Source organism: Haliotis rubra, unplaced genomic scaffold (assembly GCF_003918875.1).
Source record: "Haliotis rubra isolate DU_JTF1 unplaced genomic scaffold, ASM391887v1 Scf137, whole genome shotgun sequence".
In the NCBI taxonomy this organism is placed as follows: Eukaryota; Metazoa; Mollusca; class Gastropoda; order Lepetellida; family Haliotidae; genus Haliotis; species Haliotis rubra.
In genome coordinates, this window is record NW_025765303.1 from 1,798,009 (window position 1) to 1,904,319 (window position 106,311).

General features: G+C 40.5%; 6 protein-coding genes and 3 long non-coding RNA genes across 15 annotated transcripts; 3 read left to right on the forward strand and 6 right to left on the reverse strand.

Annotated features, from left to right (window-relative positions):
• Nucleotides 1-6,209: 6,209 nt before the first annotated feature.
• On the reverse strand, nucleotides 6,210-23,238 carry LOC124268226 (integrin-linked kinase-associated serine/threonine phosphatase 2C-like). Of its 2 annotated transcripts, none has more exons than XM_046703259.1 (10): nucleotides 22,931-23,238; nucleotides 21,879-22,055; nucleotides 21,119-21,236; nucleotides 16,856-16,962; nucleotides 16,076-16,169; nucleotides 13,262-13,349; nucleotides 12,256-12,356; nucleotides 10,120-10,239; nucleotides 9,017-9,104; nucleotides 6,210-7,301 (listed from the first exon to the last, which is right to left on the reverse strand). In XM_046703259.1, exons 1-10 carry the CDS (start codon nucleotides 22,977-22,979, stop codon nucleotides 7,152-7,154), a joined length of 1,092 nt encoding a protein of 363 aa, XP_046559215.1. In that variant the 5' UTR covers nucleotides 22,980-23,238; the 3' UTR covers nucleotides 6,210-7,151. The 2 variants fall into 2 exon arrangements, with proteins under 2 accessions (XP_046559215.1, XP_046559214.1); XM_046703258.1 differs by having other exon boundaries at nucleotides 12,256-12,377; nucleotides 22,931-23,237.
• LOC124268228 lies at nucleotides 14,707-15,288 on the forward strand. The gene is made up of 2 exons (XR_006896244.1): nucleotides 14,707-14,802; nucleotides 14,967-15,288. It is a non-coding gene; the product is annotated as an uncharacterized LOC124268228 (long non-coding RNA).
• A 7,232-nt stretch (nucleotides 23,239-30,470) lies between the features above and the next one.
• LOC124268229 lies at nucleotides 30,471-50,650 on the reverse strand. Of its 2 annotated transcripts, none has more exons than XM_046703263.1 (10): nucleotides 50,072-50,650; nucleotides 48,002-48,137; nucleotides 46,368-47,024; nucleotides 39,541-39,709; nucleotides 38,944-39,123; nucleotides 37,749-37,918; nucleotides 36,580-36,698; nucleotides 34,895-35,075; nucleotides 33,119-33,180; nucleotides 30,471-31,031 (listed from the first exon to the last, which is right to left on the reverse strand). In XM_046703263.1, the coding sequence occupies exons 1-10, from the start codon at nucleotides 50,243-50,245 to the stop codon at nucleotides 30,858-30,860; spliced, it is 2,022 nt and encodes a 673-aa protein (XP_046559219.1). In that variant the 5' UTR covers nucleotides 50,246-50,650; the 3' UTR covers nucleotides 30,471-30,857. The 2 variants fall into 2 exon arrangements, with proteins under 2 accessions (XP_046559219.1, XP_046559218.1); XM_046703262.1 differs by having other exon boundaries at nucleotides 39,541-39,712.
• A 982-nt stretch (nucleotides 50,651-51,632) lies between these two features.
• On the reverse strand, nucleotides 51,633-53,555 carry LOC124268268. Its single transcript, XR_006896253.1, has 3 exons — nucleotides 53,519-53,555; nucleotides 53,072-53,102; nucleotides 51,633-52,121 (listed from the first exon to the last, which is right to left on the reverse strand). It is a non-coding gene; the product is annotated as an uncharacterized LOC124268268 (long non-coding RNA).
• Nucleotides 53,556-54,164: 609 nt separating this feature from the next.
• On the reverse strand, nucleotides 54,165-56,352 carry LOC124268248. The gene is made up of 6 exons (XM_046703289.1): nucleotides 56,187-56,352; nucleotides 55,817-55,847; nucleotides 55,638-55,664; nucleotides 55,273-55,371; nucleotides 54,860-54,935; nucleotides 54,165-54,224 (listed from the first exon to the last, which is right to left on the reverse strand). Exons 1-6 carry the CDS (start codon nucleotides 56,350-56,352, stop codon nucleotides 54,165-54,167), a joined length of 459 nt encoding a protein of 152 aa, XP_046559245.1.
• Nucleotides 56,353-60,052: 3,700 nt separating this feature from the next.
• Nucleotides 60,053-61,306, reverse strand: LOC124268269. Of its 2 annotated transcripts, none has more exons than XR_006896254.1 (3): nucleotides 61,264-61,306; nucleotides 60,863-60,963; nucleotides 60,053-60,079 (listed from the first exon to the last, which is right to left on the reverse strand). It is a non-coding gene; the product is annotated as an uncharacterized LOC124268269 (long non-coding RNA). The 2 variants fall into 2 exon arrangements; XR_006896255.1 differs by having other exon boundaries at nucleotides 60,859-60,963.
• Nucleotides 61,307-61,697: 391 nt separating this feature from the next.
• Nucleotides 61,698-62,546, reverse strand: LOC124268249. The gene is made up of 3 exons (XM_046703290.1): nucleotides 62,468-62,546; nucleotides 62,271-62,375; nucleotides 61,698-62,126 (listed from the first exon to the last, which is right to left on the reverse strand). The coding sequence occupies exons 1-3, from the start codon at nucleotides 62,544-62,546 to the stop codon at nucleotides 61,921-61,923; spliced, it is 390 nt and encodes a 129-aa protein (XP_046559246.1). The 3' UTR covers nucleotides 61,698-61,920.
• Nucleotides 62,547-70,058: 7,512 nt separating this feature from the next.
• Nucleotides 70,059-76,953, forward strand: LOC124268230 (basic salivary proline-rich protein 2-like). 4 transcript variants are annotated; one of them, XM_046703267.1, is made up of 3 exons: nucleotides 70,295-70,457; nucleotides 74,710-74,987; nucleotides 75,111-76,953. In XM_046703267.1, exons 2-3 carry the CDS (start codon nucleotides 74,720-74,722, stop codon nucleotides 76,118-76,120), a joined length of 1,278 nt encoding a protein of 425 aa, XP_046559223.1. In that variant the 5' UTR covers nucleotides 70,295-70,457; nucleotides 74,710-74,719; the 3' UTR covers nucleotides 76,121-76,953. The 4 variants fall into 4 exon arrangements, with proteins under 4 accessions (XP_046559220.1, XP_046559222.1, XP_046559223.1 ...); XM_046703264.1 differs by lacking the exon at nucleotides 70,295-70,457 and adding an exon at nucleotides 70,059-70,155 and having other exon boundaries at nucleotides 74,710-76,953; XM_046703266.1 differs by lacking the exon at nucleotides 70,295-70,457 and adding an exon at nucleotides 70,071-70,151 and having other exon boundaries at nucleotides 74,707-76,953.
• On the forward strand, nucleotides 76,002-92,220 carry LOC124268250. The gene is made up of 6 exons (XM_046703291.1): nucleotides 76,002-79,059; nucleotides 80,886-81,095; nucleotides 82,275-82,486; nucleotides 82,963-82,967; nucleotides 83,503-83,731; nucleotides 85,369-92,220. The coding sequence occupies exons 1-6, from the start codon at nucleotides 76,852-76,854 to the stop codon at nucleotides 86,045-86,047; spliced, it is 3,543 nt and encodes a 1,180-aa protein (XP_046559247.1). The 5' UTR covers nucleotides 76,002-76,851; the 3' UTR covers nucleotides 86,048-92,220.
• Nucleotides 92,221-106,311: the final 14,091 nt, after the last annotated feature.

The window sequence follows — 106,311 nt, forward strand, 5'->3', positions numbered from 1 at the left end:
ATTTTTTAATTATGATTCTTTTTAAAAAAACATACAATTGGAACTTCAGTATAAACAAGGATTATTGGAATCAATAATATATAGAATTTAATATTTAGCTTCAAGGTTGGATAGTCAATGATCAATATTGCACCTTTTATGTTAAGGAGTAAATTGATAGCCATTCAGCCTGCACATCAGAACCACTGATCCAGAGGCAGGTAATTGCATAAACCCTAGCAGAAGATGAGTTGCTGTTTTACTAGTTGTCTCTCTTTAAAACCAGACAAGATGTCACAGGTTCAGTGACTGGGTTGACACATGTCATTGTATCTCAGTTGTGTAGAACAATGCTCATGTTATTTATCACTAGATTGTCTGGTCCAGACTCGATTGTTTAGAGGCCGCTGCCATATAGCTGGAATATTGCTGAGTGCGGCATTAAACAACAAACCAAACAACCAACAAGATGACACCTTGGGGATAATAATGTTTATTCAGTTATTTAAATGTTCTCATCCTTAGAATATATAGTTTACAAGTTTTTATTGTGTCCCACCTTTGAAAAACTCAATTCCACAAGGTTAACATGAAATATGTAAAACAGGTGTCAACATAAATATTCGACCAAGATAGCTTTCACCAACAGTATTTCTTCTTGTGGTAGACACAGAATATATTTTAGGGTACATTTGTGTTATGTTTGTGTTTCATGCTTTATGCATATCCTATGCAAAACTAAAGGAACATAAGGACTATACATAATAATACTCAATGCTTGCTAGGGATGTTGACAGTTAAGTCGGAGAATAAATGTGTCCAGTTGAGTGTTTACTTGTACACATTCATAAAGGTTCTTGTCCTGAGATTTGTATAACTTTCTCACAATCCCTGTCAACATTGAGTTGTATATTTCCAACCAGAGAATGTTTTGGTTTTCATTTCAAGTAAAATCCCTGTATAAAGATAATTATTAGACACGATAATGACAAGTTGTAATGTGTATTTGAGTTTGAAGGGAAGTCTGATTTGCGAGTATTAAATTAAAACCATATTCATTTGTTCAAAGTAGGCTAAGGAAAGGATATTTCATACTGACTGAAAACATTTACACAGTTGGTTGCCTGTTGACATCGTGAAGCAGCTCTATTCAGGCCTAAATATTTCTTAACTTTTGAAACAGTTCAGACATAGTTTTTGGTTCATGAAATCAGAATAGTATAATAAAACATTCTATTGAAAGTGATTTCTGAAAAGAATGTTAAGGTAGGAAACATGCATACAAAAAGTAAAGGAAAGGCTAAGAACCAGGGTCCCGATCCACAAAGTGTTCGTAACGTTACATGTCATAATTTTAAAGTTGACCATAGGCTTACGAAGGTCGTAGCGCTACGAACGTTTTGTGGATCGGGACCCAGATATCTTTATTTTTTCAGTCATAAACTGCATTATATAATATATAGTGATTGTGAGTGTGGTACAAGTATATATGCATGAATTGTATTACTGGTAATGTTGGTTGATACAATGCATGCTCTCAGAGTGATGTACATGTATATATGTTATGATGTGTTGAAGCGACAACAGACCAATTTTCCATCTTCTGTTGGTTGTTGACCATAAGCATGAAATGTACGTGTGGCCATCTTGTGATAAATCCTCCCACCAGAGGGCAGTTATCAAATGATTACAACGAGGAGCACATCATAAGCGACATTTAATATAGAAATGTCACATATGCCAGACAATATTTCAGATATATTTCAGGTTAATATGTATTTATCATTAAAAAATGGCTATTGCTGGAACATTTCGCAGTCATTTTAACCAATGACATCACAATCAAATGACATCACAAATCTTTCTGCCTCTGAACCTAGTCAGCTGTATTTTTGACACAGAAGACAATAGTTAATATTGTTCGCAAACTGAAAACAGTGGAAGAGTGATTCTGGATAATAAATGTCCGAAGTGAAATATATAAGCTGGACATAAACTGACACTGTGGTGATCCTATATGAATAATCTTTTGGGTTCAAATGGGAAATACATTTACTTCACTGCATGTTGCAAACCAACCAAGACTTATGGATGCCTGATGCTTATTTTCAAAGCCATTTACATTTCTGAGATATAGTTTTTAGCCCAAGTCGTGCTGTAGCAAACAAATGATTAACCCTAAGGTGGACATTAACTCATTTTTTCAAATAATAAATATGCAGTTTTGTTTCTTAAAATATCCTTGTCAAAGATAGTTAAAAATCACCTAATTCTTTCATATTACTTTAGTATTACCAGCAGACATCCCGCAATGGAAATCTTGTGGTAGGTGAATAACAATTTCAAGAATAGTAATAGTTCACACATTGCCTGCTCATGGCGCTACGTACATTGTTATCCCTGGTCATAGGACACTATCGTACTTTCGGATACTTTTTCAACTCCCTTTTCCAACTCCATGCTGCCTGTTAGGCACAATGAACTTAACACTCACATTGCCAGTAATGCCTATTTCAATTTTGGTGTCAAGATGTGTTTGTCAAAGTCTCTAAATACTTGTTTTAGCAAGACTAGGTGTCCTGCTCCTATTTGTACCTAATCTTTAATGAGATAGATTAGATACTGACTTTTTAACTAAAACATCAGTGTTCTTTTTGTATTTCCAGTTTTTATAATCTTTTTCAATATATACTTGTGAGGTTAACTTGGTGTCAGTGATGTTATAGTCTTCCACCCCTTCACTCATAATGGACTCTCCCAATTGAGCATTGTGGAGTTGACCAATGAATTGTTTATACATACAGAAGTCCATGTACAGTGTACTACCAAGTAACAAACACCGTCAACAATAAGTTCTTGATTACAGATTCATAGGTTCGACCAATTTGTGAAATATTGAAAAAAAATCATTCTCTTATTTGTTTGTTCAAGATTTTCAGATTTTGAATTAAATATTGAATGTTTTCTGCAGTCATTTCTGGAATAATAGTTAATCTCAGTGCGTCTCTTGAACTTCACTTGGTGTTTGCTCAAAACCAGCATATATTTACATCAGTCTGTATATTGTATATTGTGTTGTTGACTTTTGCATATTTCAGTGTTTGTATGCATAAACTACATTTTCTAGTAATGAGAATTTGTGTTGGTTTTCTTTGGAGCAAAAAAAAGTGACAAGACCATGGCCAGCTGGATTGGCGATTTCAACACATCCTACCCAGTCCATTTACTACATTACATGTCCTTTCATATTCGCTTTTTTCAGTCTATACATTTGCATTTCAGTTATTTATGAACTTTCATTTACAAATTAATATGAAACTTGACCTGAAGTCAATGAAGGCGCAAGCTCCAGGCTTGCCCAGAGTTAGTGAGGGAATGTGCTTGTACCACCTTAGCCCGTCCTATCATGGAGTATGCTTCAACAGTTTGGGACCCTCACCAACAGAACTATATCAATATCATGGAAAGTGACTATGGTATTACGCCGATTTTTAGCAATATTCCAGCAATATCACGGCAGGGTACACCAGAAATGGGCTTCACACATTGTTCCCATGTGGGGATACGAACCCGGGTCTTCGGCATAACGAGCTGACGCTTTAACCACTAGGCTTCCCCACCGCCCCCAACACCATGGAGAGATTACAGAAACAGGCAGCCAGATTTGTGTGTAATAACTACAGTGACCGTGACCAAGGATGTGTCACTGCCATGCTACACCATCTTGGATGGGAAACACAACAAACCAGGACAGCCAGGGCCAGAGCTGCTTTCTTCTATAAGATTATCAACATCATTGATGGGGATTACTCAAGGAGTATTCAATCATATTCAAGGAGTTAACATGCACACAAGAGGATCACCCAATAACAACATAGCACAATTAAGAGGAAAATCATAACTGTTCCTACAAAGCTTCCTTCCCACCATCCTCTATATATGTGTTTCAGGCGTCCCTCATGGCTGAACACATCTTTACCATGTGATTGCATAAACTATTTTATATATATGGAAAAGCTCTAAAATATGTTGCGAGCGTACTTGTTTTATGAAAACATAAAACCACAAAAAGACCCTGGACAAGCTAACCCTCACAAGGTTTGTCCCTTCAAGGGAAGAGAGAGACAGTGAAATGTCACATATATAATTATATTACCGTAGAGTAGCCGAAGTTTGAAGACCAAAAAAAGCAGCCTGTAGAAGGGGGTCGGCTTATCTACAGGTAACATTTTCGTCAAACTTCGGACTGAAGTTATAATTATCGGTAACTGCCAGTTGTGTTGTGGTCAGAGTTGGCTGTGATTAGGACCCCATCACAGGGGGTCAGCTTATGGACGAAACATACCATTTTGATACCGATTTCAAATGTCAACTTGGGGGGTCAGCTTATCTATGAGATCGACTTATCTACGGTAATATGCGGTAGGCTTAGTTTTCGTGTCATTGGGTCAAGAGTGTCATTTCCACAGGAATGGCGTGAGAAGTTTCATAAACACTTGGATAGCTAAGGCCACTGTCAATATAAGGGTCTGTGGTGAAGTTTATGAGGTTGCCAGAGGAATTGATCTTTGGATTGTATCATATAGCTCACATGACGATTTGGAGAAGAACTGATCTTCAGTAACCCATGGCTGCTTGCTTATTTTGTGGGCATTTGTCATTGTATCCCAATTGCTTATGATAATGTCTGGACCTGACTCATTTATTGACAAACCACTGCCATACAGCTGTAATGTTGCCATATATTACCCATACAGGCAAGGATACGCAGGTGATTATTTTTGTGATAATCGCACATGTGCTTTTCAGTGATTCTCAACGTTGATTGGTCAGCTAAGCAGAGAAGAAATATGACTGGTTGACGGAACTACTTTTCATGATAATTAGAACGTGCTGTACTCACACATTCCGAGATTTGAAAAAGAAAACAAAGGTTAAAGAATATGAATACTCTTTTTATTAGACAATATTATTTTGCAATATATAACCTTTAAAAAAACCAAAACAATCGTTTGCATTTTTTGTAAACAAACATGCCTGCCATTAGGCTAACCCCCGATAAAGATCAATGACCTAGTTAAAGTTGACGGTGACCTAAAAGGAAGAGAAATAAGAATTTTACAGCCCTTGAATTCCTATAACCTGTTTGTTGTTAAAACTGAATTTGGGGAAATAGATGCAGAAAGATACTGACTAAAGGTGTTACCTGAGAGTGTTACCTGAGAGTGAGTCTGCCACAGTGTCCATGCCATAGAACCACATCCACCATGCACAATATTCCGGGCACAAAAATGTTCAATCAATAAACAGTTATGTCAGTCCATCAATAAATTGTTGTCAAACCCTTGTAACTCCACCACTCTGCCCACTCATCCTCATGCAGCCTCCGACTGCCACCATGACGTCACAGTCTTTATCGCATGCCGTAAATCTTCACTAAATACATACACTGTTCTCAGGTCCAATTTATGGTGGTGTATTCCACTTCAACATCTCGAATGACTCCACTGTCAGTCGACCATCTGCTCCATAGAGGCGTATTCTTCCCATTGACTCGGATTCCAACTAGAGTTATCCTTCTTGGAACTGCTGTACTCTACTGGGAAAAAATATGTGACTGTAACACGCCTTTGACAGAACAAAATGTTGTTAAATCTTTTTCTAGATGTATTCGTGGGATGATTGTCTTTTAGATTTACCAAGTTTTAACAGTTGACTTTCCCAAAAATTTACAGGTTTTCGCCAAAGTGTGTTTCAACACTGCCCCCGTCACTAGACATGAGTCAGTCGAGAATGGACGATGTTCCGGTGCACTGACTTGATCAAATAACGTTTTAGCTGTTAAGGTCTATGATATTGCATTGAAAATTGAAAATTTTATAATAAATTGTATATTAATATACTTATCCTATCTCACGGTATGCACCATCTCTCTCTTCTACGACCATGTGTGGAAACGTGCTGTCAGCTAAGTTGAGTCAAATCTAACTGGCCTCTGACCCGCCCTGACCTCTGCCCTCACCCTGACATCAACGCCTGTCAATCATCCACCAAAGCGTGCAGCTCGCCCAAATGATCACATGACCACTTCTACCTGTCATTCTCGTCTTGGAGCTTCTAGTATTCGGCACTGTGAACATTATTTCAACTCGGGCATATTTCCCGTAATCACTCGTACCTCGTTGGTTATTCTCTAAATGTGGCTGAAAACAACAACAAAAAAGCACACACCATTTGATGAAACTTTTTTAATGACACTCCAAACATGTGTAACATTATTTTTCACAGAGTTCCCCAATAAATATCCAGCCCCTAAATAATGTTTAGATTTTATTTTACAAAACACATTTTCATGAATTTTCAACCAAAATAATATTTACAGTACAAAATATTAATTTGCTTCCGCCGATAAGTTTTGTTTTTTTTTAAATATAGATGTGTCATTTTTGTGACTTCTGCTATCACTGCCATTTTTTCGTCACTAATCCCAATCCGTCTTGTAAATTATCAGTTCCTTTTGAACAAAGCTGTTATTTTGATACATCTTACCAATCCAAAATTCAATTTATTTGTTTCAAACAATGCTGTAAGTCACTCTTGATGCTGAATAAACAAATTCTTTCAGTGATCACCTGGCTAAATATATAACTACATTCAGAGTTAACACATGGTTCATACAACATGTCACTCACATGTTATGTTGCAATATCATTTTATAATTAACAACATCCATTTCCGCTTCATTTTGATTTCACCTAAACTCCACTTTTGTAATTGCTCAGTTCCTAATTTTGGTATCAATCCTACATGGCACAGAAAGTAAACTGTAGATGAAACACAGCTAACTTGTCTGTCAGTTATTGACCATTGTATGGTGTAACCGACATCATAACATGATGCAACATGGCATGTCTTTTCATTGACAAAGCATGATAAACGTCATCCACAAGCATGAGGAGGCAATGCTGTTGTATTCTCTTCTTAAACTTTTGTTATTGTCCGACTGGTGCAGCCTGGCAGATACGACAACGTAGCACCTTTACAGTAACAGGAAAGATATGGTTAGTTACCATGGTAACATACATGTATGGCCGAGCTTGACATGCAAGGTTAGCAGATTCACTTTGCCATATATTAGTCAATAACTGTTTTTATGCTTTTTTTGAAAGACATCACGAACCAGCAGGTTGTGATCTTGTGATGGTAACTATGGCAACTGTGACATTGTCACCACTGAATCTTAGAACAGCATCATTGGCGAGCTTGTTACATGCTGCTTCATACATGGTGTCTGCCGAGGCCTTCTTGTCTTCTCCTCTCGGCTGGAAAATGAGACAATATTATGACATGATGACTGGTGACAGAGATATCAAGGAGAGTCCTAGATCTAATTGGTGATGGTGATCACCAGATTGTTTTCTTATCAGTGCAACCGTGAAGATCCAGGAAAGAATTGATCTTCAGCAACCCATGCTTGTCATAAGAGGCGACTAACGGGATTCGGTGGTTAGCCTCGATGACTTGGTTAACATGTCATTTAGTCCCAATTGCATAGATCAATGATTATGCTGTTGATCACTGGATTATCTGGTCCAGACTCGATTATTTACAGACCGCCGCCATATAGCTGGAATATTGCTGAGTGTGGCGTTAAACAACAAACCAAGTAAGCTCAGCTAATGTATATCCGTATGACAACACTGAAATCAGGGCAAATGGACTGAAAAGATGCAGGCACATACTGTGGTGGCCATGTGGATAGAGCACCTGTTCATCTGGTCCAGACTCAATTAGTTACAGATAGCCATCATACAGCTGGAATATTGCTGAGTGCAGTGTTAAACAGACAGGTGAAGATCAATTAAACACGGATCTTCACGGGTACATGCAACCAATCAGTCAGACAAGAATTATTCTAACCTAGTACCAACAGCTTACTCTGTCTCTGTAGAATGTACTACCCTCAAAACACATGCGGAGTTTATCATAAAGTATCTATAAGAGTGAAACATTATGTGATACCCTCACCTGTGAGTTCACAATGTCGTTGACCAGGCCCCGATTTCTCGAAACAAACTTTAAGAGTTTTTGCTCAGCAATTGAGAAAATGCAGAAAAATGCATTTCCCAAAATGAACTTAAATTGATATTAAACTCAAACAGAGTTGACAATTTGAGTTTGGTGGATAGATTACTTAAGTTGTTTGGGCTTTTTTATTTTTTATTTTAAAAATGCAGTTGAGTTAATAATTTAGTGTTTGAACTTTGAGTTTGTTTCAAGAAATCAGGGTCAGGTTGACACGGTCATACACTAACCTGTGAGTTGAATGCTGTTGATAAGGTCTACAATGTCATACACTCACCTGTTACTTGACAAGATCTACAATCACCTATCAGATGAGAATGCTGTTCACCTGTGAGTTGACGATGCTGTTGACGAGGTCTACACTCACCTGTGAGTTGACAATGCTGTTGACGAGGTCTACACTCATCTGTGAGTTGACGATGATGTTGACGAGGTCTACACTCACCTGTGAGTTGACGATGCTGTTGACGAGGTCTACACTCACCTGTGAGTTGACAATGCTGTTGACGAGGTCTACACTCACCTGTGAGTTGACAATGCTGTTGACCAGGTCTACGCTCACCTGTGAGTTGACGATGCTGTTGACGAGGTCTACACTCACTTGTGAGTTGACGATGCTGTTGACGAGGTCTACACTCACCTGTGAGTTGACAATGCTGTTGACAAAGTCTACACTCATCTGTTAGTTGACAATGCTGTTGACGAGGTATTCGCTCACCTGTGAGTTGACAATGCTGTTGATGAGGTCTACACTCACCTGTGAGTTGACGATGCTGTTGACGAGGTCTACACTCACTTGTGAGTTGACGATGCTGTTGACGAGGTCTACACTCACCTGTGAGTTGACAATGCTGTTGACAAAGTCTACACTCATCTGTTAGTTGACAATGCTGTTGACGAGGTATTCGCTCACCTGTGAGTTGACAATGCTGTCGATGAGGTCTACACTCACCTGTGAGTTGACAATGCTGTTGACGAGGTCTACACTCTCCTGTAAACTGAAGCTCTTCCACAGACCATCACAGGCTAGAAGCAGGAACCTGGAATCATGCAAGTCACTTCAGATCCACACCCACCAGGCCACAACAAATTAACAACTGCATTTATAAATTTCTTTTAGCATTGTGGGAATATCATCGCATTTGGAGTCAGTACTAGGTAACTTTAGCTACTGGTCCCAAGCCCAAGAATAGTAAACTCGTGTTTGATCTAGCAAGTTCAGCCACCATGAAGATCCGGGTTAGAATTGGTCTTTAGCAACCCATGCTTGTCGTAAGAGGCGACTAACAGGATCAGGTTGACACATGTCATCATATCCCAAAAGCGTAGATTGATGCTAATGCTGTTGATCACTGGATTGTCTGGTGCAGACTCAATTATTTACAGACCGCTGCGACATAGATGTAATACTGCTGAGTGCGGCGTTAAACTACAACAAACCAAGTAAGTGTAGCTAATAATATCCGTATGACAACACTGAAATGATGCCAAGAGCCAAGTCAGGGCAACTGGACTGAAAAGATGCAGGCACAGACTGTGGTGGCCAAGTGGATAGAGCACCTGCTCATCATGAGTCTAAAACAGAGGCTGTAGTTTGTTTGTTCTGTGTTCATCATATATCTACAATATCTATCTCTATGACAGCAGCCTGTAAATAATCATGTCTGTACCTCCAAGTTCAGAGATTAAACTGCATTGATAGTTTCAGCAACAACTCGTGCCATTGGTCAAGACCTATCTTGACCAGCCAATCAGTGGAGTTGCCCAACTCTAGCCTGGAGTGAGTGAGCGGGGTAAACCAGAAATGGGCTTCACACATTGTACCCATATCGGGAATGGAACCCAGGTCTTTGGTGTGATGTGCGAACGCTCTAACCTATAGACTACCCCACCGCCCCTCTTGCCGGGAATACACACAGGGTGAAACTCCAGTTTGGTTACCCCAATAGAACACATCCATTTCAAAATATCATTTGCATTCTTTGATTCTTCCTCGAGATATTTCATTCTACAGAAATTCCTTGGAATCATGCACTGAAATACGACAAAACTAACCGATCTTGATCGGTAAGTTGGCAGCGCTTGACATCAGGAAGACAGATGACGCCATGATTCTTGTAAGGCCCGTCCCCGATAGACCGGGATACCTCCAGCTGCCCCATCACTCGACCCTCTCTGAAACAACAGTTGCATGTACTGGTTAACTTATTTTGTTTATTATTAAACAACCCGAGTGGAAAAAACCCAGCTTTGTAAACTATATGAGAGGGTGTGTGTGTCTTGTTTGCAAGTGTGTGCCTGGCTTGCGTGCATGAGTGTGTGTATGTCTGAGTGTGTGTCTGTGTGTGCATTTATGTCTGTGCATGCATGCATGTTTCTTTTCTCTGAATGCGTGTGTATGTGCAGTGTGTGTCAGCATGTGTGAACTGTTATAACCCAAGGCTAGCAACATTTCAGTTGGGCTCCAGGATATTTTTATGCACACCTCTAAACAGATCAAAATGATAAACGAGTGTTTTCTTCTGATCTGTTCATCAAAATCAGAAAATATTAAATTTTATCATATATATCACAGTTGCAGGATCAAGGTTACCCCACCTCCCAAATTCATAGATTGATGCTCACTGTGTTAATAATCACTGGATTGTCTGGTCCTAACTAAATTTTACAGACTTTCATCATTTAACTGGAATACTGCAGAGTGCAGCTTCAAACAAACAACAAACAAACCACCTTCAGAATATCAGAAATATAATTGCCATTTGGGTTCACATTATTGATGCCTTCGCAAAATCAAATTTCTGGAAACATAAGTATCCCAGGTTGTTTAAGAGGGGATAACTGTGTCTTCAAATACAGAAGTCCATCAGTGGGTCCACAACACTTTTATTCGTGATTCAATATGTATACATACATAATGTTACAACAATGACTAGGCGGCATGTCGGAGGCGATGATCAGCCAACCTGCCTAGTCGCTGTCTCCGGGTCAAGTCTCGACTAACACAAAGCATTCTCAATTTATCCCTAAGGGTCTGATCAGACTGTCACCTGTCGCATTTACGACAGATGTGTGGTCAGCCTGCAGTATCCCGCACATCATCCACAATGTCATGCTTCAGTGGCCAACCGGCCTTTGTCTAACTTTGATTATAGGCAGCTAATGACTCTATGGTGGTGGCCATGATGACAATGATCAAGTTGTGTTGATTTCATTTCCATTGACAGCATGGTCATTACTTAGAGAGATATTCAATTTGCATAACTCAAGGAATATCATAAATATCCCTGATAAATACTGTTTAAATGTGCCTACGATATAAGTTTATTATCCCCCGTAACAACGAAGCTGATGGGGATATAGAAAGGAGTTCCGTCTGTCCGTGCATCCGTCCGTCACACTTTGTCCGAAGCATATCTCCTAAACTATTGGTGATAGCTTAACCAAACTTGGTAAACATGTCAATCATGATCCCTAGATGTGCCTTTTGGGGTTTAGACCCACATATGAAGTTTATTTTTTGCTGTTTCCATGGAAACATGACTTATGCTGTGACTATGAGGATGTCATCTTGTCCGGAGCAGATCACCCAAACTATACATGCTAGCTTCATCAAACTTGGTACATATGTCAAGCATGATCCCTAGATGTGCCTTTTGGGGGTTAGACCCAGATATGAATTATATTTTTTGTGGTTTCCATGGAAACGTGACTAAGGCTGTGACTATGAGGATGTCATCTTGTTGCATTTCCATGGCAACAAGTTAGGCTTCAATTGAATTTGATAGTAGTGCTCCTCTCTGGAGCAGATCTTAAAAACCTTTCAATACTCTCCTTCCACTTTGCTGTATACACTCCAAAACATTTGACATTATCATAACTAGTAGACATATTCATAAAGAGTATTTTGCCGTTGAGGGTGATATTGATGACTTTGTCTTCTTGTTAAATTCGAAACTTTCAAGACAAACTAGTCCACCTCCTGGAGAGAGATATTCTGCTTCACACACTTACCTGGGTGCTGTTGTACAAAACAACCTTAGCGCTAAGACTACCTTAAGCTTATGTTAAGGAATGGCAGTTTCAGTCACCTTAGCACCAAGATCGTTTTGTACAACGGTACACATATATATACAGCTGACAATGGGGAATGTGGGGACCTATTCTACCCAACAGGAATCCTCAGCTCACCTGACATGTCCGCCAGATTTCTGTATTCTCATCCTCTCCTCGTACACACCGGGACTATGATCTGTCGACAAGGGCACGGCAACACACTTTCCTTGGTCTTCCTTGTAGCGACACAAGATGGACTGAAGGAATAGATTAGCTAACAACAAATCATCGTCATGGCTGTTTAGATTATCCCTTATTGTTTGATCGGCATTTTAGAAGTTGGTGAGTCAATAAATTAAGCATACAACTTAAAAGATGACAGCTTCTTGTTAATTGTATAGAGCAACGTTTCCGATGTAGATTCTTATACCATTATCAAGCTAAAAGTTTCGATGTTGATTCTTACACCGTTATCAAGCTAAAAGTTTTAGAAACTCTCATGAGTCAAGCTGCCAAACATGGTCAACCATCCAAGGACTCTCTGTGACCAACTGATTTGTGACCTAGGCTCTATGTACAAGACCTGTGAAGGTCCGGGTTAGAATGAACCTTCAGTAACCCATGCTTGTCATATGAGGCGACTAACGGCATCGGATGGTCAGGCTCGCTGGCTTGGTTGACACATGTCATCAGTTCCCAATTGAGCAGATCGATGCTCATGCTGTTGATCACTGGATTGTCTGGGCGAGACTCAATTATTTACAGACCGCCGCCATATAGCTGGAATATTGCTGAGTGCAGCGTAAAACTAAACTCACTCACTCTATGCACAAGACCACACAACACCACGGCTTAACACCACTACTTAGCAACCCACGTATATCGCCAACTGTCAACATGTGGGCGGGCTGCCCAAAAGGATGCAGGTGACAGATATGTACCACTTTGGTGAAACATACAAGCACAGGTACAGTGCTGACAAACCTGGAAACACAACTGTCTCAAACCAACTATTGTAAGTTTCAGGCATTCCCAAGGGAAGCAACTCTGCATATATTTATATCAACCTAACCAAACTAATCATGCTAACAACAGCGAACAAAAGCCATAAGATGACAGTGGCCTTAAAATATATTCCTACCTTGCTATCTCCAAGGTTTGCAATAAACAGTGTTTCATTGATGACAAGCACAAGAATAGCTGTGGTGCCATCCTTCCAAGTGGGTTTACTGAAATACAAGTTCAAAACATTAACTCATACATTTCGTCATTCATGCAAAACATGACACCACTTCCTGAACTTCAATATGCTCTTGCTGAGCAGACCAGTGTAATTATTTTACTTTGAGTGAGTTTACTTTTACGCCGCTTTTTATTTTACTTTGAAACCATTGATTTCACATACTGCCAGAGAATCAAAACATTAACAGGCCTATTTGTTTGGCATCAAATTTCATTAGGTGAAGAGGAAGAGTTGATTTTTCTGCACTGATTTCAGAAGATTTTGTTCAGGTGTGTAGCCATAAAATTGAATCAATCAACATTGGCAGCATATTTCCTATTTGGGATCACACTCTCTCAGTAAAGTTCAGATTCTTGTAGTTGTTTTGCACACAAAGTCAGACAGCCATCTAACCCACTCATCCAGCCATCTAACCCACTCATCCAGCCATCTAACCCACTCAGCCATTGCAGTGGCTGTGCCGATTACACTTGTCATAGGGGAAAACAAAGCATGTGATCTAGACTATCAGTTGTTTGTGGAAGCTGCATGGGTGAGATAGTTGACTTTGTAGGTTGGCTATTATGTGTCTTACTCTAGGGAGTGGGTTCAAATCCCGGATAGGACTCAACCTAACACAAGTACTAGAATCTATACTTCACCAAGAAAGTGTACTCCAAAATATAACATGTGTTGTATTCGACCACTTTCTAAAAGGCACTGTGTATTCAAACAACATCAGGTTTCATAAATGAATAAGTAATAGTTATTTCCATACTTTCCTACATCTAGTTGTTCGGCTGTGGGGCCCTCCTACAGTTTTGCTCAGAGGGCCTCACGAGCAAAACTGTAGGTGTATGGGCCGACACACCAAGGAAAGTATGGAAACAAACTATTTACACCTCACTTGTAGGCGAGTACTACAAGTAGTGTAATTTATGTCCAATATAATATATTTTCACAAAACATTTCCTTTTTGGAGCCCCTATCTAAACAATGCGGCTGTTGTCGATATCAACAGCGTGGGCGTTGCCATGACATTGCACGTGAATCTCGCTAAGTAGTCATGCCATGGCTCTGCTCCCATGCATTTCACACGTTGTATTTGGGTAAACCATTTCAGAGAATGATTTTTAGTTTTGTGCTTTGGATGGAATCTAAACTTTGCAATATAACTTGTAGTCTTAACTTTAAGATGCGCATTTCCATAAAAAAAATTCTTATCTTTAACTAGCTAAAATTAAGGTTCGAAAAGTTTTCAACTGTAGTTTAATTGACAGTGGTTTAGTGGTAGTGTTTTCGGATACACTTCGTGGAGTCGTGCAAACAAACGCAACAATGCACCTGACTTGGCCACTTGATAACACGTGATCATGAGCGTGCACTGTGTGCTTTCACGATGGAGATGAGCGACAGTGAAGACGCCATTTTGTCAGAACTTCACAGGACATTCAGGAAAGGTATGTGAATATGAATTTGTAATATTGTTCATATCGTTCGACATTATAGCATCTGAATATAAAATGTTTTTGATGCTGGTAAAATGGCTCGCAAATATTGCAAGTATCGTTACAATAGTTCAGCTGCGTATGCATTCTTTGAATCGTTTTTTATTTGGTTTCAGGTTACCACAGTTACACGTCTTTGTGGGAATAAGGTCGATGAACAATTGGTCATGGAACGAACAGGCCACAGAAGCTCGGCAGTAAGGCTGTACAAGAGAACTTCTGACGGTCTTCAGAAGGAGATATCGGACATGCTGCAACCACCAGCACCAGACACGAAGGCCACAGGTACATCTTCCCCACCATCAAAGAAGATTGCAATCGAGACAGCAGATAATCAAGATGCCGCTAATGAACAGCGAATCAAATTTACATGTACTAACTCCGTGGGAAACATCATTAATATCAGTTTGTAACAGGTCCAGAATAAATGACTAAAATCATTCTTGTTGTTATTTTTAGAAGTATAACAAAACTGTAGGTGTATGAAAAACGGTAGGTGTATCGGCTCATACACCTACAGTTAGAACAAAGGTATCCCATGACAATGAGCCACAAGTGAGGTGTAAACAAACTTGACACAAACCCAAGAACCAAGAGCAATGGATTTTCTAACAGATCTACATAGTAACTACGTAGCCATTAAATATAATTAACACAGCTATTCCAACTATATGGTGGCAGTCTGTAAACAATCAGTCTGGACAATCCATTGATCCAGTGTAGAGCACTGATCTACGCAGTTGGGATACCATGACTTGTGTCAATCTGGTAAGCCTAAGGGGCCACAACTCCATACAGTGAACTGGTGCCTTAGTTGCCACGGCCACCATGTCCCTTTATATGAGAGACAGTAAACAAATATGTACATGTATGGGCGAAAAATGCAGAGAGTGATGAGTCATCATCTTGGTCAGAAGGGTTCCATTGGGTGTGATGTCTTCTTCTGTTCTTGGGGAGTGAGTGAGTGAGTGAGTATGGTTTTACGTCACTTTTAGCAATATTCCAGCAATATCACGGCAGGGGACACCAGAAATGGACTTCACACATTGTACCCATGTAGGGAATCGAACCCGTGCCTTCAGCGTGACGAGCGAACGCTTTAACCACTAGGCTACCCCACCGTCCCCTGTTCTTGGGAAACATAACACAGAAAGTTTAAACTTTATCTCCGGAGAAAGGAGAAAGAAGCAGTTAGAATGAGTCAGGATAAGGTAAAATATATTACTTTTTTGTAGCTTGTTTGAGGAAATCTTCATCAGTTTTCTTAAATGCCTCGATAAAACATTTCTTTATGTCTCTCTCCACCTGGGACACGTCTCCTGAAAGTAAATGCAGTTCAGCAATTAATATTTGACAAAGACTTAAACTGAGACAAGATGTGATATTCCCTACAAATTGTCATCTTGAAGCATCTACATGATCTAAATTATGGCGACTGAATTATCTTTGACAGGGCTCGACTTAGCTGAATAAAACAAGCACCAGGACGTCATATTATTGAAAAGCGAAACCTAGAAATTACGTCTACATATGCACCAAATTATCCTTACACTGATCTTTGAACACGATCAGCACCTCTTAGTGTTAGCTTTTAGTACCATAGCAATCAATCTCTTGTTATGTGTAATTTGTGATGCTTCCTTGGATGGGTGCCTCAAAACGATGTGCACATACCTATTGGTTCACAATCAAATGTGATAAATTCATATGAAATATGACATTTATCACACATTTGAGATTCCAGTCATTTAGACTATTTCATGCAAAAATGTGTCACCTTTACAGGACCACAACCCACCTGGTTTCGTCTTGTGCCAGTAAGTTTTCATGTCAAAATGTGCATGGTGCTAATAAGATAAAGTTCTGTAAATTGAGCCCTGCTGACACTTCAATATACTTTGAATTCAGAAATGTATTGAACAATGTCTATCATGAAAGATACACATAATAGCTAATCAGTTGATGTTAGGCATCTCATATTTGCAGGTTTAGTTTTGGGGATTACCCTTCGGAAACCTATCCCGCAGATTTCGTGGGAAAACCTGGCATGCCAACCTGGAAGCTCTGCTGCCCCCGTGTCCATCGAAGACCCCAAAGAGAGACAAGCGATAGCTGAAACAATAAAATGGATCTAGAACGTCGCCAAATACTACACATCCTTCACACAAAGCTAACTTACAAACCATGTCAGGACAGGGATCTGCTCACATGGAAGGGTGGAAGTCAAGGATCTACTCACATGGAAGAGTGGAGGTCAGATCTACTCACATAAAAGGGTGGAGGTCAGATCTACTCACATGGATGGGTGGAGGTCAGATCTACTCACATGGAAGAGTGGAGGTCAGATGTACTCACATGGATGGGTGGAGGTCAGATCTATTCACATGGAAGGGTGGAGGTCAGATCTATTCACATGGATGGGTGGAGGTCAGGACTGCTCGTATGGATGGGTGGAGGTCAGATCTACTCACATGGATGGGTGGAGGTCAGATCTACTCACATGGAAGGGTGGAGGTCAGGATCTACTCACATGAAAGGGTGGAGGTCAGATCTACTCACATGGAAGGGTGGAGGTCAGGATCTACTCACATGGAAGGGTGGAGGTCAGGATCTACTCACATAAAAGGGTGGAGGTCAGGATCTACTCACATGGAAGGGTGGAGGTCAAGATCTACTCACATGAAAGGGTGGAGGTCAGATCTACTCACATGGAAGGGTGGAGGTCAGGATCTACTCACATGGAAGGGTGGAGGTCAGGATCTACTCACATGAAAGGGTGGAGGTCAGGATCTACTCACATTGATGGGTGGAGGTCAGATCTATTCATGTGGAAGGGTGGAGGTCGGGATCTACTGACATGGAAGGGTGGAGATCAGGATCTACTCACATGGAAGGGTGGAGGTCAGGATCTACTGACATGGAAGGGTGGAGGTCAGGATCTACTCACATGGAAGAGTGGAGGTCAGGATCTACTCACATGGATGGGTGGAGGTCAGATCTATTCACATGGAAGGGTGGAGGTCAGATCTACTCACATGGAAGGGTGGAGATCAGGATCTACTCACATGGAAGGGTGGAGGTCAGATCTATTCACATGGAAGGGTGGAGGTCAGGATCTACTCACATGGAAGGGTGGAGGTCGGGATCTACTCACATGGAAGGGTGGAGGTCAGGATCTACTCACATTGATGGGTGGAGGGGTCGAGATCTAGTCATGGAAGGGTGGAGGTCAGGATCTACTCACATGGAAGGGTGGAGGTCAGATCTACTTACATGGAAGGGTGGAGGTCAGAATCTACTCACATGGAAGGGTGGAGGTCAGGATCTACTCACATGAAAGGGTGGAGGTCAGGATCTACTCACATCGATGGGTGGAGGTCAGGATCTACTCACATGGAAGGGTGGAGGTCAGGATCTACTCACATGAAAGGGTGGAGGTCAGGATCTACTCACATGGAAGGGTGGAGGTCAAGATCTACTCACATGAAAGGGTGGAGGTCAGATCTACTCACATGGAAGGGTGGAGGTCAGGATCTACTCACATGGAAGGGTGGAGGTCAGGATCTACTCACATTGATGGGTGGAGGTCAGATCTATTCACGTGGAAGGGTGGAGGTCGGGATCTACTGACATGGAAGGGTGGAGATCAGGATCTACTCACATGGAAGGGTGGAGGTCAGAATCTACTCACATGGAAGGGTGGAGGTCAGGATCTATTCACATGGAAGGGTGGAGGTCAGGATCTACTCACATGAAAGGGTGGAGGTCAGGATCTACTCACATTGATGGGTGGAGGTCAGATCTATTCACGTGGAAGGGTGGAGGTCAGGATCTACTCACATGAAAGGGTGGAGGTCAGATCTACTCACATTGATGGGTGGAGGTCAGATCTATTCACGTGGAAGGGTGGAGGTCAGGATCTACTCACATGAAAGGGTGGAGGTCAGATCTACTCACATTGATGGGTGGAGGTCAGATCTACTCACATGAAAGGTTGGAGGTCAGGATCTACTCACATGGAAGGGGGGGGTGTCTCATCTACTCACATGGAAGGGTGGAGGTCAGGATCTACTCACATGGAAGGGTGGAGGTCAGATCTATTCACATGGAAGGGTGGAGGTCAGGATCTACTCACATGGAAGGGTGGAGGTCAGGATCTACTCACATGAAAGGGTGGAGGTCAGGATCTACTCACATTGATGGGTGGAGGTCAGATCTATTCACGTGGAAGGGTGGAGGTCAGGATCTACTCACTTGAAAGGGTGGAGGTCAGATCTACTCACATTGATGGGTGGAGGTCAGATCTATTCACGTGGAAGGGTGGAGGTCAGGATCTACTCACATGAAAGGGTGGAGGTCAGATCTACTCACATTGATGGGTGGAGGTCAGATCTACTCACATGAAAGGTTGGAGGTCAGGATCTATTCACATGGAAGGGTGGAGGTCAGATCTACTCACATGGAAGGGTGGAGATCAGGATCTACTCACATGGAAGGGTGGAGGTCAGATCTATTCACATGGAAGGGTGGAGGTCAGGATCTACTCACATGGAAGGGTGGAGGTCGGGATCTACTCACATGGAAGGGTGGAGGTAGGATCTACTCACATTGATGGGTGGAGGTCAGATCTAGTCACGTGGAAGGGTGGAGGTCAGGATCTACTCACATGGAAGGGTGGAGGTCAGATCTACTTACATGGAAGGGTGGAGGTCAGGATCTACTCACATGGAAGGGTGGAGGTCAGGATCTACTCACATGAAAGGGTGGAGGTCAGGATCTACTCACATGGATGGGTGGAGGTCAGGATCTACTCACATGGAAGGGTGGAGGTCAGGATCTACTCACATGGAAGGGTGGAGGTCAGGATCTACTCACATGGAAGGGTGGAGGTCAAGATCTACTCACATGAAAGGGTGGAGGTCAGGATCTACTCACATGGAAGGGTGGAGGTCAGGATCTACTCACATGAAAGGGTGGAGGTCAGATCTACTCACATTGATGGGTGGAGGTCAGATCTATTCACGTGGAAGGGTGGAGGTCGGGATCTACTGACATGGAAGGGTGGAGATCAGGATCTACTCACATGGAAGGGTGGAGGTCAGAATCTACTCACATGGAAGGGTGGAGGTCAGGATCTATTCACATGGAAGGGTGGAGGTCAGGATCTACTCACATGAAAGGGTGGAGGTCAGGATCTACTCACATTGATGGGTGGAGGTCAGATCTATTCACGTGGAAGGGTGGAGGTCAGGATCTACTCACATGAAAGGGTGGAGGTCAGATCTACTCACATTGATGGGTGGAGGTCAGATCTATTCACGTGGAAGGGTGGAGGTCAGGATCTACTCACATGAAAGGGTGGAGGTCAGATCTACTCACATTGATGGGTGGAGGTCAGATCTACTCACATGAAAGGTTGGAGGTCAGGATCTACTCACATGGAAGGGTGGAGGTCAGATCTATTCACATGGAAGTGTGGAGGTCAGATCTACTCACATGGAAGGGTGGAGGTCAGGATCTACTCACATGGAAGGGTGGAGGTCAGATCTACTGACATGAAAGGGTGGAGGTCAGATCTATTCACATGGATGGGTTGAGGTCAGGATCTACTCACATGGAAGGGTGGAGGTCAGATCTACTCACATGAAAGGTTGGAGGTCAGGATCTACTCACATGGAAGGGGGGGTGTCTCATCTACTCACATGGAAGGGTGGAGGTCAGGATCTACTCACATGGAAGGGTGGAGGTCAGATCTATTCACATGGAAGTGTGGAGGTCAGATCTACTCACATGGAAGGGTGGAGGTCAGGATCTACTCACATGGAAGGGTGGAGGTCAGATCTACTGACATGAAAGGGTGGAGGTCAGATCTATTCACATGGATGGGTTGAGGTCAGGATCTACTCACATGGATGGGTGGAGGTCAGGATCTACTCACATGGAAGGGTGGAGGTCAAATCTACTCACATGGGTCAGCATCTACTCACATGGAAGGGTGAAGGTCAGGATCCACTCACATCAAAATCACTCACATGGAAGGGTGGAGGTGGATCTACTCACATAGGTCAGCTACTCACATGGAAGGGTGGAGGTCAGGATCCACTCATAATGGAAGGGTGGAGATCACATCTATTCACATGGAAAGGTGGAGGTCAGGATCTACTCACATGGAAGGGGGGTGGGGGTGGGGGGTGTCACATCTACTCACATTAAAGGGTGGAGGTCAGGATCTACTCATAATGGAAGGGTGGAGGTCAGATCTACTCACATGGAAGGGTGGAGGTCAGGGATCTCCTGGTGATAGTTGTGCAGCATGAAGTGAGCATCCTGCATCTCTTCCCTCTCCCCTTTCCTGTCGGCCACAAAACTCTTCAGGCTGTACTTGGCTGTGAGTGTGAACAGGTAACATGTCATATCATGGAGAAAAAAAGGTCTTGTGCCTCTTTTGTAAACATTACTAATTTACTAGCCTTGAGACAAGTCTACGTAATCAGGTTAATAATCCAAAGAGATGTTTTTATCACAAAATTGATATTTGAATGCACATGATTTTCGTTTTATTTAGAAATCAGGTTTTTCCTACTCAAGGTTCTTCAGGAGAGACATGATGAAATTAGTGCTCATTGCGTGACCATTATGGAACAAACACTTTATGCTTTGAACAGCCAGTGCTGCCTGCAATGATTACTTGCAATATGTTGCACAACAGGCTACACTATACCCTGATTAACGAATCAGACAGAATTTCCAAGAAGGGTAATCGTAATCATTTGAATAACAGTAATGTTTGACTGTCTGGTCAACCACACTATGTTTTCACTGTCTCAAAGGTATACTTAGAACCTTTTAGGGATAATTTATAAACACTGGCAAATAGTCTGCAAAAAATTGTAAGGCTGTCCGTGGAAAATTTGTTTGTCCAGTGATATCATGTAACATATCAGACATCCACATCCTTGACCAGTTTTAAGGAGCATATAATATCATCTTAAGGTCATGATAAACAACAACACATATAAAAATCATACCACATGATTTTAAGCGCACATTCTTCTGATGACTGTCCTCCTCTGTGCTCTTCCGTTTCTCGCCCTTCTTCCTTTCTTCGCCTGGAATATTTGACGATGGCAAATCATCAAATAATCCAACCCCAGCATGGCTTGTGTTATTGAAGAAAGCAACTTCACTGGGCTCCACATTTACATCTACAAATGGACAGAAACACTGAATAATATTTTATGAATATAAAATAATACTTAACAAATATATAACAGTCCTACTATTACAGTAACAGAACAAAAGTGGGCCCTGGGACCATAGCTATTCTCTTAAAAAATCATTTCTATCTTGGAGCCCATGTACAAAATGTACATCATAAATGTTTAGTATTGTTTTATTATAAACATAAAAGTCTGGTCCAGACTCGATTATTTACAGACCACCATCATATAGCTGGAATATTGCCTGGTGGGGCGTAAATCTAAACTCACTCACTCACTCACTTTAGACATTAATGCTTTTACCAACTTCCCACATTTGTAAAATATTCAGTCACACACATTGCTGTTCCTTCACAGTGTCACACACACTCACATGTGTCAGTTTCAAATTATTTGTAATTTACAACATGTTGGTGAGTAGAAGTAAAGTTTTACATACCACTGCCATATCCTAATTAGCCAATTTGAATTAATAATAATCGGGCCACTGAAGTAAATCTGTTTCCGTTTCCATAACACTTCGTAATCCAACATTTTGATCAAATCTGTAGGTCACGATACTCACCATTATATTACTACTATGAATGTCGCCTAACTGTCATTGAGTACATAATGTTGATACAAAATGAGTTGGCATTGCATCAATAGTTTCCGAGATAGGCTGGCATAGACACGTAACGCGACACTACGTCGGTGCGATGCTTATACAGAAGTACGTAAATTGAGGCGATCAGTTTTGATGTACACACCTGACCAGTACGCTATCTTACGTCAGTGTAATATTTGACATCTGGGCAGCTGGCATCAGGTTATTGTTTGCAATTATCGTTAAAAGACAACCAAATGTATTAAAAACACACCTTGTAAACCTCCGCTTGCAGGTTCAGGCAAATCTTCGAAGAGGTCCATTTCCCTCGCAACATCGGTAAGCTCGCTTCCTCTAAACGGAAGTGCGCACTGTGGTTTTCTTGATTAACCCATTTGCCAAATGTCGACCGGGAGTAAAGCTCAGCTGTCAGAGTTTCGAACGAATTATGCTGCATAAGCAGTTGCTACTTATGTTTCACATAATTCATAATTTACACGCAGAACGATTGCATTTATGCGCCGGTAAAGCTTTGTGGAAATATTTTAATTCTTTTTTCATTTCTGGTACGCCTTTTATCTAGAAAGTAACACTGTGAATCTGGAAACGAAGTTGGATTTCGTAATACGATAAGCGCGTCGTGATTCCAAAATACCTGTCTGCGGGTTCCCTGGACCAAGTGCGTCCAGCATTAAAGAGTGTAAATTTATTGCCATGTTAAGATGAGCATCGATCAGAGTATTAAATATAAGAACTACTATTTATCAAAGCCAAGCTCTCATTAAATTTTCTATCAATCTTTATTTCAGTACTTAATAAGGCCTATAGAACATTACAAAACAAAATTCAATCAGAAAAAATATACAAATATATTAAACAGATCACACAGCTGAATTGCAGGCTCTCATTTTGTATTTATGTTATTTTTGTGCATGGAAGTTGGATGAATTTTCACAGGTCCGTTTCCACGAACAGCAGGACCAGACAATCGAGACCAAATTTGGCTTTTCTTTATTAAACATATAAGGTCCAATTTTATCACTCTGTCATATCGTGCACCTTCTGAAATGTCCATGAATAGTTTATTCTATTACTATCAATAGTGTCAGTATTCATTTACCACCATGTTTGCTATTTATATATTTTATGCCTTTTAGTGTAAGAACGTGAATGTGTGTGTGTTTGTGTGTGTGTGTGTGTTGGTGTGACTTCATTATCAATGTTTTTATATAACTGTGATATTTGTGTCTCATAGGCCAAATGGCCGGATGTACTGTTTTTAAATCCCTGGTACAACGAAATGTCTGTTATTGTAATTCAACATGTGACACAACAATAAACTATATTTCTTCTTATTCTTCATGATTTATTCTTTGACGTCTTCTATGTAGGCTAAATCTAGTAGAGACCACTCTTTACACTTTTTGGTACGATTTATGTAATGAGTGAATGAGTGAGTTTAGTTTTACGCTGCTGAAAGCAATATTCCAGCAATATCACTGCCGGGGGACACCAGAAATGGGCTTCACACATTGTACCCATGTGGACAATCGAGCCCGTGTCATCGACGTGGCGGGCCAACGCTTTAACCACGAGGCTGCACCACCGCCCATAAGCATAAGCTTTGTCTTATGAAATATGGTAGACCCTATATGCCCTTTGTCTTATCAATTGATTTATACACTTTGTGTTAAGGTACATACAATAAAATCGGTATCTTATTAAGTACTCTCCAATACAGTTAAGTTATTGAGTCCAATGGGGATGTTGTGATTATTGGTTTCTGGTGAACCCAAGGGACGGAACTCCACGTGGATCCCACGATCATGAGTTGACAAAAATCCGGGCAAAGGTGGAATTCGAGTCCACGGGGAAGCCTGACGCCTTCGCCTTGTGCCAGACGCCCACGTGACGTCAAAGACCGGAACCACATATGTTTGACGTCATTGCTGCCATGAATATCGTCCACTCTCAGAGGTTGCTCCTGGATGCCGTGAAGGTCCGGGCTAGAATATTAATCTTCAGTAACCTATGCTTGTCGTAACAGGCGACTAACGGGATCGGGTGTTCAGACTCGCTGACTTGGTTGACACTTCATCGGTTCCCAGTTGCGCAGATCGATGCTCATGTTGTTGTCACTGGATTGTCTGGTTCAGACTCGATTATTTACAGACCGCCGCCAGCTGGAATATATGGTGTCCTATAATTGCCATCGCGTGGCGCGTACAAAAAGAACTACGTCGTGGGCGACGTCGCGCATAAAAGACGACGTCGTGCGCGACGTCGCTTTGTAAAATATATTTTGGCTACAAAAATAACGGGCGACGTCGTGAACGACGTCATGGGCGACGTCTGAATATATCGAGTGGTTATCGGCCTCTGAACGTGGCTGACCAAGGTTACGTCTAAAAGAAGAATCGTTAAACAAAACAGGATTTAAAACGCAAAAATGCTTCAGTCACTCCCGATAAACATTTCTGTCGACCCAAAAATGTTTTTACACCTATATCCAATCAAATACCACCCTAGAAGGCCACTGTTCATTGTATGTAAGGCATACCCATCTGCAAATGAAACGATCTCTTCCCCACACTCTAAACATAATCACCGGTACCGCCACTATTGTTCGGTCCGGCATACCTCGGGCCGTCAAAAGCAGCTTAAACCTCACACATGTATCTTGAATTGCGTTTTAATTCACAGATTAAATTACATCTACCTAAATATCACTTTTCCAGCCCCTTTCTCTCTCCATTTTCACCCGTGAAGGTCCGGATTAGAAAGTGCCTTCAGTAACCCATGCTTGTCGTAACGGGAGCGGGTTGTCAGACTCGCTGACTTGGTTGACATATGTCATCGGATCCGAAATGCGCAGATCGATGTTCATGCTGTTGATCACTGGATTGTCTGGTTCATACTCGATTATTTACAGACCGCCGCCATATAGCTGGAATATTGCTGAGTGCGGCGTAAAACTAAACTCACTCACTCACTCTCCATTTTCAACATAGCCTCAATCAAAAGTGTTAAGTCTCTGTTGGCCCCACTTGGCCCGAGCTGTCAAAAGCAACTTAAACCTCACACATGTATCTTGAAGTCTCACAGATGAATCCTAGATTCTGTTTACATCCAATGAATATAGTTATATCTATCTAAATACCACTTTATAGACCCAGTTTTCTTTGTAACATCACAATGTGGCATTTAGGTAGATATAATACTGATCTATGGATTTGAACACATTTCAAGATACATGTGTGAGGTTTAAGTTGCTTTTGACAGCCCGGGCCAAGTCGGGCCGAACAGACTGAACACTTTTGATTGAGGCTATTTTGAGGGTGGGCAGACAAGGGCTTCACTTTAACGCAGCAGTTACCTTTACATGTGGCATTTTGTAACATTTCAGTGTGATATGTAGGTGGATATAATACTAATCTATGGATTTAAGCACAATTAAAGATACACCTTTGAGGGGTTCAGGCTCATAACGCCGACCTTTCGACCAAACTTTACGGTTGAGTGAAATATGAAGGTCGACGTCCTGAGACTAGTTTCATTTTGTCAATTAATAATGGATTACGAGGACAATGCAGGATCAAAGAGTTGTTAGAGGAGGATATTCCGGATTATGCGGATGAGAGCGCACCAAATGAGAAGATGACAACAGATGACAGATTTTAGCATTTTTAATAAATACATCGTAAATTCATATAGCATACATTTTTTCACAGATTTTAACCTAAATGCAATAGGTGGGATGCTGAATCAGCAAACTGCTTCACGGACAGTGTTCCTTGTTCAAGCCGGTGACAAATGTCATCCAGTCGTCGCTCCAAATCCCTGTATTTCCCCTTCTTGGACGGACGCTTCTGGCCAGCAGCATACTGGACCAGCTTGTTTTCGGTGTTGGTCTGTTCTCGTGACAGCAACGACACAATCTCGAAAATGTTTGGATGAGCCTTGCTGACGTATTTCTTCAGGCGTGAATGCCACCCTTCTAGGTGGTTGTTTGGCCCATCTGTGTTGTGGTGGTTCCATTGCGTCATGTGCAGATCTCCCTCCATCCAGAAGTCGGTCAAGTAGTCTCCGAGTTGTCGGCAGCGGTCTTCATCAGTCTTTTGCAGTACATATCCAAGATATCCAGTCTCGTTTTCTCTTACTGACTCTGTACATGAACCCGCCAACAACCAAGCAACGACTGTTGCGAGCTGTAGGGGTGAATCTCTGATCTAGCTGTGCATTTGCCATTTCGAAATCGAATGTGAATCCTTTGGCCATTCCATAGATATTTATACCAAAGATATGAACAGTGTTCAATATTGGCACTCTACTAAGTGTTATTGTAAACTTTTCAATCAATTGGAAGTGACATATGCGACGAGTTCACCTTATCAAAACATCTAGAGTAGATTATCCGCAACGCTAATTAAGCCTAATCAGAACCTAACCTTCAAAGGAAACCGTAGGTCGGCGTCCTAGTGGAAAATCGAAAGGTCGGCGTCCTGAGACGACACCCTTTGAGGTGTTAGGTGCTTTTGACGACTCGAGCCAAGCCGGACCGAACGCTTGTGACACAGTGTGTTTGTTGAGAATATATAGAAAAGAAGGCTTCACTTCGAGCAACGTGTTTGCTTAAAATACTACGCTTTGCGACTCTATAAAGAAGTATTTAGGTACTAGTAGATATAATACCATTTTGCCTTTCATGTGTACTAGCAAATTTAAGCATATGCATACGCGCTGGCTATCGGATTTGGGCTGGTGTTGTTTACGGTTTAGAATACAATGAAAGCACATAAGAATGTTTGTGTGTGTAAATGTATACTTTCTTTGATCCTTTATAACATATTACAAAAGGTTGTGATTTAATATATTTCTTTTAACATATATAATCATGTCATAATTTCCAATATAATATGGGGAGCAAATTATTTCGAAGCCATTGAAAATGTCCATGCATCTTATTTTAAAAGATTTCTTACAGAAGGTACATTTGCTTCCAATAAAGCCATACTTGGCGAAACAGGACCCTATAACATGCATGTTGAGAGTCAAATGAGAGTTATTAGATACTGGATTAGACTTATAAGAATGCCTTATTATCGCTACCCCCATCAAAGCTGTCAAATATTGTTATCACTGGATAAATGTGGAAAGTATTCATGGGCTTCAGATGTGAGAAATATGTTATTTTCAAGCGAGTTTTCTTATGTTTGGTTTAAGCAAGATGTTGGTGATATAAAAATGTTTTGTCAACATTTAAACAACGAATAAAAGATATATATTCAGAGTTGGTACGCATCAGTCAATTCATCCAGTTTTCTTAGTCATTATTCACAATGTAAATCGATGTTCGGACCTGCAAAATATGTAAGTGTTCTTAATGATAAGTCCCTTTTAAGAATTGTTTTGTAAATTTAAAATCTCTCTACATGCCTTAAAAATACAACGTTTTAGAAAAGATAATAATACATTGGAAGATTTATCATGTTCTTATTGTTCTTCTGGTAAAACTGAAGACGAACGACACTTATTATTAGTCTGTAAGACTTTCTCTGCCTGCCGAAAGAAGTATTTAAAATGCACTAATGATGCCCCACAAACGATATTCAATGTACTTAAGCCGTCAGTATTTTTGTAAAATCATAATTTAATGTCACGTGACCAATAGTTGTAATTGAGTAACTTCAATTGTACTCTGGGCCACTGGGCCTTAACTACTGAATAAAGCCTGTGTGACTGTCTGTCTGTCATTGTCCAGGTACTCCATCAATGTCGGGTGGTTTTTTGCAAGCCTGAACTTCAAGGTATCTAGTCGTTCCTCCAAATCTCTGTACTTCTATTTGGGGACAGTCTTTGGCCGGCATTGTACTGAAGCATCTTTGCCTCGTTCAGTCCTTGTTCATCTTCCAGGAACTTGGCCATCTCGAATAGGGTGGGATGTTGTTTTACCACAACCTTCATGAGAAGCCAATTCGGAGGTTGTTGTTTGTGCGGGGCCGTCAGTATTTTTGGTACACGAAAAGATTCACTTTGACTTCGCTGTGTACAGGTCCGTGGTTGTGGTCTCCAGGTATTTGGGAAATTATGTCGTTCACTGTTAAGACTGATATGCAGTCGTTCTGAATGCATCTCCACGAGATCCATTTTCCCCTTTTCTTCTTGTTCACAATAAACATATTTATAACCATTTACATATATGTATGTTCCACCACGAGAAGTATAAAGAAACCTATTGTGCATTTTCCATAACTGAATTTGTGGAAATGATGATGAAAGCTGTCAATTCCAACATTCTTATAGCTTGCACGTTTATGTAAGAAATTAAATAATTCACTACTAATGAACTGAGTGAACTAAACTCACTCACTAAACCCGCTGGTTCACATGTCAACCCGCTGGTACAAAAGTCATATTTCGTTTCCTGAGTGGAGACATTTTACATTTTGTAGAAAACCAGTGTATTGATCCCTTAAAACAACACCGTTTTCACAACATCAAACATCAACTAAATTTGACAGATTTTTTACTTAAGGTGTTATGGCGCTAACCCCTCGATTGGTTTACTTAAATAAGTAGTAATGTTGAACATGAAATCAGTGATTAGAGATCAATAGCAGTACAACTGCACCACAAAAAGTTATTCCCCGATTTTCCAATATAACAATTTCTAAACACGACGTCGGCCTCGACGTCGCCTTCGACGTCGGCCTCGACGTCGCCTTCGACGTCGATTTTGTTTTTTTGTCGTAGATCATTCTTGTGTATTTCTGCACGACGTCGTGGTCGACGTAGTCTTTTTTATGCGACGTCGTGGGCGACGTAGTTCTTTTTTTACGCGCCACGCGATGGCAATTATAGGACACCATAGAAATATGCTGAGTGCGGCGTATCACTCACTCACTCACTCCTTGTCAAAAGGCTCCTCATGAATATTGTGACCATGGAAACACCAGGAGTATACGTATTGCGTATGCAAAACCCATGGATGTTGTACATGTATGAAATTAGGAAGAAACACGTGTCACGACACGACTCTACAGACGCCTGGCATAATCAATTATGAGGAGACGCCTTCAGCCCACAGAAATGTCAGCAGAGTGTCAATCAGGTGAAGTACCGCCAACATGTTTGGTGTTCAGAACATTGTGATCAGTAAACCTGAGCAGTGACCAGTGCTATATATTGAGTTCGGGAAGGTAATACAATGCGAGTGAGAGAATATGCCGGTGTCTTTTTCTCATGTATGTAAGGGGAGCTAACTGTTGCCTCTCTCCTCACAACACATATCTAAATACGAAACCATTCTTTGGTCACAGCAGTAAATGCATAAAAAAGGGAGGGTGATCTTCTGTGTAATATACTGGACATTATAAGTTAGTGATATTGGTATTTTTATGATTGATATTTTATCGGTGTGTCAATGAGTCAATAGATCATTATTCATAATTTCAAAATGTACATATATCCCTAAGTATTTTTGTCCTGTATATGTTCTAAGCAAGCCCCTAACCTAAAACATGACCAGTCTGTCAAAACTATTCTCTAAATGAATATTGGAAATTTTAACTATAAATTGTATATTTATATACTTATCCTATCCAATTATTTAAAGTCAAGCCATCAAAGCAATTTTGAGCACATCCATGGTCTTGTGAAATGAGCATCTGCCTGGAGGGTGGTGTGTTGGTGGTTTGATGTCTACAATTTTCAACATGTAATCAACAAACACTATATCAGAAGAATTCTGGACATACTTCTAAATCATCAAGTTAAGTCAGAATCTTGAATCAAAATGAAAACACAACAAGCAATCTATTGAAACACATTTTACTAACAGTTCATCATAAACGTATCACAGGCTTTGCCAAAATTACATTTGTATCGCAACTCCAGAGAAATTACTCGAAAATAACCAAAATGGAAATATCTAATCACATAAAACTGTCAAAAGTTTTGCAACAACCTTTAATATTTAGGAATTTGAAGTATTTTTGTAATGGTTACAAAATAAAACCCCACAAACCAAACTACTTGTATTTATCTGGTTTAGTTAATACCACTGTACCATGTGCATACATATTCTGGAATAAACAATGGATTCTACAGTACACCTTCACTGCAAAATTTCTGAAATAAACAAAACAGAGCTCTTCAAGTCCTTGTACGAAATTCGAGAAAGAAAAGTCTTCTTCAGAGCATCACAAGCAGAGGTGTGTATATGGCTGACAGAGGTGAGGGTCTGTTGTGCTGCCAGTAGTACCACCCATTCTTGGACGTCCTGCATGTGGATTGATCCCCCCAACTTGTGTACAATGCTGTGGCATGAACAGACACAACTGCATCACTGTGGCAGCTACTTCCGCAGTTAGTCTCTGTAATGACAAGTAGTGAAATATGAACATTTGACAATCAATGATTGATTGGTTAGTCAGAAGTTTATGTGTTCAAAACATCCTGAAGCGACATAATTCAATGGATTTGAAAAAGCTATTTTGTTATCAGATTCAAATCACAATTTTCTCAGTCTGTTATTATCATAGATATGATATATTCACATGAACAAAATTAAGATTCATCATCATTCATCTCATAATTAGCAGGCTAACAATCAAGTACTTTCATGGACGTCATGGATTAATATTCTGATAATGAACAAAATTCTAAATAACAATCAGAAAGAACAGTCAGCTGACCTATATATGTCGATTTGTAGAATGATAAAATCATGCACAAATCCAATGTCTCTGCTAATCTACCGAAGAGAAAATTGGTTGACAATGGCAGCATTGTTCACAGACAATAACTGTTTCTACCATAGTCCCAATAATGGTTCAAACAAAGTTATTGTACCAAGCCACGAAGTGGGAGGGGGGATATAGGTTCGAGCTCCGTCCATCCAAGACGATTGGGCAGAAACTGTTATAGATAGGGAAACCAAATTTTGTATGTATTTTCAGGACATGGATGCCTTGATGCAGTTTAAAAAGGCAAACGTTTTACAATTCTTTACAGAGTTAACGCCCTTGTCATGCGTTTCTAGACTTAGTGCACAGTATCCCCAATGGGAACAGATTTTTTCATTCAACAACTTATGTATCGCAATTTGCAGGAAGAATGAATAGTTGTCAAAATAGGAACCGAACACTGGTGGGGGATATATAGTATGACCAGAAATTATTGAGAATTTTAGGAATATGTTTAATTGGATTTCTAGTATAAACAACCTTGACAAGCTATTAAGTGTTTGGTTTCATTCAAGAGAGACAACTCTGTTTATCCTTTTTCATTAGGTTTGTGAAGAGTTATCCCCCCTTTGTTTACTTATCCTCTGACAAATATTGCTGAAATGAAAGAAGAGGTGGTCCGATATTGGGACAGCATGGACCAAGACTTTCTAACTTCTTTGATCAGTTGTATGCCCCGCCGCATTGAAGCCTGCATTGCTGCCCATGGTGACTTGACAAAATACTAACTGTTCACCTGTCTTTGAATCTGGAGTTATGTTCTGCTAATATTCACATTAATACGTGAGTAATGTGTGAATTTATTTTTAAATTACAATCTTTAAATTCTCAATAATTTCTGGTTGTACTGTAGATGACCATGTCTTATTGTTTCATTTACTTCAATATCTCAATACAAATTGACTATGGTTTCATACTGCTGTGTGCAATAATTCAGCACCTTCAAGATTGGCGAGTAAGTGAGTTTAGTTTTACGCCGCACTCAGCAATATTCCAGTTATATGGCAGCGGTATGTAAATAATCGAGTCTGGACCAGACAATCCAGTGATCAACAGTATGAGCATCGATCTACACAATTGGGATACGATGACATGTGTCAACCAAGTCAGTGAGTCTGACCACCCCATCCTGTTAGTCGCCTCTTAGGACAAGCATGGGTTACTGAAGATCAATTCTAACCCAGATCTTTACAGGTGCCTTTAAGACGGAAGACACCAGAAACCAAACAGAAGTAATTTTTATCACATCAACCATAAGGTCCTACTTTGGCTGTCCACAGTTTATCATAAATCTTTGTTGAGATAACAGGCGAAACAGGAAAAAAGAGTAATGTTGCAACAGAATCAGTTTATTCAGAATTCAAAGGAATTGTTGGCTTTATGCTCATTTCAGCCATGAGGGGAAATTATCCACGGCATCCAACATCAGCAAGTGCGACCAATTGGACCAAAGGGATAGGGCAGTCAGACTCACTGTCTTGGTTGACGCATGTTATTGTATCCCAATTGAGAAGATCAGTGCTCATGATGTCAATCACTTACTCAATTATTAACTGGCCACCATCAGCAGAAACATTGCTGCCTTTAACAACTGACAGACCGATATTCCAACTTTTTCAATGAAAATGCTTACACAACTGTTCTATACTGCTGAATGCTCTGAAAATAATACTGGGGAATGCATATTAAACCATGTATCAAGACATCGTTCTTACCCTTGTAGGATCTCGACCAAGAAGGTTCCTGATCAGGTATTTAATAGCAGCAGGAACGTCATCTGTGTAACAAAGTAACATTATATGATAAACAAGAAGACAAAGTCATCAATATCCCCCGCAATGGCAAAATACTCTTCATGATTATGTCTACGAGTTATGATTATGTCAAATATTAAGGTGTGTATATAGAAAAGTGGAAGGAGAGTATTGAAAGGTTTTCAAAGTTCTGCTCCAGATAGGAGCACTATCACCAATTTCAGTCTATGTCAAACTTGTTGCCATGGAAATGCCAAAAATATTTTATTCAGAAATCCAAAACTACCAAAAGGCACCAGTACACCACCAGATCTATGTATGTGCCAAGTTTGGTGAGGAAACATTGAACGGTTTTAGAGTTCTGCTCCGGAAAAGTGCACTACCACTAAGTTCTGTTTTAGTCAAACTTGTTGCCATGGAAACGCCAAAAATATTTTATTCAGAATTCCAAAACTACCAAAAAGGAACCAGTACACCACCAGACCAATCTATGTGCCAAGTTTGGTGAAGAAATAGTGAACGGTTTTAGAGTTCAGCTCCGAAAAAGAGCACTACCACCAATTTCATGCTAAGTCGAACTTGTTGCCATGGAAATGCCAAAAATATTTTATTCAGAATTCCAAAACTACCAAAAGGCACCAGTACACCAGCAGATCTATGTATGTGCCAAGTTTGGTGAAGAAATAGTGAACGGTTTTAGAGTTCTGCTCCAGAAAAGAGCCCTACCACCAATTTCAGGCTAAGTCAAACTTGTTGCCATGGAAACGCCAAAAATATTTTATTCAGAATTCCAAAACTACCAAAAGGCACCAGTACACCACCAGACCAATCTATGTGCCAAGTTTGGTAAAGAAATGTTGAACGGTTTTAGAGTTCAGCTCCGGAAAAGAGCACAACCACCAATTTCATGCTAAGTCGAACTTGTTGCCATGGAGATGCCAAAAATATTTTATTGAAAATTCCAAAACTACCAAAAGGCACCATTTCACCACCAGACCAATCTATGTGCCAAGTTTGGTAAAGAAATAGTGAATGGTTTTAGAGTTCAGCTCCGGAAAAGTGTACTACAACCAATTTCAGGCTAAGTCAAAACTTGTTGCCATGGAAACGCCAAAAATATTTTATTCAGAATTCCAAAACTACCAAAAGGCACTAGGAGACCATCAGATCTATGCATGTGCCAAGTTTGGTGAAGAAATATTGAACGGTTTTAGAGTTCTCCCCCGGAAAAGACAAATGTGCACGGACGGACGGATGGACGGACGGACGCACGCACGCACGGACGGAGTCCATTTTAATACCCCCCGAAAAACGCGTTGCGGGGGATAATTATGGACAAAAGATGATACTGTAAGTATAATTATCATAATCACACAAAAAACAAATTAAACTGTGTAATTTTTCAGATTAGCTGTTGACCATAAATGGGGAAATTAGCAAATTACTATTTCTTATGAACATCTTTCTATATTAACAGGTTTATCAGGTTCAAGTCTCAGAATAATAAATGATCATTTTAAGACAATAGAAGATGTTTTCGTAAGCATGAATAAGGGAAACATGTGAGGGGAGCTAAACACTGATAAAGAAGCCAGAAAATTACATGTAATTATATTACTATGAAATAAATTAACAATACTGAACACCAACGTTCCTCTGTACCAATGTAGCGAATGAAGTCCATGTATAAAAAATCTCTCAGCAGTCTGAAGATCTGACATAAAATGACCAGCATACCTGGGAGGGGTGGAAGTTCATCTTCCCTGAATGTTTTGCTGTCCAGCCGATGTGGGTTGGTCTTGCTGCGGTAGAATGGGTTGTCCTTACCAAATATCTCATATGCTAAGGCCCCAACAGCCCACAGGTCAGCCTTGCTGTAGTCCAGGATAGAGGACTTGCCTACTCGAGCACATGCAATCTGGAAATAAGGTTTTGTTTATGTATGAACAGAACATGTTGAACAGTATGTGTTCAAACCTACAGTGATAATGTACGAGAAAAGCTTTAACTGATAAGGTCAGAAACCAAGGTCGATTCATGGATGATTATCAGATAAACAATTCCACAACCAGTTGACCCAATTCAATGAAGGGACACAACTCTGTACCCTCTGACTGAACCCAAATACCCCTTCCCCCTCAAGGTATCCTCCAGGTGATTTGAAATAATGCCAATTTGTCCGCTCAATTAGTCCGAGTTAAGCCTAGGTGCTAGTGTTGAACATGTTCTCCATGATGAGTTGAATAAAGCTGATGAAAATTTCAGTGTCTGAATCCATATAAAACAAGCATTGTCACTAAGGTGACATAATCCCCCGCCGCAAATTATCAAATCAAACTTAAAAAGTAATGAAAGTTTAAGATGAAGTTAAATGTCAACAAAAACATGACCAGTCAACCTCTCTTGATATCTTCTCTTTAGTTGTTCAAACACACAAATATTTTCAAGACTGACTCTGACCTTGACATGAATGTCATAGTGTATGAAATATGCAAAAATGGTACTAAAGAAATTGCTTATTGACAAACATTCAAGAGAAGTCTTGAAAGTCTATGAAGAAAATCCAGTGAATTCAGGTTAACATGCTGAAATCTTGACAGTGTCGCAGTGACCTTGAAAGTTATGTGAAGGTCACCAAAATTGACTGGGCCCTGCGCCTTCATTAGATGAAGCTTGGTGTCAAATATGAAAAAAATCCAGTGAATGTTTTTTGCGATATCTTGCTGACTATCTTAACATGCAATTTAACATGCTGAAATCTTTAAAGTGTCTTTTGTGACCTTGAAAATAAAGTGAAGGTCACCAAAAATCGACTGGGTCATGTGCCTTCCCTAGATAAAGTTTGGTGTTGAATATGAAGAAAATCCATTTAACTGTTCTTAAGATAGCTTAACTGTCGCTATGACCTTGAAAATAACTTGAAGGTCACATAAATCAACTGGGCCCTGCGCCTTCCCTAGATAAATATGAAGCGAGCGGTTCAAGAGTAAAACATTAAAATCCCCTTGTGACCTTGAAATGAAGGTCAAGGTCACCAAACCTGACTGGGACCTTTCTTAGACTGTGATGAACCTAGGTACGAAATATGAAAAGAATCTAGTCAATGGTTCTTAAGATATTCTAATTCGCATGTACAGACGGAGCCTAATACTATATTCCCTGCTTCGCGCTAAATGTGCGGCGGGGAATAAAATACACATGAGTGAGTGAGTATGGTTTTAGGCTGCTTTGAGCAATAATCCAGCAATATCAAGGCAAGGGGCCACCAGAAATGGGCTTCACACACTGTACCCATGTGGGGAATCGAACAACCAGACGCTTTAACCATTAGGCTACTCCACAGCCCCCTAAAACAAGCACATAAAAGTGCAACACAAAACCTAAATGACTTACTGGTGAAATATTGTATGATATTACCCTACCTCAGGAGCCATGAGTGCAGCATTGCCTCCCTTGTTTATTTCACTGGTGTTGTATGGAATTTGCAGACTGTCTTCACATAAACAGCAGCCAAAATCACTAATCACCAAAGTGGGATGATCTGCAAAGACAGTTACATTAATATCACACCGTGGGCGCTACCATGAAACTTCTGGAACCAAAACATGTCACACTTTGACGAAAGTTGGATGCCAAGAAAAGTTAGTAATATGCCAGATTGCCCAGAGGCAAATAGCTGTGTATGTACTATTTTAACAGTATATAGTCAAAGCTAGGAAAAATTATTAATGATTATTTAGGACTTTATTCATGGTCTGATCCTAAATTATGTTCAGGACACTGTTTTGTTATTAATCCGTGCAAATACATGTCACCATGCACCAGTCATGCAAAATATATTCATTTCTTTCAGAAATCTTTGGCATTTTTGCTGAAAGCTCCGTCTCCGATATTTATCGATAACCCATCAATATTACCATAACGATTACTGATCTCTACCATCTATAAATAACATGAGTGATGAGTCCTCATATCCCCAGCAAAGGAAAGTATTTGTTATGAGTATATTTCTGAAACTCATAACTGAAATAATTGTTTAAAAATTCCAAAATGCACCATTTCACAACCAGACCTATATATTTTGACAAAGACCTATTGAATGGAATTCTATATATAATCATTGTGAAAGATTTGATCGTTTAACTTCTTTTGAACAGTATATATTGGTGTCCATCAACGTTTTCTTTTACAGTAAAATTAAGTTGCATGCTTTGTAGAATGGAGCCCTGGATCTTAGTCTATGAAATGTGCTGATACTAGCATTGCAACCTTGGGTTTGAAATCATTTTGTATTTTCACTTGTCTTGTCTAATGCTGAAAAGTGTACTTGAATTGCAATTGCAGACTTGTGTTAATCTTGAACACTTCATTTCAACATTTTGAAATAATGGAAAGGGGAGTAACTGTGCATATAAATATTGTTATGCATTCCCCACCATGATTGGTTAAAAATTCAGACCCTATGGCATTCCCCACCATGATTGGTTAAAAAGTGACAATATGACATTCTCTTATCAACAAATCCACTCATTGTATGCAACATGTTATTTTCACAGTAAAAGCATGTTGTTTTCCTTAAGCAAACAAGCACCTTTCCCATTAGACACATCAAGCAAGAGATTGTCACTCTTCAGATCACGGTGAGCGATTCCATTCTGCTGAAGGCAGACTACACCCTCCAGGAGCTGGGCCAGCAGGAGACATCTGGTAGCCATGCTTGGCGACTCCTTGTTCAGAAATTCTCTCAATGTACAGGTGTACCTGGGGACACACAAAGAAAAACAACAACGATCAATGCCCCAAAATTCTAATTACACCATACACCAATCCTTGGCATTAACCGTTAAACTATGGTGTCAGTGGGGTAGCCTAGTGGATAAAGCATTTGCTTGTTATGCCAAAGACCCGGGTTCGACTCCTCACATGGGTTCAATGTGTGAAGCCCATTTCTGTGTCCCCAGCCATGACATTGATGCAATATTACTAAAAGCAGGGTAAAAATCAACTCACTCATTCATCCCAAACTTGAAGCTAACTCAATTTTAGGTGAATCAGAAACCTGAATCATTTGCTTCAAATTTCAGATATCAAAGATGGAATATGGAATGAACAGAAAGATACTGACTGACTGAGTTTAGTTTTACGCCGCTTTTAGCAATATTCCAGCAATATCACGGCGGGGGACACCAGAAATGGGCTTAACACATTGTGCCCATGTGGGGAATCGAACCCGGGTCTTCGGCGTGACGAGCCAACGCTTTAACCACTAGGCTACCCCACCGCCCCAACAGAAAGATAGGATTCAGAGTATGGGAAATACTATAGAACATGCATAAGCTGGTTGTTGAATGGTTTCATTTAGCATTTTCATGAAAATATAACTGTTATTGTTATAATGATAATTCACATGTGTTTTACACCAATATAACTTGCAATATAATTTATCCCATGTATCATGAGTGAGTGAGCAATATTCCAGCTATATGGCAGCGGTCTGTAAATAATCGAGTCTGAACAGACAATCCAGTGATCAACAGCATGAGCATTGATCTGCGCAATTGGGAACCGATGACATGTGACAACAAAGTCAGCAAGCCTGACTACCCGATCCCGTTAGTCGCCTCTTACGACAAGCATAGTCGCCTTCTGTGGCAAGCATGGGTTGCTGAAGACCTATTCTACCCTGGATCTTCACGGGTCCCATGTATCATAACATACAGTATTAAACAGTATCATAGTGTTGTACCATTATACAACTAGTCTTCACATATCTTTGTGACACTCACCTTTTCATTAGGAGGAACATGGTCATGTTTCTTCCGAAGCCATTGGGGTCAATTCTTGATGGGAGGGCAGCTGGGTAGTGTTGTCTGTTGTCTGGTAGATCGGGCACGCTGTCTACGAACACTCCATGCATACACACAATGTTCGGGTGCGGAGCGACAGTTTTCTTCCTCACACGGTTCCTGACATGCAACCAAAACAGTTGTACTCTCAGTATGAAAGTTTGAGACAGTCATTTGAGATTGTGAATTACAGTTTTGATTTATTTTGGAGACATTAGATTGATTTACTGTTGTGACAGTCGGACAGCCCAGTAGTCACAGTGTTTGCTTGTCACTCAAAAGCCCAAGGTTTGATTCTCATATGTGAAACCCATACTTTTGTCAATCAATATCTGCTGGAATACTGCTAACATTGAACACAGGGGACACACTTTTTCCCTTTAAAGGCACCAGTGGGGTAGCCAAATGGTTAAAGCATCTGCTCGTAATATTGGAGACCCAGGTTCGATTCCCTTCATCATGCTCATGGGTACAAAGTGTGAATGCTGTCCCCTGCTGTAACATTGCTAAAAGTGGTGTAATAACGTCCATTGTTACCCATTATGCCAGGAATCCCGCTGCATGTGAGAATCCATCATCCTCATGGGCAAAGCTTCCTTCTCCATGGCCTTCAACACAGCCTCTGCATTCGACTCCACATCGTAATTGAACATCATCTTCAAGGCCAGGTCATAATCACAGGAAGGAGTAGCGTCCAGCTGGGGGTCTACTGCAAAATATTTATTACGTCAATCACGAATTTTCTTAAATGTGTTGAGCATTCAGCAATATTTAAGCCATATCATAATTGAACATCACATTCAAGGCCAGATGAAGGAGTAGCTTCCACCTAGGGTTCTACTTCAAAAATATTCAGAACATCAATCTCCCTTTTTGCTTCTTGTTTTATTGAGCATTCAGCAATATTCGAATTAACCTGTAGAGGTTTCAGATTCTTTGAATATATTCCTCCTTGGGGTACTTATAAGCATTTAAATGTCCATTTAAAATCCCTACGACAGTTGTAACGATATTTGAATAAAAAATATTTACAAAACAAAAACTTCTTGTGAGACCACCCTTACAGGGCCCTCCGGCCCCCTACAGCCAAGAGCAGGTAACTCTAGACAATAACCTCGTACCTCACTTTCCATGCTGAACGAAGTCAGACAGAATGTGGGGAGGTGGGCGGGCGTACCCCAAGGAGGAATATATTCAAAGAATCTGAAACCTCTACAGGTTAGTTCGATTCTTTTTTATATATTACTCCTTGGGGTACTTATAAGTATAAGACAGACTCCTAAAGACGGAGCTAAGGAGTGGCATTTTGTTCGCATAAAACACCCCCGACAAGAAGTGGAATTTCCCAAGCTAAAAATAGCAGAAAAAAGCTCACTTACCCGGTCACGTGTCCACCATAGCCAATCAGGCGGGGGCATGAGCCAGGGTCAGGGTCGAACATAGTATAATTACAATGCGAAACCTCGCTAATGTAAACAGTCGAGATAAACCCTCCCTCCCTCCTGTAATCAATCGGAAGTGAAGATAAGGGGGTCCCGCAATAAGCCGCAAGAAACAAAATGCCGTAATACATCTATTAAGCAAAGGTTTCCAAGGCAAATAAGTCTAGAGCAGAACGGAGTAATGCAAAAGACATGAGAATAAAAACCATCACCACATAAAACCCGTCACCAAGGGGATATGGAAAAAAGCTTTTTAAAACCCAACACCAGTGAAAAATCGGCAGAGAATGGTCCATGTCATAAAATCCTCGAAAGCTCTATCGGCTAGAGAGGTGGAACCATGCCCGCTGGAGAGAACTGACTGACCGAACCGAGCACGCTCACTGGAGAGTCTGTCAAGTTGGTACGATTGGCAAGTCCCACGGGGGACTAATCCGCCAGACAACCGGACGGATTCTGTCCACGCCTGCTAAAAAACGCTGCACAAGAGGGTGCTGCCCCAAGAGAGCACCGTCAACAGGAATATGAAACACAGAAATTGCCGTAGAATATCCTCGAACAGTTGAAGCCGCTAGACCAGCATCCAACCGAGACTGGAGGAATTCTAAGACAGAGACTAAATCTGCAGAAAAGGGATCAAGAATCCCCCTGTTGTTGACACACCAGCGCGAATAACAGGCCCATCTATCCTCATATTGAACGTTTGTCGAATCCCACCGCGAAGCCAGAATTGTGTCAGCAACTGGTGCAGGAATTCCGCTCGCTCGGAGAAGGATATGCCAGGGCAGAAGGATATGCGGCAGTAAGAGGGGAAGGCCGTTGGCTCCGACCAGAGGCCTGAGACTGAGTGTTCGCCCAGGACCCCCCCCAATCCTGTGAGGGGGGCGTCCGTCTGAACTGAGAGGGAAGGTGTCGGGGTGTCTAGGGGGATCCCCCTGGACAAATTCCCGACGTCCGTCCACCACCGCAAGTGAGGAATTAACCACTCGGGCGTTGTGAGAATAATCTCGTAGCTCTGCGAGTGGGACCACAGCTGCGCTAACGCTTGCTGAACGGGTCTCATCCTCAGACGCGCACGCCAAACCACATCCACTGTCGCCGCCATGTTGCCTAGCAACCGAAGCCATGTTCGGGCCGACGCATAGGGCGACTGGAGAAACTGTAACACAGTCCTCTGGACTTTGACGATACGGTCCGGAGCGAGGGAAACAATGCCCAGCTCCGTGTTGAATCTTGCCCCCAAGATACCAGATCCTGCGTCGGAACGAAGTCTGATTTTTTGAGGTTGATAATCCAGCCCAGTGACACCAGAGTATCCATCACACACAGTTAGGAAGCTCTGCTTCACTGAGGACCTAACGCCTAACTGAGCTGGGATTAGCATAAGTTTGGTGAACACCCTTGGCGCCGTAGAGATGCCGAAGGGGAGCACACAAAACTGGTAGCACGTCCAACCGAAGGAGAACCGGAGGTACTTCTTGAACTCGGGGTGCATTGGAACATGGAGGTACGCGTCGATTGATGTAAGTCTCGACGGAGGAGATCACTGACCTGAGTGTCTCCATCCTGAAAGACGGCACCTCTAGTAACTTGTTCAGCCCTCTGAGATTCAGAATGGGTCTGAACCCTCCGTCCTTCTTGGTCACTAGGAAGTAAGTGGAATAAAAAACCCCTCTCCTTGCTGACCCACAGGAACCACCTCGATGGCTGCCTTGTCCAGTAAGGACTGAACTCCGGCACGGAGTACTTCCGCCTTCACCCGGGAAGTCGGCACGGGAGTGTGCCGAACCCCGGAGAAGGACGGTGGATCTCGCCTCCACTGTGGCAAATGCCCATCCCTGAGCGTGGACAGGACCCAGGGATTTGTGGTGGCTGCCTCCCACTCCCGAAGGAATAGTGACAACCGGCCGCCGACAGGGACGTTTGGTATGAGGCAATGCACCCCCACAGTCGGCAAGTCTCCGCTTGCGTGTGTGGGTGGCAATAAGGGCTCTGGGGGAAGAATCAGCGGGAAGCTGGGGCTGGTTTCCCCCTGCCCCGAAAAGGCTGCTGCGACTGAGCAGGCCTGCCCTTGCCTCTAGCTCTCTTACTCCGCTTGGCCTGCAAAGGGGCAGTCCAGGGCACAAGGATATGCGGCAGTAAGAGGGGAAGGCCGTTGGCGAGGAATGGAGGGCTTTTCCAACAAAGGCTTAGAGTCTTTGAAGGTAGACATGGCCTCCGCGGCCTCCCGTACAACCTGCAATGCCCCAGGGAACAGGGAGGACCCCATTGTGTAAGGCAGAGACAGGAGCGCCTGTTGCGTGGCTGGCGAATAGCGCGCCACGGATAACCATAGCCGACGCAAGCCCATAACGGCACCCATCATCTGGCTGGCGCAGCACCGAATACTGTCCTGAGCCAGATGAGAATGAACACCCGTTAGCTGATGCGCGAGCACCGGCGCCGACAAGTCGGCACCACAAGCGCTCTGATCCACCAGCTGACCCTGTTACGCCGACAGGTAAGCTGAGTGGACGGCCACTTTAACTGCTGGGCTGCGCACCGGTAATACTCCTCATAGGACCGGTACGCAGACCTCAGCGTAGGCACATTGTTAGGAAAAGGGGGGAGCCGCCTGCCCTGCCTGGCCGAGGCCAGGGAAGACGTGGACGACCCCCCTAGAGTAACGGAAGCGAAAACACATTCGTCCACCACTGGCGGCTCGAATAGCGCATCCTCTCCCAACTGGTACCTTTTGCCGACGTCGGGTAAATCAAACCGCGTACGGGCACCAGTAAGGAGAGGATTAACCACCTCACTCACCAGTGATGGCAAAATGCGGAGACGAACCTCGGCAACCCGGCTGGACGCGAGAGCCTCCCCCGGGAGCCGAAACTCAGCGGGATTGGCCGCCTGCACGGGGACAGCCACCTGGGGCAGGACTCCGGCGATCTTATCGCGAACCTGCCGCAGGGACGACCCAAAGGAGTACGGGACTCCAACCTCCGACTCCTCCCTCCCTTCATCCTCCTCCATATCAACCTCGGTACAATCCTCGGCTGCCGTACTCTCATACTCAAGAGAGATCGCCGAGGGTACCTAAGAGGCTGAACATGAAGGGCTCAAAAGGTCGAGAGGAGCCAGAAGGGACGAGTCGCCCTGCCGGGTGAAACCCAGACCGGGGCACCGAGGTGTCCGAGAGGAACCTGCCGCGACAGGTTTCCGGGCAGCCCAGACATGAAACTAAGGGAGAGTGCCACAAGGCTGGTCGGCGGAGGCACACTATCACCAGGCGGCCGAAGCCAGGATCAAGCTGCCGGCGGGAGGCGTTCTCTGAGCCGAGCTAGGAGCCTCGGGCGCGAAGCCTAACCCCCCAGAGGATCGTGCCCGATCGGTGCCCCGAGCGATCGGGCGTGCCCAGAGCTCCTCCCACGGAACCCAGACAGCGCGCCCTGTCAATCAGGGATTTCACAGACGACATCTGTTCCTGAAAGAGAGTAGTTAATGAGTAAAACGAGACAACGGGTGCCGATGCAACAGGGGGTGCGTTGGAGATAGGTACAGGGGCAGGTGTAGATACAGAAGGAGAATTTACAGACTTAGCAGATGAAGCCTCCTTGGTAACTTTCGCCCGTTTGGGAGCCGATTCCGTAGAGGAGGCGGCTCCCGAAGACCCCTTTTTTTTACTGTGAGAACGTTTGGACGGGGGATCCTGAGCCCAGATATCACCCCCCGCCCGAAGCAAGTTGCTGTAGAACAGCTTATCCACCCGCCTGGACTTAACAGTCTTAGGTGTGAAAATAGCACACGCAGGACAACCTGTTTCGTCGTGATCAGTCTCCATCAAACATCGCAAACACACCTCGTGAGTATCCCTCACGGGTATAGCAGCGAGGCACGAAGTACAGGATTTAAACTGCAACAAGTAAAAAACCTGTGCAGTAACCTACCCCATACATACATAAATATATGAAAAAACACGCATGGGCGACCACAACTAATGCGATAATGTAAGCATGAAGTTGACAATAACAAGTAAGACACACTGCAACAAAACTAACAATTACGACTGTAGCGGGAAATATAGAAAATGCTAGCAGCGGAAATAACGCCCTACATGTAATAACATACAAATAAAAAATACTATAACCACACGAAACATTGAAAACCACATGGGAAGCCAATGAACAGTGAGGCTAGCGAAGGGACCTGTCCGCCATCTTGACACGCACCCGGCGAGCCGACAGCGACAGGGACCAAGTTACAACCAAAAAAGATGAATGAAAATGTTCAGAACAAGTCTCCAAATCGCCCATGCAGGGAAAAAAGAGAACCATACATACAGTAGCTGTTTCTGAGACACTCATAGTCGCTTAGGAAATTAAAATTCTTTGAAGTGGACCCACGTCTTGCCAGTGAAACGACAGCATGGAAAGTGAGGTACGAGGTTATGGTCTAGAGTTACCTGCTCTTGGCTGTAGGGGGACGGAGGGCCCTGTAAGGGTGGTCTCACAAGACGAAACGTAGTTTTTGTTTTGTAACTATTTTTTATTCAAATATTGTTACAACTGTCGTAGGGATTTTAAATGGACATTTAAATGCTCATAAGTACCCCAAGGAGGAATATATAAAAAAAGAATCAAGCTTTATAACAGTGGTCTGAAAATACCAATCTAATGATTGACATGATCATGATGATGAGAACAGATTATTATTTTTGGGCTACACTTACTGAAGCATTATAATTCAGTTATTTATATCTCATTTGGGGAATATTATCACTATCATTATGCTTCATCATTCGTCATAAATCTACTGAAAAAATGGAGAGCTCGACCATTGTCTAGTCTCTCAATATTCAAGCCATATGATAGTGGTCTGTACATAACAGCCCAGATTTGACAATCAAGTGATTGACATCATGAGAACAGATCGAAACCTTGATATGCACTAAGTTGGACCACCAAATCCATTTAGTCTCCTGTCATGACAAGTATATGATCATGGCGACCCATAACCCTGGGTCAACAATCGCCCTTCCACAAGAGACCTGCATATTTGAAATGTTTGATGCAGTTTGCGAAACACATATGCCATTAGCTTACAACAACTCATAACAGCATGTTACAATTCTAGAATTCATATTGGGGTGGTGGGGTAGCCTACTGGTTAAAGTGTATGCTCGTCACGCTGAAGGCCCCAGGTTTGATTCCCCACATGGGTACAATTGGTGAAGCTCATTTCTGGTTTCCCTGGCTGTAATATTGCCTGAACATTGCTAAAAGCGTAAAACCATAATCACTCACTCACTCACTCACGAATCCATACACTGTCTCACTCATATCAAACCCAACCGGAGGTGAGGTGAAATTGGGTGAGAATATTTCGCTCATATGACAACATGCATGCGTGTGTATGTGTATGCACGGCTGCTTGTACTAGCCCAGACTTAAACTGGTTTTATAGTGCTAGCCCACTGAGATACCATGCCGCAGTGAAGCATGAATACCCCACTCAGACACATTATACTGAACAGTCCTTGTTGTACCCATTAATGCCGAGAGCGCCAGGCAGGGACCAACAAGTACCACATTTTAACGTCTTTTGGTATGACACGTTCAGGCATCGAATCCGCAACCTTCCGCTCTCCAGGCGGACGTTCTAACCACACCACGGAGGCGGCAAATGCAACTGGAAACGAAGCATCCACAGAGAACCCAGCATAAGCGAGTGAGAATGGTTTTACGCCGCTCTTAGCAACAGTCCAGCAATATCACGGCAGGGGGGCACAAGAAATAGGCTTCACACATTGTACGCATGTGTGGAATTGAAGCTGGATCTTCAGTGTGACGTGCAGACGCTTTAACAAATAGGCTACCCCACCGCCCCTACCCAGCATAAAACAAATAAATACTTTGATTTTGATCATCATTTGTGACTGACCTTTCTCTTCGTTATCTGACGGCACCTCTTGCATCAGAAGCTTCTGTTGCTCCACCAGTACCCCAGCCGTATGGCTCCCTGGTACACCATCATCCTCGAGGATGCTCATGTCGCTGTCTGACTCTTCTGACATGCCAGATGATACCTCCACACCTGGGTCGTCATCTCCAGTCTTGTACATCTTCATTATCAAAATGCTCTCATCTTCAAGAATGGCGATGTCACTGTCAGAGTCTTCTTCTGCAAGCACGCTTTGATCCATCTTTTCAGTGACAGCTGGACCCATCTCTTCGCACAACTTTGGTGCGATCTTTTCAAAATCATTGCCCATTCCTTCTAGTTCCTGTCCAGTACTGCCCAATGAGTCAAGTATGCTGATATCGCTGTCTGACTCAACCATCATCTCTTGATCTCCTTCTTCATCTGATGGCCAAGCATACCTTTCTGGTTTCAGTTCCTCCTCCTCGGTGTCCAGGATGCTGAAATCACTGTCAGAGTCTTCAAAAACATCTGCTACCACCTCACTCTCTAGGATGGACTCATTTGATATAAACGCAGCCTCAGACTCCAATTTGCTTGCAGTTTCATTCCTGGTTTCATTGGCAGGTGGTTGGACTGTGGTATCATTTGATGTACAAGGAGAATCAGGTTCTTCAACTGTAAACCACAAAAGGTTATTATTTAGCAATATTATTACTTATTATTTTTGGTAGATGTGGCTGCACTTACAAAAACATTACAATTCATTAATTTACTTATTATTTAGGAACTATATTTTAGATCTACATGGTGATTGACAAAAACAAAATTCATTTGTCATAAATCTACTGAAAATATAGAAAACTTGATCTTTGTCTAATGTCTCAGACCTCACAATGAGTCTGAACCAGACAGTCCAGTGATCAGCATCATAAACATTGATCTACACAGTTGGGATATGATCATGATGATGAAATGTGTCAACCCAGTCCCCCCTATCCCACTAGTCTCCTCTTTTGACAGGGCCGGTGGGGTAGCCTAGTGGTTAAAGCGTTGGCACGTCACGCCGAAGACCCAGGTTCGAATCCCCACATGGGCACAATGTGTGAAGCCCATTTCTGGTGTCCCCCACCGTGATATTGCTGGAATATTGCTAAAATTGGCGTAAAACTAAACTCAATCAGTCATTCCTCTTTTGACAAGCATTGGTTGCTGAAGACCAATTCTGACCCAGATCTTCACAGGTAAAATTCTTATTTACAACAAGATATTTTAACATTCCTGTGATCTTTCCATCTTTGATATAGATGTCAGCTCTTTATACCTTGTCACAAATTAAGTTTTAAATTTACTCACTTGTTCCAAAAGCCTGAGACCTGGACCACTTTGAACACCGTCTTTAAAGATGTTAATTTGCGTTTGTGTGCATCATACATAACCATGGAATGTGCTCTTATGGAACCGTATTTATCAAAGCACTTCATATATTTCCAGTTTCAAAGAGTATCTCTCACTAAAAGGTTTTCCATACTCGCACTCAATCATATATACAAAAGGCTGTGAAAACAATGACCAGTTGCAGACTGCTGAGTTAAGGATGTAAAAACATTCACAAACCACTAACAAAATGAGAGATGATCTCTTCTTGTGAATACCTTTTCTTCCTCTTTGACGTACTTCGTATACTGCAGCATTGCATCCTTTGTCTATCAAAGCTCCGATGTCCAAATCCTGAAGTCGAAGAATGGGCACTCCACTTGATTCAGATGCTGATTTAGATTCATGCAACTCCTGGGGAAAAATTTAAAAAAAGACATGGTAAAGAGTAAATAATCCCATTTGTCAGACATCCCAAAGTTAAAACAACAAACCATCTGGTTGAGTGCACAGCTAACACCCAGCCTGTTACCTCTTGATGAAATAGGAATGGCCCATAAAATAAATAACAGAACAGAACTTTATTACAACCCACGAGGACAAAAACCCCAAATGAAGACCTGTGGACAAAACCCCAAAACATGTTTTAACTACTGAGTGATTGGCTTAAGTGACGTGTTTTTATTGAATCAGTAATAGAGATTATCAGGGATAGGGATTAACAGGCACCATTAATTAACTTAGTATTTCGTTTGTAAACATTGAGGATGAAGCTTCATTATTGATTAGGATTAACTGACTTCAAGAGTATTAAAAGCTTAATTAATCAAATTAGTATTTAGATATGTACACATTATTAAGTATTTCAACTCACTGTCAAGATCTCCATTGAAGACTTTCTGATTGGTGTTGGACATGACATCAGGTTGTGTTGAGAGGCAAATTAGTGCTCAGATCGGCTGAATAAATATTTGACTGATAAACAACTTTCATTATTCATTAGGAGCTTTTGGGGTTTTTTTGTCCTACATGGTGGGGGTTTTTGTACCAGGGGGGTTTTGTCCGCACACCGTCAACCGGTGAGGCGTTCGACATTTGAAGACGGAAAACCTTCATTGGCGGTGAATACTCGGTGAAGGCTTTGATGTGAGCTTTTTTTCTAATGTTTTGTTGATATTTCACAGGCGCGAGCTTTTTATATGTTATTCAGGGGTGGAAATAACTTTAAAATTGCTAGTGTACTCCGGTACAGTGGCACATGTAAAATCACTTGCCCTAATAGTTTTTCCACTATACCGGCCGTTTTCTTGTTGATTTTTTAAATAAATAACATTATTAACATTGGAAAGTCAACTGGACACCAGTACAGCGTGATATACAAATTTGCTTGCACCACAGAAAAAAACACTGGACTCGGATGTCCGGCAATTTCCACCCCTGGTTATGACAGTAGATTACCGATTTAACTGTTTATATAAGTGGTGGGAATCGGTTGAAATTTTATAATCGATTATCGGTTGCTATCGGAAATACCCATCCGATCAATGATTGATTGTACAATCGGTTATACTAATTAAGAATTAAATTTTTTTACGTCTTGTGCAATTCCCAGGTAAACATATAAACCCTTTTACAATACTGCAATACTGTATATTTGTCATTTTTTAAATCGTACCTGGGGTACGTATCTGTAGTAGAGCGTTAGCGGCAGTAGCCGGACACATAACAGTGAAAACTGAACAACTCACAGCGGTACCCATCGATTTGGACTAGACTTATAAGATGTGAAGGGAGACAACTGCTATGTATAATGAAATCTACGGAAACTCTGTAAAAGCCTTAGTCTGACTGAGATTCATACTACTTGTTTAACGACTGATTCGGTAGTAACCGGACACTGTCGGCTTAATCCGGACAGTTGTGCGACAGTACCCGGACACTCAACATTTTAAAAAAACAAAACATGCAATTTACACAGAGAAGATCTAGCAATACATTCCAGTCAGTACTAATTAACACCAAACACTGTCCCCATCATTTCCTGCATTCTTTAAACTTTCAATAACATCTTGCAAGATACGCCTTTCCGGCAAAACACGAATTAAATAAAAACAATCAAGCTTTGGGCCTCCACCTCTGATTGGGCCACCGTGTGACATTCTACCCGTATAAAAGGGTGTTATACTTAATATTTTATTGTCCCTAAACAGTGGACCAAATACGGATGTCAACTGCTGTGGTACGCGCCCGACATGGGCTCCAGCGATATCGCGTACAAGCTGTCTATTTGGCCCTGTGCCGACGACCCTTCAGCGATATTGGGGTTTCCGAAAAATAACACTACTCACTCTGATTTTGGAAAATACGTTGTCCCTTTCCTCCTGACTTGACAGGTCGTTTTTGGCTGAAAAGCCCAGCGAGACGAAGGCAAACAGTGGAAGGTTTCTCCCTCCTCTGCCAATTCCGGCAGCAATCAATCGCATAGCAGCATCGCGCCTCAAATTGGCTGCAACTGTTTTCATAGAACTTCGCGGGAAGATACCCGTAAAAACTCTCTGGGAAAGACTTTGCTTTTGCACTGCCAAATGGATCCTTTCTGCAACTGGTGTGGTAAGTTGTGGCAACTTTGGAAATATTGGTCTCTTTGGCACCCTTCCAGCTTTCTCAAGGATAGACTTCCATATCTGTCGGCCATGTTGGATGATTTGCTCGGTCCAAATATTTCCTCCGAATATGTCGGCCCCCCTTGTGGCTTTGGACCACAAGGGGGGCACGAGATTTAACAATTTTACTTTCAGGTTGTCGCGTTACTGTCACTGTCGCTTAAACAAAATGTCAGGCCCAAAGGCCCATGAAAGAAGGTGCAATATCACCACCGATGTGTTGTGATCACGCACCTGCCGCTGTGTGGCGTAATTTGTTTTGATCACGTGGTACTGTTCAGTGACACGTGACTTTTTCCTACAACTACTGATCACAAATACAAGCGTCAGTTTACGATTTTGACCAGATAAATGGTATTTTAACACATTAACTTCTCAACTTGTTTCTCTGTCTTTATTCCACTACTCTTACCTTACAGTCCAATGAGATCAATCAAACAATTCATACATACGAGTATAGAGCACATACATATTTACATGAATTATTACATTTTATTATTTCCATGTCATTATACCACATGATTTCTAAAATTGTTATAATGTACATCATTTATGTGTGAAACGTATCTGTATTTCTTGTACCTGCTGTGTTTATATTTGTAGTTTATAGAATATTGCCACTGTTTCTTCATGGACTGACTGACTGAGTTTGGCTTTACGCCGCTTTTAGCAATATTCCAGCAACATCACGGCGGGGGACACCAGAAATGGGCTTCACACATTGTACCCATGTGGTTCTTCATGGAATGCTATGCAATAAATATCTTATCTTGTCATTAAATCATATTCTGAGTAGTTATTTATTAAATTATTCATTTATCAAATTAATCCTACAAGTGAATGCACAATAAATAAGCATAAATAAATCATTAAATAATTTTACACTTGAATTTATTAACAATAGTGAAAAATTCAGTAGTGTTCGGATAATTGTAATAATATGATGGAATATATTTTTCACGGAGTGATAAGTATAATGGATAAACAAGTAGAAAGTGATATTCATCTTCAATCCATTTTAAGTAACATAGTTTGCTCAGAGACCATATACCGGTATAAATAAGTTTTCTGTATTCTACTCATGTTGACAATTGTTTCAGTTTGCTCATGTTGAATGTATTTTGTCTGTAAAACATTACAGATATAAAAAAACATCAGGTTACCAGGTATAGCAACACCAACACATTTAGGGTTTTAATATTGATTCACTATGAATAGAGATGTTTTACAAAGAAACATAATGTTATATATGTATAAATTGTTTTCCTTTTCTGGCATACTCACGTTTGTATTCAACAGCACCATTTCATTAATGTGTCATGTATGAGCTTTCTCCCCGTGTCTTCTATGTCAGATGACACGAGTGTTGGCCACTGTATTTGGCTCCAATTGCTTTCCTTAAAAGGCACAAAACAGTTTCATTAGTAATTTGTAAATTTGTACAAGAAACTGTTTTGTGTTGGATGAGGGTGTACTCTGCATTTAACATATAAAATTAAACAAAAAAAATCGTAAATGTAAGAATAGTCACATTTTACTCAAATAGATTACCGTAAAATGTCCTTTACTGACTTAAAAAACAACTAAATTATTTTGACTACTGACTCATCTCACTGATTTATTTCAGAGAAATTGCTGTTTAATAATATCAGACATGATGGTGTACCTTCAGTAGACCCACAGCATACATCACTGTGAACACGCCACAGTCTCGGCCATTTGTCTGTTTAGGAACCTAGAAATTATAATTGTTATTGATATGATAATTTACATTTGAACACCAGCATGTTTTTTGAAGACATTTTCGAGAATGAAGTATTAATACATTTCATCAAATATTTTAAATGTGATTGCTTTCTAATTTGTTGTTGAAACTGTTGGATTATTAATGATATACATCCGTGCATAAAGTAAGCACCACCCTGTATTTTTGCCAGTTAATTTTGTATGAAATGAAAATCTACACACTTTCCGAAAAATAATATTTATAATTTGACAGAGCAAGCATATAATATTTTAAAAACGAAAACATGATTGAAATTACGTAGTACTTTAATTAGGATAACTGTCTATATCAGAAACATGTGTTTTCCCGTCCTAAAACAAGTTACCTTATTTTGAAAAGTGAATGTAATAATTGATTGTTATGTCGCCTATAAATTTGTTATTTATTGTCAATGGATAAAAGTTTGTAAACTACGATTTAGGAAAGTTGATTCATTGGGCAGTAATTACAGTCAAACTAAAATAAGGGAAACTTTTATAATGCAGTATAAGTTGCTTTACAAACAAAACAAATTGAATTTTAGCTGTAATTATCAGTATCCAGCAAGAACAAGTGTTTATTCAATACAATAAACTCAAACTCATAAAATATTTATTCCAAAATGTTATTAATGTGGTTTTTTTCAGTTTTTGTCAATTAACAATCTGTATTTTTGGAAAAGGTTTGAATCTTTCACATTCTGGTTCTTCCTGATTATTCATAATTAAGCTTATTTCATGTGTGGTATTTGTAAACCTGTTAATGGATAAAGCTTCTTTAACTGTAGGTTGATCAAATTGATGGCTACACCCTAACTTTTCTGCAGCATCATGTCATATGGTGCTTAATTAATGCACGGGTGTGTATATATATGCTTGTGTAAAATTGATGAATACATTGAATTGAAGCTTCGACTTTACCTTAGGGTAGATACAGGTCTTTCCTAGTAGTCTGTAATGAAATTATAATATCTTCATTCTTTTGATAGGTTCGTAAAGAATATTTTCCTGATATTGTTTATATACTCATGTGTATGAAATGAATGTGGAAATGAGAGCAGTAATGTCTTAACATTTTCTTCCTTTATCTGTTGGTGTAAGAACCCAACCACTGTGGAGAATCGATTGGTCAGGCGCTTGGCCAGTTGCATGTAACCGAAAAGATGACATGGATTATTGCACATGGTGTTAGTGGTTTTGCATGCTGACCAACACTTGATCACAACTGCATAGCTGGAATAGTGCTGACATGCTATAGATATATTATATGTTTAATCCTGGTAATCTTAATAACATCTAAATAAATGTATTGTCACACATTAAGTGAAGCTAAATATTAAACAGAGATTACATGTTGCAGAGTGTTACCGTTTTATGTTCCTCTCTAGCACCCGGTACCGCCCTCCATGGAACAGAGAACCGAGGCATGCTCTGGTCCCACTGCAAGAAGGTATCAGTGAGTCCTAGAAAATAGATACACAGATGGCATTGGTACTACTTGTAGTAACCCATGCATTCTCTGGTGCCACTGCCAGTAAAATATATACACAGATGGCATTGGTACTACTTGTAGTAACCCATGCATTCTCTGGTGCCACTGCAAGTAAAATATATACACACTTGTAGTAACCCATGATGGTGCCACTGCCAGTAAAATAGATACACAGATGGCATTGGTACTACTTGTAGTAACCCATGCATTCTCTGGTGCCACTGCCAGTAAAATATATACACAGATGTCATTGGTACTACTTGTAGTAACCCATGCATTCTCTGGTGCCACTGCCAGTAAAATATATACACAGATGTCATTGGTACTACTTGTAGTAACCCATGCATTCTCTGGTGCCACTGCAAGTAGGTACCAGTGAGTCCTAGAAAAACGATCCACAGTTGCCAATGGTACTAACTGTAGTAATTCCTGCACACATGTAGTGATAATAACATATTATTGTTTAGGTAATTTTCACTCCCAGTAATTGAATATGAAAGACAAATAATACGGTACATATGATTACCCTGTGCATATCGGAACAATCATATTCCCAGGAAGCATGTCATTTTCTTCAATATCCTAAGAAGAGAAGAAAAGAAATTGGTCATGCTCATATGTACAATAGGGAATCTCAGATGTAAATGTTATAGGTAGTAAGAAGATATATCAGATTGGAAAACATAAGTTCTAAGTTAACATAAACCAGTTTTCTATTTTATCATAAATATGAAACATCAAAAGTCATAGAATATCTAGTCTTGATTATGTGAAAATTATGGACATGATTGACTCTATCTAAGGACCTGCCGTTAGCATGTGCCACTCACAATTTGAATATGAAAAACAAATGTTTTTGTATAGGACACACACGTGCTGCCATGTGATGTGACCTGTATCCAATGGAGTGTTGAAAGGATCAGGCAATCCATGTACACAATAGCCCAGTGACACAATGCGTTGTGGTTATTTGCCAACGATGGGGATGGGGGTCTTAATGTCTCGGCCCAAACATTTAGTTTGTAGTTCATGAGTGAACTTTGGGGAACATCGACCTAGTTACGATCATACACGATAGTCAACGCTAAAGAATAATGAGTTTGCTTATCTGCCAAACGTCCTTGGGCGTACTCAAAATAGCAACAAACAATATATACATAGTAAAAGATCACTGTAAATTAGTGATGACACAAGATGTTCGCGAAACAGATACTGACTGTTTTAGCTTGGAGAAGAATCCCCGTGGTTGCCAGCAAGACCACCGTCTCGGTGTCATTTTCGTCTTTGAAGATGCTAAATGTACCATAAAATATTGATAAACTTCTGAAGAGCTTGTAATGTTTTGCTTTTATCAAAGATGAACTATTCAAAGAGTTGGCAAGGTCGAACAATGTTTGTTTTAAATTTTATTTTCATAAATGACAACCTCCAAGACTTTATACACCAGAACGATACCTAAGTGAACTTTGGAATAGAATTGCACAATGATATGCAATGTTTTGGTCGGTTTTGAGTAAAGGGATCTCTTATGTTTTGTAAGTGTTTGCTAACTTGTACTGAAAGTTAATCTTTCCGCTGGTATATTTCCAAAATATGTAATATTTTCTCTTTTAACAAAGCAGATAGTTACCAAAGACAGGTGTCGATGACATGGTCGTCAAGCCATTCATTAGCCATAACAGCTTTCAGTTCTGTTGCTGTTACGAAAAGCCTTTTATAAAGTATGACTCTGAAAAAGATAGTTGCATATATTTATTGTCCCTGAAGCCTTCCTCCTTGGGTCAAGTTTTCTCTTTAACATTTATTTAGAGGATTTTCTTTATGGCCGGAATCGTCTCGACAAAAGCAGGATAAAAAACTTTGGAACAATTATCAAAGACTTTGAGATGTAAGTTCTTACATTCTTGTAAAATGGTATATTTGTCTGTTAAGCATTATATGAATTAGGTCAGGCCGGATGCAGTGGCAGTTTATGTGTTTTCGAAATTTGCCCACCTTCTGTCAGGATCTTCTGTTTCAAATCTGCAGCAGGAATAAAGTACAGGTTATCATGCTGGTTATAAACTGGTCACGGAATAAACTAATCATGAAAATTTCTCTTTACTTTTGTATGTTTAGTTACATCTAGTCATTATGACTCTTGATTGACATGTTAATAACTACCTAGTACATACCTGTTCGCCTCCTTCATGATGTGGGTCTTTTCTGCAACAAGAGACGCCATTGTACAGTGAAGTAAGGTATACAGGTGACTACAGCTGGAATCTCTTGTTTCATATATTGCTGAATATACCTTAACTAAAAGTTACAAAACCCTTTCAATTTCAACAACGTTATCTGCTGAAAGGATCTTCATGAAAAACAATTATGAATACATAATTCTAATAGGCGAGTAGCATAAACAGTGATGATTGTCTGGTCCAGACTCGATTATTTACATACCACCATCTTAAAACTGACATATTGCTCAGTGCGGCATTAAATATCAAGCAAACAAACATTGCAAGTATTTAAATTTCCAAGACTACAGTTTTGTTGCTATACCATCACCAGTTTTTGTCGTCAGATAGTAGGCCCTTCCGCCTCTGTCCACGTACACATGCACCTCCTCGCCTTCAAAGTATTCCAAACATGTGCACGGTGGTGCTGAAATTGTTCTATCCTCCATGTGCACGACCACCTCCCTCTTTAGTGCCCCAGCAATGAGCATAATGGTTCCGATATCTGGATTGCAGACGTTAGTTCAGTGAGTGGTTGTTTAAGCTTTATAACGCCCCGCTTAGAAGTAATCGAACACCAAGACGGGGGAAAGTTCATAAAACGTGGAACGCTTTTAGATAGGTCCATACACTGCAAAGTCACTCTAACCATTGTTCATTACAGATACACAGAAGAAAGGAAACAAAGTTACGAATAGCTCCTAATATTTTATACTAATACGCTTATGAAACTGAGTCAACTTCAGTAAATAATTCATATATAACAACAACATGGGATATTTATTGAAAAGATTAATTGAACATCAATATAAAGTTTAATGTATATGCATTAGTTATCAACATTGGTACTACTTGTAGTAACCCATGCATTCTCTGGTGCCACTGCAAGTAGGTACCAGTGAGTCCTAGAAAATATATACACAGATGGCATTGGTACTACTTGTAGTAACCCATGCATTCTCTGGTGCCACTGCAAGTGGGTACCAGTGAGTCCTAGAACATATATACACAGATGGCATTGGTACTACTTGTAGTAACCCATGCATTCTCTGGTGCCACTGCAAGTAGGTACCTGTGAGTCCCACAAAATATATACACAGATGTCATCAACATAATGGAAAACTAAACATAATTGTTTAAATACTCACTGGGCATGCTGGGACCAGCTAGGATCCTTTCCGTTGCAGCTGCTACCACATCCTTCACTGACTGTTCAGTGGAGGCACGGATGCCGAAACGCTCGCCTAAAGATTCGGCTGTTTCGCCCAACTTGATGAGCTGATAATATATTGGACATGTACGTCAATGTGTGTACAAATATTTCGGCCAAAAACATGTGCTTAGGCAAAATTTACATCTTGTGCTTATTCCTTCGTGAATAAGTCCAACTAACGACATAAAAAGCACGATTTACAGAGCAGCGAATGGTATCAATATTACGCAAAAAGTGAGCTGTTGATATTTAGAATGTCTCATTTACAAAGGACTTTTGGCTTTTGGCAAATACTCACCTGTTGAGCGTAATGCTCCTTGTGCACAAAGCCATGAGCGAAAGTGGCCAGCACAAGGACATCGGGGAATCCTCCGAACACTTCCCAAAGTGAGCTCCCCTCCCCACATGCTACCTTTGAAGAGGGTACCTCGACAAATTGCCTGTAGGAAAATATAGTGACTTGATTCATTTTAGTCCTAATACTAAGAAATGTCTAAACAGTATAGTTATAGTGATAATGTTCGACTTTACGGCGCAACCATGGCCTTAGAGAGTGGATACAGATCAGTTCACACGTGTGACCATGTTGCATGATTGGATGCCATTGTAGGCCGTATGCTGCGCACAGACCTAATTATGTAAAAAATAACCGTTATATTCAGCTGAAACAATGCTAGAGTATATACGAATACCAACTCGCTTTACTATCACCATACCTTCTCGTGTTGGGCACACAGTTTGGCGCAAATCGGAATTTAAAGATGCCTCCCGCTTCGATGTCCTCCAAATGTTTCATACAATAGAGTCCATCCACTATTGCAGAGATGGCACCACTGGGATCATTCTGTAGGCGAATAAACAAATTATTGTTTAAACTCTAGACTATTTCATGTGGCTCTAAGATTTCAAAAATATGACTCTTAAAACGCGTTTACTCGAATTGTGTTCTCTGTTAGAACCACCTCACTTTTGGCAAACAGTGTACCTTTCTGGCGCTTATAAGTCAGAAAACGGGCACTCTACAGTTGTAAGCACCACATGTGATTGATGAAGTGTATTTATCAGAACCATCTCACTTTTGGCAAATAGGGTACCTGTGTGGCGCTTATAAGTCAGAAAACGGGCACTCTACAGTTGTAAGCGCCACATGCCATTTACAAAGTGTATAAACCTTTTGGGATGCATGCCTTCTATGTGAGTAGGTTGGAGGATAATGACGGGGTACGTTTAAGCAAATGTTCCTGTCTAAATCTACTCCAAGCCGCAGCATTTCTCTTGGGATTGCTGGCTTATATTTTCGGCTGAGTGGCTACAAGTGGAAAACAACGGTGTGTCATTGAGAGGATCCTGGTAGCATGTTAGATGGAATTCGTTATGTTTCATATACGACACGAGTGGAAACTAGTTATGATCTTGTGTATTTACTCTGGGCGCCTGTTACCAACTGTATACGTTTATCAGTAAAAAACTTTGGGCAACTCTACACCTCTTATAAGTCAGAAAACGGGCACTCTACAGTTGTAAGCGCCACATGTGATTGATGAAGTGCGTTTTTATCAGAAACATCTCACTTTGGGCAGGGTAAAGTCAGAAAACGGGTGTACCTGTGTGGCGCTTATAAGTCAGAAAACGGGCACTCTACAGCTGTAAGCGCCAAACATGTGATTGATGGAAGTGGTATTTCGAATGGAGACACCAGAACCACTGTGTTGTGTCCCTCTCACATTTTGCTGTTTAACATGAGTACCTGAAACATGTGTACCTGTGTAGGCGCTTATAAGTCAGAAAACGGGCACCTCTCAGAAAACGGGCACCCTACAGCGTGTGAAGTGTAACAGCGCCACTTAAGTGATGATTGATGAAGTGCGTAAGTTTTATTAGAAACATCTCACTTTGGGCAAACAGTGTACCTGTGTGGCGCTTATAAGTCAGAAAACGGGCGCTCTACAGCTGTAAGCGCCACATGTGATTGATGAAGTGTATTTATCAGAACCATCTCACTTTTGGCAAACAGGGTAGTCAGAAAACGGGCACTTAGAAACATCTCACAGCTGTAAGCGCCACATGTGATTGATGAAGTGTATTTATCAGAACCATCTCACTTTTGGCAAACAGTGTACCTGTGTGGCGCTTATAAGTCAGAAAACGGGCACTCTGTAAGCATGTGTAAGCGCCACACAGTGTACCTGTGATTGATGAAGTGTATTTATCAGAACCATCTCACTTTCAGAACCATCTCTACAGTTGTAAGCACCACATGTTTGGCAAACAACGAATTGTACCTGTGTGGCGCTTAAGTCAGAAAAAGTCAGAAAACGGGCACATCTCACTGGGCAAACAGCTTATGTAAGCGCACTACACATGTGATTGATGAAGTGCGAACCATCTCACTTTTTATTAGAAACATCTCACTTTGGGCAAACAGTGTAACAGTGTACCTGTGTGGCGCTTATAAGTCAGAAAACGGGCACTGCTACAGCTGTAAGCGCCACATGTGATTGATGAAGTGCGTATTTATTAGAAATCTCATCTACCAGGCGCTTTTGGCAAACAGTGTACCTGTGATGGTGCTATTAGAAACATCTCACTTTTGGCAAAAGTCAGAAAACGGGCACACTACAGTTGTAAGCGCCACTTTCCATTGGTACTGTGTATTTATCAGAAACATCTCACTGTTTAGGTAAGGAAACGTGCTCACTACACCTGTAAGCGCCAGAAGTTCATCAACAAGCAGTAAACGGGTAAATGAGATTTGTGAAGGCCACATGGCATTGATGCTGTGTGTGTATTAGTTGCATTGTAATTGAAGCAGGCATTTGATACGTGGTACAAATACAAAGAAATCAGCAGAATTCCAGATGCAACATGGATGTATGTGGTGTTTATTACATGGCAGATTGTTTTATTGACCTGTTATCTTTCTGACGCAAAATGGATATATGTTTTAATGCTTTGTTGTTATGAATGATTTTACTTACTAGGTTCTTGTTGATTATCTGTTCAAGCTAAAATATAAATATAGCCATTAGACACAAAGCTATAAGACAAAAAAATATCTAAATGTGAGGATAATTTACTTTGAATATGTGTGCCGAAATGCACTTAGGCGTAAACATAACCCTTCAATTAAATGTTGAACTTATTACAATTAACTTTATATCATTCAAAAGTTATTGATTCATTAGATAACGAAGTTAGTGTATAAACTAAAAAATAACGATAGTTAGAAATTGGTATGATGAGTAGATACCAGCTATTCAATAAATGATAAGAAGTGGGCGGTGGGGTATAGTGGTTAAAGCGAAATTGTCACGCCGAAGACTCGGGTTCGATTCCCCACATGGACACAATGTGTGAAGCCCATTTCTGGTGTTCCCCGCCGTGATATTGCTGGAATATTGCTAAAAGCGGCGTAAAACTAAACTAAACTCAGTCAGTCAGTCAGTCAATCAGTCTATTGAAGTACAGATGCTCTTGTTAGCTGCGCATGGTGAGAACACCAATGAAAGACACGAACTATAACCGTAACATTCCATAATATATTTTAATGTCATTGTTTGCATTGTTTTCTTACGTAACAAAACATACAAAAATGATTATGTACAAGCATAATGTTTGCTGTACATTGTAAGTATATAAACTAAAAAAAACTAATATGTTTTGCCCAATTAAGAACAATTAAGAACTGTAGAAATCTGATCGAGAGTTTGGGGTAAGAACTTTGGAAATTAGCAAAATTGCCAGATCGATATTGGGCGGATTACCGGCAAAATGTAAAAGTTACCTACAGTTAATGGAGTATTGTGTACATTGCACGCTGGAATGATGGTGTAGGTGAGTCATGTCTATATCAAGACAGTGCTCTATATGTTGGTTAGTATTGTGAAAACTGAAAGGAAAAGGAACAATTAAATAGAAACTTCAACAAACAACGCAAATACAGGGATAATACCACTTCATGGCTATCGGCCGAATTGACATAACCGCTAGAATTAGGTTTCTGAAAAAGGAATAAATAGAATCCATTTCCGTTCATAATTTGTCAACAATGAAAGTTACTCAAAACAAGGCCCGTGAGGGAGAACCCTTAAGACAGCCACCTGAACTATAACTCGGCTAGAAAGATAATTTAAAATATTCTTTAATTTATCGTTTTCAGAAAAAGAATATAATATATCATGTATATTACCGATATCACGTGGCGTTTCCAGCTGCACATGATATGTCTCAGGATGTCTGCCGTCTGCATGCGATGTTTAGTGCCAGCTGAGATCGAAGATTATTGTGATTATTAACACCTTATTTGTTTCTATAATTGTAAAGTGTAACCAATATGCGTGAGCATGAATATTATTTACAACTTAATCACTGAAAAAAACTTTTAGAATGACACAATATAATTACAAATACACTTTTATTATTTTTTGAATAAATAATACATATGATACAGGTTGCATTGAACCCCCCTTCTTCAACAATCGTGTTAATGCCCCTTATTGAAGACTTCTACACGAAGCATCCACATGAAAGCAATAACATGTTTCTCAGTAGCACTATATACTGTGTGTGGACTACAGCGAGGACCGTGTTGTGAAGAACATTAACTAAATATATCATTGCTCATTGCTATATTTATTTCCATATGAATTCTTAAGGATACAGTTGGAAAAAAGTACTTATTGATTCTTTGCGAGGCATGTGGTATGCGTTGGAAGGACATGGAGACAACTGTCTATTGCTGGTAAGGACGTACCAGTGCTACTTCTGGGTACGTGATTAGGTGACTGTTATGCAGAAGTTGTTATCCATTAAAAGGTCATGTACTTGAGATTATTAGTACATGACCTTAATTAACATCGATTTTCATTCTGGGAAAGAAGTGGACTTTACATAATTTCCATTCCTGAGTAAAAGTTTGAGATAAGGAGATTTGTGTGATAAGCATACCATCGTCCGTGTGTGTTGCTGAGGGCGCCACAAACGGCACACCCTCAGGCCACCAAAAAGGCCGAAGGCCTTCGTTACCCCAAATACATCTGGATCCCTTGGCACCTGGGAACAACAGGATAGATTATATCATATATGTTACATTGCAGGTAATTCTAATAATATGGTATATATAATATTGAATAATTCTTTCTTGTGTGTGACGATACACAAGCATGCACGCACGCACCCAAAACGCACAGACGTTACCTTTGTCAATTGTGACCTGAGTGACCGCTCGTCTTAATAGGTGGACGTCCCGGACGTCGGCGTAGTCCACCGCCACGGAAATGCGTCGAAGGTCGACTTTTTCCTCTAAAAATATTTCAAATTAAATAAGGTGGTATTTAACATGATATATGTTATGCTCTTACTGTAAGTAAAGTATGAGGAGTGAGAGCACGTACCTTCCTGAGTGGTAGCGGGCGCTACCGGCGCAATATTCAGTATGTTAACCAGGTTGCTGCGGCTGACAACCTCAACCATATCTTGGTGTCATGTTTTAATATAATTAAGTTAAAAGGCATTAAAAAGCTTTAAGTGATTGTATTTTATGGTAAAGCGATGAGACACGAGTTTTTTCAATAGATAGTCCACTTACTTATATATAATATATATTACAATATGGGAATGAAACGTTTTTTATATTAGCACATATACTTTGTTTTTAAATACTATACATGTATCAGTAATTAAGAAGTTCAGCATTGACGAGAGCTCTATTTGTGTACACCCAAGACGGCATGTCAGGCTATTCGACATTAACAATCTGGATATGATTTCAGATGAAATGTAAAAAAAGCAAACCAACAACCTTCAATGTTCCTTCGGTTGTGAGGTGCACTAGGGCCATTTGTGGCATCCCTTGAATTTTACAAATATTCCGCACCTTAATGTAAAGTAAGGCAAGTAAAACAACAATGATAAAGAATTTGAATATATTGTATTTATTTCATATAGAAAAATATGTATTCTCTAGGAAAGAGTTTAAAATGTAAACTTTATAGGGCATGAACGAATACGAACACAAACTTAGTTATTAGCACAACATAAATATACGTAGACAGTGTCTTAAAGTTAAAAAACATACCCTTTGCCTTAATCTCCCCATTCTTTTCCTGGCATTCGCCCGTTTCCTTTTGTATTCAGGGACTGGATTGTTCTATATCAACACATGAAGCGAACTATTATGATACTGGGAAGAGTATTGCAATACTAACTAAATAAAACTAAAATATATACACGAGTTTGACAAGTTTGTATAGCAGTGTGCCCTCCCGCCCAGCCCTTACTGTAATATTACAGTAACGCTACGGTACTTACTGTAATGCTACAGGGCTTACTGTAATGCTACGGTGCGTACTGTACCATCTACGGTGCTTACTGTAATGCTGCGGTATACGTTTATGGCGCTTAAGTTAGAAAACGGGCACTCTACAGCTGTAAGCGCCACGTGTGAAGTGTATTTATCAGAACCATCTCACTTTTGGCAAACAGGGTACCTGTGTGGCGCTTATAATGCTACAGTGCTTACTGTACCGCTACGGTGCTTACTGTAATTCTACGGTGCTTACTGTAATGCTACGGTGCTTACTGTAATGCTACGGTGCGTACTGTACCATCTAGGGTGCTTACTGTAATGCTACGGTGCGTACTGTACCATCTACGGTGCTTACTGTAATGCTACGATGCTTACTGTAATCCTACAGTGCTTACTGTAATGCTACGGTGCGTACTGTAATGCAGCGGTGCTTACTGTAATGCTACGGTGCGTACTGTAATGCTAGCGGTGCTTACTGTAATGGTACGGTGCTTCCTGTACCGCTGCGGTGCTTCTTTACTGTCATGCTATGTGCAGCCCTTAATGTAATGCTACAGTACTTCCTTACTGTAATGCTACAACCCTTAATGTAATGCTACAGTCCTTACTGTAGGTCTACAATCCTTCCTTACTGTAATGCTACAGTACTAACTGTTATGCTACAGTACTTAACTGTTATGCTACAGTACTTATTGTAAGGCTACAATCCTTCCTTACTGTAATGCTACAGTACTAACTGTTATGCTACAGTACTAACGGTTATGCTACAGTACTTATTGTAAGGCTACAATCCTTCCTTACTGTAATGCTACAGTACTAACTGTTATGCTACAATACTAACTGTTATGCTACAGTACTTACTGTAAGGCTACAATGCTTCCTTACTGTAATGCTACAGTACTAACTGTTATGCTACAGTACTGTTATGCTACAGTACTAACTGTTATGCTACAGTACTAACTGTTATGCTACAGTACTTACTGTTATGCTACAGTACTAACTGTTATGCTACAGTACTTATTGTAAGGCTACAATGCTTCCGTACTGTAATGCTACAGTACTAACTGTTATGCTACAGTACTAACTGTTATGCTACAGTACTAACCGTTATGCTACAGTACTAACTGTTATCCTACAGTACTAACTGTTATCCTAGAGTACTTATTGTAAGGCTACAATCCTTCCTTACTGTAATGCTACAGTACTAACTGTTATGCTACAGTACTACCTGTTCTGCTACAGTACTGTTATCCTACAGTACTTATTGTAAGGCTACAATCCTTCCTTACTGTAATGCTACAGTACTAACTGTTATGCTTCAGTACTAACTGTTATGCTACAGTACTAACTGTTATGCTACAGTACTTAGTGTAAGGCTACAATGCTTCCTTTCTGTAATGCTACAATACTAACTGTTATGCTACAGTACTAACTGTTATGCTACAGTACTTACTGTTATGCTACAGTACTTATTGTAAGGCTACAATCCTTCCTTACTGTAATGCTACAGTACTAACTGTTATGCTACAGTACTAACTGTTATGCTACAGTACTAACGGTTATGCTACAGTACTTATTGTAAGGCTACAATCCTTCCTTACTGTAATGCTACAGTAATGTTATGCTACAGTAACTGTAACTGTTATGCTACAGTACTTATTGTAAGGCTACAATGCTTCCTTACTGTAATGCTACAGTACTAACTGTTATGCTACAGTACTAACTGTTATGCTACAGTACTTATTGTAAGGCTACAATGCTTCCTTACTGTAATGCTACAGTACTAACTGTAATGCTACAGTACTAACTGTTATGCTACAGTACTTATTGTAAGGCTACAATGCTTCCTTACTGTAATGCTACACTACTTACTCAGCATCTTCGGTGATTTTAAGTGATAATAGAATTATGTACATAACTGAGTTTTAATATATAATATGTTTGAAAGGAAACGTTCACGCACACTCTTCTTGAAATAGGGAGGTAAAACAAAGAAAGGCAGGACACGACCAGTGGTTTCAAATGCATGCTGATTGGCTAAATGACATCAAAGTAAATACAGGTCACTGTGACGTCGTTGCACTATACCTCTACAATAATCAAGGGTAAACATTGTGTATTTGATATGTTACAATGTTGTAAAAAATAACATTAACAGCTGTTTTGCGCATGTTACACATGTAATTTGGAACTAATTCATTGTTTGTTTAGCTAAGGCTTACTTTTTTATTACATGTACTTCTATTACTGTGTGTATATTTACTGAAGGTGGCTGTGTGGACTAATAAATGAAATGCATGTATGTAGATTTCCTTTACAACGTTATTCACATGGCTACATACGTCTTTCTTCCCTTTTTGGAAAGAAAGGCCGTATCCGTGGTATAGTAGTAGAGGTAGTGGGTTCAGTATGGGGCCGCGTCATACCAAATGACGTTGACATAAGTTACTTGTTGTTACCCTGCCTTGCGCTCGTTTTTAGGGGTTACTGAGTGGGCTTTCACTAAAATAGGCATTAGTATTGACTGGTACAAGAAGCAACACACATACGCATGTTCACGTAGTCATATAAGTGCTATTATATTGGGCGCAGCGTAAACCCCATTGGATGTAACCTCAGCTCCAGTTGTTGCTTTTAAAACATTAGGGGGTAAGTGGGGTGTGTGTGTGTGTGTGTTACATACTTTTCGCTTACACATTAATTTATAAGAGGCTCGGCGTCATTACGCATGGCACTAATTATATCATTTTTTCATTAATGTGACGTGAAATGTAGGTAGATATAATACTAATCTATGGATTTAAACACATTTCTAGATACATGTGTGAGGTTTAAGGTGTTTTTGACAGCACGGGCCAAGTCGGACTGAACAGAGACCAAACACTTTTGATTGAGGCTATGTTGAGAATGGAGAGAGAAAAGGGCTTCACTTTAACGGAGCAGTTTTCTTTACATGTTGCATTTTATAACATTACAAAGCGACATTTAGGTAGATATCATACCAGTCTATGGAATTAAACATATTTCAAGATACGTGTGTTATGTTTAAGCTGCTTTTGACCGCTCGAGCCAAGCCAAGCCGGGCGGAAAATTGTGGCCGAGATAATGTTGAGAGTGTGGGGAAGAGATCGTATCTTTTTAATGTGGGCATGCTTTAAATACGATGAATAGTGAATTTATGGGGTGGTATGTGATTGGATAAAGATGTAAAAACATTTTCGGGCCGACGGAAATGTGTATCGGAATTGGCTGAAGTATTTATACGTTTTATATCCCGTTTCGTTTAACGATTCCACTTTTAGACGTAACCTCGGTTTTAGCCAATTTACTCGTAATAAAGTTATTATGGTACGCGTTTGTGGCTTCAAATTTGATCATTATTATCATGAGTGTATGTTGCATTGGTTAATTGTAGGCATGGTTTTCGTTAATGGGTTTATTAGCCAATAATAGATTTGGCCCGCCTTGGCCCGGCCCGGCCCGACTTTTAGGCCATCCCAGCTTACACTGCATGTAATAATAGACCGATCCAGTCTGTCAATCAAAACTAACGCATGCGTCACTTTTGGCCAATCAGAAGGCCGGGTGCGCTGTGTGGATTTGTCAGACGTATTTCCGGGGTCAAACGATGCCTCCGAAGCAATGTGCTTCGAATTATGCCATTTAAACACGCTATATCTATTACATATTGCTGTGATTTGATGTGTACTTTTAACAAAACCATTACGGTCAAGACAAAACAAATTGAGGCGGATCAAGGAGCGCGATAGGTCTCGCGATCAGATAATCGTCTGCACCATCGTTCACGAAACCTACGTCATGCACGCAGATAAGAATTTGCACGAATTTCCACACTTATGCACATGTTCAAAATCATTACCAATTGATGACAACAAATAGCAGTTTAAGACTTTGCAAGTGTTATAAACACGGACAATTCTTGTAACTACAAAATTGTTTTTACTTAACGTTTTTAGTCACTACTGGGCATTGAGTTGGTACGCCATACAGCTGAAGTGAGACAGGCGAGAAAACGGTGACACAATGTAAACAAATCTGCCAGCGATCTGATTTCGGTTCTAGGGTCGATCGAAATAGCAAAACTTGTTACATTAAATAACAATGTGGCGGATATACATAGATCTTAGATATTCCTAAATTTGTCACACATTTTAGGATGTTTTAAATTTCAAAAGCGCAACCTGAAGGCCTACTGCATAGTACCTTGTTAATAGTGCAAAATATTCGAGGAGTAATACTGTTGCCTATCATGCAATATCCAAATATCAAAATTTATTCGTATGAGTGCCTATGAAACTATGCTTCAAATATTTCAGAATCTGTATAAAGAGATGGATGGGACTTTGAACTGAGTTACGTTCCTCCATGTGGAGCGAATACGAAAACTATGTGAGAAGAATAGTGACTTTCTGGAGTATTGGGCGGAGTGAAATAAAGTGTATATCTTAATTAAGAGGACATTTGAAGTTTTGTTACAACATAAAATTATTCACATATATTGGTACATTTTAGGAGCAATATTGCAATTGTCATTTTGATTAATTCACTGGAAATGATAGCAAGGTATGTTTTAAGAATCTTGGTCTTTTTAGTAAATGTGGAAGGGTAATAAATAAATACTAATCTAATCAATTATAAATAATTATTTAATTGATTGACATATCAGATTCATGTGATTTTAAGGCAGAACTAGGTAAACAAACACTATACAAATCATGACAGGACAATCACTTGGTATTAACTTAGTTTGTTGGCTCCTGCTTTTAGATGTGTTTTTTTTAAATAATATATTTACTAATAAGATAATTCTGAAAGTGATTGCTAGTATCATAACTCATCAAAGTTATTTCAACATCCAGAGAATTTGATAAAGCAACCCTATGTTTTGGTCACATCCTGGTCAGGCATTATCCAGTCCTGGAACTTACAGAAATCTCAGTTGACTTTTCATGTAATGGGATAAATATTGAAACATATATTTAACCCAGATGTGATGTAATGTTTCTTATAAATCATCAGTTTTTTAGGAGGCTACTAATATTTGAAGACTGAGCCAAAGCTAGTGTTTATTAAGATGTTGGTTTTGGACAAATTGTTCAAGGTTTGTTGATGGTTATTTAGAAAATGAGCTTCATTAAATTGCACACTGGTTGTAGGAGGTGTTTTCCTAACCTCTTGCTATGACTTTTACCAAATTTTGAATCAACCTTACTATAATTTGCATGACACTAGTAAGTATCTCAGAAAAGGAAATAGATCAAAATTTAGAAATGTCCTCTAGGGATATAGTCTCAGATCCAATAAAACAGAGATTGTCATTGTTTAGGAAGCAATAATGTCAATATATGTATTTGTATTGACAAAAAGCTTTGAACTTAGGATATATTCTTTGCACCTAATTTGCACTAGTAGTTAGCAGTTAAATATCTCTGAAGGAAAAACAATATTTTTGTATTTTGTGTAACATAGTATTTCAATGCTAGTTAATTGTTCGGATAACAGCTAGTGGATCATCTGTTCAAAGATCTTGCATCACAGGTTTCCTATTTCTGGAAGATGGGTCACTGGACAGGTGCAGACTGTATCTTGGATCTTCTTTGTGTTCTGGTGCTGTGACATACCTGTACATAAACGCTGGCAGTTCATGAAGTCAAGTATTGTGGAAGTTTGTATGTAAGTTAGGATTCCACAACAAACTACATACATTGTATAGAAAAATAAAATGGAAAGGATGGTTTTAAAAAATGGATTTCCTTATATTCAGTGTCATTTTAGGATGGTGTACAGATTTTGAAGAGGGAAACTTTACTGAGAATTGCTGCAGATCAGCTGTTGAATATTTGCTTCTGGGTCGGTCCGGAGAACATCCATGGAAACATACTGTTTACAAGCCTAATCATATTTTCCAGATTTCCAAATAAGATCAATAAGTTATGCGCTGTGACTGATTTGTTTACATTAATTATATACAGACAAATAAGATGCACGAAGTAGTAGACGGGAAATATTTTCTGCTTTTTATTTACCATTCATTTAATTCATTAAAACAAAGAAACCCATGTTTTCAGATTATTTAACTAAGTTTGAACAACACCAACGGATAACTAAGTAAAGGCACCACGCGCAACGTTGACAATCTATTTTATAGATACCGAAACGATCTGCAACATGAACATGTGGATGTTTTCGCGGTTTTTATAAACTATAATGATGGGAATTATTTTGGGGAAAAATCCAAGCAACAAAATTCAGTTACCCTTCCCCTGCTGATATCTTTGACGGAGGTGAATTGCCAGATAGATTAATTGATTCGAAAGAAAATACGCTTCCGTGAGTTGGTCGAGACGATTTTTCATCGGGCATGTAACTCATTTTCACTCGCCAATTGCAATCTGCCAACTAAAATATATTAAAAATCACATACCTATAACTTGCCTCTTTAAATATCATTCACAAAGGACGGATACCAAAGTACCACAAGCATAATTCATCAACAACGTTCACAATCACGTACGTTTCGCCGGCGGTGACGCCATTGTGATTAGTCAGTGGTTGTCCCCCCTAACGTCAAAAACGAAGTGGGCGGGGCTTATCGGCCGGCACTGGATCTGTCTATTTCCTGGTGGGTTGCAATCAGCAGTAACACCGCCTTTCATCCGGGCGACTTTATGGACCGAAAGTACGTTTCTTGGAAATTCGATTAGACAATGGCAGCTGACGAGACGTATCCCAAACGCTGAGACTTTGGAAAAGGTAGATATTGAGATGTAGATATTTGTTCGGAAGGGTTTGGGAATAGTTTTATTGTAGATCTACACAGGCTTAACTCCGTACAACCTTTTTGTTTAGGGGAGGCAACTCTATTCTTGGTTCTGCCTGTAAGCTGTGTCACCTGATTTACAACAGACAAACACGAAAGCTGTTATCATAAGCGGATCCGGAGGGGGAGGTGCAGGGGTGTTCGATAGTCAAGAGATCACGAAAGCCTTTGCAGAATTTGGAGGATACATTACCAGTCCTACCTTCTGTTACTGACAGTATATATAAGGCATAAGGTATATCCCTAATGCTCAACACAATACGAGTATCCCATGTCTCTTTTACTTTCAAACGTGATCTCAGAGTTTCGATTTAGAATCTAATTAATTGTAGGACAACACATACTTTAGTGGATCATGTGTACCTAGCTGTGATATGGTACTGGGTACCAGAATTACTAGACTTTATATGTAGCATACTGGGTACTAGAATTGATATAGCGTACTGGGGTACTAGAATTGATATAGCATACTGGGTACTAGAATTGATATAGCATACTGGGGTACTAGAAATGATATAGCATACTGGGTACTGGAATTTATATAGCTTACTGGAATTGATATAGCATACTGGGGTACTGGAATTGATATAGCATACTGGGATTGATTCAGCATACTGGGGTTCTGAGACTGATGTAGCATACTGGGGTACTAGAATTGATACAGCATACTGGGATTGATTCAGCATACTGGGGTTCTGAGACTGATGTAGCATACTGGGGTACTAGAATTGATACAGCATACTGGAGTACTAGAATTGATACAGCATACTGGGGTACTAGAATTGATACAGCATACTGGAGTACTAGAATTGATACAGCATACTGGGGTACTAGAATTGATACAGCATACTGGGGTACTAGAATTGATACAGCATACTGGGGTACTAGAATTGATACAGCATACTGGGGTACTAGAATTGATATAGCATTCTGGAATTGACATACATACTGAGTACCAGAATTGATATAGCATACTGGGTACTAGAATTGATACAGCATACTGGGGGTGTACTAAAATTGATACAGCATACTTGATACAGCATACTGGGGTACTAGAATTGATATAGCATACTGGAATGTACTAGAATTGATACAGCATACTGGGTACCAGAATTGATACAGCATACTGGGTACTAGAATTGATACAGCATACTGGGTACTAGGAATTGATATAGCATACTGGGTACTAGAATTGATACAGCATACTGGGTACTAGACTTGATACAGCATGGGGTACTAGAATTGATACAGCATACTGGAGTACCAGAATTGATATAGCATACTGGGTACTTGATACAGCATACTGGGTACTAGAATTGATACAGCATACTGGGGTGCTAGAATTGATACAGCATACTGGGTACTAGAATTGATACAGCATACTGGGTACTAGAATTGATACAGCATACTGGGTACTAGAACTTGATACAGCATACTGGGTACTAGAATTGATACAGCATACTGGGTACTAGAATTGATACAGCATACTGGGTACTAGAATTGATACAGCATACTGGGTACTAGAATTGATACAGCATACTGGGTACTAGACTTGATACAGCATTAGAGGATATGAATTGGGAAAACCTTCAAAATCTATTTCACAGACCCATTGCTTACATGCTGTAATTCTACAATAATACTGTTCAAAGTGATAATATCCCCAATTCACTCACTCACACATGGAAATAAGATTAACTGAGAGTTAATTTCATGTGATTTGAACATAGAGATCATTTCAGGTATATAAAAAGAAAGGCCCACATATACTTTTCATTCCATCAGTAATCATTAGTGATACGAGATAAATTGTACCTGAAAAGTCAGCTTGACAGGGTTAGAACATAACTCTTTAAAGGTGAAGCCAAAAAACTGCTTGTGAATTTTAAGCTACAAGCTAAATGAAATTTAAAGAAGCAGAAACTTAAAAATAATTCCAAAATCAATAACCTTTAGTTTTCACAACCTTAACTAAACATGTTAAATAATGACACAAGTCAACTGTCAAGTCAAAAACTTTAGTGGTAATACTTTTAACATTTTACATGTCTGTCGGAACATGTCTCACTCTCTCTGGACTGGAAAACTGTAACACTGTCTGACTAGTCAATATCATAGTTAAAGTCAGTGTTCACTGCAGGTATCATATGGTAGGACGCTTTGACCTTTAGCTATTGATCCACCATCTGTTAATAAATGGCCTTGGTCTGAGCTGGGAAAGAGTGGCAGAGCTTCAGATAAGATTTAGCTTATGTGGGTACTGTACCCACTGTATGTTTTTGGAGTGGGTATTTCATTTTCCGTTACCCACTGCTTTCAAATATGTGCGTATTTCAGTCATTTTACTCACCTAAGTATTATGTCATTGAGCAAGTTTACTTAGCAGGTATGTTCTGCCTTATGTCATACTTAATCAAAACCAACTTAAATATAATGGAAATGATTTCATAAAAAAATCACTCATCCTATACTGACATTAGAACACTTGTCCTATACTAGCAGTACAACTTGATAGCATTCGATGTCTTTTTCATTCATGATTTTTATAAATATATTCCGGACGCATTTGTTTTAAACATTTTGCGTATCTAACATTTTAAATGCGTAATTGGTACACAACAATTATTTTTCAATGCATAATTGGAAATTTTCTATGCATATTTTACCCGGATACGCAGCTCATCTGGGCCTCTGAGTAGGTCCCTCAATATGAATGTGCATTAGCATGTTGAGTGTTTGATTCGAAAGTCTGCATCTCCAGTCATTCTTTATCCTTTTCATAGTTGAGGTGAAATTGGGTTTAACGTCGTGCTTGAGAATATTTCGCTCATATGACGACATGCATGCGTGTGTATGTGTATGTGCGGCTGCTGGAACAAGCCCAGACTGAAGCTGTTTTTATAGTGCTAGCCTACTGAGATACCATGCCACAGTGAATCATGAATACCCCACTCAGACACATTATACTGACTCCGAGCCGACCAGTCCTTGATGTACCCATTAATGCCGAGCGCCAGGCAGGGACCAACAAGTACCATATTTTAACGTCTTTTGGTATGACGTGGCCGGGGATCGAACCCGCGACCTTCCGCTCTCCAGGGGATGCTCTAACCACTACACCATTACAGCGGTCTTTCACAAAAGGCATGAGATAGGGGAATGATGCTAGTGAATTTGGGATTAGGGGTACATCCCCCTTAACTGTTACAAAAGAGGGGGACCTGACACCAAGCAGGGGGATCACATATTGACTAAAGATAGGTATTTACTGTAATGCTGATGCTGTCACTACAATGCTTAACTATTCACATGAGTTTTATTACCTTGGCTTTTGGTTCAGCACTTGTGAAATAAACTTCTCTCTTTCTTAGCTTTCCATGCTGCAACAGCAGCATCATAGGGAAATTCCTTAGATCTGGGCCCCTCAGTTTGGATTGTAGAAGGGGGTCGTCTTATCTGTGGGTTACACTTTCGTGAAACTTTTTTCAGGGGGTAAGAAAATGACATTACATATTACATTGTTGAGTGAATGAACAAGAGAAGACGACTTTGTCAGTGAAGACAGTAAATTTGCAATTAAACATTATGGACAAGATTGTTTACCATATCAGTTCTAATTTGCTTTTGCTTTGCATTGTAGTATTATATGCAGGGATTAAGATTACAGTGTGTATTTGTCAGACAGATGAATTCTGATGCAGTGATCAGGAAAATCTATTATCTGAAACTGTTATTTTATCAAGATAAATATATTCTAGTATTGTGTAATTCTAACTGCAGGTTTTGCTCTATCAGTGTAAAATATTTATAATCATAACTAAGGTTATGTGACAGCACTTCTGTGTATTGTTTCTGCTGTTACCCGTTCTGAAGTATACGCTAGGTGTGCCAGGCCATTTTTAGTTTGACACGAGGTTGTGATATTTTCAACCAATAGAATTACGAACGCCGCCGAGCTGCTAAATATGCAGCACCTGATTGGCTGAAGTAAACCTACATTAATATATGCAAAACCGAAAATAGATATAGGTCAAGAAACCGCTTTGGTATTTGTCATGAAAAGAGAAAGAATGATGAAACCGGTTTGGTTTATTAACAAACAGCAGAGTTAATCACCATGATTCGCAGTCTTGTTTATATAATTTCCACAGACGCTTTTAATTTGTGATTTGTAAATGCGTCCACACATGTTACGCAGATGCATGAGTTGACACAATATGATAGGTACGTGGTCATTCATATTGCGTGACAGGTCGGGCATCGATTTTCATTTCGTGCGGGAGATGTACCTTAAAGGGGAGAATCCCGCAATCGCGCAACCTGGATGCAATACTGCCGAGACACTAAAAAAGTCGTCCTTTATTAAAAAATTGAACACTATAATGAATTTTTAAATGCATATAGTGTATTAGCGTCCATTAATTTCGACCCTATCATGATTCAGCATGTAGTCGACATGTGTCTTAATATTCTCTATTTATTTTAAGGTAGCAGAGTATGTCTAATCAGCCTGAAAATGGTGGTGGCAAGAGAAGGGAAAAGGGAAGGAAAGGAGCAACTTCTGGTGGATTCCTAAAGGGAAAGCAAGATAGTGGGAAATCAAGACGGAATCAAAATCCATCTCAAGGTGCACAAGAAAGTTATCAAGGTCCTCCTCGAGGGCCCCCACAAGCAGGTCATCAAGGTCCTCCTCGAGGACCCCCACAAGCAGGTTATCAAGGTCCTCCTCGAGGACCCCCACAAGCAGGTCATCAAGGTCCTCCTCGTGGACCCCCAAGAGGAGGTCATTACGGTCCTCCACCAGGACCCCCAAGAGGAGGTCCTCGAGGTCCTCCTCCAGGACCACCACAAGGAAGTTACCAAGGTCTCCAAAGCGGACCCCCACAAGGAGGCCCCCTACTAGGAGGTCATCATAGTCCCCCCTGTGGACCACCACAAGGAGGTTATCAAGGTCCTCCTCATGGCCCCCTACCAGGTTATCAAGGTCCTCCACGTGGACCCCATCAAGGAGGTTATAAAGGCCCTCCCCCCCCACAAAGAGGTCATCAAGGTCCAAGCCCTGGACTGGGTCACTACCCTCCTCAATATGGTGCTGGACATTTGCCAGGATCTGCATATATTCAAGGTGAAGAACATCATCCACCAGGATCACGTAAGCCATATAACATGTCAGACAGTGGTGGACGAGGGCAGGAAGCAGAAAGAGGTAATGCAAGAGGACAGAGAGATGGAAGAGGAGGTGGGAAGGGGAAATATTATCATGATTCTGGGAGAGGAGAGTTTGGAAGTCAGTCTTCCCTGAACTCAGAGAATAGAGGCAGAGGCAGTGGCAGAGGATGGGGACAGCCATTTCGAGGAAACCGTGGAGGACGAGGAAGAGATTATGCATCAAGAGAAAACCTTTCCAGCAGTACTGCAAGCATACCATCCATCCTTGACATGGAACTAAACCTCAGAGACCCTAATCAGATTCATGGTGATGACAGAGGAAGGGCAAGAGGCAGGGGTAGGGGTAGGGGTAGGGGAAGAAGAGGCAGAGGTGAAGTCAGAGGCAACAGAGGTTACTCCAACAGAGGAAACTATTACAGAATAACCAATTTCAACCGAGAGAAATCTGCTAGTACATTAAGTGTGGCATCATCCGTTGATGCATGGGAAGATCAAGACGATCAACAAGACGATGAACAAGACGAACTACTGAAAATTGTTGAGTCGTACATAAAGAAGAAGAGAAATCGAAGAAGAAGCAAAAAAGATAACAATAAGGATGAAACCCGTCTAAAAATGTATTTAAGATTGATGATGAGGGAAATGCTCATGCATCTGAATCTGAATCTTTCAGTAGTGTGTTCAGAGGCTATCCTAGGTCAAGAGGCAGTGTTAGAGGGAGAGGGGTGAATAGTCAAAGAAGAGGTAGGGGTGGGTATGTCAGAGGAAGAGGAGTCAGGAATACAGGAGAGGCTTCTTGGAAGAGGAGGGTACAGCCTGAGAAGTCGGTTTCAAGAAGCCAATCATCAACACCCGAAGCAGGAGGCCAGACACTTGAAGAACATGAGGCTGATTCAAAATCTGATGAGGATTCTTCTGATGAAGATGCTAAACCACAAGTTCCCCACAAATCAGTCAGTACTAAGAAAAAAGGTCATGTTGCAGCAAAATTTGTAACAACTGGCAAGTTTAATAAGGCAGGAAAAGGGAAAGTATCAAGCAGGAAATCTAAAGTGACCACATCTAAGACAGTAGGAAGGTTGTTGCAGGATGTGTCCAGTGACAGTGGAGAGGAACTACCTCGAGGCTCTAAAGTGAATGATATTCTCAAAGGACTGCTGAAGGAGTATGGTAATGACAGCGAGGATAGTGTTCTTGTGGATTTGGTGAAAGGAGTTGAAGGAGAAGGTTGTACAGAAGGAGCTACAGATGGTTTGCAACAGAGGAAGAAAAGGGTGAGAAAGAAGAAAACTCCTGACCGAACCAGAACTAGCAGTGAAAGAAGTTCTGCTTCTGATGGGGGCTTACAAGCTCAGAAAATAACTGCAGGCTCCACAGCTCATCAGGATGAAGATGAGGAAGTGAATGATGTACAGAATGCCTTCAGAAATTTGCTGACTCAGTTTGGTGGTAGAGCTAAGATGACTGAATTGTTGAAGCAGAAAGAAAAGTTTCCCAAGTCTTTCTTTGACACTGAATGGCTACAAAGGCATAACAAAAAATTTCTCATATTCAAACAAAAAGGATTGATAGAGTATGTGTCAACTTACTTTCGAGAAGCAAAGTTGTGTGTATACTATAACAGTCCAAAAGGGTGCACCAACAAAGAGTGTGAATATTTTCATGTGTGTAGTGGGTTTGTAACGGAGTCTTGCAAGCCACACCTTCAAAAATGCCCTCGCACCCACAATTTCTTTGAGAAAGAAAATGGTGTTTTAGTGGAAAAACTTGGCCTGAAAGATTTTAAGAATAAAGAAATTGCTAAAGTTGTACGCTGTACAGTTCCTGAAGTTTGTAAGGAATATAACCAGTCAAACTGCCAAGAAAGTTGCTGCCCTTTTCTTCACATTTGTGATCAATATCCATGCAAACGCAAGTCATGTCAATTGGAGCATACATGCATCTCCTCAGACCACAACAAATGGGTTTTGAGCTGCTTCCATATAGTCCACTTTAAAGAATTTATCCTCATAAGAATGGTTCTCGGAAAAAACAAACCTGTAGAGGCTGCATCAGCTACAACAGAACCTAGTCAGAGAACTTCTGAAGCAAATCGTGAATCGCAGTATGCGCCGGAGCCAAAAGTTCAGCATGAAACAGCCACAAGAGCCCAATATGAACATGAAACAACTGCTCCAAATCAATCAACTGAAAAGGTTCCTCAACCAGTTCCAAGAACTCGCCCTGAACCAGCTCCAAGAACTCGCCCTGAGCCAGCTCCAAGAACTTACCCCCAACCATCCTCAAGAGCTATGTTTGAAGACCCTGGAGTACACCCTGAACAAGCTGCAAGAGCTATCCCAGAACAAGCGAACAGATACCAGCCTGAACCAGTCCTAAATGCTTACTCTGAATTAGCCCCAAGAGCTTACCCTGAACACTCTCCAAGAGCTTACCCAGAACCAGCTTCAAGAGCTTCTCCTGAACCAGCCAACATGTCCCAGGTTGAAACACATCGTAGAGCATACCCTGAACATGCTCCAAGTGCTTTCCCTGAACATATTCCAAGAGCATACCCTGAACAAGTTCCAAGAGCTTACCCTGACCCAGCCAACAGAGCTCAGTTTGAACCGGACCCTCGAGCTTTCCCTGAACCAGCTACAAGAACTTACCCTGAACAATCTCCAAGAGCTTACTCTGAACAAGTTCCAAGAGCTTACCCTGACCCAGCCAACAGAGCTCAGTTTGAACCGGACCCTCGAGCTTTCCCTGAACCAGCTACAAGAACTTACCCTGAACAAGCTCCAAGAGTTTACTCTGAACAAGCTCCAAGAGCTTACCCTGACCCAGCCAACAGAGCTCAGTTTGAACCGGACCCTCGAGCTTTCCCTGAACCAGCTACAAGAACTTACCCTGAACAATCTCCAAGAGCTTACTCTGAACAAGTTCCAAGAGCTTACCCTGACCCAGCCAACAGAGCTCAGTTTGAACCGGACCCTCGAGCTTTCCCTGAACCAGCTACAAGAACTTACCCTGAACAAGCTCCAAGAGTTTACTCTGAACAAGCTCCAAGAGCTTACCCTGACCCAGTCAACAGAGCTCAGTTTGAAGCAGACCCTAGAGCCCACCCTGAGCCAGCTCCAAGAGCTTACCCTGACCCAGTCAACAGAGCTCAGTTTGAACCAAACCCTAGAACTTACCCTGAGCCAGCTACAAGAGCTTACCCTGAACCAATTCCTAGAGTTCAACCACTCCATGTAGCTCACTATGATCGAGCACCAGAAGTTCACCGGGAACCAGTCCCTAGATCTGAGTATGAACCAGTGCCGAGAGAACACCGTCAACCAGCTGCAAACACCCACCTTGAAGCAAGGCCTGAAACTCACATGGAACCAACACAAAGGGTTCCAGAAGCAGCTTCAAGGTATCAGCAACAACCATCACCTTATGTTGAAGCTGGTCCTGTAGGGAGTGTTGTGGATATTGCTGAGGGTCAGTACCTGTGCGAGCAGCACATCTGGGATACTTGTAAGAAGGGGCATGCATGTCCCTATTACCACGCCAGTAGGAGAATACCCTACCAGTGGCAGGTGGAGCTAAAGGACTCATGGACCAACTTCCCTGAGATGGCCAATGAGAAATGCGAGAAGGCCTTCTGTGATCTGGAATCCAGTGTAAACAGGATCATTGTAAGTAGTATGGATATTTTCACTATTGTCTTCTTTTCTCTAAACAATGAATAGGTCATATGCTTATTTGCTTATAAAAAATATGCCCGTTTTCGGTTACCTGACTGACCCTATCCAAACACCACCACCCCCAACCCTAAACCTTTTTTAACCAAGTCAAAATCATGACTGGAGTGCATTTCAACTCATCATTTTCATCCAAATTGAGTATGATATTTTTATGTTATCTAGTGTATATAGGGATAAAATGGATTACACTGAATTGGCACAATGGGCTCTCACCATGCTCACTGACAAAACCTGCAAATATATAATATGAATAATGATTTGCTATGAAAATCTTTCAATTTTTCAACACACAGCAGCAGCACTACATGATATCCCACTCTTAAAGACCTTCTCAGGTGCCCACCTAGAGCTACTAAAATATGGAACAAAAAGTAAAAACATAAAAAAAGATCAAATCGACCCACTAATCCTGTTTTTGAAAAGCATGTAATAGGAAACAGACATATTTGGGGGGGGGGCTCTAGTGGTTTCTTGACAGAATACTTCCAGTTTCCTAAGCTTCAGTCCCCATGGGGATCCCAGACAAAATAGGTCGCCAGTTCTCCATGTTTGTCATCTGTAAGGATTTCTAGACAGAATTGGTCCATATTTCCCCATGCTTGTCTCCCTATGAAAATTCTCAACAGTATTTATCTTCAGTTTCAATTGTATTTGTCATTGTAGTTATTCTAGACAAAATAGGTCTCTATGACTGAGGCCATGTGGGGGGCTGAAGATACATCAAGTTCCAAATGATTTGAAAATGAAAGTTCTACTGTCAATTTTTGTAATTTCTTCAATCATAATCGTATAATTATGCACACAATTCTGTAAACATTTATAGGTTATAGTTATACAACTGTTGACTTAAAGCTGATATTTTTGCTGATAAACTTATCTATGACTAGAATAGCTTATTAAGGTAAATTCTATAACATGTTCAGCAATCGTGGAAAACAGTAGGGACCTATGGAAGAATCAGGGAGTCCTTTCATTCTTCTGAGTAGTGTATGATATTGTTCAAAACAATGCAGCACAAACTGTTTCAACTGACAAATCAGCTTTTTATGTTATTAAGTGTACATGTAAAATTGTTAACACGTTCTTACAAGTGAATCTATTCCTTGTCCCAATAGGTGATTATACTTTTTAGAGAGGTTAGTTGGTTCACGCTGCACTCAGCAATATTCCAGCTATAGGGCAGTGATTTTGTCGATCATTGAGTCTGAACAAGACAATAAAGTGATAAGCAGCATGAGCTTCAATGTACGCAATTGGAATATGATGACATGTGTCAACCAAGTCCGCAATAAGCCTCTTGTGACAAGCTTGGATTGTGAAGACTGTTTCTAACCCGGATCTTCACAGGTCTTTCAGAGAGGCAACTAACAGGACCAAATGTTCAGGCTTCCTGACTTGGTTGAAACAACATGTCATCGTGTCACAATATCTGATGCTCATAACGTTATTCACAAAATACTATTGTTTGGTCCCGAATTGATTATTTAAAAAATCTGAAATATCGGAGAGTGTGGTGTTATACAACAAACAAACAAACTTGATCTTATTCTTTCCTCATCCGTGGGGTTGGTGGGGTTGTCTGTGCTAAAAGCTTTTGCTCATCACGCTGAGGACCTGGGTTTCAATTCCCCACATTGGTGCAATGTGTGAAGTTCCCGCGCAGTGATATTGCTGGACGATTGATAAAAGGAGCATACAGACATATTCACTCGCTCAGTCCTCACCAGTGGGTAATTGTCTCTGATATTGTATTTCAGTTGAGCAGTCAGTCACTTGATATTAATCTTGACAAGATGATGGCAAGACGAAGCCTCACTGACCCGACGAGCAACGTGGTCACAGACAATGTGAAGGTACGACGACTCTCCACACGGTCCTATTGTGAAGGGGAAGGGATGTTGTCCCACTTCACATTCTGGGGCTGGTACTGGCTGGACAACAGACACAAGTGGAGTCTGTATGAGCAGGTTAGTAAAGAAGCAGTGGTGGTGGCCGCAAGTGGGTTAGATCGCTAAATTTGGTGTCTTTTGTGGCTTCAAATCCTGGATGGGAGTTAACCAAACAAAAGTACTAGAATCTGTACTTTATAGTGAGTGAGTGAGTGAGTTGAGTTTTACGCTGCACTCAGCAATATTCCAGCTATATGGCGGCGGTCTGTAAATAATCGAGTCTGAACCAGACAATCCAGTGATCAACAATATGAGCATTGATCTGCGAAGTTGGCAACCGATGAAACTGTATTTTACAGAGAAAGTGTCATCCCAAATATAACGTGTAACTCTCATGGTTTTGTTTTTTTATTTTGTTAAACATATTTGTCAGTTGGTGGTTGAAAATACCATTTCCCATTTGGCAAGATTAGGGATGTTTCAATTCACTCTCATACTCAACTGCATTCCTTCAAGAAAATTGATTCCTTAATCATGATTACTAATTTAAATGCTTAAAAATAATTTCAAAAAAGAGAGTTTTTCTCCTGAATTTGTCTTTTATTTATCAAAGTGATGTATGAAAAATGAAATATATCCAAACCAGGCAGGATAACAGACAACACACCAGTATCATGGGTATATTTCATGTGACTGTAATATAATCACTGGTCATTGTCGTGACAAATTAACACTGTCAACATGTTCAAAACATGTGAAAGAAAATATGAGGTAAGGTAAGTATTTAAATAAAATATTATGATATTATTCCACTGAATAGTACATGACATGGTGATGTTTTATGGTTTTATGAAAAATAATCTTTAAAAAAATCTACAATTGTTGTATGTATCGACCTGTGAAGATCCGGGCAAGAATTGATCTTCAGTAACCCATCGTTGTTGTAAGAGGTGACTTACAGGATCGGGTGGTCAGACTCGCTGACTTGGTTGACACATGTCATCGTATCCCAATTGCGTAGATCTATGCTCATGCAGTTGATCACTAGACTGGATTATTACAGACCGCCGCATATAACCGGTAGCTGGAATATTGCTGAATGCGGTGTAAAACTAAACTAAATCAATCGATGTTGTATGTATCATTTTTGGATATGTTGTGGATTTGCTGCAGTGTGAACAAGGACACAGTGATTTCTGTTCCCTTGAAATCAATTTGCAGTTCAGTAATAATTTTAAAATATTTCTTCATTTTCAGGATAAAAAACAGTACACACTTGAGAAGAAGCTGCTGTATGGTCAGTCAGAATATCTTTTTGAAAATGTGCTCGAGAATAACATATTCCATTACCGATTAACGTTTTCAATCACTGGAATGATGCAGAAGAATTTAGAGACTGGAACTGTCCGCCCGGTCATCAGACGGCCATTGTTTGTAGCCCAAAAGGATGTGGATGACAAGATAGTCCTGTAAGTGGTAGATGTACAAATACCTGACAACTGTGACACCTTTGGGATAATAATGGCTATTTATAGAGCGCCTGTTTCCATGCATGCTCAAAGTGCTAACACATTATTACCCTGGATAACCCAAGCTGCCTGTGAGGCGCTAGAAGTTAAACAGTCATATGACTTATCCCACCAGGTACCCATTCACTGCTAGGTGAACAGAGGCAGTTCATGAACATACTCACTTGCCTAAGGTGAGACAACATGTGTCACGTGTACTTCGTTGTGGGGCAGGACTGAAGTCCTAGAAACTCTCACGAGTCAAGCTGCCAAACACGGTCACCCATCCAACGACTTTCCGCGTTAATATTTCAGAACTGCAACTGATTTGTGACCTGGGCTCTATGCCTTTATCTCTCATAGCACAGTCTTACGACAAAACTGATAAAACTCACGCCAAACAGGGTTCATGCACATTTTGAACCCTTAATATCTAGTGGTGGTCCGATTAATTGAAATAATCGAAGATTGGTCGCAGTGACTAAACGACCAAGCAATCGATCATGTTTTCTCATAATCGAACACCAACAATTCTGGAACACTTGTTTTCATATAAGTATTTTTCACTAGTTTGGTTTTGTGTGTTACATTTCATAAGCACTACAAGCTCGTTCCAAGTCATGATTGAATTTATCTTAAAGACTCTAAGAAATTTATGTTCCTAACATACTAGTCATCCTTTAAAGATGTGAAATTTTGCCCCAAAACCCCCAAACAACTACATTTTTTGTTCCTTATGTTTTTGTGTGCATTAACAAATTTCATGAATGACGCTAACCAATTATTTTTGATGATTGTTCAGGTGTAATGAACCAATCATCAATTATGAGATTTTAACCAATTCCCAACACTATTAATATCACACAGATAGGTCTGAATACATTGTTTTGAGTCAATATGTATTTTTCTACGTTCTTTCTATGCATTTCTGCGTCGTGTAAAACTCTGGATGACCCATTCTGTTTTTGTATTCACAGCGTCCACCCATTCCTCTTGCAACAAGCCCCCCCAGGTGCCTCGCAATGTGCCCACCCACTGGGCGCCCCTCGACTTGGTCCAGTCTTTCGAACTGGTCAGTCTGGACGTGGAGGCTAACATGTACCTGCAGGTCAAGAGAAGGTTCTATGCCTCAGTGCCACAGAGTCAGTACCACATCACGGCCATCTATCAGGTCCAGAACCCCACAATGTGGGACAAGCACCTCAGGTGGGACATCTTCATCATCTGTTAAGTTTGTATTTTATATTACCCAATATGGTGATTCATAACCAGTGTCATATATATCGTATGTGCCATTACACTTGCTTACGTGTTTTACTGCACAAATGTACATGAATAAAATGGATAATAAAGACATTATTGCACTCAAGAAAGTGTGTCATATGACTTTTACAAAACTCATGCAAAATTATGTTTTGCCCTCACTCTTGCTCGTGCAATACAAAATTTCACGCTCGTTTCGTACGAGTCATGACACACTGGTTCGTGTAATAATCTCTATATATTACCTATGGTGCAATAATGTAAAACTAAGCATGAAAACTCACTGCAGGGAACACCAGAAGTTGTGTGGGGATGTGGGGATGTCTGACATTTCCAACTCGTGCAAGCTCCATTCACTGTTTGTAGGCATCGCAATGAACTAAATAGCACTAACAGGCAATGCACCGAGTTTAGGTAAACTGAAAGTACATGTGTTATGACTGGTTATCGTAACATGAACTGTACAATCATATGTAGTTTAACATAATTTTCATAATACCTAAAACACCTCAAACTGACGACACGAGAACCTGTCTGATATGAAATATTTACTCTTAGGGGTAAAAATATCTACCAGATCACCGGACAGGCTGCTTTTGAAATTTGACTGTCTGAGATGAAAATAGACCGTTCCGGACGGTCGGTCAGGCAGGAATTTTAAACGCTGATATGTATAAATATTATGCCTGCCTATTGTGGCAATTTAACTGGCACATTTTTTGCTAGAAATTTTACGGCTACACTCTTGGTCCAAATATCAGCAGGTCTAGATGAATCAGATATCATTACTGTTTTCCTGGAGTGTATCAATATACATGCATATATGAAAAAGCCTCTTTAAAACTTGTCTAGAATCGATTTTCATCAACCAATGTTTGTTAATCCTTCCAAAGGGTGTAAGGAAGACTTGGCTTGTTGTAAGAGGTGACTGATGGGATCAAATGGTCAGGCTTTCTGTTTTGGTTCATTCATGTCGTCGTATTAAAATGGCACAGGTTAATACTCTTGATGTCAGTCACTGGATTGTCTGGTGCATAGGTAATTATTTACAGAATGTCATTATACAGCTGGAATATAACTAAGTGTGGTGTTAAACAGCACACAGAAACACGTATTTGTAAACATTGTTTAAAGACTATAGCCTAAAAACAATATTTTAAAAATGTTGTGGCTCAGATTACCCTACCGACCCTTGCATTCTGGTGCTGACCCAAGGTTTTTAAGAGGTATGAATAAAATAAGCTTTCAGATACCATTGTTTTTTCTTGGCACCAACGGGGGGATATGGTCAACACCTCGTCCGTCTGGACTTTGGACTTAGTCTTAAAGGGAGAGTTGGGCTTCGTTTCCGGAGCATAACTGAAAAAACGTTCAATATATTTCTGCAAAACTTTGTAGATATATCAAACAGAACCTAAAGTGGTGCCTTTTGCTATTTGCAGATTTTTTCAGTTGATTTGTTCTTTCAAATTTATGGGGAACGGGGGGATTTGTCATCTTCTGATGACTCTTATTTTTATTTGGCCTAATTGTTTCACTTGTTTCCCAATGGTGCTATTATATATTGAACCTTTTTTCAGCCACAAGAGGTCAATGGAACATACTGCACAGAGAGAAGGTTTGACTCAGCCAATCAATGAACAGCAACTTTTTCATGGCACTGATTCAGAGGAGGTTGTTCGTGGCATCTGTGTCAATGGCTTTGACTTCCGTGTAAGTGGCAAGAATGGTACTGTGTATGGAAAGGGGGCATACTTTGCCAGAGACGCCTCCTACAGCAACAACTACACTAACATCAGGGGTAAGAAGTACATGTTTCAAGCCAAGGTACTGGTTGGTCGGTACACGAAGGGCACAGCAGACATGACACGACCTCCACCAAGGGCAGGTCACGAGCTATATGACTCCTGCGTCAATGACATTAATCAACCAACCATATTTGTCACCTTTGACCAAAACCAGTCGTATCCCGAGTTCCTGATTGAATATGAAGACAAAGCAAGTTTACCGCCCTCCCAATCCAATCAACCTCCAACAATGGCACAAGTGCAACCAGTACCGGCACAAGCGTCACCAACAGCAGGAGTGCCACTGTCATACCCAACGTCCTACGGCATGCCTGCCTATCCGCACCACACATACACTTCGTCTCCAACCAGTCCGGGGAATTTGACACCACAACAGATGTCGTATAACTACTCACCAGGAAGTGTCAAGCCGCCTGTCAAAAAGTCTCCTGATAGCTGTGTTGTCATGTAAAGGATATGAAAACAAATGTCCTACTTCAGCAGAACATGTGTCAAACACTCTCTCACAAAGAGGACGTTAAATATCATCAAAAGGAAAAAGAAGAAAACAAAGATGGCGAAAAGTCGTCAGCAACTTTGAAATTTCAAGACATAGTGAAGTCCTGCTTTCCAGACAACAGCTGTAGACTTGAACCTGAAAGGTTTTCAGCTGAAGTGATAAGATAGGAAATCACAGGAAACTCCCCAAAAGATCCGCATGAAATTCTTCTTGCCCCGATATACCTGTAATATTGGACAAGCTGACTTGTGTCAGTTTCCACTTCACACTTCAGTTAAGAGACCATGCCTCCATGGGTCAATGTACAAAGGGACATAACTCCCTTCTAATTGTTTGTTGACCACAAAAATGTTTAAACTGAATGACATTTCTGGGAGCGTGTGCTGTCTAGATTAACATGGCTTCACTGCATATGTAACATGGTGACTAATATTGATGTTATTCCACAGGGGAAATATTTTGCAGAAGAACACTGTTACAGTTAATTGTTATCCCTTATTTGATTGTGATGTATCATGTATTATTATGTATTCAGATGTTTGTATTATGTCTGACAACTGAAATTCCACATTCCCTTTATGTTTCTAGGAATTTATTTTGTTTATGGATGTTTTAGGAGGCCAAAAAATGTCTTTAATCTACAAATGCCCACCCTCCCCATCCTTAATGAATGATCCAATGGCTACACTGGTTGTCATTAAAGAATCATTTAATATAATTATAGCAGACTCTACAGAGCACTCACATGCATTCACCCACATGTAAACACACAAACACAAACAGACAAAATCCAGAGATTTTGAGAAAAACAATCTCTGAGGGTGTATGAGACTGCAGAGATAGTAAAGTAATACAGAAGTTTGTTGTTTTAAATACCGGGGTACCTTATTTATGTAGCAGTCCTTGACTTGAATGAACATATCCATACTTATTCGTTATGCATTGCAATGGTACAAGGATTGTATGTTGGGGCATGGTGTTGATACAAGATGGTATATGTATGAAAGGAGCACATGGTAGTCTGGGATAGCACCATAGTGTTCTCATTTACAGCTCAACAAATCATGTTGTTTGAATTAATTTTGCATCAGTGGCTCCATTAATCAATTGATTAAATACATCCTAAATGTATTTTGACTAGATCTCAAGAGTGAAGATGGACATAGCATGCGTCTCATTTACACTACTGCGTGTTATCGCAGCTATAATAGAGACTGCTTTATTAAGACCAGGTAATTTTTATGAGGTCTTTTGTGCCATACCTGTGACAATCTTCAACTCTTTAGGAATGGAACCCTTCTTTGTGCTGTGCCACCATGGGAGACATATTTTTATACATCCACTGAAATGGTTTGGGGGTCAGCTCAAGTTAAGTTTCAAAAGCATTTGCCTTTCTATATTGAAAATGATGGCATTGGGGTAGAATGCCACATAGGGATATTTTGTTTTTGACCATGGTTATATTTGGATTGGCCCCGGGACTTTGTTAAGAGTGGATGAAAGGTCTCCCCTGGTTAGTATTTACACTGGACACAGATTTCCTGTGCATTTTACAGTTATCTAACCTATTGCACTGGTGGTTCTTCATGCCTGAAGAGCAGTATTCATTCCGGAGTGGTTTGGAGCTTTGACTAAGTCTTCATTCTGTTCATGTTTGATTGTACTGCATCTTCGTCAGCTTTAGAAAGGGTTCCGGACTGAGATGATGCTAAGTCATGATTCTTTTGATTGTCTGAACTTCCAGGCTTCATGAGTTAGGCTGACTGATTCCTTTTGTATGTGTCAAAGGACGATTTTCATGATGTGATGTTTTATGTCTTGTTTATTTATTCAAGGTTGTTGTATCTGGTCCTGTGTTATACACAGAGGTTACAGTTACAAGGCTGAGTTCAGCTATGTAGGTTACAGGTGATTGGTAGATAGGTGACCAGATCGGCATGCTGAGAGTTTCTAGTATGTCAATCTAAATATTTTGATTATTTTGGCTATTTTATGACTGATTCCTTTGATTATTTAAGTGATCACTATGTTAATCTTGTATGTGTCAAATGAAGATTTTTGCAATGTTTTGTTATGTTTTGTTCACAATTGTGGAATTTGGTCTCTTTTTGCTCATATTTATTCAAGTTTGTTGTATCTTGCCCTGTGTTACAGCTACAGGTCAGAGTTCAGGAGGTTATAGAGGGTTGGTAGATGGCTGACCTGATCAGCATGCTGAGAGTTTTCGGTATGTCAGTCCTTCCCTAGACTGAAACACAGTCTATATGTGGTGTTTCCATAGCCTGACAGTTCTAAATATGCCTCTGGTCACCCAACAGTGAAATGACTTCTGGTAGGATGAGATGGAAGAGGGACTACAGTCGAACTTCATTTATCCGGACATATCCGGATGACGAGGTGTCAGGTTAACTGGATCAAACAAGCAAAACGTATTGACGATGTATATTGAAAATTTATTCATGTACAATACAATTACAATGTAGTTAATCCTAATCCTACGCCAGGAGGAATCACAAACAGTCAAAGCTTTCTTGACCCGCGACAGGTTTATTACGTGAGTATACAAAAGACGCGCCGGAAGAACGACGCAGATAACCCGGCTGGAACATGACGTAAGGTATTCCTAACAACTACTGGCGGGACCACTTTTTCTTCTCTTTAAGTTGATAATGAGGAACTGGACAAAAGGCGAATGTCTAATGGAATGAACACTGGAATGGCTAACTGCTTGACAAGAATTTAAATGTCCATGAAAAGTGTCTGGAATGGAAAGGAGGGAAACACAGAATTAAAAGTCCATATAGTAATCATCAAATCTTGTTGGTGGTCTCCTTGAACGTGAGGTGCGTCCGGCTGGAGTTACAGCACAGTCTCTGTTTGGGTGCTCGGACGTGGGTACTTCAGAATTGATACCTCCACAGGGTGTTTGGTCCTCAGGGGCATGAATCGAGGGAGGTGGCTCATCTTCCATACTGGGAGGAGGTGTGTCACCGGGGGTCGGGATATCTCCGTGGGGACATCCGGCAAGCGAGGAGGGGGGCAGTCGCTGAGAGGTGTAGTGTCGTCGTCATGGTCAGAATCACAGTAGTGGGGCTGGTACTGAGGTATTTGACTTGGTGGCCTATAACAGTCTGTTACCTTGACACAGTAGGATGTGCTGCGAAGTTGGGAGCCAACAAACTTCATGATGTTGCACCAAGCGCCGTCAACAGAAACAACAAGATATCTCTTACGACCATAAGACCTAGTACCGTCAGAATGCAGGTAAACCAGATCACTGACAGTGATGTTAGGTGTAGGCATCGTTTTCATCAGCGGGTTCTTGGATTTTTCGCTATGGGGATGGTTCAACTGTCTGCTTTCATGCTGTTTGATGATGAATTCCATATGAGATATGGAAAGTTGAGACTGAGTGAACTGGTCCCTTTGTGTGAGCATCTCCCTAGCTGACAAACCTTGAGAGCGAATGCACAAGTTCAACCTTGCTATGGCTGTGGCCAGAGACAGGGGGGTAGTGGCACCACCAACAGGGTCTTGAGACAACAGTTCTTTTTCTACCTCCTGGATCGCTGTCTCCGCCACAGGGTTTTTGTTACGAGTTTTGGTTCTTCCTACCTCCAAACAAAGATTGTGTTTTTTGAGTAGGGGGTCGTTCGTTAGAGTCACAAACCCAGGAGCAGGATCCACTCTCACTACACTAGGGGGGCCAGCAGTGGTGTAGGAGGTTACATATTCACGCACAACAAGAACAAGTTGCCTCTCCCTTTTCATTACATCAGCTGCAAAAAGAAGACCGATAGATTGTGGAGGATGACCTGTAGACTGTTGCTCCAACGTGTGAGGAATCCTTGCAAGAGAAGAGCACACATGACATGAGGTGGTGAGCTCGACAGCTTTGTCCAAATCTAGGGCAAAGAAGTATCTGTGTATGACAAGTTTAAGCTGGTGGCATGACGGATGGTCGAGTTGGAGGTGTAGGGCTGTCACAAGGCCGTCAAGTACATCACGAGGCAGTACGATGCACTCACGAGTTGAAGCCAAGGACTCATTCTGTTGCACAATTAATAACCCATCCCGAGCAATAGTTACCACGTTTAAGTAGCGCTTTATGTCCTTGACATCAGTCGGCTTCCTGGATAGTCGAGTTCCTTGTGCTAGGTGAGAGTGTACACGTCGGAGATCGTGATTCTCTGACTGAATGGCATGCCATGCCGCTCTGTTTATGTAGGGCAGTTTAGAGTCCCCATTGACAATATCCTGGGCAGATACTTTCAACACGGAGGCTTCCTCAGACTGTCTAATGAACGTACACACTTGGCAAAGTTCATCCTTGCATTTGGCAGCATTTCTACTGGCAAAGTCTGAAGGGATGTTGGCACTACCAGATAGATGGCGGCCGGAGGCTTGATAACGGCTTACTGTTGAGAGAAATGTCGCTACACGTGGGCTGGCTGAAAACTCACCACAACACAATTTCTCATATGCTTGGACGCAGGGTTTGCTGTCGGTGAGTATACAAGCCTTGTGTTTGGACTGGATGAGGTACGTTGAGAAGTGTTTAGTTGCTACACCTATGGCGAGAGCTTCGAACTCACAAGGTAGCCAAGTTATCTGTCTGCCGCGGAGCTTAGCACTGAAGAAACCAGCGACTCTTGGCTTATCCTGTCTTGTCACATGTAGTGTGGCACCGATCCCATTACACGTCACTGAACCATCGGTGACAATCCATAACTGATCAGCTGGGCGAGGTAGAGTTATTGTTCTCGTAGGGTTGAGAGCAGCCTTAGCAGCTGTAAAGGTGTCCAAGAGGATATCCGTCCATGCAACTTTGTCTTGCGACTGTTTGTCTGCCTGGACATTATCCAAAAGTGCGATGTACGATGCACAGTTAGGAAGGACACATGCCAGGACCTTGTATGCCCCAATAAAGGATCTCAAACCTGTAACACGCTCTGGTGGGGGACAGGAAGCAAGTGCAGATACAAGATGAGAGCAAGCCGTGAGGATACCTTCCTCCCATCTCCATCCAAGGATACTGACAGAAGATGGTGCGATGAAGGTCTTCTTGGCTGACAAGCAGAGGTTGTTTCGGTAAAGTGCGTCTAGAACACGACGCCAATTAGACAGGAGTTAAGGGATAGAGTTGGCACCACAATAAAGGTCATCAGCCAGTTTAACCAAAATGCCCTCTTGTTGAACCCGGCACATGAGTTCCTCCAGGGCCCGTTTCACAAAGCTCTCGTAGGCCTAAGATCTCGTAACTTTTCTCGTAGCATTCGTACCTCCTATACTGTAACATGCCCATGGCACAGCGGGTATAAACACGTACTCCTTTGAATGGAGTAACGACACCACAGTACTTCATAGAGTTCTTGGCGAGAGGTATCTGATGGAAGGCAAGCGTAAGGTCAGTTGTAATGATATATTTCCATGAAGCGATGTGTCTAAGAGTGGAGTCTACATCAGGCATGAGAGAGGGCACGGGTTTGCTATACCTGCCAACGTCCGAGAATGCTGTAACTAAGCGAAATCCACCGCTTTGTTTCTTGACCAGGAAGGAGGGATTTAGGTACCGGTATTCCACGGAGACTCCTATATCTTCAGGACGTGCAAATACACCCATGTGTTCGAGGTGGTCAAACTTTTCCTGAAGTTCAACGAGTTTGTCTCTTGAATACTTGGGAACACGTCCTTTTCGTTGAGGTGGTTGAACAGGTCCCATATTCACCGTTGCCTTAAAAGGTCCTGAAGCGTTGTTATATCCGCAGATAGTAGGGTTGAACACCTCATCATATTCTTGTAAAAGTTAATGGAATTTTTCTCTCATGTCATCCGAGAACTGGTGATCTGGATCAAGGTGAAAAGGGTCATAAAGGGGCCCGAAGGATGGGTTTCTTGCTTGTGATGGCTAGTGGGCTGAAGTTGAGACGAATTGGTGTCAGACGATGTTGAAATGTGGAGAACTTGGCAGACGTGGTCATGGTGTTTCAGCATCTGTAGCTGGTTGGTCAAGTTGGGTATTCGGATTCTGCCGGAGACACTGGTAATCACTTCCGGGGCAGGCCAGACAGATCTGCATGTACTATTATCTAAGCGTGGTTGAATGGCAAGTTCTTTGTCTGGAGCTTTCTTGACCCGCGACAGGTTTATTACGTAAGTTTACAAAAGACGTGCCAGAAGAACGACGCGGAGAACCCGGATGGAATATGATGTAAGGTATTCCTAACAACTACTGGCGCTAATTAACATGTGTTTTCGTTACTGATGAGATGTTCTCACACCTGCCAAATCCTAATTAGCAACTGAAGTGACTGAAGTCCCTAGTGTTTTGATGGGTAATTAATCAATTCACATCAAACGCCTGCCGAGAGAGTTTAAAAATGAAGTCGTGCGGTACACATACACATGCGTACAGATCTTTTCGTTCTTTTTTCAATGGAAGTATATGGGATTGGATTGAAAATTCTCTGTACAGGTGCGGAAGCACAGGATCCGGCTATGCGAGTACAATCACTGAAGGTAAGTTTCAATTCACCTAGAAATCATCCGGAAGGCGGGGTTCTCAGTTCTAGGTGTGGACAGTGGTGCCCAACAGTTCTGGGTGTGGACAGTGGTTCCTCTCAGTTCTAGGTGTGTACAGTGGTTCCTCTCAGTTCTGGGTGTGGACAGTTGTGCCCCACAGTTCTGGGTGTGGACAGTGGTTCCTCTCAGTTCTAGGTGTGGACAGTTGTGCCCCACAGTTCTGGGTGTGGACAGTGGTTCCTCTCAGTTCTGGGTGTGGACAGTGGTTCCTCTCAGTTCTAGGTGTGGACAGTGGTTCTAAGTGTGTACAGTGGTTCCTCATTTCTGGGCCCCACAGTTGTTCCACAGGTGGGTGTGGACAGTGGTTCCTCTCAGTTCTCGGTGTGGACAGTGGTTCCTCTCAGTTCCAGGACAGTGGTTCCTCTCAGTTCTAGATGTGGACAGTGGTTCCTCTCAGTTCTGGGTGTGGACAGTGGTTCCTCTCAGTTCTGGGTGTGGACAGTGGTTCCTCTCAGTTCTAGGTGTGGACAGTGGTTCCTCTCAGTTCTAGGTGTGGACAGTGGTTCCTCTCAGTTCTGGGTGTGGACAGTGGGTTGTGGACAGTGGTTCCTCTCAGTTCTAGGTGTGGACAGTGGTTCCCCTCAGTTCTGGACAGTTGTGCCCCACAGTTCTGTGTGGACAGTGGTGCCCCACTCAGTTCAGTGTTCCCCACAGTGTGTGGACAGTGGTTCCTCTCAGTTGGGTGTGGACAGTGGTGCCCCACAGTGTGGACAGTGGTTCCTCTCAGTTCTGGGGTGTGGACAGTGGTTCCTCTCAGTTCTAGGGTGTGGACAGTGGTTCCACTCAGTTCTGACAGTGGTTCCTCCTCAGTTCTGTGGACAGTGGTTCCTCTCAGTTCTGGGTGTGGACAGTGGTTCCTCTCAGTTCTGGGTGTGGACAGTGGTTCCTCTCAGTTCTGGGTGTGGACAGTGGTTCCTCTCAGTTCTGGGTGTGGACAGTGGTTCCTCTCAGTTCTGGGTGTGGACAGTGGTTCCTCTCAGGTGTGTGGACTGGTTCCCTCTCAGAGTGTGGACAGTTGTTCCTCTCAGTTCTGGGTGTGGACAGTGGTTCCTCTCAGTTCTAGGTGTGTACAGTGGTTCCTCTCAGTTCTGGCTGTGGACAGTTGTGCCCCACAGTTCTGGGTGTGGACAGTTGTGCCCCACAGTTCTGGGTGTGGACAGTGGTGCCCCACAGTTCTGGGTGTGGACAGTGGTGCCCCACAGTTCTGGGTGTGGACAGTGGTGCCCCACAGTTCTGGGTGTGGACAGTGGTTCCTCTCAGTTCTGGGTGTGGACAGTGGTTCCTCTAAGTTCTGGGTGTGGACAGTGGTTCCTCTCAGTTCTAGGTGTGTACAGTGGTTCCTCTCAGTTCTGGGTGTGGACAGTTGTGCCCCACAGTTCTAGGTGGAAGATAGGGGTACAATTAATATCTGCCGTCAACTGTTTGTGGAGAAATTGGTTGACAATGGAAGATAGGGATTTAATTAATATCTGCCGTCCACTGTTTGTGGAGAAATTGGTTGACAATGGATGATAACTATGAATGAAATATCTACCATTCACTGTCTATGGTGAAATCTTGACAAAGCAAATTATATGACATTTTCAGATGATTTCACTGAAAAATTTCGTTTGCTTAATTAAATTTTTTAGTGAAATAAAACAGATCAAAAAATAAGCATGAAGTGTATAATAGCTTTGAGCTTGATAACCTATATTTCCATCTTATACAACAATGCTATGAAAATGTCTCTACAGTAAAACTCCAATTATCTGGACTCTGACAGTCCACAATGTCCAGACTGGTGGAATTGTACTAAGGGACATAACTCTGTTCCTCTTATTTCATAATATGGGAAGTAACTTTGTGCGTGAAAGTTATGCTGGTCCTATGGTCCCTGACTAGTAAAAACTCATCAGTGCCACTAAATGATAAGTCTGCATTGATCCTAGTTGCCAGTGAATTTTGTATTGATAGTTAAGTAAATCTACGAATGTTCTTTGGACCAGTGAAATACAGATAGGACCACTAATTATTGTCCACTCACTGGTCCTGTGGGAAATTTTGAAAGGTTTCTTTCCCTGTAACTCTGTTCCTGTCATTTGTTATCTATCTGTAATGCTGGGGGATGTAGTCGACGCCTCGTCCATCCGTAATCATTTTGTTTCCAGAGCATAACTCAAAAACCGTTCCATATTTTTCAACAAAACTTGGTAGATATATCAAACTGAACCTAAAGTGGTGCCTTTTGCTATTTACAGATTTGTGATTTTTATTTTTATTGGTTTCCATGGACGTTTTGGACTAAAAAAATCAAGTTCAACTTTAAGTAACTGTCAGATGGATGATTTGCTCTTTCACATTTGTGGGGGCCGGGGGGATTTGTCATCTTCTGATGACTCTTGTTTGAGGTTTGTTAGCACCATGCTCATGGATATCACCAGTTGTTAATATCTGAGACGTGCATCACTATGGGCTTCGTACCTCGACAAGCTGACATGCTGTGATGTACAGTTCCAAATGGCATTCAACCCTCTCATTCAACCACTATTTAACTGAGAAGAGTTGTCTGGAGTTTCGAGTTTCAGTGTTTATGTAATCCGGTGATTGGCATTTCGATATATGCTTGATAGGTTGGTATCCATGAAATTCAGTGATTGCATATTTTGCTTGATAGACTGATATTTGTGTAACTTAATTATTGGCATTACTGTATATGCTTGATAGACTGATATTTGTGTAATTCAGTGATTGCATATTATGCTTGATAGACTGATATTTGTGTAACTTAATTATTGGCATTACTATATATGCTTGATACACTGTTATTTGTGTAATGTAGTGATTGCATATTATGCTTGATAGACTGATATTTGTGTAACTTAATTATTGGCATTACTGTATATGCTTGATAGACTGATATTTGTGTAATTCAGTGATTGCATATTATGCTTGACAGATCAGTGCATATTTAGTCCAGTTAGGGGCAGTACATTATGCCATGGGTCAGGATCCCATAAAGGCTCTCAGAAGTGCTATTTAACTTAATATACCCGGTATGCTTGATTGGCTTCCTTTAAGTTTATATGCCAAATGACAGTCTGTTTGATTCTATTTCAGTGCTAAACTTCCATTATTGTGCAACTTGTATGTATTTTTCATTTCCTGTGAACCATGTTATTTTTGTGCATGTTTAATTTTATCATATTAAAAAGGATAATGTTTTGAGAATTGTGCAGGCAATGAAGGTGGCAAATCAGCCCATAAATGAAAAAAGATAAAATCACCATTTAACGTGAGAATACATAAAGGGACTGGCCATTTGCTGGTTTTACTGTTGACCCACCCTTTCTTCCCTCACTAACACACCTACAACAAATGACTGGTCCCTACAGCACCATCAAGCTCCCATGATGCCTCATCAGATGGCTGTGTGCAGGTAGACAGATCAAGGCACGTGGGCCCACATTTTCCTTGAAACTTTCATTTACCACCAAATGTGTACAGTCAGTTATATTTGTCATTGAAAACCTTAACTCCAGTTTAATTTTTCAATATTTCAAGTTAAACCTGTCACTACTATGATATTACAAGCTGAATATGATTGTAAACAATTTGACTACATGGTCAAAGGATTGTACGAGCCGAACATTGAGTCCCGCTTTTGACATGTCACAATTTTTTCACCATTGGTTACTTCAGAATTGCCTTCCAATTCTTTTGCCATTATGGACACCATTTTGTTTATAACTCAGTATATTGCAAATATATCTAAAATCATTTCTTACAAACATACAAACTGACACGGCAACAAGTAAACAATGTTTATGACTTGTAAGTAGCAACAATAAAAATATTTATGTTTTTAAAAAAACAAATCCTCCCCAAACAGTGATCAACAAACAACAAACTGAAGACAGCAGTACGACATCATTTTGTGCAATAATGGAATACAAGCACCACTCATTCTGTTATCAGCCAATCAGGAATCAGCAGTTTGTTAGTGACTGTTGCCTAATTTGTATGGGGTGTGGAGGGGGTTATGGAAACAGCTGTAAAAGTTATTGCTTTGTTAGCTAATAAAATTCCACAGAATCGCCTGCAAATGTTTATAAAGACTGATTTCAGTAAAATGTTTTATTAGAAAATTTGGGGCAGTTCAGACAGGGTCACTTGTGACAACCAGCAAGTGATGTCATTTCTGAATTTTGTCTGCCCTTTCAAATAGCTAGATTTTTAAATACGTATGATTATACAAGTCTCCTTAAAAATTAAACAGAACAAAAAAACATGGTTTACAGTTTGTTTGTTTGTGTATTTATTGGGTTAATTTCTTGTGATTTGGTTATTAAAATGTCAACTGGCTGGAGTTGCGTTGTTTCTTTTTTAGATTTTATCTTGAGTGAGTTGGGTTTAGTTTTAAAAAATATTCCAGTTTATGTCACAGGTATGTTGAAAGTGAATTTGGTTTAATGTCACTTTTAGCAATATTCTAGCAATATCACGGTGGTAGTGGTGGGGGCAGAAAAGGGCTTCACACATTGTACATGAGGGGAATCGAACCCGAGTCTTCGGGGTGACAAGAGAACGCTTTAACCACAAGGCTACCTCACCACCCAATTCAGGTCTCAGACATTTACCTCTTTGGTGAAACCCACGAGCATGGGTTTGTTGCTGATAAACTCAGTGGTCAACTGTGATTCAAATATTTCTTGCATGCGCATTGGACGCATCTCTCTACAAGGATCTGTGGCTGCCACCAGCTCTTTATTTTATTTATTTTATAAGGCATGAGTATCGAACCATTTCCAGAAATGGGCTTCACACATGACAGTGACGAGTGAACCACTAGGCTACCCGATCGCCCCATTTCATACGGACCATTTTGCCCAGATTTATCCGAATTCCTCAGACTTGCCCATGGAAGGATGTTTGTTTTTTCATACCCCAATCCGCAATATTCCAGCTATTTGATGGTGGTCTGTGAAATTTTGAGTTTGGACCAGGCAATCCAGGGATTAACATCATGAGCATTGATCTGTGCAATTTGGACATTGAAACAATGACATACATCAGCCAAGTAAACATGCCTTGACATCCTGATCCCATTAGGTTTCTTTCACAACAAGCCTTTGTTACTGATGACCAATTCTAACCTGGATCTTCGCGGCCCCGGTATGCATGTAAATCATAGATCCATATCATAACACTGTGGGATAATCTGAATAATTAAATAAAGATCAATTTGTTTTATCACCAGCATTTGGCTTCAAAATTAAATATGAATTTGCCTTACAGTTGATGTATAATTTCTTGGTAATTTTGCATAATGACCAATAGTATGGTCACTCTTACTTGTATTAATGTATGTTCAGAGTGGTCACTAAACTGTATTTATAGCTAAAATACATGGAATTATCATGAAACGGCCCTCCTGTTATTAGAAATTTGCGGTCCGCTGCAAATGATATTGGACCGCTCAACCTTAACGACGGGCCACTATCAGTTCTGTTGTCAAGTGACGTCATAGTTCGACATTAGTGGCTTTCGACTGGCAGATATTCTGGGTCAAACAAGTCAAAGCAACCCAAATTCCCGCTTTAAATAGCGGTAATATTGGCTTTCTTGTTGGTGTTAACCTAAACAATTGCATTATTAAGACTGTTGATGGACCAAAACCGAACACTGTCATAGCTTGACATGTTGCAGGCTATGGTCTTGTCAAAGGCCAAGGTCGAATATCGTCACTTTCTGTTGTGACGTCACTTGAATTGTTCGATGACGTAATTGCATTCGGGCAGTCAACCCCGTCAGAAGTTGATTTGGGTAAACTTACAGTCAAATTCCTTCATTGTTTCCTTTTTCTTTTCAACACAAATTCCATGTATTTTAGCAATAATAACGCTAATGCTATTTTTGAGGGCATTATCATTTGCAGAAGCCCTCGCTCTTTATCAACTGCCCTCCTTCGTCGGGAAGTTAATGGAAGACCTCGGGCTTCTGCAAATGATAATGCCCTCAAAAATAGCATTACCATTATACCAGTGATACAGATTTTACATGCAAAGCTGGTGAATACTTCTTGGCTGATGACATGCATGGCCTGGACAAATTACACAACTATGAACGGAGTCCAAGTCAAACTTGTTGCCATGGTAATGAGAAAAATATTTTTTTTTAGAAATCCTTAAATTGCAAAAGGCACCAGTTGATAATCTGATCAATGTGTGTGTGCAAAATTTCGCGGATAAGTTCCTATTTATTTTAGCATATCCGAGATACGGTACAGACGGACGGACAGACAATCTGATTACGGGGTGATGATGCAACAAAATGCAAAACAAAGTGAAGATGCTCATACCCACAATAAAACCATACCTTTCCAGTTGAAACCCACATGGTGAGTCACGTACGTTTTTACTTCACTTTCAGCAATATTCTAGTAATATGGTTGGGACACCAGAAATAGGCTTCACTCATTGTACCCATGAGTAGAATCAAATCTGGGTGACTGGCGTGAGAAGTACTGGTGGTCCGATTAATTGAAATAATCGAAGATTGGTCGCAGTGACTAAACCACAAAGCAATCGATCATGTTTTCTCATAATCAAACACAAACAATTCTAGGACACTTGTTTTCATTAACAGTATTTTTCACTAGGTTGGTTTTGTCTGTTACATTTCATAAGCACTACAAGCTTGTTCCAAGTCATGATTGAATTTATCTTAAAGAAATTTATGTTCCTCCATACTAGTCATCCTTTAAAGATGTGAAATTTTGCCCAAAAAAACTCAAAGAACTACGTTTTTTTCCTTATTTTTTTGTGCATTAACACATTTCATAAATGATGCTAACTAATTATTTTCGATGAGTGATCGGTTGTAATGAACCAATCATCAATTATGAGATTTTAACCAATTCCCAACACCAGGCTACCCAAAACCAACATTGAATTGTCATAACACTACACAGTTTTGAGGGTACAGATTTTATTCACAAAAGGATTCAACAATTGACTGTATGACATCACAAATACAAAACATCATATGAACAACTTTGTACAAGACACAATATTCAACCAGGAATACACAAGAAATTCCATCAGTGAGACTGACAAGAGACAACTTCAGTGGTCTCCATATAGAGAAATAGTTCACTATTACCAAAATATATTGACTATACATCTTTACAAAACTGAATCAGAAACACCAAGGCAACCAATATTTTTAGTTCCCAAACTGGAAAAGCTTTTTCCAATCTCTTAGCGTTCCATATCATCAAAACATTAAAGCTTTCTTTTGAACGCTAATGATATATCACATTATTATGAAAGAGTCAAACTTCTGAAGGCCACAAATTTGTGACCTCAATGAAATCCTTGTGAAAGGGACTGTTATCTCTTCCTTTTCAACATATTCACAAGGATGAATCTGTTATCCATTAATGTATTAGAGAAACATTTTCTCTATTGTACAAAAATAGGCAGCTGTGCCATAGAAATTTTCTGTATCGGGGCTGAAGGCATTATTAAATATGAACACATTGAATAAGCACCATAAAGTATAAATATGTCTTAGAATATGTCAAAGAACAACTGCTAAACCAAGATTTAAGGACATCCTATTTTGGGCCGCATGAGAACAACCAATCCACAATCGAAAAAAGTGAGCAAGTCAGAAAATGCTTTCTTATCTTGCATTGTAAAAAAAGGAATTCATCAATATGTCAGTTACGGGCTGTACAACCGATTCTGTCTAAATCATCATCTATCTCGCGTTCCATGCCATAAATATTTCTCATGGAAAACACTCTCCATAACATATGGGAAGTACTGCTTTTACCATCTCAGTCATCTCCGAATCCATTCAACACCAAAACACCATGCACCTTTAACAATAGCACTTGAATGAGTCAGTGTCGAAATTGGTTAACATTGGTTAAGTTTGTATTCAACAGACTTCATAAATTGCTCAAATTTTCTAGTAGAAATAATAATAATAATGGACTGTTCAGGCTATACTCCTGATTTGTTAATATTAAACATTTGTGAGATGAAACTTTCTGTGTAACAACCTTCAGCCCACAAACAGTTGATACAATTCTGTATTCCATAGATAATTATCTGAAACTTCAACATCAAAACAAGGTGCTTTCTTTCACCAGTGAACAATTTATTCTGCCCTTTGCAACTTTGAGTATCGCGAAAACTGTCTTCTTGTGCAGCATTCTGACTTCACTATGCGTTTCTAAAAATGGTATTAAAGATTATAACACATGCCAACTGTTTTTCTAAAACTAAATTCCAATCTTGACTGGATTCATTTGTGACTTTCCACAATGTTTTTCATTCAGTTGTCAAATTCTGTCAAAATAGTTCTTGAAGTGTGGAATGGAAGACCCCAGTCTGAAACTGGTGCCATATTAATGCAATAAAGCTATTTTCTGATTGGTTAGTGTCAACATCTTAATTGTTATTTCCTTAGTTATATCAGTTCAAGGCCATTCTGGTGTGACCTATGCTGGGATGTCCTCATATCTTGTGTTTTGCAGTAGTGAGAAATTACATCTAAATTTAATGAGACTGGCAGATTAAAAGAACAAATATGCCAAGACCATTTAGATGTCTATAATGTATCACATATCACATGTGTACATTCTAACAGTGTGCCATGGGAACAAATTCTACTTCATATATATCATCAGAGACATACATACAAAGTGTAATGTATGTAATGTCTACTACTGCCCCATGAGGAACACTCACTACTTCAGAACCAATGTAAACTGAACAGCGAGCACAATGACTTCAGCACAAACATTGTAAGGACAGCATGTGGGATTGGACAGTCTTCTGTTCCTCAAATATCACACCTATATTGATACTGACAGCATTACAAATAAAATATAGATTGCATGTGGATACTTGTTAAAAAAACAGACAGATTCCCAGGGAATCTTATTTATCATCACTACCAATTTCAGTAAACAATTCAAAATACAACACATGTATTCGGTAGAAAATGTAACTTAAAAACTCCAAAACATCTAATTTTAACAGAAATCCCTTGTCCTCTTGATAACTCCCCTTCACAATTCGATAATATAATGACTTGAATTCAAGTTTTAATGTATTTTACCACAGATCTTAGTGTTTTAACAGAAAGTCCTATCCACCATTGAAAAAGTAATTAAACTTGACGCCACTGTCACAAGTTCTCATTAATATAACATTCATCACTTTGAGTCAGTTCTCTGAAAATATGTAACCTATTTCCAGCCTTGTTTTGCTCCTATTAAGTTCACAAGTGACAAGAGCCCATAGCATCTTCTGTGATAACATGGAAAAGTATTGTCCATCACAGCAGAATCCACATGCAACAATATGTTTATACTACTCATGTATGGAAATATATACTGTCCTTATCCTAATTTGAAGTTCAGCTGAAAATGTGTCAGTTTCGGTGGAAGACTTTTTACAGGACAACTTCTCTGAGCAGTCAGTCAAATGTCGTCCTGACCTCAGATCGTCCCTGTAAAATGTTGAGTAGTATTAACAGGATTGTGGGAATTTTAGCGACACCAACAAAAAGTTTATTGTACACACAAGGTATATAAATATTTTTTGGGCATGTACCACTGCTCAATAGTTGAATCACTGCATAAACATCTAACAAACTTCACACTGAAACACTTGATCTGATTTTAACCAAGAGGCACTTTTTGTGTATATGAAACATTCAGATCAAGTTATGAACTTGCCTGACAGTGAAAATCAGTTTTCTCTCTTCAAGGATTAATAAGTACATAGATGTACTTTCATTTCCATTGAGAACCGAGAACACATACTATATTTTTTGTAATAAACAAAAACTGGCAAAGCAGGGTGCTTATCAAAACAATACACAATTTAATTTGTAATAACATTTCTTGTCAATAGGTACAGGGCTATTATATTCTACTACTTCGCACATGTTCAATAAATATGGTTATACACATAAGAAAGGTACCATCTTAGTCACAAATGGGTGAGTTAAAATTTTACATCACATTGGCAAATATTTCACCCATTTCAGTAGGAGGCCCTGGTAGAAACTAAAAGTGTAGAACGAGAACCACAAGCTGTTTGAAGTTTGCTACACAAATGCACACATTACAATAACAACAATAATAATAGTAATAATACTCAGTGACACGGTCAGAGCATTTGAGGATGGGAGCTTGGTGTTGGAGGTGGTAACAGCATTTATAATAAGCATTTGGCCAAAAGCCTGTTCAGGGAGATTGTGTTGGACCTATAGTTTCAATCTTGTGTGGGTACACATGGCCTGCAGGAAATTTACAGATCAATTTATTATCACAATAAACTGCAATTACTCAAAAGAGGATATGAGTTTAGTCAGGACCTGCAGCTTTTATAGCATATGGGTTCTTATGGCAGCCTTGCATTGTCTTATATTTCAAATGCAGGATACTTGTGGTGGTTCTTCAGAGCTATAACATTCCAGTGAGTGAGAGAGTGAGTATGTTTTAACGTCACTTTTAGCAATATTCCAGCAATATCACGGCAGGAGAATGCCAGAAATGGGCTTCACAGATGCCAGGGGTTTTACCTTTAAAACACAATATGGGCACAGTGACGCTTACATAGGAAATTGGTGAGGGATCATCTGACCTACAAAGGACGCTACAGTATTCTAGGGGCTTGGAAGAATTTTCTTCAAGACAGGTTATTTTTCAAGGTCACTGCTTTCAAAAATGCCATTTATCTCTGTAAAAAAGGCAGAGATCTTTTTCCAGTATGTACTGGGAACAATTATTTATTTTGCTAAAACCTGAGAACACACACATTATATTTCTAGTTACAAAAAGTTGCCATGCTACCTTTGATTATGAAACTGTTTGTTTTTACGTACTTCCATGAATCAGAATAGCCCATGTCACCACCCCCAACTGGATCCACCAAGGTCTTTCTTCAACATTTAAATGCTGAAGTTTAAAATGAGTATGTACATTCTGCAAAACCTGTACAACTGATTCATACAAAACAAAATCACAACTTTCCATGTAACCAGTTATCAAAACTAACAATATGTAATGACTATACCCTTACAATGTCAAAACCTTGAAAAACATATTGAGATTGCTCACAATGAATAACTCATAAGTTGTCGGACAAGTATTACATTGGACAATAACAAATTGCAATGAAATAGGGAAGGTATGCAACTAAAAACAGTTAAGGATCACTGGTTCCTTCATATTATTATAGTTAAATTGTCATGTCATTACATGACAGATGAACTATTGTTAGAATCAAGAATAGGATGAGATTTTTTTGGATGAGCAAACGAAAGTGGCAATCCCAAACATTAACATCTTTAACTAAAAGCTAAAGCATAAAAATTACCACAGTTATGTAATATCTGTACTGACTAACATGACAAAATTAATTCAAACATTGATAAAACTATCTGTACTTGCACTTAAGAATAAGTTATTTCTCCTAACCCACATTAAATTAGTTAAAGATATGGGTTTCACACATTGTACCCATGTGTGGAATCGAACCCGGGGTCTTCGGCGTGACAAGTGGACGCTTTAACCACTAGGCTACCCCACCGCCCCTTCACAAAGGAAAGACAGAAGGCAACAGAGTCATTTCTTTGCAGGTACCATATTGAATGTAATAATTAAATACTGAACACAACTGAGCTTGAAAATAATTAAGAAGTGTGTCAGTTTATCTGTTGTGCCTTTCAGCATAACCCTGAAGCATTGCAAATTATAGACGAGCCAATGTCTGTTAGTATAATGTGACTGGCAGAAAAAACATGGACAATATATCACTATTATAGTACATGTACCCTGGACTTGTATGAACCTTCACTAATAAAACATGCCATTTATCACAAATATTGGACATGTCACTACATTCCTACCTCACACATTGACACACTGTTCAATACTTCAGTAACATAAGTTAAACTGAGACATATATACGTGAAATTCATCATGTGGTTTAGGGTAAAGAGGCTATTCAACCAGCTAGTGTTATCTTCCAGACACCTCAGATAGTAGTTAAATATAGCCTGTCTCTTATAATACATGTATTATAAATTAGTATAGGGCCTGACAATCTCCGGAGGCGCTACTTCCGGTACTGAACTGGTTCTCTGCTCTCTTTGCGTGCGCCAACTTGCAATATGTGAGACAGGGTCCAGCTTACGTCCAGTACCAGATTTCCGGTTACAACCAGTTCTGGTTCCAAATTGCAAGACCGCCAAATATGACTTTACTAGACCATGCTTAGCTGTTGACAGTCATAATAGTTGGCTAATTTCGGGATCGGACATTTGTTATTCCTGCAAGGATTATCGGTTCCTTACTCCTTACTGTCAACTGACAACCATGAGACCATTCAAAGACGTATGAAACATCACCGTGTTTATCACAGGAAGTACTAAGGTCTCTTGAAGCACCGGGCCCTATTGTTAAGTGAGACACAGAAAAGAAACACTAGTCTGAGAAGTTATAGTTATGAAATCTTAGGTAATTCTATCTACATCTGTTATAGGTTAAAACCATGGACGTACGTGTTGACTAACTGAATCAGAGAATCAGGTGACACATTAACATATCACCCAAACTGTGGATGATCACCCAAGTCAAACAGTGACAATGTAACATTTACAAACAAGGTACTAACAACGAACTCCAGAGCTACAGCCAATATGGGCAACTGACAGATGACCAGTCCCTCACTGCTATGAAAATATTCTTCAGTACATGTCAAAGTTCACCAATGTTGATATCGACTGCGTGATGTTTTTTGAAATGTGGAAAAGTCACTTATGATATTGAAGCATGCTATTAAGGAACTGTTATTTGTCACATCATTCTTTATATTCAGGTCTGATTTACAAAATTAACTAAATGCTTTGACATTCAGTAATCATATTAAACCATACAAATGTGTGTGGGGATAATATTTTTCTGCATAATTTCGGCTCCCCTCCCTCTACCTGCAGTCTACTGTGTGCTCCTGTATTAGAAGTCTCAAAAATAAAAATGGTTAACAGGTATCTGATAGAAAGCAAGTGGACTGCTATTGGGTTTGGGGTTCTAGACCCAAGGATACCTCTTACTTACTGCATGAACTCAGAGTGAGTTTAGTTTTACGCCGCACTCAGCAATATTCCAGCTATATGGCGGCAGTCTGTAAATAATCAGCAAGCCTGATCACCCAAACCCATTAGTCCCCTCTTATGCATTAACTCAGAGCTTAAAGTCATTTTAAGGATGTTTCACATGAAATATATGCATCATGTGCATGCACACATACCTGTGCTAGCTGTGTTTGTGTGTGAGAGTGTGACTGCATGTGTGTGCTTGTGTATGTGTCTATGTCTGCTCTGAACTTAAGCCAGGTTTTTGTGTTTGCCAAATGAAATACCATATCACAGTTATAACATGAATACCCCACTTAGATTCAGTGTAGTGACTCCCATCCTACCCTCCTTTATCCTATCCCCTGAATGGGCCTGGAATCAAACCACTGATATTCCGCTCTCCAGTCTGATGCTCTATCAACTGCACTTCATAGGTGGGCCTTAACTGACGACACTGGTTAGAAACAAATGCTTTCCATACATAT

Coding starts and splice junctions, on each gene's coding strand:
- LOC124268226 (XM_046703258.1), bottom strand. CDS start 22,979: ATGGACCTCTTCGAAGATTTGCCTGAACCTGCAAGCGGAGGTTTACAA. Junction 21,237..21,878: donor TGTGCGCTTAAAATCATGTG/GTATGATTTTTA, acceptor TCACACTCACAG/CCAAGTACAGCCTGAAGAGT. Junction 16,170..16,855: donor GCGGGATAGGTTTCCGAAGG/GTAATCCCCAAA, acceptor ATTTACTTTCAG/GAGACGTGTCCCAGGTGGAG.
- LOC124268229 (XM_046703262.1), bottom strand. CDS start 50,245: ATGAAAACAGTTGCAGCCAATTTGAGGCGCGATGCTGCTATGCGATTG. Junction 48,138..50,071: donor ACGTATTTTCCAAAATCAGA/GTGAGTAGTGTT, acceptor ATTTTTCCCCAG/GAGTTGCATGAATCTAAATC. Junction 36,699..37,748: donor TGATGTGTCTAATGGGAAAG/GTGCTTGTTTGC, acceptor CTGTCTTTGCAG/ATCATCCCACTTTGGTGATT.
- LOC124268248 (XM_046703289.1), bottom strand. CDS start 56,352: ATGCTCATTGCTGGGGCACTAAAGAGGGAGGTGGTCGTGCACATGGAG. Junction 55,665..55,816: donor ATCATGAAGGAGGCGAACAG/GTATGTACTAGG, acceptor TTCCTGCTGCAG/ATTTGAAACAGAAGATCCTG. Junction 54,225..54,859: donor TTCTTCTCCAAGCTAAAACA/GTCAGTATCTGT, acceptor TTCTCTTCTTAG/GATATTGAAGAAAATGACAT.
- LOC124268249 (XM_046703290.1), bottom strand. CDS start 62,546: ATGGTTGAGGTTGTCAGCCGCAGCAACCTGGTTAACATACTGAATATT. Junction 62,376..62,467: donor GCCCGCTACCACTCAGGAAG/GTACGTGCTCTC, acceptor AAATATTTTTAG/AGGAAAAAGTCGACCTTCGA. Junction 62,127..62,270: donor TCAGGTCACAATTGACAAAG/GTAACGTCTGTG, acceptor TGTTGTTCCCAG/GTGCCAAGGGATCCAGATGT.
- LOC124268230 (XM_046703264.1), top strand. CDS start 74,720: ATGTCTAATCAGCCTGAAAATGGTGGTGGCAAGAGAAGGGAAAAGGGA.
- LOC124268250 (XM_046703291.1), top strand. CDS start 76,852: ATGACTGAATTGTTGAAGCAGAAAGAAAAGTTTCCCAAGTCTTTCTTT. Junction 79,060..80,885: donor CCAGTGTAAACAGGATCATT/GTAAGTAGTATG, acceptor ATTGTATTTCAG/TTGAGCAGTCAGTCACTTGA. Junction 83,732..85,368: donor ATGTGGGACAAGCACCTCAG/GTGGGACATCTT, acceptor ACCTTTTTTCAG/CCACAAGAGGTCAATGGAAC.